We start from the raw sequence: 144179 nt of genomic DNA, 5'->3' as shown, positions 1-144179 counted from the left end.
GACCTGTTCACAGAAAACCCGAATGTAGTGCGATGGAGCAGAGGATGTGAAAGAAGCTGAAAGTGAAAGTGCAGATATTATTTTCATCACGGGGACAGGACACGTTCCCACAGGTGAGGGCCTCTCACCTTAATATTCCTTCCAGCAGAGTGGGACGGGTGATCAAAGTGACCGGGCTCTTGCGGCGCGATCAGTCAGTGGGCGGTCCTTATATGACAGTCCAGGGTCGGGAAATGGCGAGGTTGTTAGTTGACTCTCATCGAGATCAACCAATCCTTTTCTTTGTGAACATTTCGAACGGAGTAGAATGTGCAATTGGTGTGTTACAAAATGCATCTAGTTATTTGTTCAGCCATGTGGTTCCTCCGGCCTACGCTGTTGCAAAAACAGATGAGATGTTTAGTTTTATTAGTTTACAGGAAGGAGGCTGCGGAATTGGAGCCACAAACCATGATTTTGATCCATCTACAAATTATGGGATTTAACTGGAGCTTTAAACCAGCGTGTTAGACCGCTCAGTCACGATACTTGAATTCTTGCGATTTTCAGGTTGTTTCCCTTCTTTGATGAACATTCGTGATCCTGTTGTGGTTTTGCTGCAAAGTTCTAATTCCCACCACCAAAATTGAGCCCTCAACTTCAACGGTAGTCAAATTGGAACCCACAACTTTGGAGCTGGTGATTTGAAGTCCAACGTGCTACCCATTGCGCCACAAATCGGCTGTCGATTATGTGATTTCACATTACCCATTTGCTGCTTATGACTTTTTGCTGCGGTGGAGCAAGTGGTTCGAAAGCTCAGTGGGGATTCACAGCAGCTCCTGAGAAATCTACACAGCGACGGTTTCTCCAATGCCGAGTGATCTGTTTGTCTGTCTGTCTCTCTCTATTCGTCTTGCTCTCTCTCGCTTTCATTCTTGAGCTCTTACTCTCCCCGTTTATTTCAAGAAGGCTGGAATACAAAGGGGTGGAAGCTATGTTACAGCTGCACAGAGCTCTGGTGAGACATCATCTGGAGGACATCATTCAGTTCTGGGCACTCCACCTCAGGAAGGATGTGTTAACCTGGAGGCTCGAGGGGCTGAATGGCCGATTCCTGTTCCTGTGCTCCAATAAATGAAAACATAATTCAAGTATAGAGACCCTAATGTATAAGGGTATCCGTTCACCACGACTCTCTGCCTCCCATTCCTGAGCCAATTAGGTGCCCACGTTACCACAGGTCCTTTAATTCCACGTGCTTCTAGTTTTCGCATAAGTCTGTTACATGTTAATTTCTAAAATGCTCCTGAATATAGCTGTAACCCCGTAATTTTATACTTAAGCAATAAGAATACGGATGTTCCGACCGAGCGATAGATTGGGTTCATTCCCATTACCCGGAGGTGACGGGACTGAGGAGGTGAAATCCCATCTGGGTTTATATTTTCCGAAAACGGAGACGGAAAATAGCAAAGCTCATCCCGTCGAAATCCAACAATTGGACTGAAGATCCGACAGTCTTTTCCATCCCCGGTTTCCAGACCTGGCCGTTCAAGGAAGCCTGATAAGAGAGAGAAGAAACGTAGACAGCGATAGAGAGATGCATGCAAAGAAATAAAATAGTATAAATCTCTAAATTCTGTGATTGAGCAGAATTTAAGGTACAGTTTTTTTGAAATTCTGTCTCAAGTCGTGAAATCTTAAAGGTGAACATTGGGCTGGATTATCCCTTAACCTCTGAGAGAAGTAAACACTGCCTGGTAATTACAGCTCTTATTTATTTGACTGTTTCACAATCGTCGTGTAAGCTGGTTTCGAACCCCCAGTGAATTTCACGACCATGCTTAATCTTTAAGTTAACACAAAGGCATCGCGCGGCTGTGGAGTCGATTGCGCAGGGTAATCACAGGAACTCTGCCAGAGTGCATGTTCTGGACATGTATCCAAAGCTACACGTGCTGCCTGCAGCCGTGTGTCCATTGGTGGTTCAGTGGTGGAACCCTCGCCTGCTGGTGGGAAACCAGAGGTTTGGTTCCAGGCCAATGCAGCATCCTTTACCTTTTTTGTTCTGTACCCATGAGATTGTCTGAATTGGGATAAATTCATGTGCCGGCTTCAATCTACAACTTCTTGAAAGAAGATCTTCATTTCGTCTAATTGTGTTGCATGGACAAACACTTTGCTTTCTTTCCTCTGGTGCTCAAACATGCTCTGCTGGAGATAAGTCAAAACTGCCTTCCACACCGCTGAAAAGATGTAAGAAGCCAATTGGTGATTTTTGACTAAAAATGGGGACATAACAGGGCTCATTCGGAATTTTGAACGATTCGAACTTCCTGAGCGACATTCAGACCCAAAGACCAACAAGCAACAGAGCCGTGCAGCCGCTGTAAAATTTCGCTGCCATGCAGCCGTTCCGCCATCCTTTCAGAAGGCTCTGTCCATACAATCCCGCTTTCTTCTACGATGCACGATGTAGAGCAATATCAGGTTCCACACTGATCATTTCATATCAACAATATTTCTCGCTTATTATCAAATTTGCTTTGAATGTAAGGCTTGCATTATCAAGTAACACTTTGCAGAATGAATTGCTCTGAAACAACATAATCGTCTGTCTCGACATCGTCATAGTTTACATTCTACCATAAGTATAATTTACTCAAATTGCTGCTTTCAATCACTATGAGAGTAACATAAATGTACATATGCAGTGCGTGTACGTATGAGTATTGGTGGCTCTGGGATAGAATTCTGGCCTCTGTCACGGATTCGATTCGCGGACAATGCATAAACGTTTCATGTTTTGCACCATATTAGGAAGATGAGTAGGCCATTTAGCCCCTCGAGCCCGTTCCGCAATTCAGTGAGATCATGGCTGATCTGTGACCTAATTCCATATAACCGACTTCGCTCCGTATCCCTTAATACCACTGGTTAACGAAAAAATCTATGTCTCAGGTTTAAAATTAACAATTAAGCTAACACTGTCGGTTGCAGAAGAGAGTTCCAAACTTCTACCCCCCTTTGCTTGTCGAAGTGTTAACTAATTTCACTCCTGAAATTCCTGACTCCAATTTTTAGGCCAGGTTCCCGAGTCCTAGACATCCGAACGAGCGGGAAGAGTTTCTCTCCATCAACACCAACAGTTCCCCGTAATATCTTGAAAACTTCAATCAAATCAGCCCTTATTCTACTAAATTCCAGGGAATACAACCCTAGTTTGTGTAATCTCCCCTCGTAATTTAACCCTTGGATTCCAGGTATCAATCGAGCAAAATTACACTGCACTACCTCCACGGCCAAAATATCCTTCCTCAGTTGCGGTGCCCAGAATTGAACATAGTACCCCAGGTGTGGTCTAACCAGAGCTTTGTATAGCTGTAGCATAATGTCTATCACCTTGTATTCTGGTCCTTTAGATATAAACGCTAGTTTTCCATTAGCCTTTTTGATTATTTTCTGTACCTGTCCATGACATTTTAATGATCTATGTATATGGACCGCTAAGTCCCTTTGGAACTCCACGGGTTCGAGCATTTCACCAGTTAGAACGTATTCTGATCAATGCTCTATAGGTCCAAGTTGGATGACCTCTCACTTACCTAAATTGAAATCCATTTGCCACAGTTTTGCCCATTCATTTATTATATTAAATACTCTCTGTAATGTTCTGCTTCCATCTACTTTGCTTTCAGTGCTGCCCATTTTGGCGTCATCTGCACTTGTCGCTCTCGATCCCGTCATCTTGTATCAATGAGACCGACTGCACTGGGGTAAATTCACATTCAGCTCCAATCTCCTCATCATATTGAGACATTTTTTTTTTCACCTGTGTTGTGCCTTGGAAATTTCCGCACTCTGTCCTCTGGAGCTCAAACATTCTCTGGATATAATTCAATTCCACCAACAGCAAAACTGAAAAGATATCGGAAGCGAATTGGTGACTTTTCACTAAAAGCACAGAAACATGAGGGGTCATGCGGGATTTGAAGCTGAGATCGCGCGCATATCACATAACACAACCCTCCAAGCGAAAATCATACCCCTGGACCAACAAACCACTGATGCTGAAGTCGTGGAGTCAGTTGAAAGGTGCGCTGCCTCCCACAGCCGATCGGCCATCCTTTCAGACCTCTTCTGTCCATCCAATCTCGTTTTCTGTTCCGGTGCACAGCAATATCAAGTTGTACATTAACTACTTCCAGTCACCAATATTAGTCTCCCTTTAACAAATTGGTTTCGACTGTACGACTTGAATTATGAAGTAAGACGTTTCAGAATTAGTTGCTCTGAAACTACATTTCTTGGGAGGAGACTGAGAGGTGCAGATAAACAGCAAAACCTTGGAGTGCATGTCCACAGATCCCAGAAGGCAGCAGAACAGCTAGATACGGTGGTTAAGAAGCCATAAAGAATATTCTCCTTTATTAGCCGAGGCATAGAATATAAGAGCAGGGGAGGTTCTGGTAGAAATTTATAAAACAATAGTTAGGCCACAGCAAGAATACTGCATACAGTTGTGGTCACCACATTACAGGAAAGATGTGATTGCACGAGAAAGGGTACAAAGGAGATTTAAGACAATGTTGCCAGAACTGGAGAATTTTAGCTATGAGATTAGATTGGATAAGCTGGGGTTGTTTGCTTTGGAACTGAGGAGGCTGTTGGGAGATTTAATTGAGGTGTTTAACATTATGACGGGCCTCGATCGAGTGTATAGTAAGGACCTATTTCCCTTCGTAGGGAGGTCAATAATCAGGATACATCAATCTTAGGTAATCGGTAGAATGATTAGAGGGGAGTGAATTTTTTTTTCCATCCAGAGGGTGGTGGGTGTGGGGGTCGGAAAATCACTGCCAGAAAGGGTGGGAGAGGCGGAAACCCTCATCGCATTGAAAAATAAAAACTTCAATATGCACGTGAAGATCCGTAACCGACAAGATTAGGGACTAAACGCTGGAAAGTGAGATGAGGCTCGGTACCGATTTTTCGGCCGGCACAGGCACGATGTGCAGAATGGCTTCCTTCTTTGGCATAACTTTCTCGGATTCTATGATATAATTGCCGTCTGTCTCGGCATCGCGATAATATACACTCGACCAGAAGTATACTTTAATCAAATTGATGCTTTGTTTCACTGTGAGAGTGAAGAGACATAAGTGTGTAGACATTAGCTGCAGCAGCTGAGTTGCACCTTTACTTTTCCAACCGTCTCAGTGCCTTTTTTTTACCTTTCTCTGCTGGTGTTGCAGGTGAGATCAGCCTTCGCCGTTCAAGGAAGCCTGAGAAGCCCGTCGGGCACAACAGAGAGAGAAGAAACAGAGACAGGGAAAGATAGAGAGATGCATGCAAAGAAAATAAAGAGTATAAATGTCAGGTTTTGCAAACGACCAGAATTTAAGTTACAGATTGGGAGAGATTCCTTCTCGGGTCTTGAAATCTTGCAAGAGAAGATTGGACGCTCAATTAAAAGTATCTCTGATGCTGGGAGAGAGGTAAATGCGGTCAATTAACTCCAATTAATCTATTTGAGCATTGAAGAGATCTTTAAACAGTTGGGGGTTGCGAGCAGAATTCAAACCTCGGCAGGAAAACCCAAATGGGGTTTTGAGACCAACGCTTGAACCACTCGGCCATCGCAGCTGTGAACGGCATGTTCGTTTAGACAGCATTCCATATAGGAGCATGTCACTTCTACAAAAACAAGCATTGGTGGTTCAGGGGTAGAATTCTCGCCTGCCACGCGGGAGACCCGGGTTCGATTCCCGGCCAATGCAAGATCGTTTTGCATTCTGCACCAATGAGGAACTTCGGAACAGGATTGTGGTATTTGGTCCGTCGAGCCTGTTCCGCAACTCAATACGATCATGGCTGAGTTGTGACCGAAATCCCTGCATCCGCCTTACTCCCATATCTCGAAATATCTTTGGTTCACAAAAATCGATAAATCACGGGTTTGAAATTAACAATTGAGCTCGCATCAACTGCTGTTTATGGAAGAGAGTTCCAAACTTCTCCAACACTTTGCTTGCAGAAGTATTTCCTAACTTCACTCCTGAAAGTCTGACTCTAATGTTTAGCCTATGTCCCCAAGTCCCAGACACCCCAACGAGCGGAAATAGTTTCTATCCATCTACCACATCAGTTCCTCTTAATATCTTGAACATTTCGATCACATCAACCCTTAATCTACTAAATTGAAGGGAATACAACTATAGTTTGTGTAATCTCTCCTCGTAATTTATCGCTTGGAGTCCAGTTATCTTTCTAGTAAATCACACTGCACTCCCTCCAAGGCCAATATATCCTTCCTAAGGTGCGGTGCCCAAAACTGAACACAGTACTCCAGGTGTGGTCCAACCAGAGCTTTGTGTAGCTGTAGCATAATGTCTATTCTCATCCTCTAAACATATAGGCCACCATTCCATTAGCCTTTTGGATTATATTCTGTTCTTGTCCATGACATGTTATTGATCTATGGACATGGACACCTAAGTTCCTTTGGAACTGCACAGTTTCGAATTTTTCACCTTTTATAAAGTATTCTGATCTATCCTTTTGAGGTCCAAAGTGGATGACCTCACACTTGCCTAAATTGAAATCCATTTGCCACAGTTTTGCCCATTCATTCATTATATTAATGTCTCTCTGGAATTTACCAGAATGATACACGGACTTCAAGGGTTAAGTTACGAAGAGAGATTACACAAATTGGGGTTGCATTCTCCAGAGTTTCGAAGGTTAAGGGGTGATCTGATCGAAGTTTATAAGATATTAAGGGGAACAGATAGGGTGGATAGAGAGAAACTATTTCCGCTGGTTGGGGATTTTGGAAGTAGGGGGCAATGTCTAAAAATTAGAGCCAGACCTTTCAGGAGCGAGATTAGAAAACATTTCTACACACAAAGGGTTGTAGAAGTTTGGAACTCTCTTCCGCAAATGGCAATTGATACTCGCTCAATTTATAAATTTAAATCTGAGATAGATAGCTTTTTGGCAACCAAAGGTATTAAGGGATATGGGCCAAAAGCAGGTATATGGAGTTAGATCACAGATCAGCCATGATCTTATCAAATGGCGGAGCAGGCACGAGGGGCTGAATGGTCTACTCCTGTTCCTGTGTTCCTCTTCCTATATAATCTGCACTGCTTATAACGCTGCCCATTTTGGTGTCATCGGCAAACTTCCATATGTCGCTCCCTGACCCGTCATCTAATATCAATGAGACCACCTGAATAGGGGGAGATTCACATTCAGCATCAATCTCTGCATCATCTTGAGACATTTTATTTACTTCACATGTGTTGCACTTTGGAAACTTCAGCACTCTGTCCTCTGGAGCTCAAACATGCTCTTTAATCCTACCAACAGGAACACTGAAACGATGTCAGAAGCCAATTGGTGAATTTTACACTCAACGTCGCGGAACAGCAAGAGCTTATTGGGGATTTTACTCCGGGACTCTCAGATATTATTCAATCAAAGCCCCCGAAACAAGAATCATACATCTAGACCAACCAGACGCTGTTACTTACATCATGCAGCCAGTTTAAAGTTTCGCTGTCTCCCATAGCCGATCGGCTACCCTTTCAGACCTCTTCTGTCCATCCAATCTCGTTTTCTATTCCGGTATACAGCAATATCAAGTTGTACACTAACTATTTCCAGTCACCAATACTAGTTTCCCTTTACTAAATTGGTTTCGTCTCTACGACTTATATTATCAAGCAAGACATTTCAGAATTATTTGCTGGGAAACTACATTGCTTTGGAGGATACTGAGAGGTGTCGATAAAAAGAGGGACCTTGGAGTGCATGTCCACAGATCCCTGAAGGTAAGAGGAGAGGTAGTTAAGGTGGTTAAAACGGTATAAAGGATACTTTGCTTTATTAGCCGAGGCATAGAATGTAAGAGCAGGGAGGTTATTCTAGAACTGAATAAAACACTAGTTCGGCGACAGCTGGAGTATTGCGTACAGTTTTGGTCACCACATTACAGGAAAGATGGGACGACACGAGAAATGGTACAGAGATTTACGACGGTGTTGCGAAGAATGGAGAATTTTGGCTATGAGGATAGGTTGGATAGTCTGAGGTTGTTTTCTCTGGAACCGATGAGGCTGAGGGGAGATTTAATTGAGGTGTATAAAGTTATCACGGGCCTCGATAGAGTGGATAGGAAGGACCTGATTCACGTAGCAGAGAGTTCAATAAAAAGGGTCATAGATTTAAGGTAATTGGTAGAAGGATTAGAGTGGAGCAGAGGGGAATTTTTTTCCACCCAGCGGGTGGTGGGGGTCTGGAACTCACTGCCTGAGAGGGTGGGAGAAGCAGAAACCCTCATCGGGTTTCAAAAGCACTTCAATATGCACTTGAAGAGCCGTAACCGACAAGACTACGGACTAAACGCTGGTAAGTCGGGTGATGCTGGATATCTCTTTTCCGACCGGTACAAACATGATGGGCCGAATGGCCTCCGCTAACGTAAATTTTAATGATTCTATGATTCTATGATATAATTGCCGTCTGTCTCGGCATGGTGATAATATACACTCTCCCATAAGTATACTTTAATCAAATTGGTGCTTTGTTTCACTGTGAGAGCGAAGATACATTAGACATCGACTGCAGCAGCTGGGTTGCACCTTTACTTTTCCTACCGTCTCAATCTTTCATTGTTGCAGGTTCGATCAGCCAACGCCGTTCACGGAAGCCTGAGAAGTCCATCAGAGGACAACACAAGAGACAGAGACAGGGAGAGATAGAGAAATGCATGCAAAGAAAATAAAGAGCATAAACAGAATCATAGAATCATAAAATGGTGACAGCAGAGAAGGAGGCCATTCGTCCCATCGAGCTCGTGCCGGCTCGTTGTTAAAGCAGTCAAGATAGTCCCATTCCCCCGCTCCTTCCCGTTAGCCCTGAATTTATTTCCCTTCAAGTATTTATCCAATTCCTTTTTGAAAGCCACCTTTCAATCAGCGCATTCCAGATTACAACTACTCGCTGGGTAAAGACGTGTTTCCTTACGTCGCCTTTGGTTCTTTTGCCAATCACCTTAAATCTGTGTCCTCTGGTTCTCGACCCTTCCGCCAATGGGAACAGTTTCTCTTTATTTATTTATTCCAACCCTTCATGATTTTGAACACTTCGATCAAATCTCCTCTTAACGTTCTCTGATCTAAGAACAACCCCAGCACCGGGTAAATGCGGTCAATTAGCTTCAATTCATTTATTGGAGCATTAAACAGCTCTTTAAACATTACTGTGACATTATGGTAGCGCGGCCTCGCGGTCGTAGGTGTTAAATTTAATTTCTATAGAGGCGTGGGTTTGAATCCCACTGCTGTTAGAATTTCTGCCAAAGTTTATTTTGATCTGTTCACAGAAAACCCGATTGTCGTGCGATGGAGCAGAGGATGTGAAAGAAGCTGAAAGTGAACGTGCAGATATTATTTTCATCAGGGGAGCAGGACACGTTTCCACAGGTAAGGGCCTCTCACCTTAAGATTCTTTGCAGCAGAGTAGGAGAGGTGATCAAAGTGACCGGGCTCCAGCAGCGCAATCAGTCAGTGCGCGGTCCTTATATGACCGGACAAGGTCTGGAAATGGCGAGGTTGTTCGTCGAGTCTCACCTCGATCAACGAATCCTTTTCCTTGTGAACATTTCGAACGGAGCTGAAGGTATAATTACGGTGTTCCAAAAAGCATCAATTATTTGTATCGCCACGTGGTTCCTCTTGTTGTAATATCAGATGAGATATTCAGTGTTATTAGTTTACAGGAGGGAGGCTGCGGTATTGGAGCCGCAAACTATGATTTTGATCCATCTACAAATTATGGGATTTAGCTTGAGCTTTCACCCTGCGCGTTAGACCGCTCAGTCACGATACTTTCCATATTGCGATCTTCAGGAGCTACTTTCACAGGAATAGAATTACTGCAAGCAAGAATTCTACCCCTCAAGCACCAATGCTCGCACGGCAGCAGGATGAATGTGTCCAGTTGGAAACCTGACTGAAGGAACATGCAGTCTGACAGAGCCGGAAGTCCAGCAGATTGACTTTTGTGGTGAGCAGATGATGTGCCTCCTTCTTGAGAGTGTTTCGCCAATCCAGCTCAGAGTGGATTAAGCATTATAAATTCGGGTGGGACTGGAGCCACTTGTATCAGATGAAGTGTAGGGGGTTATTTCCCTTCCTTGACGAGCATTAATGATCCTGTTGCGGTTTTGCTGCAAAATTTCACTTCCCAGCGCCGAAATCACCGAACCCTGAACTAAAATTCAACGATGGTGAGATTCGGACACACAACCTTTGCAGTGATTAGAAGAAGTCCCACGTGCTACCCATGGCACCACAAATCGGCTATCGATTAGGTTATTTCACGTTACCCATATGCTGCTTTGGAACTTTTGCTGCGGTGCAGTAAGTGGTTCAAAAGCTCAGTGGGGATTCACAGCGCTCCTGAGAAATCGACACAGGGACGGTTTGTGCAATGCATAGTCCTCTCTCTCGCTCCCATTTGCTCACTCTCGCTTTCTCTCTTGAGCTCTCACTCTCCCCGTTTATCTCAAGAGGGCTGGAAAACAAGGGGTGGATGTTATGTTACAGCTGCACAGAACTCTGGCAAGACCCCAACTGGAGGATTGCATTCAGTTCCGGGCACCCACCTCAGGAAGGATGTATTAACCTGGACGCTCGAGGGGCTGGATGGTCTACTCATGTTCCTAAGTTCCAATGAATGGAACAATAATTCAAGTATCGAGACCCTAATATATCAGGATGAGTGAGTGAAGAATGTTTTCTGTTTGAAGTACTGATTTCATTAATTGAATACTCCCAGTGTCCTACCTCATTGCAGCCCAGTCCGGACAAACTGCTCGCACAGAGTGGCATTTTCTGTGAGAACACGAAAGACTTGTTCAGGCCATGACAGTACCGAGTGCGGGTAGGCCTGCGCGTGAAATGGAAAAGTGAGGTGAAATACTCCAACAAGCAGCGGATGTCTCTGTTTCCATTTCCAAAATGCACGCACGCACGGGCCCATGATCCCCACTCACACTCTCCTTCCAATCTCACACACCTTTGCTTTGGTTTGAAATCGTGTATGTTTTCACAATGGGATTTAATTTGAAGAAAGCAGTGCTGTAACAACCCGGGGATATTGAAGAGATGCAGTACAAGAAGATACATAAAAGGCAAATGATAACAATGACTGTTCTCACACTGTGAGCTACAGTTAAAGGCTGACAACATTTAAAATCTCATGCAGCAGGTCCGGGTCCAAATCTTTCACGTGGCATCTCCTTCTGTTTCTGTCACTCCTTTTCCTCCACGGAGAGTGGATTTGGAATTCCTGTGCGGCTGCATTGCGCATTTTCCAGATCTGCTTCGAGCGCAATTCGCTTCAGTTCATGAATTGCAGATATTAGTTTGATCAAGGGGAGAGGACACCTTTTCACAGGCAAGGGCTGTTCATCCTATTGTTTTTCTAGCAGAGTAGGGCAAATCATCAAAGTAACCGGATTGGGTGAACTGTCCGTACAGGTGCCTGGTGGGCTCGTGGTTATGATTCGGCGTTCACACCTATATCATTAATTACATGAAACCAAATAAACTCGACGAAAAGAGGAATATTTCTGTAAACACCATTAACCAACCTATAACATTCTGTTGCAGACTGAAAGAGACGCCAACGTGGTTAACGAGTGACAGTCACAAGTTTAATAATGATTTGTTTTGTATGTGAAACGCTTTTCAGACTGCATTTTAGGAGACTGGTTGTACAGCATGCTGGAGTAAAACATGCCACAATGTCGTGATCGCGGGTTTGATTCCTGTATGGGCTGATAAGGGCCTTTGTTTTGGGTTTTCGTAATTTTAAAATCCAAGCTTTACAATCAGATCCACAGACAAATTCACGGGACAATTTTATTGAATAACATCCATTGCAACTTTACCCCTGGGCCGGAGAAACACGTCTTTCTTTTTCTTTTTCTTTCTCCGGTTTGCAGAGAAACATTCAACTCGCGGCCTGTTCCCATTAATGATCATCAGCAACAACAGAAAGACAGAGCGGGTCTGACCGCCCCGAGATGTGGAAAAGGGATCAGTTTAGAACAAATGCATCAAATCAAATGGTCACCCGGCACAGAGAGGAAAAACCAAGAGGAAAAGGCAGAAGGTAGCAGAGAAATAAAAACCAAATGCAGACGATATAAATATTTCCCATCGTTGATGTCTCTCTGTTCCATCCCCAATCCTTCAGTGGCGGGGATAAAATTTCACTGCAAATAAATGCGAGAATCGACCCAAAGAAGAAGAAACTAAATAACCAAAAACTGCCAAACACTGGGTTACACCAAAGACCTTTAAGTTTTCAGTCTAATGCAACCGCGACTGAGCTGTTGGGACACCAAAGCAAATGCAATTTTTCGCCATTGTCTTGCAAGAAAATATCACCCCAGCGACGCCTTGCTGTTTATTACTGCACTTCATATATAAACATCACACTCATATATACACACTCACAGTTCATATATAAACATCGCACTCATACATACACACCCACAGTTCATAGATAAACACCACACTCATATATACATACCCACAGTTCAAGATATAAACACCGCACTCATGCACATAACAACAGTTCATATATAAACATCGAACTTATATATACACACTCACAGTTCATATATAAACATCACACTCATATATGCACACCCACAGTTCATATATAAATATCACACTCATATATACACACCCACAGTTCATAGATAAACATCGCACTCATATATGCACACCCACAGTTCATATGTCAATACTGCACTCATATATACACATCCACTGTTCGGATATAAACATCTCACTCATACACACTCACACACAGTTCATATTTAAACATCGCACACCTATATATACACCGACAGTTCATATATAAACATCGCACCCACATATACAAATCCACAGTCCATATATCAACATCGCACTCATAGAAACATACCCACATTTCATATATAAACATCGCACGCATATATAAACACCCACAGTTCATATATAAACATTGCATTCATACACACTCACCCACAGCTCATATATAAATATCGCATTCATTGATAGTCACCCACAGCTTATATATAAAAATCGCATTTTTTTTATTCGTGCATGCGATGTGGGCGTCGCTGGCGAGGCCAGCATTTATTGCCCATGCCTAATTGGCCTTCCAGAACTGCTGCAGTCCGTGCGGTGAAGCTTCTCCCATAGTGCGGTTAGGAAGGGAGTTCCAGGATTTTGACCCAGCGACGATGAAGGAACGGCGATATATTTCCAAGTCGGGATGGTGTGTGACTTGGCGGGGAACGTGCAGGTGGTGTTGTTCCCATGTGCCTGCTGCCCTTGTCCTTCTCGGTGGTAGAGGTCGCGGGTTTGGGAGGTGCTGTCGAAGAAGCCTTGGCGAGTTGCTGCACTGCATCCTGTGGATGGTAAACACTGCAGCCACGGTGCGCCGGTGGTGAAGGGAGTGAATGTTTACGGTGGTGGATGGGGTGCCAATCAAGCGGGCTGCTTTGTCCTGGATGGTGTCGAGCTTCTTATGTGTTGTTGGAGCTGCACTCATCCAGGCGAGTGGAGAGTATTCCATCACACTCCTGACTTGTAACTTGTGGATGGTAGAAAGGCTTTGGGGGGTCAGGATGTGAGTAACTCGCCGCAGAATATCTGACCTGCTCTTGCAGCCACAGTATTGATATGGCTGGTACAGTTAAGTTTCTGGTCAATGGTGAGACCCAGGATGTTGATGGTGGGGGATTCGGCGATGGTAATGCCTTTGAATGTCCAGGGGAGGTGGTTAGACTGTCTCTTATAGGAGATGGTCATTGCCTGGCCCTTGGCTGGCGCCAATGTTACTTGCCACTTATGAGCCCAAGCCTGGATGTTGTCCAGGTCTTGCTACATGCCGGATCAGACTGCTTCGTTATTTGAGGGGTTGCGAATGGAACTGAACACTTTGCAATCATCAGCGAACATCCCCATTTCTGACCTTATGATGGAGGGAAGGTCATTGATGAAGCAGCTGAAGATGGTTGGGCCTAGGACACTGCCCTGAGGAACTCCTGCAGCAATGTCCTGGGGCTGAGATGTTTGGACTCCAACAACCATTATTATCTTCCTTTTTGCTAAGTATGACTCCAGCCACTGGAGAGTTTTCCCCCTGATTCCCATTGACTTCAATTTTACTGGAGCTCCTTGGTGCCACACTCGCTCAAATGCTGCCTTGTTGTCAGGGGCATTCACTCTCACCTCAACTCTGGAATTCAGCTCTTTTGTCCATGTTTGGACCAAGGCTGTAATGAGGTCTGGAGCCGAGTAGCCCTGGCGGAAACCAAACAGAGCATCGGTGAGCAGGTTATTGGTGAGTAAGTGCCGCTTGATAGCACTGTCGACGACACGTTCCATCACTTTGTTGATGATTGAGAGTAGACTGATGGGGCGGTAATTGGCCGGATTGGATTTGTCCTGCTTTTTGTGGACAGCACATACCTGGGCAATTTTCCTCGTTGTCGGGTAGATGCCAGTGTTGTAGCTGTACTGGAACAGTTTGGCGAGAGGCGCAGCTCGTTCTGGAGCACAAGTCTTCAGCACTACAGCCGGGATGTTGTCGGTGCCCATAGCCTTTGCTGTATCCAGTGCACTCAGCCGTTTCTTGATATCAAGTGGAGTGATTCGAATTGGCTGAAGACTGGCTTCTGTGATGGTGGAGATATCGGGAGGAAGCTGAGATGGATCATCCACTTGGCACTTCTTCCTGAAGATGGTTGCAAACGCTTCAGCCTTGTCTTTTGCACTCACGTGCTGGATTCTGCCCTCATTGAGGATGGGGATGTTTACACAGCCTCCTCCTCCCGTTAGTTGTTAAATTGTCCACCACCATTCACGACTGGATGTGGCAGGACTGCAGAGCTTTGATCTGATCCGTTGGTTGTGGATTCGCTTAGCTCTGTCGATGGCATGTTGCTTCCGCTGTTTAGCTTTCATGTAGTCCTGAATTGTAGCTTCATCAGGTTGGCACCTAATTTTTAGATACGCCTGATGCTGTTCCTGGCATGCTCTTCTGCACTCCACATTGAACCAGGGTTGATCCCCTGGCTTGTTTATTAATGGAAGAGTGAGGAATATGCCGGGCCAAGATATTACAGATTATGCTGGAATACAATTCTGCTGCTGCTGATGGCCCACAGCACCTCATGGATGCCCAGCTTTGAGCTGCTAGACCTGTTCTGAATCTATCCCATTTAGCACGCTGATAGTGCCACACAACACGTTGGATTGTATCCTCAGTGCGAAGACGGGACTTCGTCTCCACGAGGACGGTGCGGTGGTCACTCCTACCAATACTGTCATGGACAGATGCATTTGCGACAGGTAGATTGGTGACGACGAGGTCAAGTAACTTTTTCCCTCGTGTTGGTTCTCTCACCATCTGCCGCAGTTCCAGTCTGGCAGCTGTGTCCTTCGGGCCTCGGCCAGCTCAGTCAGCAGTGATACGACCGAGCCACTCTTGGTGATGGACATTGAAGTCCTCCATCTAGAGTACATCCTGTGCCCTTGCTACCCTCAGTGCTTCCCCCAAGTGTTGTTCAACATGGAGGAGGATTGATACATCAGCTGAGGGAGGGCGGTTGGTGGTAATCTGCAGGAGCTTTTCTTGCACTTGTTTGACCTGATGCCATGAGATTTCCTGGGGTCCAGAGTCAATGTTGAGGACTCCCAGGGCCACTCCCTCCTGACTGTATATCACTGCACCGCCACCTCTGGTCGGTCTGTCCTGCCGGTGGGACAGGACATGCAAAGGGATGGTGATGGAAGAATCTTGGACGTTGGCTGAAAGGTATGATTCTGTAAGTATGGCTATGTCAGGCTGTTGCTTGACTGGTCAGTGGGACAGCTCTCCCAATTTTGGCACAAGTCCCCAGATGTTAGTGAGGAGGACTTTGCAGGGTCGACTGGGCTTGGTTTGCCTTTGTCGTGTCCGGTGCCTCGTGGTCCGATGCCGGGTGGTCCGTCCGGTTTTATTCTTATTATGACTTTTATTAGCGAGATTTTACAACTGAGTGGCTTGCTAGGCCTTTTCAGAGGGCAATTAAGAATCAACCACATTGCTGTGGCTCATTTATACTCACTCACAGTTCACAAAAAAACATCGCACTCATATTTTTACACCCACAGTTCACATATAAACATCGCTCTCATATATAAACTCATTCGGTTTAGAAAGCAACAGCGCGCTCATACACCCACACCCAGTTTATAGTAGCAGATCGGTACCGATCGCCGATAGAGCTCCCAGATTCCGAGAGGCCGAAGCAGCAGCGACCGAACAAATTCTGGATCTCATCCTTAACACAGACCGGTCGATCCACCTGTAAAATTACATCGCACTTGGATATCAGGGAGGGTAATGGTTTCTGAGAATGTATCAGGGAGCCTAATGGCTTCTTAGTGGCGATCCATCGGGGCAAGGGGATCTCAGAGAGGGGAAGGGACTGTCAGAGGGTATCAGAGAGTGTAAGGGGATCTCAGAGCGTGGAAGGGATAGTCAGATGTCATCAGAAAGTGTCAGGGGGCTCAGAGAAGGGAAGGGACTGTCAGAGGGCATCGGAGAGTACATTAAGAACTGAGAGAGGGGAAGGACTGCCGAGTCTGAGAGAGTGTAAGGGGGCTCAGGGCAGATCTGTGTAAGGGGCACTCAGTGGGGATGAGAGAAGGTAAAGAACGCTGACAAGGTTCAAAGATGATCATGGACTCTCTGAGGTCAGAGACAGAGTGTATCAGAGAAGTTAAGGAGCTCAGCGAGAATCAAAGAGGGTAAGGGGGCTCAGGAGGTATCAGAGAGGCGAATGGATCCAGAGATATCATCTTCTAAATATTACAATTTCGAACATTCAACATTTTTGATAACAGCAATAAATGAAGCCGATTGAACCGATAATCTGCCGTGTCCCATCTGGAGGGAATGAGAAGGTAGAATCGGGAGGGACTGGATATTTGGAAACGCTCAAGGTTTCATTTCACACAGCTCAGTGTTGTGTCTGTTTTTTAACTGGATTTCATGAACTCGAGAAAAGAGGTTGCAATTTGAAAATTTTATTACCCATTGTGAAAAATAGAACACAAATCGCCCAACGTGGGGCTCGAACCCACGACCCTGAGATTAAGAGTCTCATGCTCTACCGACTGAGCTAGCCGGGCTGGTTGCTAAAATTTTTCCCATTCTATTATTGTAGAGAGACAGCTGTTGGCTTTGCTGCAGGGGTTCAGTTCGTTCTGCAATCTCAGGGTTTCTCCTTCTGTGCACCTGATTTTCATTCTGGAGTCAGTTTGATGTCTTTTGCACGTCATTCAGCACCACGCTGAGCTGAAAAGGAACATCGGAACAGGAGAGGGCCATTCAGCCCCTCTTCCTGCTGTGCCATTCAATTCGATCATGATGTGATCTGCAACTCAACTCTCCTTCCCCGCCTTGGACACAAATCCCTTGGAACCCAAACCGAGAAATGATCTATCAATATCAGTCTTGAAAATTTGAATTGAGCCACAATCCACATCATTTTGGCCGAGAGAGTTCCAGCTTTCGGCCGTATTTTGTTTGCTAAAGTAATTCCTGATTTCTTGCCTGATTGGTCTGTCTCCAATTTCAAGATTAAAACCCCTCATTATGGATTCCGCCAACATAGAGAGAGATGACACAAAGATAGACAGAATTATAAGCAGTGCAGATGGAAGTATGAGATCACAGAGAGATATTACTAGATAAAGTGAATGGGCAAAACTGCGGCAAATGGATTTCAACGTAAGCAAGTTTGAGGCCGTCCACTTTGGACCTCAAAAAGATAGATCAGAAAACATATTAATGGATGTTACTCCAAAAAATTTACCTCATGACATTTTGTGTGGATTCGCTTGTTTCTCAAGTCTGCCAAACTTTTAAAAGTGACCAAAATATTGCAATAGGAACCTTATGGCCCGTACGGGTATCGAACCCGCGACCTTGGCGTTATTAGCACCACGCTCTAACCAACTGAGCTAACCGGCCATGTATACAGCTTAGCATTATGGGCTTACCCGCGTGCTGGGTAGTTTGTGTTTATTTTTACACCAGCTGACAGGGTTTTACAACGAATATTGAATAAACCACATCCCTTAAACATTGTTACTTGTTTCTGTATATACTGTCGAGGATGTAGATCAAAATTAACAAACAAAGAGCACTTTAATGTAACAAATTAAATTCCGATCAATATTATTTTACGAACAATCAACAGCCCATCCATAAAACACTGCCCCGCTATCAAACCTGTGGGAAGGACCCTGAGCTACTGTGAAAATGATATCACCGCAACGTGATTCGATCACGCTGCGTTTTGACGTTGAGTCAGATGTCTGTCTGTCTATCTGTCTGTCCGTTTATCCGTCTGATTGGGTCTCGGCCTTATTCTCAGGCCAGGCTTTTTGTTTGCTGGCTGCAGGCCTCGCTCCCCGACTGACTGAACAACGACCGAATCAATGACTGTGACTGACTGTCTGCCCATTTATGGCCACATTTCTGAGTTCCTGCCTTCGCTCTGTGTCGCAGGCCTGTCTCTGTCCCTTAGGATCACAACACACCCACAAGCTTCACGACTGAACGCAGGTTTGGTCAGTCTGTCCTCGCAGGACCTTCGGAAGCGAATGATTTTGAACTGAATTATTTCTTCCTGAGTGACTTGTGAAGTTTTGTTCAGTGATATGTTTGCGAAAGAGAACGAAGGAAATAGTTAGTGTGCAATTCGACATTTCTCTACATCGGAATAGAAAACGTGTTTGGATGGATGGAAGAGGTCTGAAAGGATGGCCGATCGGCTGTGGGTGGCAGCGAATTCTGCAGTGGCTGCAGTGGTTCATTACCGGTAATGAAAATGAGGTAATATACTACCACAAGCTGCCGGTGAAAATCATTCAATTTCCCAAACTTGACCCACCGAATCAAATGAAGCTGCTGGGAAAGCTACAAGACAACGCCGGTCTAGCGGGCATCGTTTGAAGCAACTGGCAGTTTAAAGTAGCATCTGCAGCCATGCAAGTACTGCCATGTGCCGCTGCGATCGCCGAGTGGTTGATGCGTTAAATTCAATATCAAATGGAGTTTTCCTTCGCAGGTTTGATTTCTGCTCGCTGAATTATTGTTTAAAGATCCGTTCAATGCTCAAATGAATGAACTGGATCTAATTCACTTCATTTATCTCTCTCAGAGCATGAGAGCTACTCGAGCGTGGCCGGCGCTTTCAATTGGGTGCCCAATGTACTCTTACAAAATTCAAATACACAAGAAAGAATCTTGCTCAATCTGCAACTAAAATTCTGCTACTTTGCAGAACCACCCATTTATAAGCGACTTTATTTACATGAATCTCTCTATCTCTCCTTGTCTCTATGTTGTCCCCCGATGGACTTCTCAGGCTTCCTGGAACGGTAAAGGCTGATCTAACCTGCAACACCAGCAGGGAAAGGTAAAGTAAAAAAAGACTGAGACGGTCGGAAAAGTAAAGGTGCAACCCAGCTGATAAATTCGTAGCTAATGTCTCCACATTTTTGTCTCTTCGCCCTCACAGTGAAAGAAACCAGCAATGTGAGTAAAATATACTTCTGGTAGCTTGTATACTCTGACGATGCCGAGACAGATGCCAATGCAGCTTCAGATTAACTAATTCTGAAAAGTATTATTTGAAAAAACAAGTCGTACATTGTAAACGAATTTAGTAAAGAGAGGCTAATATTGGTGACTGGAAATAGGTAGTCTACAACTTGATATTGATGCAAATAGGAATAGAAAACGAGATTGGGTGGACAGAAGCGGTTGGAAAGGATAGCCGATCGGCTGAAGACTATGGTGAAATTTTAGACCGGATGCAGGGCTTTCTAGCAAGCGGTTCGTTGGTCTCGGGGTATGATTCTCGCTTTGGGCGTTTTTCTAATGAAATATGCGAGAGGTCCCGGGTTCCAATCCCGCACGAGCCCTGTTATCTCATTGCTTTTTAGTGAAAAGTCACCAATTGGATTCTGACATCTTTGCAGTTGTTCGAATTGAATGGCCCTGTTATCTCATTGCTTTTTAGTGAAAAGTCACCAATTGGATTCTGACATCTTTGCAGTTGTTCGAATTGAATGATATTTGAGCTCCAGAGGACAAAGTTAAGAAGTTTCCAAGGCGCAACACACACGGAGCAAATAAAATGTCTCCAGATGATGTGGAGATTGAAGCTGAATGTGAATTTACCCCAATTTAGGCGGTCTCATTGATATTAGATGACGGGATCGGGAACCACATATTCAAGTTTGCCGATGACACAAAGATAGACAGAATTATAAGCAGTGTGGATGGAAGAATGAGATTGCAGAGAGATATTACTAGATTAAGTGAATGGGCAAAACTGCGGCAAATGGATTTCAATGTAAGCAAGTTTGAGGCTGTCCACTTTGGACCTCAAAATGATAGATCAGAAAACATATTAATGGATGTTACTCCAAAAAATTTACCTCATGACATTTTGTGTGGATTCGCTTGTTTGGAAAGTCTGCTGAACTTTTAAAAGTTACCAAAATATTGCAATAGGAACCTTATGGTCCGTACGGGAATCGAACCCGCGACATTGGCGTTATTATCACCAAGCTCTAACCAACTGAGCTAACCAGCCATGTATACATTTTAGCTTTATGGGCTTACCCACGTGTTGGGCAGTTTGTGTTTATTTTTACACCGGCTGACAGGGTTTTTGGACGAATGTTGATGACACCACATCCCTTGAACATTGTTACTTGTTTCTGTACACATTGTCGAGGATGTAGATCAAAATTAACAAACAAAGAGCACTTTAATGTAACAAATTAAATTCCGATCAATATTATTTTACCAACAATGAACAGCCCATCCATAAAACACTGCCCCGCTATAAAACCTGTGGGCAGGACACTGAGCTACTGTGAAAATGATATCACCGCAACGTGATTCGATCACGCTGCGTTTTGACGTTGAGTCAGATGTCTGTCTGTCTATCTGTCTGTCTGTTTATCCGTCTGATTGGGTCTCTGCCTTATTCTCAGGCCAGGCTTTTTGTTTGCTGGCTGCAGGCCTCGCTCCCCGACTGACTGAACAACTACCGGGCCGTGTGTCAGAATCAATGATTGTGACTGACTGTCTGCCCATTTATGGCCACATTTCTGAGTTCCTGCCTTCGCTCTGTGTCGCAGGCCTGTCTCTGTCCCTTAGGATCACAACACACCCACAAGCTTCACGACTGAACGCAGGTTTGGTCAGTCTGTCCTCGCAGGTCCTTCGGAAGCTAATGATTTTGATCTGAATTATTTTTCCTGAGTGACTTGTGAAGATTGGTTCAGTGATTTGTTTGCGAAAGAGAACGGAGGAAATAGTTAGTGTGCAACTCGACATTTCTCTACATCGGAATAGAAAACGTGATTGGATGGATAGAAGAGGTCTGAAAGGATGGCCGATCGGCCGTGGGTGGCACCGAATTCTGCAGTGGCTGCAGTGGTTCATGACCGGGAATGAAAATGATGTAATATACTACCACAAGCTGCCGGTGCAAATCGTTCCATTTCCCAAACTTGACCCACCGAATCAAATGAAGCTCCTGGGAAAGCTACAAGACAACGCCGGTCTATCGGGCATCGTTTGAAGCAACTGGCAGTGTAAAGTAGCATCTACAGCCATGCAAGTACTGCCATGTGCCGCTGCGATCGCCGAGTGGTTGAAGCGTTAAATTCAAGATCAAATGGAGTTTTCCTTCGCAGGTTTGATTTCTGCTCGCTGAATTATTGTTTAAAGATCCGTTCATTGCTCAAATGAATGAACTGGATCTAACTCACTTCATTTATCTCTCTCAGAGCATGAGAGATACTAGAGCGTGGCCGGCGCTTTTAATTCGGTGCCCAATGTACTCTTGCAAAATTCAAATACACAAGAAAGAATCTTGCCCAATCTGCAACTAAAATTCTGCTACTTTGCAGAACCACCCATTTATAAGCGACTTTATTTCGATGAATCTCTCTATCTCTCCTTGTCCTTGTCTCGATGTTGTCCCCTGATGGACTTCTCAGGCTTCCTGGAACGGTAAAGGCTGATCGAACCTGCAACACCAGCAGGGAAAGGTAAAGGAAAAAAAGACTGAGACGGTCGGAAAAGTAAAGGTGCAACCCAGCTGATAAATTCGTAGCTAATGTCTCCACATTTTTGTCTCTTCGCCCTCACAGAGAAAGAAAACAGCAATGTGAGTAAAATATACTGATGGTAGCTTGTATACTCTGACGATGCCGAGACAGATGCCAATGTAGCTTCAGATTAACTAATTCTGAAAAGTATTATTTGAAAAAAACAAGTCGTACATTGTAAACGAATTTAGTAAAGAGAGGCTAATATTGGTGACTGGAAATAGGTAGTGTACAACTTGATATTGCTCTATATAGGAATAGAAAACGAGATTGGGTGGACAGAAGCGGTTGGAAAGGATAGCCGATCGGCTGAAGACGATGGTGAAATTTTAGACAGGCGCGAAGGCTTTCTCTCAAGCGGCTCGTTGATTTCGGGTTGTGATGCTCGCTTTGGGCGTTTTTCTCATGGAATATGCGAGAGGTCCCGGGTTCAAATCCCGGACGAGCCCTGTTATCTCACTGGTTTTTAGTGAAAAGTCACCAATTGGATTCTGACATCTTTGCAGTTGTTCGAATTGAATTATATTTGAGCTCCAGAGGACAAAGTGCAGAAGTTTCCAAGGCGCAACACACACGGAGTAAATAAAATGTCTCAAGATGATGTGGAGATTGAAGCTGAATGTGAATTTACCCCAATTTAGGCGGTCTCATTGATATTAGATGACGGGATCGAGAACCACATATCCAAGTTTGCCGATGACACAAAGATAGACAGAATTCTTAGCAGTTTGGATGGAAGAATGAGATTACAGAGAGATATCACTAGATGAAGTGAATGGGCAAAACTGCGGCAAATGGATTTCAACGTAAGCAAGTTTGAGGCCGTCCACTTTGGACCTCAAAAAGATAGATCAGAAAACATATTAATGAATGTTACTCCAAAAAATTGACCACATGACATTTTGTGTGGATTCGCTTGTTTCTCAAGTCTGCCAAACTTTTAAAAGTTACCAAAATATTGCAATAGGAACCTTATGGCCCGTACGGGGATCGAACCCGCGACCTTGGCGTTATTAGCACCACGCTCTCACCAACTGAGTTAACCGGCCGTGTATACATCTTAGCTTTATGGGCTTACCCGCGTGTTGGGCAGTTTGTGTTTATTTTTACACCATCTGACAGGGTTTTACAACGAATATTGAATAAATCACATCCCTTAAACATTGTTACTTGTTTCTGTATGTACTGTCGAGGATGTAGATCAAAATTAACAAACAAAGAGCACTTTAATGTAACAAATTAAATTCCGATCAATATTATTTTACCAACAATGAACAGCCCATCCATAAAACACTGCCTCGCTATAAAACCTGTGGGCAGGACCCTGAGCTGCTGTGAAAATGATATCACCCCAACGTGATTCGATCATGCTGCGTTTTGACGTTGAGTCAAATGTCTGTCTGTCTATCTGTCTGTCTGTTTATCCGTCTGATTGGGTCTCTGCCTTATTCTCAGGCCAGGCTTCTTGTTTGCTGGCTGCAGGCCTCGCTCCCCGACTGACTGAACAACTACCAGGCTGTGTGTCGGAATCAATGACTGTGACTGACTGTCTGCCCATTTATGGCCCTGAATGGCCACATTTCTGAGTTCCTGCCTTCGCTTTGTGTCGCAGGCCTGTTTCTGTCCCTTAGGATGACAACACACCCACAAGCATCACGACTGAACGCAGGTTTGGTCAGTCTGTCCTCGCAGGTCCTTCGGAAGCTAATGATGTTGAACTGATTTATTTTTCCTGGGTGACTTGTAAAGTTTTGTTCAGTGATATGTTTGCGAAAGAGAACGGAGGTCATAGTTAGTGTGCAACTCGACATTTCTCTTCATCGGATTAGAAAACGTGATTGGATGGATCGAAGAGATCTTAAAGGATAACCGATCGGCTGCGGCTGGTATTTAATTGTGCAGTGGCTGCAGTGGTTTATTACCGGTGGTTTGTTTCCGGTGGCTTGTTCGCTTTAGCGTATGATTATCGCTTTGGACTATTTGACGATTGATTCTGAGCGAGGTCCAGTTTTTCAATGTTGTTTGAAGCTCAAATAAATATGAACCAGATTTAACCAACCGCATTTCTCTCCTTCAAACAGATATTTCAGCAGACGAGTGTCCAATAGTCTCTTACAAGACATTTGAAGGAATCTCTCCCGAGCTCCATGTTAAATTCTTGCTCGTTCGCAGAACTTGATATTTGTTTCTATACTTTAATCTGTCTCTTGACTCTCTGTGTTTTCACCTCATGGACTTCTCAGGCTTTATTAAACGGCCAAGGATGATCGAAGCTGCAGAGAAGTGTAAAGATAGGAAGGCGGAGACGGTAGGAGAAGCAAAGGTGCAACCCAGCTGATGAATTCAGAACTAATGTCCACTAATGTCTCTTCGCCCTCACAGTGAAAAAAATCAGCAATTTGAGTACAGTATACTTTTGGTAGAGCGTATAATCGGCAGATGTTGAGACAGACACCAATCGAACTGTTGTCGTGGCGATGAAAGCGCCCAATGCTAAACACTAGATCACAAGGTAACGCTGAACATTCTTTGCTGTGAACAAGCTGACCAACGCGGCCTTTCCCACTTGTCATTTTCGGGCCAGGCAAGCTGCTCGCACAAAACAGCATTTTCTATTCGAACTACGATCGGGACAAAAGGTGATGTTCAGGCAATGACAGCACCAAGTGCAAGTAGCCATATACACGAAATAGAAAGTGAGGTAATATACTACCACAAGCTGCCGGTGAAAATCATTCAATTTCCCTAAATTGACGCACCGAATCAAATGTAGCTCCTGGGAAAGCTGCAAGACAACGCAGGTCTATCGGGCATCGTTTGAAGCAACTGGCAGTTTAAAGTGGCATCTCCTGCTGCTTCTGTGGGGAGTGTGAGAGAGAGAGACACTGTCTGTATCTGCGTACAGTTTGATTTTGTACAGAACTGCAGAGAGAAACAGCAATTATACCGGGGCTGTGAGATATGGTATCTTATTCATATTTAACTACAAGAATATCCGTAATTAAATGCTGAAAGGAATGGAGAGATCAGAGGCCTGAGAATAAACACAGAGCTGAATGAATCACGAAAGAGTGAAAGAGAAATAAATGGCATCAGTTCCACAGTGTCTGGTGCGGAATGTTGAGAACTCACCGGTGGGCTGGTGGTTCGAATTCGGTGTTTTCACCGCCACGTGGTTCGATTCCCAGTCAGGGAATGAACGTCAGACAAGAATTAAGAACCGATTGAATTAACTGCATGAAGCAAATTAATCGCAGTTCGTCGTTGCATCATTGTTTGAATCAGCATTAATCAACAGGTAGCTTTTTATTTCAGACTGAAGGAGATACTGACATGGTCATCAAGAGACAGTCAAAACTTTAATAAGATTTTTGCTCTTTGCATGTGATGAATTTTTAACATTTTACACATTGTAAGTCATAAAGTAATACAAAAAAATTCAGAAGCCTTTAAACCGAGTAAGAGTCGAACCTATAATGTTTTAAATCTATTAGAAGATGCGTTATTTACTGCACCACTGGCTTAGATTTCAGGAAGTCAGCAGCAGCTCACACTCTCACAGCGCTGCAAGATGTCCAGGTCCCGAGTCAGCCTCGGTCATGAGCACGGGACACCACGAGTCTGAGAGCATCAAAAGGCGCTCACTAAACAATTACCAAAGAGAGGTAAGTTTTTTTTCGGCCTCCGACAGCTTTGCTGGTCGAACAGAACACTTCAAATGAGTCATCTCCCTCCAAAACAGGTATACCGTTTTGGATACTGTTGGCGGAGATGGCTCACCAGGGGAAGGTGGCAGTGGCCAGGTTCATGGCACCGTGGCTGGCTCTGCTGCACAGGAGGGCAGGAAAAAGAGTGGCAGAGCTATAGTGATAGGGGACTCGATTGTAAGGGGAATAGACAGGCGTTTCTGCGGACGCAACCGAGACTCCAGGATGGTATGTTGCCTCCCTGGTGCAAGGGTCAAGGATGTATCGGAGCGGCTGCAGGACATTCTGGAGGGGGAGGGTGAACAGCCAGTTGTCGTGGTGCATATAGGCACCAACGATATAGGTAAAAAACAGGATGAGGTCCTGCAAGCTGAATTTAGGGAGTTAGGAGTTAAACTAAAGAGTAGGACCTCAAAGGTAGTAATCTCAGGATTGCTACCAGTGCCACGGGTTAGTCAGAGTAGGAATGACAGGATAGCTAAGATGAATACGTGGCTTGAGAGATGGTGCAAGAGGGAGGGATTCACATTCCTGGGCCATTGGAACCAGTTCTGGGGGAGGTGGGACCAGTACAAATTGGACGGTCTGCATCTGGGCAGGACTGGAACCAATGTCCTAGGGGGAGTGTTTGCTAGTGCTGTTGGGGAGGGTTTAAACTAATGTGGCAGGGGGATGGGAACCGATGCAGGAAGTCAGTGGGAAATAAAGTGGTGACAGAAACAAAAGGCAGTAAGGGAGAGTGTACAGAACATGACCGGACAGATGGTCTGAGAAAGCAGGGCAAAGACCAAGGGAAGAATAGATTAAACTGCATTTATTTCAATGCAAGAAGTCTGATGGGCAAGGCAGATGAACTCAGGGCATGGATGGGTACATGGGACTGGGATGTTATAGCTATTACTGAAACATGGCTAAGGGAGGGGCAGGACTGGCAGCTCAATGTTCCAGGGTACAGATGCTATAGGAAAGATAGAGCAGGAGGTAAGAGAGGAGGGGGAGTTGCGTTCTTGATTAGGGAGAACATCACGGCAGTAGTGAGAGGGGATATATCCGAGGGTTCGCCCACTGAGTCCATATGGGTAGAACTGAAAAATAAGAAGGGAGAGATCACTTTGATAGGATTGTACTACAGACCCCCAAATAGTCAACGGGAAATTGAGGAGCAAATATGTAAGGAGATTACAGACAGCTGCAAGAAAAATAGGGTGGTAATAGTGGGGGACTTTAACTTTCCCAACATTGACTGGGACAGCCATAGCATTAGGGGCTTGGATGGAGAGAAATTTGTTGAGTGTATTCAGGAGGAATTTCTCATTCAGTATGTGGATGGCCCGACTGGAGAGGGGGCAAAACTTGACCTCCTCTTGGGAAATAAGGAAGGGCAGGTGACAGAAGTGTTAGTGAGGGATCACTTTGGGACCAGTGATCATAATTCCATTAGTTTTAAGATAGCTATGGAGAAGGATAGGTCTGGCCCAAAAGTTAAAATTCTAAATTGGGGAAAGGCCAATTTTGATGGTATTAGACAGGAACTTTCAGAAGTTGATTGGGAGAGTCTGTTGGCAGGCAAAGGGACGTCTGGTAAGTGGGAGGCTTTCAAAAGTGTGTTAACCAGGGTTCAGTGTAAGCACATTCCTTATAAAGTGAAGGGCAAGGCTGGTAGAAGTAGGGAACCTTGGATGACTCGGGAGATTGAGGCACTAGTCAAAAATAAGAAGGAGGCATATGACATGCATAGGCAGCTGGGATCAAGTGGATCCCTTGAAGAGTATAGAGATTGCCGGAGTAGAGTTAAGAGAGAAATCAGGAGGGCAAAAAGGGGATATGAGATTGCTTTGGCAGATCAGGCAAAGGTGAATCCAAAGAGCTTCTACAAATACATAAAGGGCAAAAGGGTAACTAGGGAGAGAGTAGGGCCTCTTAAGGATCAACAAGGTCATCTATGTGCGGAACCACAAGAGATGGGTGAGATCCTGAATGAATATTTCACATCGGTATTTACGGTTGAGAAAGGCATGGATGTTAGGGAACTTGGGGAAACAAATAGTGATGTCTTGAGGAGTGTACATATTACAGAGAGGGAGGTGCTGGAAGTCTTACCGCGCATCAAGGTAGATAAATCTCCGGGACCTGATGAAATGTATCCCAGGACGTTATGGGAGGTTAGGGAGGAAATTGCGGGTCCCCTAGCAGAGATATTTGAATCATCCACCGCTACAGGTGAGGTGCCTGAAGATTGGAGGGTAGCAAATGTTGTGCCTTTGTTTAAGAAGGGCGGCAGGGAAAAGCCTGGGAACTACAGACCAGTGAGCCTGACATCTGTAGTGGGTAAGTTGTTAGAGGGTATTCTGAGGGACAGAATCTACAGGCATTTGGAGAGGCAGGGACTAATTAGGAACAGTCAGCATGGTTTTGTGAGAGGAAAATCATGTCTCACGAATTTGATTGAGTTTTTTGAAGGGGTAACCAAGAAGATAGATGAGGGCTGTGCAGTAGACGTGGTCTACATGGACTTCAGCAAAGCATTTGACAAGGTACCGCATGGTAGGTTGTTACATAAGGTTAAATCTCATGGGATCCAAGGTGAGGTAGCCAATTGGATACAAAATTGGCTTGACGACAGAAGACAGAGGGTGGTTGTCGAGGGTTGTTTTTCAAACTGGATGCCTGTGTCCAGCGGTGTGCCTCAGGGATCGGTGCTGGGTCCGCTGTTATTTGTTATTTATATTCATGATTTGGATGAGAATTTAGGAGGCATGGTTAGTAAGTTTGCAGATGACACCAAGATTGGTGGCATTGTGGACAGTGAAGAAGGTTATCTAGGATTGCAACGGGATCTTGATAAATTGGGCCAGTGGGCCGATGAATGGCAGATGGAGTTTAATTTAGATAAATGTGAGGTGATGCATTTTGGTAGATCGAATCGGGCCAGGACCTACTCCGTTAATGGTAGGGCGTTGGGGAGAGTTATAGAACAAAGAGATCTAGGAGTACAGATTCATAGCTCCTTGAAAGTGGAGTCACAGGTGGATAGGGTGGTGAAGAAGGCATTCAGCATGCTTGGTTTCATTGGTCAGAACATTGAATGCAGGAGTTGGGATGTCTTGTTGAAGTTGTACAGGGCATTGGTGAGGCCACACTTGGAGTACTGTGTACAGTTCTGGTCACCCTATTATAGAAAGGATATTATTAAACTAGAAAGAGTGCAGAAAAGATTTACTAGGATGCTACCGGGACTTGATGGTTTGACTTACAGGGAGAGGTTAGACAGACTGGGACTTTATTCCCTGGAGAGTAGGAGGTTCAGGGGTGATCTTTTCGAAGTCTATAAAATAATGAGGGGCATAGATAAGGTCGATAGTCAAAATCTTTTCCCAAAGGTAGGGGAGTCTATAACGAGGGGGCACAGATTTAAGGTGAGAGGGGAGAGATACAAAAGGATCCAGAGGGGCAATTTTTTCACTCAAAGGGTGGTGAGTGTCTGGAACGAGCTGTCAGAGGCAGTAGTAGAGGCGGGTACAATTTTGTCTTTTAAAAAGCATTTGGACAGTTACATGGGGAAGATGGGTATCGAGGGATATGGGCCAAGTGCAGGCAATTGGGACTAGCTTAGTGTTATAAACTGGGCGACATGGACATGTTGGGCCGAAGGGCCTGTTTCCATGTTGTAACTTCTATGATTCTATGATTCTATGATCGTTGGTTCAATTCCGTCTCACAGGAGCGATCAAGCAGCAATTAGCTTAAGGCCACCCTCGGAAGTTTACAGCTTAAAATTTTGGCGCTGTGGAACAGGACGCCTCTTTTCCTTTCTCAAATCTTAAGGCTTTCTGTGTCTGCTCGAACACGGCTGTTTTGCTGGAGCATTTTCCTCTCCTCACCAGAAGGGAGCGCCTTCGAGCTGCAACACGTCAAACCGCACTCACTTTCATGCAAAAAATCTTTTCCCAGTCAGTCAGACAGACAGACTTTCCCTGCTTCCGAAAGCTCGCGGCGACTGTTTCTTTCCGGTAACCTGGTCTGTCTTCCACAGGCTCGGGCTCTTCTCAGCATCATTCATGATTAGTGTGGTTTTCCGTTCTGCTGTTGTTCACTTGCTGATACTTGATACCGTCGATTGTAGCAAAGTAATTAATGTATTCAGGGAGCTGGCCAACCCAAGGCAAGATTTCTCTGCTGGTCGTGGAGGTGCTTGGAGCCGAGTGCGAAGCAGCTGCTGTGAAGGACAATCCGTTCTTATATTTCTTGCTGGTTTACTTAAAAATAAACCTGCCGTGGTCGGATATCGGGTTGATTTTCTGGAAGGATTAAATCAACAGCTCAGAAAAATCAACCAAAGCCAAAGGAACAAAAAAATCTCGGTAATTGTAAAGGATTAAATGCCGGAATTCAGAATCCAACCCACGCCTCCAGGAGAGGTGGAGACCTAAAAGCAACGCCTGAGACCGGCTCGGCTGTCCAAACTCCGAAACTGTGATTTACTGACCCTGATTTGCCCAATGAGGCGCCAAGAAAGTTTCACGTGGTCCGGTTTTCGGTGGATGCTGTTGGAAGGCAAAAGGATCCCGCATTGGTCAGAAATCAAACCTTTCAGGTGGTGAGCGAGAATTCGCCCCCTGAACCACCAATACTTACATCATCAGTAAATGCATGTGTCCTTTTGGAATCTTATATGAAAGAACATGCAGTCGGACAGAGCTCCTGTGATAACCCAACTCAGTCTGACCGAGAGCCATGCAAGAACTGCCATGTGCCGCTGCGATCGCCGAGTGGTTGAAGCAATAAATTAAAGATCAAATGGAGTTTTCCTTCGCAGGTTCGAATTCTGGTGGCTAAATTATTATTGAAAGATCCGTTCAATGCTCAAATGAATGAACTCGATCTGATTGACCTCATTTATCTCTCTCAGACCATGAGAGATACTCCAGTGTAGCTGGCGTTTTTAATTGGGTGCCCAATGTAAGCTTGCAAAATTCAAATACACAAGAAAGAATCTTGCCCAATCTGCAACTAAAATTCTGCTACTTTGCAGAACCACCCATTTATACTCTACTTTATTTACATGTATCTCTCTATCTCTCCCTGTCTCTTGTCTCTTTGTTTTGTCCGCTGATGGAATTCTCAGGCTTCCTGGAACGGTAAAGGCTGATCGAACCTGCAACACCAGCAGCGAAAGGTAAAGGAAAAAAAGACTGAGACGGTCGGAAAAGTAAAGGTGCAACCCAGCTGATCAATTCGTAGCTAATTTCTCCACATTTTTGTCTCTTCGCCCTCACAGTGAAAGAAAACAGCAATGTGAGTGAAATATACTTATGGTAGCTTGTATACTCTGACGATGCCGAGACAGATGCCAATGTAGCTTCAGATTAACTAATTCTGAAAAGTCTTATTTGATAAAACAAGTCGTACATTGTAAACGAATTTAGTAAAGAGAGGCTAATATTGGTGACTGGAAATAGTTAGTATACTACTTGATATTGCTGTACATAGGAATCGAAAACGAGATTGGATGGACAGGAGCGGTTTGAAAGGATGGCCGATCGGCTGAAGAGGGTGGTGAAATTTTAAACTGGCTGCACGGCCTTGCACCCAGTGGCTCGTTGGTCTTGGGGTATGATTCTCGCTTTGGGCGTTTCATTAATTGAATATGCGATAGGTCCCGGGTTCAAATTCCGGACGATTCCTGTTATATCAATGTTTTTAGTGAAAAGTCACCAATTGGATTCTGACATCTTTGCAGTTGTGAGAATTGAATGATAGTTGATGTCCAGATGATAAAGTGCAGAAGTTTCCAAGGCGCAACACACGCGGAGTAAATAAAATGTCTCAAGATGATGTGGAAATTGAAGCTGATTGTGAATTTACCCCAGTTTGGGCGGTCTCATTGATATTCGATGACGGGATCGAGAACCACATATCCAAGTTTGCTAATGACACAAAGATACACAGAATCGGAAGCAGTGTAGATGGAAGAATGAGATTACAGAGAGAGATTACTGGATTAAGTGAATGGGCAAAACTGTGGCAAATGGATTTCAATGGAAGGACGTGTGAGGCCGTCCACTTTGGACCCAAAAAGTTTAGATCAGAATACTTTCGAAATGGTGAATTACTCGAAACTGTTGAGGTTCAAAGGGACTTAGGGGTCTATGTACATCCATCATTAAAATGTCATGGACAGGTACATAAAATTATCAAAAAGGCTAATGGAATGTTGCCCCTTATATCTAGAGGGCTAGAATACAAGGGGATAAAAGTCATGCTGCAGCTATATGAAGCTTCTGGTTAGACCAAACCTGGAGTACTGTGATCAATTCTGGGCACCGCACCTTTGGAAGGATATATCGGCCTTCGAAAGAGTGAAGCATAGATTTACTAGAATGATACCTGGATTCCAAGCGTTAAATTACGAGGAGAGATTATACAAACTAAGGTTGCATTCCCTGGAATTCAGAAGATTAAGGGATGATTTGATCGAAGTTTCAAGATATTAAGGGGAACTGAAGGGGTAGATAGAGATGAACTATTTCTGCTGGTTGGGAGTCAAGGTTTAGGGAACATCACCTAAAAATTAGAGCCAGGACTTTCAGGAGAAAAGTTAAAAAACACTTCTACACGCAAAGGTTGGTAGAAGTATGGAACACAGTTCTGCAAACGGCAGTTGATGCGAGATCAATTGTAAATTTTAAATCTGAGATTGACAGGTTTTTGCTAACAAAAGGTATTAAGAGATATGGGGCTAAGGTGGGTTTTTGGAGTTAGGTCACAGGTCAGCCATTTTTTTGAATATTCATGGGATGTGGGCGTCTCTGGCAAGGCCAGCATTTATTGTCCATCTCCAATTGCCTTTGAGAAGGTGGTGGTGAGTCGCCATCTTGAGCCGCTGCAGTAAGTGCGGTTAAGGTTCTCACACAATGCTCTTAAATTGGGAATTCCAGGATTTTTACCCAGTGACGATGAAGGAACGGCAATATATTTCCAAGTCGGCATGGTGTGTGACTTGGAGAGGAACGTGCAGGCGGTGTTGTTCCCATGTACATGCTGCCCTTGTCCTTCTAGGTGGTAGAGGTCGTGGGTTTGGGAGGCGCCGTTGAAGAAGCCTTGACGAGTTGCTGCAGTGCATCTGGAGGATGGTATACACTGGAGCAGCGGGGCGACGGTGGTGAAGGTAGTGAATGTTTAGTGTGGTGGATGGGGTGCCAATCAAGCGGGCTGCTTTGTCCTGGATGGTATCGAGCTTCTTGAGTGTTGTTGGAGCTGCATCCATCCAGGCAAGTAGAGAGCATTCCATCACACTTCTGACTTGTGCTTTGTTGATGATGGAAAGGCTTTGGGGAGTGAAGAGGTGATTCACTCGCCGCAGAATACCCAGCCTCTAACCTGCTCTTGTAGCCACAGTACTTATATGGCTGGTCCAGTTAAGTTTCTGATCAATTATGACCCCCAGGATGTTGATGTGAGGGATTGTGCGATGGTAATGCCGTTGAAAGTCAAGGGGAGGTGGTTAGAAAGTCTCTTGCCTGGCACTTGTCTGGCACGAATGTTACTTGCCACTTATCAGCCCAAGCCTGCATTTTATCCAAGTCTTGCTGCATGCGTGCACGGACTGCTTCATTATCTGAGGGGTTGCGAATCAAATTAAACATTAGCAGCAGCGAACACCCCGATTTCTGACCTTATGATGGAGGGAAGGTCATTGAAGAAGCAGCTGAAGATGGTTGGGCCTAGGACACTGTCCTGAGGAACTCCTGCAGCAATGTCCTGGGGCTGAGATGATTGGCCTCCAACAACCACCACCGTCTTCCTTTGTGCTAGGTATGACTCCAGACACTGGAGAGTTTTCTCCTTAATTCGCATTGACTTCAATTTTAATAGGGCTTCTTGATGTCACATGCTGCCATGATGTCAAGGGCAGTCACTCTCACCTCACCTCTGGAATTCAGCTCTTTTGTCCATGTTTGGACCAAGGCTGTCATAAGATCTCGAGCCTGTTTGTCCTGTTGGAACCCAAACTGAGCATCGATTGATAGGTTATTGGTGGGTTCGTGCCGCTTGATAGCACTGTCGACGACACCTTCCATCACTTTGCTGTTGATGGAGAGCAGACTGATGGTGCGGCAATTGGCCAGATTCGATTTGTCCTGCTTTTTGTGGACTGAATGGCGGAACAGGCTCGTTGGGCGAAATGGCCGACTCCTGTTCCCGTGTTCCTCATTGGTGCAGAATGCAAAACGATCCTGCATTGGCCAGGTATCAAACCCGGGTCGCATAATCAGCAGGCGAGAATTCAACACCAATACCACCAATCCTCACTTGGCTATTTGCATCATGTGTCCATTTGGAATCCTGTTTGAAAACACATGCAGTCTGGCAGAGGTCCTGTGACAACCCGACGCAGACTGGCCTGCAGCTGTGCAAGAACTGCTGTGTGCATCTGCGATGGCCCAGTGTTTGAAGAGTTAGACTCATACCCCACTGGAATTTTCTTGCACCGGTTTAAATTCTACTCGGTTAGTTACTGTTCAACGATCTGTTCAATGTCCAAATGAATAAACTGGAACTAATTGACCGCATTTACCTTTTTCAAAGCAGGAGAGGCATTCCACCGTGGCGGCCGCCCATTGTTCTCCAGCAAGATTTCAAGACACGAGAAGGAATATCTCCCAATCAGTATCTTGAATTCTGCTAGTTTGCAGAACGTGGCATTTATACTCTTTGTTTATTTGCATGCATCTCTGTATCTGTCACTGACTCTGTCTCTTGTCTCTCGGTTTCGTTCCCTTATAGAATTCTCAGGCTTCCAGGAATGTGAAAGCTGATCAAACCGGCAACACCAGCAGGCTGAGATGTTAGGAATGGTAAAGTTACAACCCAGCTGATGAATTCATAGCCAATGTCTCCACATTTATGGAGCTTCAGAGCAATTCATTCTGCAATGTGTTTCATTATAATACAAGTCGTACATTCAAAACGAATTTGTTGAAGAGAGGATAATATTGTTGACTTGAAATAATTGGTGTTGAATCTGATCTCGCTGTACATCATATATTGTAGAAGAAAGCGAGAATGGCTGTCCATGGTGTTCTGAAAGGATGGCTGATCGGCTGCGTGGCAGCGAAATTTTACAGTGGCTGCACGGCTCTGTTGCCAGTTGGTCTTTGGATCTGATTCTCGCTCAGGGAGTTTCACTGGTTCAAATCCTGGAGCTCTTATCCACTTTCACTTGATTTCCCACGAAAGCCGAAATAAAGTTTCACTCTCTTCGGTCCTCCATAAATCCTGCTCTCGCAGCCTCTCTCACTCCGGGAGCTGGGGAATAACGGAAAACTGGTGGGTTTGTTGTCCCATCTGGAATGCGGTTTTGAACTGGTGTTTTTCGCCGAGACAGCGCTGCAGGAGCCTTTAATGATCACTCACAAATCAGCTGAACACGGTCGGAATGTGCAAACCATATTGCTTTTCCGAAATAAAGGAGTGACGTTCATTGTGAAAACACGGTAGCAGTCTGGTCTCGCTCATTGCAGAGATATCAATATCTGAATGAACCAGCCCTACGGCAACCATTGAGTCCTCCCTTCGGACCTTGTCTGTGAAGAAGAATTCTGAGTTCCGTACAGCCAATCTCGGATTTTTAAATATTTGTCATGTGCCTGCTATCGGACCGTAGGGTCAATGGTGGAATATCAGCCGTGCTCCGCTGGCAATTTTGACCGTGCATTTTCTTGCAGACTAAACACACATTGGAAACCTGGCGCTGTGAGGCAATGCATCCTGAGGTAAAAGTTATCCTGGGCGGGCTTAAACCAGCAACCTTGCAAATAAAAGCCGAACGCGCTAACCGATTACACCACAGAAACACCATGTGCTTTATACTAAACCATTAATTCACCGCGCGAAAGCTTGAGTTTGCAGCGACCAATACAGCAGCTGTCTACAATCGGTTTACTTTTCTAAAATAAAAGGTGTGCAGCTTGCACGAGTGAAGATCTGTGCTGTATTATTTCTGAGCATCAAACCCACTTTGCCCCATAAATACCTGTATGTTTGAAGGCTCAGCTCTTGGTGGTAGAGAGGATTGGTTTTTTGAGCTGTTATTTGACAAGGCTCCATTTCAGTAATATTCCCGTTACCAGAAAATGAGATGAGATGAAACGAGCAGGTCTAACCTGCCGTTCTGTAACACTACACGGCATCTACAAAGTTGCCTCTTTGCACTTACAGTGAAGCGGACGGCAGTTTTCACCCTTAAACCAGCAAGTTAGGTGACACGGTAAATAGTGTGGATTGGAGCAGAAAGCAGCAAAGGGTCATTGATGATTAAATGAGAGGCTAAAACTGTGACAGATGGAGTCCAATGTGGGGAAGTGTGATATAATCCACTGAGAAACTAAGAAAGATCAGAGTATTTCCTAAATGGAGAGAAGTTAGGAACTGTCGAGGAGCGGAGAAATTCAGGGGTCCAACTCCAGAAATCATTGCGTCACCTGAGTTTTTTACTGATCTTCTGGCTGGCAGCTGGTGTTTACGAGAGAATGGTTTCACTTTTGTGCTGCGGGTTCGATTCTCGGTCAAGGAAATAATTTTAACAAACCAATTATGAACATTACGAATTTAATACACGAAAGCGATGATTCTCTGTGAAAGATGAATAATTGTAATCGTCATTAATGAAACGATAAATTTCTGCTGCAGACCGGTGCAAATACTGACATGGTTAACAAGTGACAGCGAAACTTTGTGCTTTGCATGTTACGAAATTTCATCGGTTCTCATTTCCCAGACAGTAATTTAAGAGTCTGTTTAAAATGTTCAGTGTTTATGACACCAGGACTGTGATAGAGCCGTTGTTAAATTGAACAGGAACAAACAATTGGCGGCGCATTTTCACAGGTGAAGCTCAGCCCTGGAGGGCCATCAGGAGTAACTTCCCAAATAACTTTTCCGCCTGGGATCTAACCGGGGACTTTTCGCATGTCAGGCGAACGTGACGACCGCTAAACTAGGGAAACCTTTGCTCAGTTTATAGCACTGTGTCGCTTCTCCTTGAGACAACATCACTTCTGTCCCACACTAAACGCCGCCAATCCTCTTCCGCTTTCCTTCACAAACATCTCAATGATCAAAACTTCACAAGTTACACAGGAAAAAATCTTCAAAATTTCAAAATCATTAAACTCCAGAAGGAACTAAGATGTTAATTCGTGGGATTTAGGTGTCGCTGGCAAGGCCAGCATTTATTGCCCATCCCTAATTGCCCTTGAGAATGTGGTGATGGGCCGCCTCCTTGAACCGCTGCAGTCGGTGCGGTGAAGGTTCTCCCACAGTGCTGTTAGGAAGGGAGTTCCAGGATTTTGACCCAGCGACGATGAAGGAATGACGTCACCATTCCAAGTCGGGATGGTGTGTGACTTGGAAGTGAACGTGCTCTTCCCATGTGCCTGCAGCCGTTGTCCTTCCAGGTGGTAGAGGTCGCAGGCTTGGGAGGTGCTGTCGAAGAAGCCTTGGCGAGTTGGTGCAGTGCATCTTGTGGATGGTACACACTGCAGCAGATTAAAGTTGCGTTCAGTCAAAGTCGGTGTGTGAATGTTGTGTGTGTATTGTCATCCTGAGAGACAGAGACAGGTTCATAAAAAGGAAGACGGTAAGTCAAAGTCATTCATTCTGACACACGGTCCGGTACTTGGTCATTCAGTCGGGGAGTGAGGCCTGCAGCCAGCAATCAGAAAGTCTGAGAATAAGGCAGAGACGCATTCATACGGATATACAGGTAGACAGCCAGATAGACAGGCAGACAGACAGGCAGAGAAGCAGACCGTGTCCTTTGCCTTTTATCCTGATTTGTCAGTAACAATTTTAAACAGCTTCTGGATCCGTCCCTTCCTTTAATACTGTGCAGCAGCAGTGAAAATAACTTTGTGGATTTGAGGGTTGAGCCGAATCGGAGACCGATCCCCAGTCCCCAGGAGAAATTTCCTAATTCCTGGGCACTTTGTGTTAAGCAGAGGTGAGCAGCAAAAAGTGTTAATAATGGGAATAGTGGGACTGAGATTTGCTTAAACAGCCGGCACCCTGTAAAACAGAGCTCCAAGTATCGGTTTAAATAAAGTCCTGAACTGACAGAGGGGAGGGAAGATGAGGATTGAATTAAATCCCAATTCACTGAATCTAAACAAGGTTTAAATAAGTGAATCTTTCAGGAGTTGGATTCCTGAGCCTGTGTGTGAGCTGAAACTGGATCGGTTCCGTTCAGTAAAAGAGACCGACAGGCGGATCCCAGACAGGGCTCAGGCCGGGACCGGGCAGCGGCTGGATGAGAGAGCGGGGCTCCTGCGCTGTTGCTGCGACTGCTTCCGCCTCTGTGAGTCCCTGCGGCGGCCGGTACTGATTTCCCTCTTATGGATCCGGCTCCAAGCTTTCGTTGTGAACCTCGTGGCGCAACGGTAGCACGTTTGATTATAAATCCAAAAAATGCGTGTTCGAATTACGTTGGGGTTGTCGCATTTTCACCACGCTTCAGTGTCACTCTGTTTTATCGCGGGGCAGTCTTTTTGGGATGGTCCATTCACTGTGTGTAAAATAATATTTATCATAGAATGAACACACCACAGAAGGAGGCCATTCGACCCATCAATTCCTTACCTGCCTTTTGTAAGAGCAATCCCATTGGTCCCATTCCCCGTCCCTTTCCCCGTGGCTCTGCATTTTCCCCTTCAAGTATGTATCAAATTCCTTTTTGAAAGCCACGACTGAATCTGCTTCCATCACCTTTTCAGGCAGCGCATTCCAGATCATAGCTACTCGCTGCGTAAATAAGATTTTCCTCATGTCGCCTTTGGTTCTTTTGCCAATCACCTCAAATCTGTGTCCTCTGATTCTCGACACTTCCGCCAATGGGAACAGCTTCTCTTTATTAACTTTATCTGAACTCTTCATGACTTTGAACACTTCTATCAAATCTCCTCTGAACCTTCTCTGCTCCACGGAGAATAACCGCGGCACAGCGTAAATGCGGTCAATTAGCTCCAATTTATTTATTTGGGCATTAAACAAAACGTGACAGACTGGCAAGGCGTTGTGCGAACGGAACTCACTGTTTGAGTATAATAAATCCAATCGCTGCGTGGGCGCTGGGTTCAAATCCTACCACTGATAGAATTTCTGGCAATGTTCATTTTGACCTGTTCGCAGAAATCCCGATTGCAGTGCGATGGAGCAGAGGATGTGAAAGAAGCTGAAAGTGGAAGTGCAGATATTAATTCCATCACAGTGACTGGACACGTTTCCACAGGCTCGGGCCTCTTACCTTAATATTCTTTCCAGCAGAAGGGGACAGGTGATCAGAGTGACCGGGCTCTCGCGGCGCAATCGGTCAGTGCGCGGTCCTGACATGACAGGACAGGATCAGGAAATACCGAGGTTGTTAATTCGAATCTCACCGAGATCAAACAATCATTTTGCTTGTGAACATTTCGACCGGAGTTAAAGGGACAATTGGTGTGTTCCAAAATGCATCCATTCATTTGTATTGCCACGTGGTTCCTCCGGACTACGCTGTTGTATTAGCAGATGAGATGTTCAGTATTACTTGTTTGTCGGAGGGAGGCTGCGGTTTTGGAGACGCAAACTATGATTTTGATCCATCGACAAATCGTGCGATTGAACTGGAGCTTTAAATCAGCGCCTTCGACCGCTCAGCCAGGATACTTTCCATCCGACACTTCTGGAGCTAGTTTTACAGGAATAGAATTACTACAAGCAAGAATTCTACCCCTCAAGCACCAATGCTGCCACGGCAGCAGGATGCATGTGTCCAGTTAGAAACCTGTCTGAAGGAACATACAGTCTGACAGAGCCGGAAGTCCAGCAGATTGACTTTCGGTCTGAGATGATGTTGAGTCTCCATCTTGAGAGTGTTTCGCCAATCCAGCTCAGAGTGGATTTAGAATCATAAATTCTGGTTTGACTGGAGACACTTGTGTAAGATGAAGTGCAGGGAGCAGTTTCCCGTCCTTGACGGACATCAATGATCCTGTTGCGGTTTTGCTGCAAAATATCACTTCCGAGCTCCCGAAACTAAAACCCAACTCTGGTGGGACTCGAACCCACAACCTTTGAATACCTCCTCCAATCATTCAGTCGAAGTCCAACACGCTATCCTTTGCGCCACAGAGTCAGTTATGCAACATGCGGGAGAGCGGGGGTCTTGTGCTGTGGTTGAGGCGGTCAGGCTGCTCCTGCTTCCGCTTCTCACATTCCCAGAGCCGCGGCGGCAGTCTGCACGGATCACCCTCCAATGGATCCCGCTCCAGCCGCTTGTTGTGGGCCTGGTGCAAGAACAGTCGCGTCTGACTCCAAATCAGAAGGCTGCGTGTTTTGAACCAGGTTGAAATCACAGCATTTTCAGTGTGGCTCAGGGTCCTGCCGACTGATTTTAGATCGGGACCGTGTTTCATGGATGGGATGTTCAGTGTTTGTGCAACAATATCAAAATTAAGTTTGATACATTAATGAGCTTTTTTTCTGTTACTTTCTATTTACACCCTCTCCAGTTTTATGTAGAAAGAGTTAACAATGTTTAAAGGATGTGGTGTGCAGTGTTTGTGGAATCAGTGTAATTAAATTGGATACTTTCATCAGTTCCTTCTCTAACCCAGACTCTTATCATTAGATTTGTAGCTTCACCCTGTTTAAAATAGGTTACTCAGTGATATAAATAAATCAGTTACAACCCCGAAACCTCAGTGGGTATATTTGTTCCAATGCTTTGTGATGGTCTCGATTTCCATTGAAATTTTCAATCAGCAAATCCAAACGGGTGTTTTGGGTTTGACAAACTAACTTTTTACTTGCCTGGTTCCTGGAAATGATCCAGTGGGGATTTGCTTACCCGTACAGATATAGAAATAAATACATTCCATCATTTCACAAATGACAGTTGTGTAAATAAATATACCGCGATATCCAACATGGAAAAGCAGCTCTTCATGTTCTTAAACAAATTTCCTCATTTTATTTTATTAATCCACTTACGTTTCAATGTAAAACATATATTCAGATCATCTCTCTAAACTTAAAGAATGGTAAAACAATTGCAGGTTTTACAAACACATAACATGCGATCGTATAAGTAAGATTAAGGCTGACTTTGTGAAACTTGTATTCTAATTGTCTTTCTGATGGTGCGAAAAATATTTCTAGATGTCCGTCCCCAACATAACAGAGAAACTGAGATGAAAACCAAAAGGATTTTTCAAAAACTATTTGGAGCGATTTGATCGGTTCCCCTTCTCCTTTCTGTAATTGTTACCTTTTGATAATTGTTGATCTTGATCCGTTTGCTTCATTTTTTTCAGTCATTTATGGTGAATTTTCTATCCGTTAACGTTCTTAAATATTTGATTTGTTTGTTCCCTACCTCTTTACTTGTGATTTGTCGACCTTCAGGTAAAAATCTGAAACAGAAATGTGTTTATATGCAGGCGTGACTCTGAAGTGTGAGACCGAGAGGTGATGCCGGATGTGTGACCGAGAGAACAACTGCTGGAGGCAGAACTGTCTCCTAACATACCCCGTGTGGCATTGCTCATGGTAGGTCGGATGACAATATTTTATATTGACTGAACGGCTATGTACATAACGCAGAACGGATTTTACTGCTGCTTTAACTCCACAAACTTTAATCACCATAAATGACCAAAGTCTCAGATCAGTAAGAATTGAATTGCTGTTGGTGAGGGGAGTTTGTACATTGGAAGGAGTTTATACATTTACAGCTCCAGGTAAAACCTGCAAACCTCCTTCGCCTGTAGGTGACGTCACTATGAGATGTCCAGCTTTCTTTGCGCTTCTGGACTTCTGAAGTGTGATTGAACCTTCCCAAAAGTTTCCTATAATTAGTGAGGAAGGAAGGTATCAGTGAAAATGTGATATATAAACGTGGATATTTCACTGGGTACCATGGGAACCTGATACACTGCTCTTTCCAGTTATTTGTCCAGCAGGAAACAGAAATCATTCTCTTCAACTGTACTCGCCCGAAGGAAAAGGAAACAAACAAAACTGCTCAGTTTTTTGTTTTAGCTTCTTCTGTTGGTTTACGTTCACTCACCGAGAAAGTGACAGAGAGACTGAGAGACTGGATTGGCTTTTTCACTTTGTAATCGATTATACTTTGTACTTATTGTAAGAGACGGTTCCATCCCAATTGTCATGTGCCTGATATTCTCATTAATACTAAGATGTGTTCAAAATGAGTTTCTGCTAATTTTACAAAAGCTGAACAGCGAAACTGCTCTGAAACGAGTTTCGCTTCGCAAATTTAATGGAGATGGGTTGCTGGTTGCAACTAAATTAGTTTGTAAAATCAGCCCTCTGGAACAGTTTCCTCGAAACGTGTTTCGGAGACATTGTATGAGAGCTCCATCTGTACAATGAAGGAACACTTCCGCACTGCAGTTCTGGAATCCTTTCCTTGTTGACTCCGAAACTAATACAAATATTATTTTGTTGAAGATCATTTTGTTGTTGAACTCACAAATTGGGTAAATATCACATCGGAGGCTTAAGACAATAAAGGACCCGATGAAACAGGCACTTTGAGCAGCGAAGCCACGGAGCCAAATCAAGCTGCAAAATCACCATCTCCTCTCACTGACACCTGTCAGATACTCGCCACTGTGTGTTGGAGTTTGAGGCCGTTTGGTTCATTTCGATTTCGCTTGCACATTTCGCTGTTTTTATCTGTCAAATTGTCGGTTGATTCTGAATGAAAAGTGAAATAAAATACATCAACTCCCATGACTTGGGCCAGTGGCGCAATGGATAACGCGTCTGACTACGGATCAGAAGATTGTAGGTTCGACTCCTACCTGGCTCGGGTTTGTGCAATTTTATCTCTGACACTGGGGAACGAAGAATCAAATTTCCTGATAAGATATTGTTTATGGTGAAGCAGGAAAGAAAACATTCCATCTTGAAAGATTTAGGTTCAATTACAAAAAGAAACTGTGACCACAACGTTTTCCAACAAGCCGCCTTTTAGTTTGATGTCAGACACACGAACATTGCAGCACGAGGTGGAGGCACCGCGCTGATGATCTTCAGGTGTATCCGGGCCGTTCAGACACTTCGTGTGACACAAGAGATTTCCAATCCCCGCTTGCTCCTGAACGCCGAGACGTTCGTTGAAAGCAGCATTCACCGACAGGACCGCTATTCCGCTCCCTTTGCCGGTCTGCAGGAAATCCGATGCTGAAAATACAAAGTAAGACGGAGAGTATCTGGAAAACAGTTAAACTTTCAGTGTTCAGACTTTGGTGAGAACTCTCAACAGGACTTTGGATACATATAAACTGGGTGTGGAGTAGGAGTGCGCTGTTCTTTTATAAACTATGGGTGTGTATATATGAGTGTGATGTTTATATATGAACTGTGGGGAGTATATATAAGTGCGATGTTTTTTCTGAACTGTAGGTGCGTATATATAAGTGCGATGTTTATATATCAACTATAAGTGTGCATATATGAGTGCGATGTTTATATATGAACTGTAGGTGCGTATATATAAGTGCGATGTTTATAGATCAACTATGAGTGTGTATATATGAGTGCGATGTTTATATATGAACTGTGGGGAGTATATATAAGTGCGATGTTTATATATGAACTGTAGGTGCGTATATATAAGTGCGATGTTTATAGATCAACTATGAGTGTGTATATATGAGTGCGATGTTTATATATGAACTGTGGGGAGTGTATATAAGTGCGATGTTTATATATGAACTATGGGTGTATATATATGAGTGCGACATTTTTATATGAACTATGAGTGTATATATATGAGTGCGATATTTATATATTAACGGTGGGTGAGTATATCTGAGTGCGATGTTTATCTATGAACTCTGGGTGTGTATATATGAGTGCGATGTTTATATATGAACTGTGGGGATGTATATATGAGTGCGATGTTTATATATGAACTGTGGGTGTGGAGATATGAGTGTGATGTTCATACATGAAGTGCGGAATGACCGGGAGGGGCAATTCCCCCTGGGGTTATATGTTCTTCCAACATAAGGACACAAAGATCAATTAACAGTGGGGTGGAAATAGCTCAGTTGGGAGGGGGTTTTACTAAAGATCTAAAGATCTCGGGTTTCGGCAGTTTGAGTTATTTAATTTCTGCTTCTTTGAATCCTAGAATGGTTACAGCGCGGAAGGAGGCCATTCGGCCCATCGAGTCCATGCCGGAACTCTGCAAGAGCAATCCAGCTCGTCACACTCCCCCGCAGTTTACCCGTAGCCCTGCATTTTTTCCCTTCAAGTTCTTATCCAATTCCCTTTTGAAAGCCACGATTGAATCTGCCTCCAGCACTCACTCAGGCAGTGAATTCCAGATCTTAACCACTCGCTGTGTAAAAGCGTTTTTCCTCATGTCGACTTTCATTCTTTTGCAATCACCATAAATCTTTGTCCTCTGGTTCTTGACCCTTCCGCCCATGAGAGCAGTTTCTCTCTATCTACTCTGTCCAGATCCTTCGTGATTTTAAATACATCGATTAAATCTCCTCTCAAAGTTCTCTGCTCTAAGGACAACAACCCCAGCTTCTCCAGTCTATCCACGTAACTGAAGTCCTACATCCCTGGAACAATTCTAATAAATGTTTTATTCACCCTCTCTAAGGCCTTCACACCCGTCCCAAAGTGCGGTGCCGAGAACTGGACACAATACTGCAGTTGTGGCCGAACCAGTGTTTTATAAAAGCTCATCGTAACTTCCTTGTTTTTGTTCTCTTTGCCTCAATTTGTAAAGCACAGGATCCCATAAGCTTTTTTTAACCGTTTTCCCAATCTGCCCTGCCACCTTTAAAGATTTGTTCACAAATACCCCCAGATTTCTCGGTTCCTGCAGCTCCTTTAGAATTAAGCCCTTGAGTTGAAGTCGCCTCTCCTCGTTTTTCCTACTAAAATGTATCGCTTCGCTTTTCTCTGCGTTAAATTTGACCTGCCATGTGTTCGCCCATTCCACCAACCTGTCTTTGTCCTATCACTATCCTCTTCACTGTTCATTACACTTCCAAGCTTTGTGTCATCGGCAAATTTTGAAGTTGTGCACTGTACACCAAAGTCCAATTCATTAATATATATCAAGAAAAGCAGTGGTCCGAGTACCGACCCGTGAGGAACACAACTGTACACCTCCCTCCAGTCTGATGAACAACCGTTCACCACTGATCTCTGTTTCCTGTCACTTAGCCAATTTCGTACTGCCACTGCCCCTTTTATTCCATGGGCTTCAACTTTGATGACAAGCCTATTATGCAACACTTTATCAAACGCCTTTTGGTAGTCCAGATATACCATGTCAACCACATTGCTCTCATCGAATCTCTCTTACCTCAACAAAAAACTCAACCAAGTTAGTTAAATACGATTTGCCTTCAACAAATCCGTGCTGCTTTCCTTAATTAACCCACACTTGTCCATTGGCGATTAACTTTGTCTCGGATTATCGTTACTAAAAGTTTCCCCTTCACCGAGGTTAAACTGACTGGCCTGTAGTTCCTGGATTTATCCATAGACACCTTTTTGAACAAGGGTGTAATATTTGCAATTCTCCAGTCCTCTGGCACCACCCCCGTATTGGGTGATTGGAAGATTATGGTCAGTACCTCCACAATTTCCAATCCTAATTCCCTTAGCAAACTAGGATGCATCCCATCCGGACCAGGTGACTGATCTACTTTAAACACAGATGGCCTTCCTAATAGCTCTTCATTATTAATTTATATCCCATCTCGCATCTCAACAACTTCTTTTCCTGCAACTTGGGAGCATCTTCTTCCTTGGTAAAGACAAATGCAACGTACTCATTTTGTACCACAGCCATGCCCTTTGCCTCCATGCGTAGCTCTCCTTTTTGGTCCGTAATCGGTCCCACCCCTCCTCTTGCTACCCGTTTACCGTTCATGTGACAAAAGAAGACTTTTGGATTCCCTTTTATGTTAGCCACCAGTCTATACTGATAATCTCTCCATGCCGCTTTTTTCCCTTTTCACTTCCCATCTGAACTCTCTACATTCAGCCCGGTTCTCACTTGTATTATGAACCTGACATCTGTCCCACTCCTCTTTTTTTCTGTTTCACCTTACTCTCTATCTCTTTCATCATCCAGGGAGCTCTGGCTTTATTTGCCCTACTTCCCCCCCCCCCCCCCCCCCCACGTAGGAATGTACCTAGACTGTACCTGAACCATCACTTCTTTAAAGGCCGCCCATTGTTCGATTACAGTTTTCCATGCCAATCTTTGATTCCAATTTACCTTGGCCAGATGCGTTCTCAACCCATTGAAATTGGCCCTCCTCAATTAACTAATTTTACTCTAGATTGCTCCTTGTTCTTTTCCATAAGCCTGATGGATTCGAAACCTTATGATACTATGATCTCTGTTCCCTAAACGTTCCCCCACTGACATTTGCTCCACTTGGCCCACCTCATTCCCCAGAACCAGATTTGGATCGATTCTTGCGTTTATTTACAGTGAAATTTTATATCCGCCACTGGAGGATTGGGGATAGAATAGAAAGGAATCAAGTTTAGGAAAAGTTCGATCATATTCCTTTAGCTTTTAATTCTCTATTCCCCTCTGCCTTTTTCTCTTGGTTTTGTCTCCCCCGGTTCCAAGTGACCATTTGATTTGTTGTATTTGTCCGAAACTGTTGCCTTTTCCAGATCTCGGTGCGGTCAGATCCGCCCAGTCTGTCCGTTACTGCTTCTGGCCATTAATGGGAACAGGCCCCGAGTTAAACGTTTATCTGCAAACCAGAGGAAGACACATAAAAAGAAAGATCTGTTTTTTCCGCCCCGGGGGCAAAGATGCAATGGGTGTTAACCAGAAAAATTCCCTTGACTCGGAGTGTGGATTCGCTTGTAAATGTTGGATTTTAAGAGTTGCAAAAAACGGAAACGAATCCAGTGAGCTTCTGATGGCCCGTACGGGGATCAAACCCGCGATTAGGAGTGAGCTAACGAGCCTTTCTAATACTCCGTTATTGATTTGAATTATGTTTTGTACCTGTACGCTCGTTGGCAGTGGTTTATGTACATGAACCCTTAAATTTGTCTACTCCTCCACAATTCCTAGCTTCTCGCCATTTCGAAAATACTCTGATCTATCTTTCTCAGGACCAAAGTGAATGACCTCGCACTTTCCCACATTGAACTCTATTTGCCGCAGTTTGCCCCACTCTCTTAATCTATCAACGTCACTTCTCAACTTCCTGCTTCCATCCACATTACTTATTGTGTCACAGGAAAGCTGAGTGTTCAAATCACGCGGGGCGAACAGGTGCTTTTAGAGCTGATCGGATACTGGATGTTTCAGAACGAATGTTTTATTTGCTCATTCTAAATATACAGAACCTTGCTCTAAAGTCTGTCTCCCGAGTTCCCCAGTTAAAGGGAGGTGTCGCTTTCTACCCTCGACTTTTCCATAGAGTCCACAGCACCGACACAGGCCATTCGGACCAACTTGTCAATGCTGGCGTTTATGCACCACACGAGCCTCCTCTCACCCTTCCACATCTAACCCGATCAGCATATCCTTCTAATCCTTTCTCCTTCGTGTGCTTAACTAGTTTCCCTTTCAATGTATCTGTGCTATTTTCCTCAACTACTCTTTGTGCCAGCATGCTCCACATTCCGACCACACCCTGGGTAAAGAAATTTATCCTGAATTCCCCATTGGATTTATTAGTGACTATCTTATACATATGACCACTAGTTTTGGACACCCCCACAAGGCAAGTGGATAGATTTTATCTACGTCTGCCCCATCAAACCCTTTCATTATCTTCATTACTTCTAACAGGTCACACCTCGGCCTTCTCTTTTCTAGAGAAGAGAGCCTTAGCCTGTTCAGCCTTTCCTGGTAAGTATATCCTCTCAGTTCTGGTATCATCCTTGTGAATCTTATTGCATCTTCCCCAATGTCCCTTTATCCTTCTTATAATATGGAGATCAGAACTGTGCCCAGTACTCGAAATGTTGTCTAAACGAGGATCGCTACTAGTTTAATATAACTGCTCTGCTTTTCAATTCTATCCCTCTAGAAATGAACCCCAGTTCTTAGTTTGCTTTCTCATAGCCTTATTAACCTGTGTCGTGACTTTTAATGATTTGTCTATCTGTACCCATAGATCCCTTTGCTCCTCTCCTCCATTTAGACTCTTATTATCCAGCAGTATGTGGCCTACTTATTCTTCCTACCAAAATGCACCCCCTCACACTTAACTATATTGAAATTAATCTGCCATTTACACGCCCATTCTGTAAGTTTACTGATGTCTTCCTGTATTTTTCGCATTTTGCGTTTGTATTAACTACAGCTCCCAATTAGATGTCGTCCGCAAATTTTGAAATTGTACTTCCGATTTCCGTGTCGAAATCATTCATGTACATTTTGAACAACAGTGGTCCCAGCACCGAAAAAATTTGAACAACAATGGTCCCAGTCCAGGTAAATTGTGAACAAAAACGGCCCCAGCACCGATAAACTGTGAATAAAAACCGTCCCATCACCGATAAACTGTGAACAACAGTGGTCCCAGCAGCTATAAATTGTCAACAGCAGTGGTCCCAGCACCGATAAATTATTAACAACAGTGGTCCCAGGGCTTTTGACCTTGAACTGCAGTTGAAACTTTTGCATAAAATGAAAAGAAGTCCCCAAATCGCCCCACCTGAATCTCAAACGCTTTGGGAAGAAGTTCAGTGCAAACAATCAGGAATTTAAAGGCACCTCAGTGACCTGCACTTGCTTTGAATGAGTTTTGTTCGCCATTACATTTGATCGTGAAACTGCTCTCGGCTTTCATCTCACTGAAGCAGAGAATGGCCGCTTTGTATCTGTCAGCGTGTAAGTGACGAGGTTGGGCTGAGCACGAGTCTTATCCAATTTTTGAAATATCACCAAGCGCCGGGGAAAAGAAACTTAGAGTCGAACTGTCCCTGTTAGTAATGAGTTGAAGGGAATATCGATCCAAGCAGATCTGGACAGCGCGCAGTGCAGCCGCACAGGTGTTCCAAATCCACCGTCCAGCCACTCGGCAATCATAAATTTTAACTGAACTTTGCTCTGGCCCAGAGTCACCCGCTGAAATCCAGTCTTTCTAGGGCACATTTTTTTCTCAACATCATAACCACTGGTTTAAAAGAGAAAACTGCCGTCCGTTTCACTGTAAGTGCAAGAGACAACTTTGCAGATATCGCGTAGTGTTAGACACCGGCTCGTTGGACCTGCTCATTTCAACTCATCTCATTTCCAGCAAATCTACGAGAGCAGGTCAGAGGCTGGGTATTCTGCAGCGAGTGACTCACCCCCTGACTCCCCAAAGCCTTTCCACCATCTACAAGGCACAAGTCAGGAGTGTGATGGAATACTCTCCACTTACTTGGATGAGTGCAGCTCCAACAACACTCAAAAAGCTCGACACCATCCAAGATAAAGCAGCCCGCTTGGTTGGCACCCAATCCACCACCCGAAACATTCACTCCCTTCACCACCGGCGCACTGTGGCTGCAGTGTGTACCATCCACAGGATGCACTGCAGCAACTCGCCAAGGCTTCTTCGAATGCACCTCCCAAATCCGAGACCTCTACCACCTCGAAGGACAAGAGCAGCAGGCACATGGGAACAACACCACCTGCACGTTCCCCTCCAAGTCACACACAATCCCGACTTGGAAATATATCGCCGTTCCTTCATCGTCGCTGGGTCAAAATCCTGGAACTCCCTTCCGAACAGCACTGTGGCAGAACCGTCACCACATGGACTGCAGCGGTTCAAGAAGGCGGCTCACCACCACCTTGTCAAGGTCAATTAGGGATGGGCAATAAACGCCAGCCTCGCCAGCGACGCCCACATCCCATGAACGAAAAAAAAAACCTGAACATTACTAAAATAGAGGGTGGTGAATCACAGTTCGAAAAATCAATGCTGTCTGTCACTGGGTGACTGAGTCTTCCAACATAAAGGCATTTAGGGGAAAGTGGAGCTTGAAGTTCAGAAATAAGACAGCACAGATTTTCACTCGTGCAAACTGCACACCCTTTATTTTTGAAAAGTAAACTGATGGTAAGACAGCTGTTACATTGATCGCTGCAAGCTGAAGCTTTCGCTCGGTGAATTAATGGTTCAGTGCGCAAAACGTCGTGTTTCTGTCGCGCAATTGGTTCCTGTTAATTAATAATGGTCGGTGGTTCAATTCCACTCACAGAGGGTGACTGTTACCTTAACATTCGTTGTCTCGCATTCCCGTGTTTCGAAAGTGCTGCTACCAGCTGAGCACGGCGGATATTCCAACATTAAGCCTGCGGTCGGAGAGCAGGCACACGAACAATAAATATAAAATCCGAGATTGGCTTAAAGGTAATCAGAATTCTTCTTGACAGACCAGGTCCGAAGAGGAGACTCACTGTTTGCCGGAGAGCTGTCTCGCTGTGACGTGGATATTTCTGCAGTGATGCGAGATGCAAACTGTTTCCCATTTTTCCGCAATGACTGTCACTCCCCTTACTTTGGAAAAGTAAAATGGTATTCACATTCCGACAGGTTTCAGTTGATTTGTGAGGGATCATTAAAGGATCCTGCAGCGCTGCCTCCATGAACAACAGCAGTTCTAAGCCGCATCTCAGATGCAGCAACAATCCCATCAGTTTTTTGTTGTTCCCCAGCTACCGGAGTGAGTGAGGCCGTGACAGCAGCACCATTCAGGCCACCTGCCCGGCCTTGATCTCTCAAATCACCCGCTGCCGAGGGAAAGCAGCGAATGCAGTCTCAGACCGAGCATTATTGCCCCTCCCTGGGAAAATGGATACCACGGCCCGACCAAACGTCCCCATACCCCGAGCACAAGCAGACGAAACTCCGGGGAGTTTATATATTGATCACTCGACCTTCCAGCAGGATTTAGCGAGAACCAGAGAGTGTGAAACTGCCATTGGGCCTCACTGAGAAAATCGGGGTCAGTAAACTCGAGATGCTGGAGTCAGGATGAGCCAGCGGCTGACGGCGCTGTATTCAGATCGCAGTTTCGCCTGGTGGTGTGGTTTTGAATCCTCAATCTTCACATTCAGTCCTTTTCTTGTACGAAATTCTATCTTGTGCCTGAGGCTGGAGGTAATGTTTCTGCCCAGTTGATTTGTTGCTTCCAGAAAACCAACCCAACATCCGTCCCCGGCAGATTTATTTTTATTTGTTGTAAGAATGTGCAGTGTTTGAGGTCATCAGAACACGGCCCGTGGAATCAGTCCATTGTGGCATTGACCAGTTGTTCCAATACCTTAGCCACGAGCCTCATCTGGCTAAATGGGAATCCAGATGTGGCAATTTACAATTGCGATTATTAAATAAAAATGAATCATGGACACGTCTTTAGGCCTGTGATCTCAATACTCATATTCGCATGTGGACTTTAAACTTTTTGTGTGTTGTTGATAAAATGGTGAAAAGCAGAGTGTATGAATGTTTTGATCGTTGTGAGTGCTTTACTTCCTCGGTTACTGAATGGTGGGAGATGTTTGTTATGAAATATACACAGGTGAAGTACACCTCACTGTCTATTGTGTGTGTGCAAGATGTTTTCTGCTAAAATTCGTTCATGTGACTTAGACAATGCCACCATAGCCACACCTGCGGCTAGTCAGCAATTTCTCTTGGACAACACTGACATAGAGCATGGCCGAGTGCACTGAGTCCGGACATTGATGCTTCAGGACTGTCAGGGTGGGATTCGATTTTCGTCTCCAACAAACTTTCCACAGCAACGGAAAGATTGGCGGATGCTGTTGCATAAACAACACAGTCAAACAAACACACACTGTTTGTATATACTCACTTGAGGTTATACAAGAGTGGGGGGCACTAGTTAATGTACTTTAACTGAGGCGGCACTAGTTGGGGTTGTATGATAGACTGGAGCAGACGTTGCCCTTCTGTATTACTACGGTGGGGAATTTAACAAAGTCTGCACCAGATACCATGCATCACGAGCACGAAACATTTTTTAACCAAGTCCTAAAATACCGCCTTTAAATGAGAACGGGTGACAATTCAACACAGGAAAAACACAACAAACTCATTAAAGTTTAGACTGTCACTTGGTAACCAAGGTGGAAAGCCAACAAAGTGGAACATTGCTCAGGGATGTCCTGTTCACAAAAGGGTGGACAAATCCAATCCGGCAAATTACCACCCCATCAGTCTACACTCAATCATCAGCAAAGTGATGGAAGGTGTCGTCGACAGTGGTATCATGCGGCACTCACTCACCAATAACCTGCTCACCGATGCTCAGTTTGGGTTTCGCCACGATCACTCGGCTCCAGACCTCATTACAGTCTTGGTCCAAACATGGACAAAAGAGCTAAATTCCGGAGGTGAGGTGAGAGTAACTGCCCTTGACATCAAGGCAGCCTTTGACCGATGTGTCTTCAAGAAGCCCTAGGAAATTGGAAGTCAACAGGAATCAGGGGGGAAACTCTCCAGTAGCTGGAATCTTACCTGGCACCAACGAAGATGGTAGTGGTTGTCGGAGGCAAATCATCTCCGCCCCAGGACATCACTGCAGGAGTTCCTCAGGGCAGTGTCCTAGGCCCAACCATCTTCAGCTGCTTTATCAATAGCCTTCCCTCCATCATAAGGTCAGAAATGGGGATGTTCGCTGATGATTGCACAGTGTTCAGTTCCATTCGCCATCCCTCAAATAATGAAGCAGTCCGTGCCCGCATGCAGCAAAACCTGGACAACAATCAGCCTTGGGCTGATGAGTGGCAAGTAACATTCAAGTGCCAGGCCATGACCAACTCTAACAAGAGAGAGTCTAACCAACTCCCCTTGACATTCAACGGCATTATCATCGCTGAATTCCCCGCCATCAACAGCCTGGGGCTCACCATTGACCAGAAATTGAACTGGACCAGCCAGATCAATACTGTGGCGACAAGAGCAGGTCAGAGGCTGGGTATTGTGTGGCGAGTGACTCATCACCTGACTCCCCAAAGTCTTTCTACTATCTACAATGTACAAGTCAGGAGTGTGATGGAATACCCTTCACTTGCCTGGATGAGTGCAGCTCCAGCTTCAATCAAGAAGCTCGACACCATCCAGGACAAAGCAGCCCGCTTGATTGGCACCCCATCCATCACCATAAACATTCACCCCCTCCACCACCAGCGCACCGTGGGTGCAGTGTGTACCATCTACAGGATGCACTGCAGCAATTTGCAAGACTTCTTCGACAAACCCGCGACCTCTATCACCTAGAAAATAAAGGGCATATGGCACATAGGAACAACACCGCCTGCATGTTCCCCTCCAAGTCACACACCATCCTGTCTTGGAAATATATCTCCGTTCCTTCATCGTCGCTGGGTCAAAATCCTGGAACTCCCTACCTTACAGCACTGTGGGAGAACCTTCATCCACACGGACTGCAGCGGTTGAAGGAGGTGGCTCACCACCACCTTCTCAAGCACAATTAGGGATGGCCAATAAATGCTGGCCTTGCCAGCGACGCTCACATCCCAAAGAAATCGTAGAAAGTTTACAGCACGGAAGGATGCCATTCGGCTCCATGCAATCGTAATCCAGCTATTCCCACTCTCCCGTCCTTTTCCTGTCGCCCTGCAATTTTTTTCCCTTCAAGCACTTATCTAGTTTCCTTTGAATCTGCCTTCACCACCCCCTCGGGCAGTGCAATCCAGATCCTAACCATTCGCTGTTTAAAAAAGTTTTTCCTCATGTCAGCTTTGGTTCCTTTGCTAATCACCTGAAATCTATGTCCTCTGATTCTCGACTCTCCTACCATTGGGAACAGTTTCTCTCTATCTGCTCTGTCTAGACCTATCATGATTTTGAATACCTCTATCAAATCCCCCCGCAACCTTCTTTGTTCCAACGAGAACAACCCCAGCTTCTCCAGTCTGTCTAAGTAACTAAAGTCACTCATCCCTGCAATCATTCTAGTATATCTCTCCTGCACCCTCTGTAAGGCCTTCACATCTTTCCTGAACTGCGGTGCACAGAACCGGACACAATAGTCCAGTTGTTGCCGAAACAGTGTTTTATAATGGTTCATCATGACTTCCATAGCTTGTTACTCGATGCCTCTATTTATGAAGTCCAGGATCCAATTTCCTTTTCAACCGCTTTCTCAACCTGTTCTGAAGTCTTCAACGATTTGTGCACATAAACCACCAGATCTCTCTGGGCCTGTACCCATTTTGGAGTTGTACCCTCTAGTTTATATTGCCTCTCCTGGTTCTTCCTACCGAAATGTATCATTTCGCATTTCTTTGCGTTAAATTTCATCTGCCACGTGTCCGCCAATGCCACCGGCCAATCTATAACCTCTTGAAGTCTGTCACCATCCTTCACACTGTTTACTACCCTTCCAAGTTTTGTTTCATCTGCAAATTTTGAAATTGTGCCCTGTACACCCAAGTCCAAGTCATTAATATAAATCAAGAAAAGCAGTGGTCTCAGCATTGACCCCTGGGGAACACCATTGTACACCTCCCTCCAGTCCAAAAAACAACCAATCACCACTACTCTCTGCTTCCTGTCCCTTCTCCAATTCTGTATCCATGTTTCTACTGCCCCCTTTAATCCATGGACCTCAATCTTACTGATAAGCCTATCCTGCGAAACGTTATCAAACACCTTCTGAAAGTCTGTATGCACCGCATCAACTCCGTTGCTTCATCAACCCTCTCTGTTAACTCATCAAAAAACTCTATCAAGTTAGTTAAAGACGATTTGCCTTCAACAAACCCATGCCGGCTTTCCTAATCAAGCCTCAGTCGTCCAAGTGAATGTTAATTCTGTCCCGGATGATCGTTTCTAAAAGTTTCCCCACCATTGAGGTTAAACTGACTGGCATATAGATGCTGGCTTTATCCTTACATCCTTTTTTGAACAAGGATGTAACATTTGCAATTCTCCAGTCCTCTGGCACCTCCCCCGTATTTATAGATGTTTAGAAGATTATAGCCAGCAGCTCTGCTATTTCCACCCTTACTTCCCTCAGCAGCCGACGATGCATCCCATCCGGCCGGTTGACATATCTACTTTAAGTACAGCTGGCCTTCCAAGTACCTCTTCTTTATCAATGTTTAGCCCATCCAGTATCTCAACCATATTTTCCTTTACTGAGACTCTGGCAGCATCTTCTTCCTTGGTAAAGACGAATGAAAAGTATTCATTTAGTATCTCGGCCATCCCCTCTGCCTCCATGAATCGTTCTCTTTTATGGTCCTTAATCAGAGTAGGGCTCCTACTGCCCGTTTAATGTTTACATGCCTGTAGAAGACTTTTGGATTCCCTTTTATATTGGCCGCCAGTCAATTCTCATACTCTCTCTTTGCCCCTCTTATTTCCTTTTTCACTTCCCCTCTGAACTTTCCATATTCAGCCTGGTGAATGAATGAATGAAAAACATGTTGGATTTCCGTCAGTCGGAAACAGAAAGTTATTGGTTGATTAATGGCGATTTGAACAACTGTTCGTCTTTTTACTTAGTTGAATGATTTTTGCGAAATTAATACAGCAAACTATTTTGTAAAAGTTAATTTCCTGAAGGGGAACCGGCCCCGTCTCCCAGCACTGAGAACATTTGTAGACGGCAACTATCTTCCGAGCATTTCCTATAAGTGTTTGCACAGCAGAGTTTCCGTAGTGTAGTGGTTATCACGTTCGCCTCACACGCGAAAAGTTCACGGTTCAAAACCAGGCGGAAACATTTTCAAAACGTTATCCACTAAAAATCAATAAATATGAAAAAACGCAAGAATTCACTCTGTGGTGAAATATGAATAAAATACAAAACCGGTATATTTTCCTTTCTCTGTTCAGTTCGACACACACTCAAACATTACACAGATACCGAAAATGTCTCTCCTTCACTCCAGTTTCCTGCCCTGACTGTGCAGAATTTCCCTCTCAAAGCTCCTCATTGCGACTGGTTTTAGTTGATTTGTGAGAGACCATTAAAGGACCCTCAAGAGCGGCCTCGGTTAATAACTACAGTTCGAAACAGTATTGCAGCCGTGGCAACAAACACATCAGTTTTTCGAAGTTCGATGTTCCCCAGCTCCCGGATTGAGTGCGGCCACGACAGCAACGACATTCAGGCCGCCTGTCCGGCCCCGCTCCCTCCAATCACAGGTTGCTGGCGGAAAGCTGCAAATGCCGCCTCAGACAGCGCAATACTGCCCATCCCTGGGGGACAATATACCACCGAAGCTTTCACCACACATCGCAGGCATCATCTGTCCCGCAGTGTTCTTGCTTCGCTGCAAACACAGAACTGACCAGCTGTTTCAATGTTTATTGTCTGAACAAGGATTTAAACTCTGCACACTCAAATCACTAGCCGCTTATGGAAGTCTGATAGTCCACCGACTGAGCTACCCAGCCTCAATATTAAAAAAGATCCATTATACAGATTTATGGTAGGACTCTGAATTATCCCTCATAGAATCGAACTGGGGTGAACTGTGACGTTCGTGTCATGACTTGAAAAACTCTCCAATTACCGACAGTATCTTTGAACGAGTTGTGTCAGCAAAACCGTGATTGAAGCCGCTTTGCATTTGTCAAACGTGTAGGTGACGATATTGGTATTGATAAAGGTCGATATCAAATATTTGAAATATCACCATACGCCATGACCCGAAAATCGACTGTAAAATCGAGTTTTTCCTGCAAGTCGTGAATTGAAGGGAAAGGCGCACCAATCAGATCAGAGATAATGTATAAAACTTGATATCAACCACCAGGTTTCCCCTTTTTTCGGCGTTTAAAACAATCTGTTTCACAGTTTGTCAAACCCGAAACAGCCTCTGGGATTTGTTGATTGGAATTTCAATGCAAATTGGGACCGTCACTCAGTATCGGAACAAATATACCCGCTGAGGTATCGGGGTTGTTACTGGTTTATTGATATCAGTGAGTCACCGATTTTAAACTAGCTGAGGGTCTAAACCTGAGATAAGAGCCTGGGATGGACAAGAGATTCTTCAATGTATCAAGTTAAATTACACTGATACTTCCAACACTGTACATCACATCCCTTAAACATTGTTACCTGTTACTATATAACACTGGTGAGGGTGGAAACGGGAAATAATGGAAAAAACCTTCATTGTATCCAACTTATTAATATTATTATTATACAAACAATGTGCAGCCTATCCCATAAAAAAACTCAATGCTAAACCAGTCGTCAGTCCCAGAGCCGCTGTGCCCGTGATGTGATTTACATCCGATTCTGACTGACTTAGTATTAGACGCGCTCCCGTCAACAGAAAACGGTTGTGGCCGGATTCATAAGAGAAAAATGAGGACCGACCTCCGCATAAGCTGTCTTCATAATTTAACCATTTTAGCCCCGGTATCATTCTGGTGAATCTGCGCTGCACCCCCTCCAAGGTCAACATTTCCTTCCTGAGATGTGGTGCCCAGAACTGAATGCAATACTTTAAATTGTTTCTCAGCAGGGATTTATATCTGTCACATACTTCCCCCCTTTGAATATCGGCTTCCCTGAAATAAAGGCCAACATCCCATGAGACATTTAAATTAATTTTTCTCCCATTCCACTGGCTTTGAGCGATTTCTGTACTTGGACCCCTGAATATCTCTGCTCCTCCACAGTTCCTAGCTTCTCACCATTTAGAAAATACTCTGATCTATCTTGCTTCGGTCCAAAGTAAATGAGCTCACACTTGCCCATTTTGAAAGTTTGAACAGACTGGGGCTCTTCTGTATAGAAAAGAGAAGACTCGGGGGTGACCTGATCTAGGACTTTAAGATTATGCAAGGGTTTGATAGGTTAGACGGAGATAAGGTGTTTGCACTTGCGGAGGTGAGGACTCCAAATCATTGGAGCCATGAACATCAGGTATTCACTATTTAATTCAATATGGCATTCAAGAGGAACACATTCACCCAGAGAGTCGTTAGAATGTGCAATTCGCTCCCACAAGGGGTAGTTTAGGCGAATATCATGGATTCGTTTACGGCGAAGCTAGATAAACACATGGAGGAGAAAGGAATATAAGGGTTTGCTCATACGGTTAGATGAAGAGGGGATGGCGGAGGCGTGTCTTCAGCATAAACACCGGCATAATCTATTTGGGCCGAATTGCCTTTTTCCGTGATGTACATTCTTTGTAATTCGATGTAACTCCATCTGCCACAATTTTGCCAACTCACTTAATCTTTCAATTTCCCTTTGCAACTTTATGCTTCCATTTACACGACTCACTGCGACACCTGACTTGGTGTCAGCGACAAACGTGGATATACGGCAGTCTATTCCGTCGTCTACGTCATTTATATACCGGGACTCTGTCTCCCACCTTCGAACCAACTCCCTACCCGTTTCAATAGGTTGCTTTAAATTCTACGCACTCCCATTTATGTTAACAGTCTCTTCTGTAGTTCCTTATCGAATCCCTCTGGAATTCAATATTATATAACACCCATAGACACTCCATTATCTACCATGTTAGATAAATCTTCAAAAAGTTCAACTAGCTTTGTTGGACTTGACTTACCCTTTACAAATCCATGCTGGTTCTGTCTGATTACTTCATATTTGTCCAAGTGCTCAGGCATTCTTTCCCCAATAATGGATACTGGTAACTTCCCCACAACAGACGTCAGACTAATGGGTCTATAATTTCCAACTTCATCTCTGCTACCCATCCTAAATAATGGGGTGACATTGACAATGTTTCAATCAAAGGAACAATTCCTGAATCAAGAGAGTTTGAACGATCATGACTAAAACATGTGCCATTTCCTCGCCTATTCCTCTTAGTCCCCTCGGGTGGTAACGATCAGGTCCTGGAGATTTGTCTATCTTTATTCTAATTATTTTCTCCATTGCCATGATTTTACTTACACTGAATCCCCATGATTTATTTACAGTTGTCCTCGTGTCTCTGGTATGTTAGCTTCATTTTGTTCTGTGAAGTAAATATTTCGCAATTCTGCCATTTCCTGATATTCAATTACAATATCACCTCCATCTGTCTTTAAGGGGCTCACATTACTCTTAGTCACCCTTCTTTCTCTTAAAGTACTGGTAAAAACCTTGATTGTTGTCCTCATTTTCCCTCAAAGGTTTTTCTCTTTTCCCTGATTGTTCCTCTTCCGGTTTTTAGTTTCAGCACCGCAATAAATAATACTTTGCTCTAAAGTTCGGCTCAATAGTTCTTTACTGTCAGAGAGAGAATTGTCTGATCCCCGAATTTAGTTGATATAACAAACACAAGCACACATAATCATCGGTGTATCAACGCACTGATGGATACACAAAGATAAACACAGCTCGAAATGTCGGAAGTATCGGGATGCACAGGTGAACGGACAAGCGAAATGGACAAAATAAAACGGTCTGAACCACGAACAGACAATAACGTGTCGTTGATAGATGTTAGTGAGAGGAGGTGTGGGAAGTCTGCAATCAATTGGCGCTGTGGCTTAGTTGGTTAAAGCATCTGTCTTGTAAACAGGCGATCCTGGGTTCAATTCCCAGCAGTGCCTTATACAACATGTTACTTTTACCTAATTTGTGGAATTAAGCGACAAAATAACACTGTGGTGTTTGTACTTGTTCAGGTTTCAGGCGGAAACAGATATCAAGATGACTGCTCAAAAACGCCCTTTCATTATTCAGACAGAACTCTCATAGAATGTGTCTGTAACATGTTCATTTCAGGACACGTTCTTCTTTCCAGTCTCGTTGGGGTCGGGGGATAATTCACGATTTGAAGTTTAAACCCGGAAGTAGTCCTAATTTGGACCGAGATTTGTGATCTTGACCTGCGGTACAAACGTTTGCAAACTGGAAAATGAAAGCCCGAAATCACTCCACCTGAATCCCCGGACCCGAATGAAATATATCCCAGGATGTTAATAGAAGCAAGGAAGGAAATAGCGGAGGCTCTGACCATCGTTTTCCAATCCTCCCTGGTTGCAGGTGTGATGCCGGAGGATTGGAGGACCGCTAAAGATGTACCGTTGTTTAAAAGGGAGAAAGGGGTAGATCGAGTAATTTGTGGCCAGTCAGCCTAACCTCGGTCAGACTGAAGGTATTCCATTAAATCTGCACTGTACTTCCTCCACAGCCAATACTGGGAGGAGGGGACTGTTGGCTGACAAGCCTCAGCTACACCGGGAGAGGGAGACTGACCCACGCTCTCTCTTATTTCTGGGATGTGCTACTTTTGAAAAAAAAGGTGAGTATCTCTGTACTTTTAAACTCGCTGTCTCACTGCACGTGTATTTAAAGTGTATCGTAGGACGGTGTGTGAGTGTCTCTGTACCTTTAAACCCTCTGGCTCTCTACACAGGTATTGACAGTGTATTGTAGGACGATGTGAGTGTCTCTATACCTTTAAATTCTCTGTTTCACTGCACAGCATTGACAGTGGATTGTAGGATGGTGTGAATGGGATGAGGGTCTGTGGGGCGAAGTGTAGCCGATTGGGAGCAGCGCCCGTTTGCGGGCTGAGTATTGCACGCTTGATTTTCTCGCTCCCTTATTTCTTTCTCTCTTTCTTTCTTTCATCGCCTTATATCCTATCCTTTCTTTCACTCTCTTTTCATTTCTATTATTTCATTCTTTTTATTTCTGCCTCCAGCATCTTTGAATGTGTCCTGTCTTTGTTCTCTCATGTTTCTCTGCTGAAAGATCCATAATTCAGACCCGCCGCTTCTTCCAGATTTTTTTCCTTCCACAATCATGGTCTATTTCATTGACACTTTTCTGCGGCCTTGCCTACTCTAACACTCACTTTCACAGTCTTACACCTTTAAGTTTGCACTACATCGACCGCTGTTTCTCGGGGGCACATGTCCCGTTCGCATCAATGTCCATTTGTGCCTTGAAACCAGTCGATACATTTCCATCTGCTCCAGAGACAAGCTCAAAGAAAGCAGGGCTGGCATTCGGAAGGACAGCGCAAACTTTTCCGTGATATTTCCATGGGGTATCTTGTGACACGGGGGATGTTAACTGAAGAACTGGGTTTTGTTTTCATGGTCGTTGGCGCTTTTCCCCGAGCAGTTGATGTGCGGGAGAGACGGGCGGCGCTGCATCGCTGCGAATGACGGCTGAAAGGTGCACTTTTGGCAATCTGGGCGGTGCAGGAAAGTCGGAAATGTTCTGCTTGATCTTAGTAGGTCTGTGGAAATGTCCAATTGTAAAGGAATGAGGAGAAATGAAAAGAGCGGCAATGGAGAAAAGGTGTCGATTACAGGAGGTTGGCCGTGAGCGAAAGGTCCTTTGAAAGCTCGGCGCGGAGGAAATTTTGTTCGGAAACAGCAGACTTTAAGCGCGTGAGGAAAGTGAAGTGTGAGCTGCATCCTTGGGTTAAATTGGGTGTTTTCAGGAAAACAGCCATTGTGAAATCACAAAAATGAAAATAGAAAATGCTGAAAACGCTGAGCAGCTCAGGCAGCACCTGTGGCGAAAGAACCAGAGGAAAGGTTTCAGCTCCATGACCTTTATCATCAGATCTGAATGGCTCACCATATGCGTGAGTAACTGCGCTGTCTCAGGTGCTGGCTTCCATCTTTGAATTATGTGGGTTCGAATCTCACTGCTGCCAGAATTTGTCGACCCTTCCATTTTCGGCGCCTCACCAAAAACCCTTCTTTGACAGGAAGTGCTTTTCCGCATTGCTGGTTGACATCTTTTTGCACAATTCAGCAAAGTCTGGATTGCCACCCAACTGTTTCTTAGACGGAGGTGTTGGGACTGTCAGGGGTGATCTCCGCGAAGTATCAATCAATGTGCACAATGGCACCCTGGTGAACCGAGTACCTCTTATAGTCAGTATAATATAAAAGATATGTACCATAATTATGAATTTCTTCTTTGCATCACACTCGGATTTATTATCAGGGAATGTACATGAACAGGTCGATTTACGTCACGCTCCGGTCGCTTCGCATCGCCTCCCACAAATAGAATAGAATCATAGAAAGGTCACAGCACGAAAAGAGGCCATTCGGCACATCGAGTCCGTGCCGGTTCTCTGCAAGTGCAATCCAGACAGACCCACTCCCCCGTCCAGTCCCTGTCGCCCTGTATTCTCTTTCGTTTCAAATACTTATCCAGTTCTTTATTGAAGACCATGAGTGAATCTGCCTCCACCACCCCCTCGGGCGGTGTATTCCAGATCCCAAACACTCGCTGTGTAGAAAAGTTTTTCCTCATGTCACCTTTGGTTCTTTTGCCGAACACCTTAAATCGATGTTCTCTGGTCCTTGAACCTTCCGCCAATAGGAACAGTTTCTCTCCATCTGCTCTGTCTGGATCCTTCATGATTTTGAATACCTCTATCAAATCTCCTCGTAACCGTCTCTGTTCCAAGCAGAACAACCCCAGCTTCTCCAATCGATCCATGAAACATATGCCCCTCATCCCTGGAATCTTTACAGTAAATCTCTTCTGTGGGGATTCGTTATTAACATCGCCGAATCCCCCACCATCAACATACTGGTGGTCACCATTAACCAGAAATTTAACTGGACCAGCTACATCAATATTGTGGCGACAAGAGCAGGTCAGAGGCTGGATATTCTGTGCCAAGTGACTCACCTTCTAACTCTCTAAAGCCGTTCAACCATCGACAAGGCGCAAGTTGAGTGAGTTGGAATATTCATGTGATGGCCATCGACCTGAAACGTTAACTCTGTTTCCATGTCTCAAGATTCTGCCTGACCTGCTGAGGATATGCACATTTGCAGTTTCAGGTTGGCAACACAGCCAGTATTTTCATTTTGAATAAAGGTAATTTCGCGTATTTCCGTATGCGACGAGGTGGCCGAGAGGTTAAGGCGATGGACTGCTAATCTGCTGTGCACGCGTGGGTTCGAATCCCATCCTCGTCGCTCTGATGTTTAAGTTTTGTTTCTCTCATTCAGTCCACCCAGAAGGTCTGGTCAAAGTCCCATCCTTCTCGAAACGGCAGACGGTGGGTTTTGCATTGTTTGCTGATATCAGCAACAGTTCCTTCCAGGATGGTGTTGAGATTGTAAGGTCGCGAAGTATCAGATTGTACATTGGTGTCATTGTAAAAAGAGTAAATCTTATGGTCAATGTAAGAGAAACTTATGCACCATAATTATGATTTATGTCCGGATCATTCCGTGTCTGTGTCTGTTTAAAAGGGGTTTGCTGTAAGTCCCAGATCATTCTGTGTGCGTTTTACCCGATTTTCTTGATACCCTTTTTCCTTCTGAACTGAAATGACGATCCTCTCTCGAGAAGAAGGTTCACCGCCTGCTTCGGGCAACTGGTAGGAAAAATAACAAAAACTGATGAGACCAAGTTCATTCTGCTGGGCTTCCATTCCAATCTCCGCACTCTATCCCCCATTCAGTCTCACCCCCGCCTGGACATTATAATCTGCGATATTCATAAGGGAATGGAGAAGCCGAATATCACGGTTATAATTTTCTTGGTTGCTCAACAATGAATAGCTTCAATTGCAATGATTCAGAAGGTAATCATAGAATCATAGAATCTTACAGCACAGAAGGAGGCCTTTCGGCCGTCGTGCCAGTGTCGGCGATTTCGAAGACCTGTCCAAATTAGACCCACACCCCAGATTTTTCCCCATAACACTGCAAATTAGTCCTCTTCAATTATGTCCAATTGCCTTTTAAATGATCCTATGGAATCTGCTTCCACCACCCTTTCAGGAAGTGCGTTCCTGATCTTAACAACCCTCTGTGTGAAAAAAATTCTCCTCAATTCCCCTCTAGTTCTTTTGCCAATTATTTTCAATCTGTGATCTCCGGTTCCCGACCCACTTACCAGAGGAAACAGTTTCTCCCTACTTGCTCTTTCAAAACCCCTCATTATTTTGAATACCTCCATTAGGTCTCCCGTTAACCATCTCTGCTGGAAGGAGAACAATCCCAGCTTCTCCTATCTCTCCACACAACTGAAGTCCCTCATCACTGGTGTCATCCAGGTCAACCTGCTCTGAATCCTCTTCACTGCCTTTTCATCCTAAAGTTTGGTGCCCAGATCTGTACAATATACTTCAGCTGAGGACAAACCAATGATTTGTAAGGATTAGCATGACTTCCCTTTTTAATGTATTCAATGTCCCTATTTACAAAGCCAAGTATTCCATTCGCTTTCTTAAACACCTTATCAACTTGCCCTGTTTTCTGAATATGCTCCCCCAGGTCCCTCTGCTCTTGCAACCCCCCATAAATTGTTCCATTTAGATTATACTGTCTCTCCATGTTCTTCTTCCAAAAGTGCATCACTTCACACTGATCGGCGTTAAATCTGTAACGTGACTGCCCATTTCACCAGTCTGTCTTTGTCCTCCTGAAGTCTGCTGCTATCTTCCTCACTATTTACAACGTTACCAAGTTTTGTATCATCCGCAAACTTCGAAATTGTACTCCCTATTGCCACATCCAAGTCATTTATATTTAACAAGAAAAGCAATAATCCTAATACCGACCCCTGGGGGATCCCACTGCATATATCTCTCCAGTCAGAAAGACATCTGTTTACCACTAATCTCGGCCTCCTTTCCTTCAGCCAATTACTTGCCCACGTTTCCACCGACCCTTTAATCCCACGTGCTTCTAGTTTTCGAATAAGTCTTTAATGTGTTCATTTCTAAAATGTGTCCTCAAAAAAAATATATCCCCATAATTTTATTGTTAAACAATGAGAATACAGATATTAAATCGAGTGCGAGATCGGGTTCATTCCCATTACCCGGAGGTGACGGAACCCGAGGAGGGGAAATCCCATCTGGGTTTATTTTTACCGAAAACGGAGACGGAAAATAGCAAATCTCATCCCGTCGAAATCCAACAATTGGACGAAGAACCGACAGCCTTTTCCCATCCCGGGTTTGCAGACCTGTCTGTTGAAGGAATCCTGATAAGTCCATTAGGGATCAACAGCGAAAGTGAAGAAACGCAGACAGAGATAGATAGATACATGCAAAGAAAAATAGTATAAATCTCCAATTCTGTGATTGAGCAGAATTTAGGTGGCAGCTTAAAGGAAATTCGTCGCATGCCGTGAAATCTTAGACGTGTACATTGGGCTGGATTCTTACATTATTTCTGAAAAAAGTAAACACTGCCTGGTAACTACAGCTCTTATTTATTTGACCATTTTACAGTGGCGGTGTGAAGTGATTTCGAATCTCAGTGAATTTCAAGACCATGCTTGACCCACTCGTTTGGTCACCCACAGGTAGCACGCGGTTGTAGACTGCGCAGGCTCATCACAGGAACTCTGCCAGACTGCATGTTCCAGACTTGTATCCAACGCAACACGTGCAGCCTGCAGCCGTGTGTGGATTGGTGGTTGAGTGTAGAACCCTCGCCTGCCGACGGGAAACCAGGGGTTTGGTTCCAGGCCAAAGCAGCTTCCTTTACCTTTTGTATCTGTACCCATGAAATCGCCTGAATTGGGATAAATTAATGTGCCGGCTTCAATCTGTACAACTTCTTGAAAGATTATCTTCATTTCGTCCACGTGTCTTTCGTGGACATACCGTCTGCATTCTGTCCTCTGGTGTTCAAACATGCTCGGCTGGAGATAAGTCAAACCTGCCTTCTGCACTTGCTTCAAAGATGTGAGAAGCCAATTGGTGGTTTTTGACGAAAAATGGGGACGCAAGGGGGCTCATACCGTGATTTGAACCAGTGAAACTCCCTGAGCGAGAATCAGATCCAAAGTCCAACTGGTAACAGAGCCGTGCAGCCACTGTAAAATTTCGCTGCCACGCAGCCGATCCGCCATCCTTTCAGAACACCATGGCCATCCAAACTCGCTTTCATGTACGATATACGATGTAGAGTAATATGAGGTACTGAACTAATTATTTCAGATCAACAATATTTGTCTCTCTTTATCAAATTTGTTTTGAATGTAAGACTTGTATTATCAAGTAACACTTTACAGAATGAATTACTCTGAAACGACATTGTCGTCTGTCTCGGCATCGTCATAGTTTGCACTCCACCATAAGTACACTTTACTCAAATTGCTGATTTCATTCACTATGAGAGTGAAGAGCCATGAATGTGGAAACATTAGCTACGAATTTATCAGCTGGGTTGCACCTTTCCTTTTCCTACTTCCTCAGTCTTTTTTTTCTTTACCCTTCTCTGCTATTGTTGCAGGTTAGATCAGCCATCGCCGTTCAAGGAAGCCTGAGAAGTCCATTGTGGACAATACAGAGAGACAAGAGACGGAGACATGGAGAGATGGAGAGATGCATGCAAAGAAAATAAAGAGTATAAATGTCAGGTTTTGCAAACTAGCAGAATTTATGTTACAGATTGGGAGAGATTCCTTCTTGGGTCTTGAAATCTTGCAAGAGAAGATTGGACACAAGTTAAAATCATAGGCCTCGCTGGAGAATCTCTCGTTCTGGGAGAGAGATAAATGCGGTCAATTAACACCAATTAATCTATTTCAGCACTGAAGTGATCTTCAAACAGTAGCTCTGCGAGCAGAATTCAAACCTGGGCAGGAAAACCTCAATTGAATTTTGAGTCCAACGCTTTAAACACTCGGCCACCGCAGCTGTAAACGGCATGTTCATTCAGATCGGATTCCAAATGGACACATGCTGCTGTTACAAACGCGCGCATTGATGGTGCTTGGGGTCGAATTCTTACCTGTTACGCTGGAGACCTTGGTTCGATTCCCGATACAATGCAGGATCATTCTGCAACAATGAGGAACTGAAGAGCAAAAGTGTACTCTTTCGCCCCTCGAGACTTATGCGCAATTCAGTGAGATCCTGGTTGATATGCAACCTAACTGCATATTATCGCCTTAGCCCCATGTCCCTTAATGCCTTTGGTTAACAAAAATCTATCAATTTCAGTTTTAAAATTAACAATTGAGCTCGCATCAACTGCCGTTTGTGGAAGAGAATTCCAAACTTCGACCTCCCTTTGCTTGCAGAGGTGTTTCCCAACTTCACTCCTGAAAGTCCTGACCCTAATATTTAGGCTGCGTCCCCGAGTCCTGGACACGCTAACGGGCGGAAATCTTTTTTTTTCGATTCACCTCATCAGTTCCCCTGAATATTTTGAAATGTTCGATCAAATCAGCCCTTAATCTACATATTCGAGGCAAACCCTAGTTTGTGTAATCTCTCCGCGTAATTTCAACTTTGGAGTCCAGGTAACATTCTAGTAAATAGACGCTGCACTCCCTTCATAGCCAATATATCCTTCCTAAGGTGCGTTGCCCAGAACTGAATACAATACTTCAGGTGTGGTCTAACCAGGGCTTTGGATAGCTGTATCATAATGCCTATCCCCTTGTATTCTAGTCGTCGAGATATAAAGACCAACATTCCATTAACCTTTTAAATTATTTTTTGTACCTGTCCATGACATTTTAATGATGTGTGTTGATGGACACCGAAGTCTTTTTGGACCTCCACTGTTTCGAGCTTTTCATCATTTAGAAAGTACTCTGATTTATCCTTTTAGGTCCAAAGTGGATGACCTCACACTTGACTAAATTCATATCGATTTGCCACAATTTTGCCCATTCATTTTTTATATTAATGCCTCTCTGGAATTTTATGCTTTCATCTGCACTGCTAACAATGCTGCCCATCTTGGTGTCATCGGCAAACTTGTATATGTGGCTTTCCATCCCGTCATCTAATATCCGCCTAAATTGGGAAAAATCCAAATTCAGTTTCAATCTCCTCATCATCTTGAGACATTTTATGTCCCTAAGCGAGAATCATACCCCTCGACAAACGAGCCGCTGTTAACTTAGGTGTGCAACCAGTGTAAACGTTCGTTGCGTCCCACAGCCGATTGACCATCCTTTCAGACCACTTCGATCCATCCAATCTCGTTTTCTATTCGGGTGGACAGCAATATCAAGTTTTACACGAACTATTTCCAGTCACCAATATTAGTCTCCCTTTACCAAATTGCTTTCGAGTACACGACTTGAGTAATCAAGTAAGACGTTTCAGAATTAGTTGCTCTTAAACGACATTGCTTGTGAGGATACTGAGAGTCGTGTCGATTTATGGCACGCTCTGTTCCCTTTGCATTGCCTCCGACACATAGAATTGAATCATAGAAAGTTTACAGCACGGAAAGAGGTCATTCGGCCCATCGAGTCCGTGCGAGATCTCGACAAGAGCAATCCAGCTGGAACCACTCCCCCGCCTTTCCCCGAAGCCCTGCATTTTTTTTCCTTTCAAGTACGAATCCAGTTCCCCTTTGAAGGCCATGATTGAATCTGCCGCCATCACACCCTCGGGCAGTGCATTCCAGATCCAAACCTCTCGCTGTGTAAAAAAGATTTTCCTCATGTCACCTTTGGTTATTTTGTCAATCACCTTCAATCTATGTCCTCTGGTTCTTGACCCTTTCGCCAATGGGAACAGTTTCTCTCCGTTTCCTCTGTCCAGACCCTGCATGATTTTGAATACCTCGACCAAATCTTTCCAAAACCGTCTCTGTTTCAAGGAGAACAACCCCAGATTATGTTGTCTATCCACGTAACTAAAGTACCTCATTCCTGGAATTATGCTGGGTTTTTTTTTTCTGCACCCCCTCAAAGGCCTTCACATCTTTCCTGAAGTGTGGTGTCCAGAACCGGAGAAAATAATTCAGTTGTGTTCAAACCAGTGTGTTATAAAGTTTCATCCTGACTGCTATACTTTTGTACTCTACACAACTATTTATAAAGCCCAGGATCCCGTATGCTTTTTAACCGCTTTCTCAACCTGCCCTGCCGCATTCAACGATTTGTACACATGAACCACGCTTTTACATTTGTGCCCTGGAGTTCATATTGCCTCTCCTCGTTCTTCCAACCGAAATGTATCACTTCGCATTTTTCTGCGTTAAATTTCATCTGCCACGTCTCCGCCCATGCCACCAGCCTATCTATATCCTTTGAAGTCCATCACTATCCTCATCACTGTTTACGACCCTTCCAAGGTTTGTTTTAGCTGCAAATTTTGAAATTGTGCTCTGTGCACTCAAGTCCAAGTCATTAATATATATCAAGAAAAGCAGTGGTCCCAGTACTAATCCCTGGGGAACACCACTGTACAACTCTCTCCAGTTCGAAAAACAACCGCTCACCAGTAATCTGTTTCCTGCCCTTAGTCAATTCTGCATTCATGTTGTTACTGCCCCCTTTATGCCATGGGCCGCAATCTTGATGATAAGCCTACCATGCGGCACTTCATCAAACACCTTTTGAAAGTCCATATACACGACATTAACTGAATTGCACTCATCTATCCTCTCTGTTTCCTCATCAAAAAACTCTTACAGGTTTGTTAAGCACGATTTGCCTTTAACAAATCCGTGCTTGCTTTCCCTAATCAATCCACCCTCGTCCAAGTGACTGTTAAATCTGTCCACGATTATCCTTTCTAAAAGTTTCCCCACCACTGAGGTTAAACTGACTGGCCTATAATTGCTGGGTTTTTCCGTACAACTTTTTTTGAAAAAGAGTGTAACATTTGCAATTCTCCAGTCCTCTGGCACCACTCACATATCTGAGGATGTTGGTGGATTATGGCCAGGACCTCTGTAATTTCCACCCTTCGTTCCCACAACAATCTAGCATGCATCCCATCCGGACCAGGTGGTTTATCTGTTTTAAGTACAGCCAGCCGTTGAAGTGCCTCTTCTTTATCAGTTTTTAGACAATCCAGTATCTCAATTATAACTTCCTTTGCTGAGACTCTGGCAGCATCTTCTTCCATGGTAAAGATAGATGCAAAGTACTCATTTGGTACCTAGGCCATCCCCTCTGCCTCCATGAGTAGCTCTCCTTTATCGTGCCTAATCGGCCTCACCCCTCCCCTTACAACCGTTTACTGTTTACATGCCAGTCGAAGACTTATGGATTCCCTTTTATATTGGCCATCAGTCTATAGTCATATTTCACTTTGCCTCTCATTTCCTTTTTCACTTCTCCTCTGAACTCCCTAAATTCGGCCTGGTGAATGAGCGCATAAAAAAGTTAGCATTTCTTTCAGCCGGAAACAGAAAGTTACTGGTTGATCAATGGCGATTTGAACAAGGATTCGTCTTTTTCACAGAGTTTAATGAGTTTTGCGAAATTAATACAGTGAACTATTACAGTAAAGTTGAATTCCTGATCGGGATCCGACTCAGACGGCGCATTACTGCCCATCCCTGGGAAACAAGATACTACCGAAACTTTGACAACACATCGCAGGTCCCGCTACAAAGTAACAGCTTGCCAGCTGTTCCGAAATTTGGAGCCTGGACAGGGAGTTAAACGCTGGACCTTCAGCTCACTACCCACTTTAAATGTCTGATACTGTACAGACTGAGCTACCCAGGCTCGATCCTACATAAGCTCCCATCGTACGTATTCATGGGAGATCTCTGAATTATCCCTGCAGCCGTCGAGCAAGGGTGAGGTCCGTTTGATAAAATTCTCAGTAACGTGTTGAGGAGAATCCTTGTTTCTGTTGAACATGATGTAAGAAACATGGACAGTGAACTTGTGAGTTTACAATTCTTCTTGTTTGTGCCAAATGTCTTGTCATTCGTTAGCAACAATTAAAATAACACTTTACCCAGCGACTCAAAAGCTGAACTTGTCCCACACGGGAGCTGGAAAAGGCCTCTCGATCTTTCAGCGTATTAACATCTGTAAGCTGAATAATTTCTCCCGTTACACAGTGACACCAGGCAGCATATTTCCCTTCCAAATTTTCCCCACACGAAACTTCCAACCGATGAATATCGGCTTAAAGAAAAGAAGAATTATTTGTTTGGTTCCTTAGATTTAAAGATCTCGTACCGGCCCCTTTGCCATATGAGCTGCCGCTAAAAGCCCCCTCTCACTCGATGAACAAGTAAACTGGCACCTGCTATTGAAAGACGGTAGGCCAGAGGATCCCAAGTGCCCACATGGGAAAATTAAGAAGTAGATTGTTACCTCCATACGTTTGTCCCACAAGGGCGTATTGTAAAAAGGACTGGTTGTTGACAAGATGCGTTATGGAACATACCAGTTGTACCTTGAACTCCGGTCAAAATGTTCGGAGTAAAAGGTTTGATTGTTTTAGAAGACGCTCGAACTCACAACCTGGTCATTTCAGGAGCACATAGTGCTATAAATAAGTAACGCACGCTTAACAATTATGCAACACGAGAGCAGCGAACAACCGACAGCATCAGCGCTCCTGCCAAACAGCTTCATTTTCGGTCTCTCAATTATCACTTCGAGATCTTTCTCAAACAAAAGCTTCCAATCAAGATGCGCTTCGTTAAATAACAATTCCTAAATCAAGAGAGTTTTGATCGATCATGACTAAATTTCCTCACCTCTTCCGTTTGATCCCTGGGATGGTAACCATCAGGTCCTGGAGATTTGTCTATCTTCAGCCTAATTATTTTCTCCATTGCCATTATTTTACTGATACGAATCCCCTTGATTAATTAACAATTTTCCTCGTGTCTCTGCTATGTTAGCCTCATCCATTTCTGTGACGACCGATGCAAAGTAAAAATTTAGCAACTCTGCCATTTCCTGATTTTCAATTACAATATCACCTCCATCTGTCTTTAAGGGGCACACATTACTCTAAGCCTCCTTTCTTTCTCTTAATATACCCCTAAAAACCTTGAGAGTTTCCTTATTATTCCTCACAAGTTTTTCTCCTTTTCCCTTTTTGCTCCTCTTACGATTTTTTTAGTTTCAGCTCCACAATAAACAACACTTCACTGTAAAGTTCGGCTCAATCGTTTTCCAATGTCAGAGCGAGAATTGTCTGAAGCCCTAGTTTATTTAATGTAACAAATACAATCACACATAATCATCTGTGTATCAACGCACTGATGGATACACAAAGATAAACACAGCGAGAAATACAGTCAATATCGGAATGCACAGGGAAACGGACAAGCGAAACAGACAAAGATAAAACGGCCTGAACCCCCAATAGTGAAGTGTTGCTGATAGATATTAATGAGGAGGTAGGAGCATTGCATCATCAATTGGCGCTGTGGCTTAGATGGTTAAAGCATCTGGCTAATAAACAGAAAATCCTGGTTTCAACTCCCAGCTGTGTCTTGTGTAGCTTGTTATTTTACCTAATTTGTGGAATGAAGCGACAAAATAACACTGTGGTATTTGGATTTGTTCAGGAGGAAACGGATACCAGAATGACTGTTCAAAAACGCCCTTTCATTGGACAGACAGACCTCTCATCGAATGTGTCTGCAACACGTTAATTTAAAGATACGTTCTTGTTTCTGGGCTCGTTGGGGTCACGATTTGAGGTTCAGATCCGGAAGTCGTCCGAATTTGGACCTGGACTTGTGATCTTGACCTGCGCTGCAAACTTTTGCAAAGAGGGAAAGGAAGTCCCCAAATCACTCCACCTGAATCGCCAGGCCCGGATGAAATATATCCCAGGCTGTTGACAGAAGCAAGGAAGGAAATAGCGGAGTCTCTGACCATAATTTTCCAATCCTCCCTGGCTGCAGGTGTGATGCCGGAGGATTGGAGGACTGCTGAAGTTGTACCGTTGTTTAAAAATGGAGAAAGGGATAGATCGAATTATTGCAGGCCAGTCAAACTAACCTCGATATTGAGCACAATTCTGGATGAAAGTATTAATCTTCATCTAGAAAGGCATGGATTAATGAAGGATAGTCAGCATGGATTTGTTCAGGGAAGGTCGTTTGAATTGAATTTTTTGAGGAGGTATCAAGGAAGGTCGATGAGGGTAGTGCGTTTTTTGTAGTCTACATAGATTTTCGCGAGGCTTTTGACAAAGTCCTACATGGCAGATTGGTCAAAAATGTAAAAGCTAATTGGATCCAAGGGAAATTGGCAAGTTGATCCAAAACCGACCGAGTGGCAGGAAGCAAAGGTTAATGGTCGATGGGTGTTTTTGTGACTGCAAGGCTGTCTCGAGTGGGGTTCCACAGGGCTCCTTACTAGGCCGCTGCTTTTCGTAGTACAGATCATTGATTTGGATTTAAATGTACGGGGTATTATTAACAAGTTTGCAGGAGATACAAAAATTGGTCGTGTTGTTGATGCGGAGGAGGGAAGCTGTGGACTGCAGGAAAATATCAGTGGACTGAACAGGTGGATAGAATAGTGGCAAATGCAATTCAATCTGGAGAATGAGGTAATGCATTTAGGGAGGACAAACAAGGCAAGGGAATACACAATAAATATTGAAACTAATTTGCCATTTATACGCCCATTTTGCAAAGTTTACTGATGTCTTCCTGTATTTTTCGCATTTTTCCTTTGTAATAACTATAGCTCCCAATTATGGGCTGTCTATCAATTTTGAAATTGTATTTCCGATTCCTGTGAAAAAATCATTAATGTAAATTGTGAACAACAGTGGTCCCATCACCGATAAATTGTGAACAACAGTGGTCCCAGCACCGATAAATTGTGAACAACAGTTGTCCCAGCACCGATAAATTGAGAACAACAATGGCCCCAGCACCGATAAATTGTGAACAACAGTGATCCCAGCACCGATAAATTGTGAACAACCGTGGTCCCAGCACCGATAAATTGTGAACAACAGTGGTCCCAGCACCGATAAATTGTGAACAACAGTGATCCCAGCACCGATAAATTGTGAACAACCGTGGTCCCAGCACCGATAAATTGTGAACAACAGTGGCCACAGTACCGATAAATTGTGAACAACAGTGGTCCCAGCACCGATAAATTGTGAACAACAGTGGTCCCAGCACCGATAAATTGTGAACAACAGTGGTCCCAGCACCGAAAAATTGTGAATAACAGTGGCCCCATCACCGATTAATTGCGAACAACAACGGTCCCAGCACCGACAAATTGTGAATAACAGTGGTCCCAGCACAGATAAATTGTGAACAACAGTGGCCCCAGCACCGATAAATTGTGAACAACAGTGGCCCCAGCACCGATAAATTGCGAACAACAGTGGTCCCAGGACTTTTGACCTTGAACTGTATTTGAAATTTTGTCATAAAAGGAAATGAAGTCCCCAAATCGCCCCACGTGGCTCTCAAACGCATTGGGGAAGAAGTTCAATGCAAACAATCAGGAATTTAAAAGCAACTCAACAACCTGCACTTTCTTTGAATAAGTTTTGTTAGCCATTATATTCGACCGTGAAATCGCTCTCGGCTTTCATCGAGCTGAAGCAGAGTGTGGCCGCTTTATATCTGCGAGCATGTCGGTGACGTGGTTAGCTTTGATATTGATCGCTTCCAATTTGTAACATTTCACCAAGCGTCAGCCAAAAGAAACCGAGAATCGAATTGTCCCTGTAAGTGATGAATTGAAGGGATTGGTGCTCCAAGCAGATCTGGAAAATGCACAGTGCGGTCGATCAGGAGTTCGAAATCCACCCTCCAGCCACTCACCAATCATATTAACTGAGCTTTACTCTGGTCGAGTGTCACCGCACTGAAATCGAGTATTTCTCCGGCATGTTTTTCTTCACAGTTGCTACTTTAAGAGTGAAGACCGGCTGTTTGGATTTTCACTCCTACAAGCTTCAATCATTCATTTTTCACTGACTGTAGAGAGTTGTTATGTTGGTCGCTGCAAACTCAAAGTTTAGCCCAATTAATTATTGGTTTAGCAGGTGACCTCTTCGCCTGTCCAGTTGGTGCTATCGGTTAGCGCAAAAGTTTGATGGTTCGAGCTCTTACTTGATTTTTCCTCAGGATTCATCGCCTCAAAGTTCCAGGGTTTCAATGTATGTTTTGGAAGCAAGAAAATCACAATTCTCCTTGGCAGACAAGCCCCCGAAAGGCCCGAAGGGAGGCCGCACTAGCTGCAGGAGAGCTGGTTCGCTGTGACATGAAGATTTCTGCAGTGAGCGAGACCAGACTGTTTCTCTGTTCAGAGAATAAATGTCACACCCTTTATTTTGGAATAGCAAAACGGTGGGGATTTTTGTATCAGATGTTGCTCGTTGCGTTCCTTTCATCTTGATTGTAGAACCGGTTCGGGCGTTCCTGTGATAAACGGCGACAATTGCCTATTCATTTTAAATTTAACAACAGCTGCACTGAGCTTTTAATCATACCCTTAAGATAAGTCTATAAAATGATGAAATTTGATCACCTGCAAAGCATAAAAATCTTATTAAAGTTTTGACTGTCTCTCGGTAACCACGTCAACATCTCCTTCAGTATGAAATAGAAAGTTATCGTTTGATTAATGGTGAATAAAACAGTCATTCATCTACCAATAGGGTTTAATTAGTTTCATGTAATTAATTTAATAATTTCCTAACTCTTGCTAAATTTAATTCCCTGACTTGGAATCGAACTCATGCGGCAGTGGGAACACTGAAACACCATCAGTCCATCGGGGAGCGCCCAAGATTGCGCATGGAACACAGCGGAATTGGTAAGATTTACTTTTGTTTCACTCTTCCGTGATTCATTCGGCTCTGTGTTTATTCTCAGGCCTCTTATCTCTCCCTTACTTTTAGCTTCTGACTACGGATATTCTTGTGGTTAAATATGAATAATATAGAATATCTCACAGCCCCGGTATATTTGCTCCTTCTCTGTACAGTTCTGTACAAAATCAAACTGTACGTTTACACAGACGGTGTCTCTCCTTCACCCCCGACAGAAGCAGGAGGAGATGCCACTTTAAACTGCCAGTTGCTTCAAATGATTCATGATGAACCGACGTGGCCTTGCAGTTTTCCCAGGAGCTGCATTCGGTGCGTGAATTTTGGAAATGGAAACATGTCCATCAGCAGCTTGTGGTAGTATTTTACCTCACTTTCCATTTCATGTACATGCCAAGTTGCACTTGGTGCTTTTATTGCCTGAACATCACCTTCTGTCGCAATGGTAGTTTGAACAGAAAATGCCATTTTGTGCGAGCAGCTTGTCCAGCACGGAAATGACCTGAATTACAAAGAGGCAAGTAGGAAAGGCCGCGTTGGGCTGCTTGTTCGCATCAAAGAATTTTCAGCGTTTCCTTGTAGTCTAGTGTTTAGATTCGGTCATCACCATGGCAACGGTTCGATTGGTGTCTGTCTCGACATCCGCATTTAAACACTCTACTATAAGTGCACTGTACTCAAATTGTTGATTTTTCACTGTGAATTCGAAGAGACATAAATGTCTGGACAATACCTACGATTTCATCAGCTGGATTGCACCTTTGCTTCTTCCCCCGTCTCAGTCTTTCCATCTTTACCCTTCTCTGCTGGAGTTGCAGGTTCGATCATCCTTGGCCGTTCAAGAAAGCCTGAGAAGTCCATCAGGGGAAAATTCAGAGAGTCAAGAGACAGAGGCAGGGAGAGATTAAAGTATAGAAACAAATAGTATAAATAGTATAAATATCAAGCTCTGCGAACGAGCAGAGTTTAAGATGGAGCTTGGGAGAGATTATTTCACGTGGCGTGCAACTTTGCAAGAGACCATTGGCTCCGAATTAAAAGCCTTTGCCGCGCTGAGCATTGAACAAATCTTTAAGAAATAGCGCTACGAGCAGGATTCGAACCTGCGCAGGAAAACCCCATTGGATTTCAAGTCCAACGCCTTAACCACTCGGCCATCGCAGCTGCGAGAAAGCTGAACAGCTACTGCTACCAAAAGGGTACGACCAGTGCAGAATTCGGTGCCACACATTGCCGATCGTCCATCCCACCATCCATCCAATCACGTTTGCTATTCCAATGCACAGCAATGTGAAGTTGTACACTAACTATTTCATATCAACAATATTAGCCTCTCTTTACCACATTCGTTTGGAATGTGCGACTTGTATTATCAAGTGAGACTTTTCAGAATTAATTGCTCTAAAGTTACATTGTTGTCTCGCTCGGCATCCGCAGATTATCCACTCTCCCACAAGTATAACAGTGACTGCACTTCAAAAATACTTCATTGGTTGTAAAGCGCTTTGGGACGTCTTGAGGTCGTGAAAAGCGCTTTATAAATACAAGACTTTCTTTCTTTTTATAGTGGAATAAAATTACTGATGTTTTCACTGTGAGTCCGAAGTGACATTAATGTGCAGACATTATCTGCCAATTCATCATCTCGGTTGGATTTTTACTTTTCCTACCCTCTCAGTCTTTCTATCTTCACCCTTCTCTGTTGGTGTCGCAGGTTCGATCAGCTATGGCCGTTCAAGGCTGCCTGAGAAGTCCATCAGGGGGGAAACACAGAGAGACAGAGACAGAGATAGAGAGATAAAAGTACAGACAAAACCTAACATCAAGTTAGCAGCATTTAAGATGGAGATTGGGAGATACAGGATCATAGAATCATCACTGCACAGAAGGAGGCCATTCGGCCCATCGAGCCTGTGCCGGCTCTCTTTAAGAGCAATCCAGATCGTCCCATTCCCCCGTTCTTTCCCCGTGTACCTGCAAATATTGTCCCTTCAAATACTTATCCAATTCCTTTTAGAAAGTTACGATTAAATCTGCTTCCACCACACTTTCAGGCGATGCATTCCTGATTATACCCACTCGCTGGTTTAAAAAGTTTTTTCCCCAAATCGCCTTTGGTTCTTTTGTCAACCACCGTAAATCTGCGTCCTCTGGTTCTCGACCCTTTCGCCAACGGGAGCAGTTTCTCTTTATTTACTTTATCTAAATCCCTCATGATTTTGAACACTTCTATCAAATATCCACTCAACCTTCTCTGCTCTAAGAACAATCCCAACTTCTCCAGTCTGTCCACATAATTGAAGTCCCTCATCCCTGGAACCATTCTAGTAAATCTTTTCTGCATGCTCTCTAAGGCCTTCACATCCTTCCGAAAATGCGGTGCCCAGAATTGGAACAATACTCTGGTTGTGGCCGAACCAGTGTTTTATAAGGTTCAACATAACTTTCTAAATTTTGTACTCTATGCCTCTATTTATAAAGCCCAGGACCACGCTCACAGCCTATCCTGCCACCTTCAAAGATGTGTGCACATATGCCCCTAGGACTCTCTATTCCCGCACCTCATTTAGAATTGTATCATTTAGTTTATATTGCCTCTCCTCAATCTTCCTGCCAAAATATATCACTTCGCACTTCTCTGCATTAAATTTTACCCATGATGTGGAGATGCCGGTGATGGACTGGGGTTGACAATTGTAAACAATTTTACAACACCAAGTTATAGTCCAGCAATTTTATTTGAAATTCACAAGCTTTCGGAGGATTCCTCCTTCCTCAGGTGAATGCTGTGGTCCACGAGGAAGGAGGAAGCCTCCGAAAGCTTGTGAATTTCAAATAAAATTGCTGGAATATAACTTGGTGTTGTAAAATTGTTGACATTTACATTTTATCTGCCATGTGTCCGCCCATTCCACCAGCCCGTCTGTGTACTCTTGAAGACTATTATTATCCTCTTCACTATTTACTACAATTCCTATTTTTGTGTTATCTGAGAATTTTGAAATTGTTCCTGTATGGACAAGTCCAAATCATTAATATATATCAAAAAGCAGTGGTCCATTCCAGACCCATGGAACAGAACACTGTCTACCTTCCTCCAGTCCGAAAAAAATCCGTTCACCACGACTGTCTGTTTCCTGTCATTTATCCAATTTAGTATCCATGCTTTTATTCCACGGGCTTCAATTTTGCTGACAAGCCTATTATGTGGCACTTTACTTCATCGAAAAACTCAATCAAGTTAGTTAAACACGATTTGCCTTCAACAAATTCGTGCTGGCTTTCCTTTATTAATCTACACTTGTCGAACTGGCTGTTATATGTATCCCATATTTATCGTTTCCAAAATCTTCCCTACCACCGAGTTTTAACTGATTGGCCTGTAGTTGCTGGGTTTAACCTTGCACACGTTTTTAAAAAGGGAGTAACATTTGAGATATTCCAGTCGACTGGCACCACCCCCATATCTACGGACAATTGGAGATTATGGCCAGCAACTCTGAAATTTTCACCCTTACTTCCCTCAGAAACCAAGGATGCATCCCATCCGGACCGTGTGACTTGCCCACTTTAAGTACAGCCAGCCTTTCTAGTACCTTTTCTTTATCAATTTTTATCCCATCCAGTATCTCCACGACCTCCTCTTTTACTGACTTTGGTAGCTTCTTCTTCCTTGGTGAAGACAGGTGCAAAGTACTCATTTAATACTTCAGCCTTGCCCTCTGCCTCCGTGCATGCATCTGCATTTTTGGCCCCGAATCTTAATTTGGATTCCGATGTGGTGCAATGTCAAGTTGCACACTAACTATTTCAAGTCAACAATATTATCTACTCTTCATCAAATTCATTTATGGTGCATTTTCTTACAGTGAAAACACACATTGAAATCGGAGATATTGTATCGTCCCTTGGGGGTCATCGAACCACCAAATTTTGTTTTAAGAGCCCAACGCGCTCAATGATGGTGCCAGAGAAAAACATCCCATTGCATGGTTAACAAAATTAATATTTCACCGAGCTAAAGCTTGCGGTTGCAGTGACCAATGAACGTTGTTAAATTAATTAATGGAACTAATAAAAGACTATGAAAGTTGAATAATTGTTGAAACCGATAACTTTATGCTGCAGACTCACGGAAATACTAACATGGATAGTGAAACTTTAGATAAGTTTTTGTGCTTTGTATGCGATGAACTTTCACCGATTCTCACTTTCCAGACTGCATTTTAAGAGTTGGGTTTAAAATGTTGATAGTTTATGACACTTGGAATTTGGTACAGCCGTTGTTAAAGTTAACAGCAAGGAACAAGAATTGTCCCTTCTCGAAGCACAAGTTGACGCTTGGAGGTTTATCCGAAGCAAGTTCTTCAAAACTATGTTTTTATGCGGGAAATGAAATAGAGCTTTTTCACGTAAAAGGCGAACATGATAAGCACTACACTACGGAAACCTCAGCACACGATTTTCGCAGTACCTCAGGGTCCTGCACACTGGTTCAACAGCGGTGCAATGTTTTAGGGGTGGGGTCTTCATTGTTCAGAACATAATTATTACCAGAATTAAATTTGTCGCATTAATGTGCTCCTTATCTGTTAATTTCGATTTACACCCTTGCCAGTTTTATGCAGAAACAAGTAACAATGTTTCAGGGATGTGGTGTGTTCAATGTTGGTGCAATAACCGTATTGCGCAGTGTGAGAAGTAAAACACAGACCGCCCAACGCCTGCCCAAGCCGATGATGGTGAAAATAGCGAATAGTCGTTTAGCTCAGTTGGTTAGAGCGTGGTGTTCATACCGCTGAAGGTCGCGGGCTCGATCCTCGTATGAGCCATCAGTTGTTTATAACATTATTTTGGTAACTTTGAAAATCCAGATTTTACAAACAAGCAAATTCACGCAAAAAGTCAGAAGGAATAGTTTTTGGCGTAGCATTCATTACAATGTTTGATATATCTTTGCCTGTGGGGCGGAGAAACACATCTTTCTTTTCATTCTTCATTTATCCTTCTTTTCTCACTCACCTTTCCGTGTCTCCATCTCTTTCTATCTGTCTCTTTTCTCTCTTTTTCCATCTCTCTATTTCTTTCCATTTCCGGCACCCTTATTCCGGGTATGTTTACTGACAAACATTACAATCTGTGTCACTCAGTATCCGGGTATGTTTACTGACACACATTACAATCTGTGTCACTCAGTATCTGGGTATGTTTACTTACACACATGACAACCTGTGTCACTCAGTATCCGGGTATGTTTACTGAAACACATTACAACCTGTGTCACTCAGTATCCGGGTATGTTTACTTGCATACATTACAATCTGTGTCACTCAGTATCTAACAATGTGAGGCAAAGAGTTTTATTCCCGCTGTGTTATCTCTCTGTCGGTTTGCTGATATACCTTTAACTCGGGGCTTGTTCCCTTTAATGGTCACAAGGAGTAACAAACAGAAAAAGCGTGTCTGGCCGCCCGAGATGTGGAAAAGGCATCAGTTTAGGAATCAAATGTTTCAAATAAAATGTTCACCCGGCACTGAGAGAGGCAAAAAACAGAGAAAAATGCCGAAAGAAATAAAGCTAAATAAAGATTGTATCAATATTTCTCAATCTTGATGCCTCTCTCATCCTTCCCGAAGCCTCCAGCGCCGGTTAAAATTTCATTGTAAGTTAATGCGAGATTCGATCCAAAGAACGAGAGCCAAACAACCAAATTTTGCTGAAATTCGGAATTAAAGCAGGGACTTTCAAATTTTCGCATTCTCAACTAAGCTATTTCGGCTCCATCCCAAGTTGGACTGTGTGGCGTTGCTTTGGAAAAAAAAACATAAATCTGGTGCAATTGCCTCTCCCGCTCATTCCTTACTTCGGGGGAATGGGACCCGACCAGATCCTGGAGCTCAGGTTATGTTAATGTTCTGCTGATGATATCTTAATGTTATCTTGTGTTTGGGCCACTTTGAACCAGGTTCATGGACACATTCTTCCATCATCCCGTCTCCCACATCGCGCCTCTCTCTCATTCATTCTTTCCTCCATTCAATCCATCAGGGAGCGGGAATCAGAGCTCACCCTCAAACCCCCTACACACAAACCGCCGGTCAAAAATTTACACTCTTTATAAACACAAAATGCTAATACACCAGTGGAGACTTCACAGTTATGGACACGGAACGAAATACACCGAAGTGTTTATAAGCACAGAAACTGGACACACCAGGGGAGACCTCACAGTGTTGGACACGGAGTGAAAAACACTTTCGTTTTCATGAAAAGTTACAGAACATGTCATGTTTGTAAAATTCTCCATTCTTTTCCCGGCACTGATGGGCTCTGAAGGGAGAGGTGGGCCCGAAGGCACTCTGATCCGCACTGATCCCGAGCTGCAGGTGAATTGAAATAAAGTTCAATCTGTAGCAGTGAGCGGTTGGAGAGAGATCAAGGTCCAGAATCAAAGAGGACATTTCTGATACTGCCCTTGAATCTAATTTATATCACATACTCCTTGAACTCTCTGCCGGGGGAATTTGGAACTGAGGATCGCTTGTGAAATCAGCCTAAAAATTATCACACAAACCACCCGAAGTTGTGCTCGAAACCACGAGCCTGACAATAGAAAACTCAGCACAGGCCTGGGACTGAGCCTGGCGTTTCCTGCTCTGTGGGGCTCAGTACCACGTCGGGTGAGATCAGGAAACGCACCCCAGACCGGAAACTGTGCTTTTCCTGTTTTGTGTGGAGCAGGTGAACGGCCTCTGCCCAGTGTGACTGCGTCGATGAGTTTCCAGCTCTGATGGGTAATTGAATCCCTTCCCACAGTCCCAACATTTCCACGGTATCTCCGTGGTGCGGGTGTCCTTGTGTCTCTCCAGGTTGGATGATCAGTTGAAGCCTCGTCCACACACAGGACACGTGTATGGTTTCTCCCCGCTGTAAATGGTGCGGTGTTTTTTAAGGCTGTGTAACTGGTAAAAGCTCTTTCCACACTCAGTGCACTGGAACACTCTCACTCGGGTATGTGTGTCTCGGTGTTTTTCCAGTCACACTGATGTTTGAAATCTTCTCCCACAGACAGAAAAGACAAACATTTCTCCTTCCACATTCAAAGGTCGATGATATTCAGGTCCTGATGAATCGAGTGACTCTGTCAGATCTTGACGTGATCTTTGGTTTGAATTTCCCGTCTGCAAATCCTCCCCTTCTAATACCCTGTAAAAGTTTACAAAAGTCATCACTCTAAATAAAGGATCGAAATTTGGAACAGACAATTCTAGTTTCTATGAAACTTTCTATCCTCTCTTTTCTGCCAAAGCCGTCAATCCCCGTCCCACACACTCTCCCTCCTCCCTGTGCTGAAATCCAAACCCATCCCACCATCTCCAATATTTCTTCCCTCCACTCCCAGTTTTGTCCCTCCATCTCCTCTGATTGGGTTCAGTTCTACACCCATTGTGGGCAGAGTGAGAATAAAATAAATGAGGCAATGATTTTCTCTCCTGGTCATTGGGACCCTGAAGCCCCGCCCACGCATTGTTACCGGTCACTGAGATCCCGAAGCCCCGCCCACTCTTTGTTCCTGGTCATTGGGACCCTGTAGCCCCGCCCACTCTTTGTTCCTGAGCCAAGATGGCCGCGCATGCGCCAAGATTCTACCATGACTTCCGCTCGCAAGATGGTGGCCAGTCACACTGCTTTTCGGACGGCTGCTGGTCGGGCCTGTCACCGAGGTGCAAACACTGGGCCTGTGAACTCGTATTTGTGGCCTCAAGATGCCATCAGGTGCTTGTGAACCTTCTCCGCCTACCCACAGGTCCAATTCCTCTCCCGTCTTCTCCCGGCCTCCGACTCGCCTGTTCCTCCTCAGTCCTTCGCCAAAACTCGCACTGCGCATGCTCAAAGCACGGCACGGTCCTGGCACCGCGCACTGTTCTCCTGTCGTCATTGATAGGGAACATTCTGAGGCGCGGGGGATTGTGGGGAAATGCCCCGCCATTGAACGCTGGAATTGGTGAACAGAAAATTAATTATTGTCATCCCATCGAGGTTGGTGCCAGGGAGGCAACAAACATAATAAATAAATAAATTATACAGAAACCCGAGTGCTCAGACCTTCCCCATGGTGCGAAGTAAACTGGCCGCTACTTTTCTGTTTGTAAGTCGTAACTCAGGCCCGACCCGCCCAGTCTGGTTTAATTGCTAAATGTTCTCTAACTCGAATTCAGACCTGTCATTCTCAGGGAAACTGACGAGTTCTCATTTTTTCTGTGCCCGACCTGAGAGCCAGTTAATGGCTTTAATAAGCTGGCAACAATTTTTTCAAAAATGGAAAGAGGAGAAAAATTCCACGAGCGATGCCTCAATTCACAAGGGACAACGAACACTGTGACACCAAATCGAGGGCTACTTACACTGGACACCAAATCCGGGAACAACTTACGCTGAGACACCAAATCCAGGGACTACTTACACTTGGACACCAAATCCAGGAAACACTGATACTGAGACACCAAATCCAAGGACACGGACACAGGGATACCAAATATAGAGACCACTTACACAGAGACACCAAATCCAGGGAACACTTGCACTGAGACGCCAAGTCCAGGGACCACTTACATTCGGACACCAAAAAGAGTGATCAGTTACATAGAGACTCCAAATCCAGCGACCACTTATATGGTGACATCCTTTTTGCACCTTCTCCAGTATCTCTATATCCTTCATATAATATGGAGACCAGAACTGTTCACAGTATTCCAAGTGTAGTCTAATCAATGTTCCATACAAGTTTAACATAGCTTTCCAATTCTATCCCTCTAGAAATGAACCCCAGTGCTTGGTTTGCTTTTTTATGGCATTTTTAACCTGCATCACTAATTTTAGTGATTTGTGTATCTGTGTCCCTAGATCCCTCTACTCCTCTACCCCATATAGACTATTATTGTCCAAGCATTATGAGGCCTCCTTGTTCTTGCTACCAAAATGCTCCACTTCATCCTCATCTTTATTCAAATTAATTTGCCAATTACACCCCCATTCTGCAAGTTTATTAATGCCTTCTTCTATATTCTTGTAGTCTTCATCAGTATCAGCTTTACCCCGCCCCAAACTGGTGTCATCCGTAAATTTTGAAATTGTGCATCCGATTCCCGAGTCCAAATCGTTTATATAAATTGTGAACAGGGGTCCCAGCACCGATCCTTGTGGAACTCCACTTTCCACCTTTTACCAGTCTGAGTCGCGAACCTTAACCCCGACTTTCTGCTTTCGTGCAGTGATCAAGAGAAACCTCTTTACACAGGGAGTTGTGAAACTGTGGAAATCACTTCCAAAGTTCTGTAATGACAAGTGGCCTCATGTTTTTATCCAAGACATCACACAGCCCAGTCATTTACTCCAAATGTTGATGCAATGGTTCAAGCTAAGAGGTGCCAGGTATCGGGAGCAGCAGTAGCAGTAAATAAAATCTAAACGTAAGTAAGTAACAATATGGTTCATCTTCATCTATTTCTAGTTTAATAACTTTTGCTGAATGTGGCCCAGGCCAAGTGCCATGATATCGGATCAGGCTCATCATCCAAAATGAGTTTGACAAGCCTGAGAAAGACAACGTGAAGCGGATTACTCTCATCCACTAACCCAGCAACTTCTTCAAAAAACTGAAGCAAGTTTTTAAGACACGACCTTGTTTTCCGGAAGCCGCGTTGAGTATCTCTAATGGCCCCTTTTCTTTCCCCGTGGTCATAAACAGCATCTCTTAGGATCCCATCAAGCATATTCCCTCTGATCGATGTCACACCGATGGGCCTGTCATTCCCTGGCTCTGATTTGTCCCCTTTAATGAAAATGGGAACGACGTAAGCTATTTTCCAAACTCAGGAGACAATCGCTGACTCTACTGAACTGTTAAAGATACAGAAAAGGGGCTCACAGAGCACCCGTCTAATCTCTTTAAACACCCGTGGGTGAATATCATCTGGACCTGGAGCACAATCTATTTTGAGATTTCGTAATTTATCCAAGATGACATCCCTTTCTATTTTCATATTTATGATGTTATTGTCGACAGCACATCCCACAGCTGGAATCTGAGCATCATCCACAGGAGTGTAGGCTGATGAGAAATAATCATTTAACAGCTCTGCCATAGCCTGGGAATCTGTCCTGAACTGCTTTTCAGTGGACCTAAACTATCTTTAATGGTCTTCTGACTCCTGACGCAGCTGAAAAGGCGTTTGCTTTTATTCCCACAATTCTGCACCATCTTCTTTTCCAATGGTCTCGTAGCTTCTCCAATGGCTGCTTTTGTCTCCATCGATTGTGGGTGATATTTGACACTATCCTCCTGTAAACTGAATTCATCCTGATCTGACCTGAGTTAAATGTGAGACAGTTCGGGGAGTCAGGAATCATTCACCCTGAGACCTAAACTAACAGATAAAACCCCAGACGGTTCCTTCGTAAGGTTTCCTCTGGTTCCTCGGCATATATTTGTCAGGATGCCGAAACCCAGCTTTCTTACAGTCCACTCCTGGAGGTCCCACTCCCTGAGCCTACAACCTTCAGCAGTGTCAGTGGTGGAGTTCACAAATGAACTGAAACCCTTCGGAATGCGAAAACAATTTTGCGTTTCCAAAATAAAAGGACTGACATTTATTGTGGAAACAGTCTGGTGTCGCTCACTGCAGAAACATCCATGTCAGAGTGAAGCGGCTCTCCTGAAATCTTTCGACCTTGTCTGTCAAGAAGAATTCTGATTTCCGTGAAGGCGAAATGGTGGAAGATTGGCCGTGCTCAGCTGGCCATTGAAACCGTGCATTTTTTTGCAGACGAAACATATATTTGAAAACAGGAAATGCGAGACCATGAAACTTAAGGTAAAATTTTCCCTCCCGTCCCTGGGTGGGCTCGAACCACCAACCTTTCAGTTAACAGCCGAACGCCCTTACCGATTGCGCCACAGAGACACGACACGTTTGTTTTTGAGCCATTGATTCAACCAGCTAAAAATTCAGGTTGCCGCGATCAATACAACATCTCTCCACTATCAGTTTACTTTTCCAAAATAAAGGGTGTGAAGCTTGCATGAGTGAAAATCTGTGCTCTATTATTTCTGAACATTAAACTCACCTTGCCATTAAACATTTGTATGTTGGAAGTCTTAGTCGCATCGTGGCAGAGAGGATTGATTTTTCGAGCTGTGATTCTCCATTCTCTGCTCCAGTAATATTCAGGTGTGGTGAAAATGAGAGGAGATGAAACGAGCAGGTCCAACGAGCAGGTTTGTGGCACTACACGGTGTCTACAAAGTTGTCTCTTGTACTTACAGTGCAGCGGACGGCAGTTTTCACCATTAAACCAGTAACTATGATGTTAAGAAAAAATGTGGCTGACAAACATTCGATTTCAGCGCGGTGACACTGGGTCAGAGTAAATTTCAGATAATGCGATTGCCGAGTGGCGAGAGGGTGGATTTGGAACTCCTGTGCGGCTGCACTGCGCATTGTCCAGATCTGCTTGGAGCGATATTCATTCAATTCATCACTGACAGGGACAGTTTGATTCAATGTCTCTTTTTTCTTGTAATTGGTGAGATTTCAAAAGTTGAAACCGACCCCTGCTGACCCCAACCTCGCCACTTACACGCTGACAGATACAATGCGGTCACAGTCTGGTTCATTGAGATGAAATCCGAAAGCGATTTCACAGTCGAATGCAAAGCGAACTAAACTCATTTAAAGAAAGTGCAGGTCACAGAGGTGCCTTTAAAGTCCCGATTGTTCGAAGCAGAACTGGAAAATGCGCAATGCAGCAGCACAGGAATTCCAAATGAACTCTCCGTGGAGGTAAATGAGTGACAGGAGCAGAAGGAGATGCCACGTGAAAGATTTGGACCCAGACCTGCTGCATGAGACTTTAAATGTTGTTCACCTTTAACTGTCGCTCATAGTGTCAGAACTGTCACTGTTATCATTAGCCTTCTTGCACTCCTCAATAGCCACATGTTATCACAGCATCGCTTTCTTCAAATTGAATCGCAGTGTGAAAACTTACACGATTTCAAACCTAAGCAAAGGTGTGCGAGATTGGAAGGAGAGTGCGAGTGGAGATCATGGGCCGGGGGGCAGTGATATCATCACCTGAGCATAAAGATATCCCACATACCAAAGAAGCAGGGAGATGAGATCTTTGTGTCTATTTTCCCGGCATGTGCAAAATCCATCCCTTCTCAATGGCCAGCACTGTTCTTTCCCTCTCTCCCTGCTGTCCAGGTCAGGATGGGATTCATGAATTCCCCTGTGTTTTCATCAAGCATCTAATTCACCTGGCAGCTGGAGGAGTAGAGGAAGCGGGAGGGGAAAAATAGTCAGAAACAGGAGATGCCACGTGAAACGGGCGGAATCTTTTGCGTTCCAGTTGCTTCAAATGATCCACTGCAGCCCTGCCTCGCCTCGTAGCTTTCCCAGGAGCTGCATCGATTTGTGCATTTTGGAAATGGAAACAGAGACATCCGCTGCTTGTGGGAGTATTTCACCTCAATTTTCCATTTCACGCGCAGGCCTACCCGCACTCGGTACTGTCATGGCCTGAACACGTCTTTCGTGTTCACAAAGAAAATGCCACTTTGTGCGAGCAGGTGTTTGGACTGGACTGCACTGAGCTGGGACACTGGGAGCATTCAATGAATGAAATCAGTACTTCAAACAGAAAACATTCTTCACTCACTCATCCTGATACATTAGCGTCTCGATTCTTGAATTATTGTTTCATTCATTGCAAAATAGGAACAGGAATAGGCCATTCAGCCCCTCGAGCCTCCGGGTTAATACATACTTCTTGAGGTGGGGTGCCCAGAACTGAATGCAGTCCGCCAGATGGCGTCTCACCAGAGCTCTGTGCAGCTGAAACATAACTTCCACCTCTTTGCATTCGACCCCTCTTTCGATAAACGGGGAGAGTGAGAGCTCAAGAGAGAAAGCGAGAGAGAGCAAAAGGAAGAGAAAGAGGGAGAGAGAGCACGATGCATTGACAAACTTTTTCAGGAGTTCATTTGAAACCCCATTGAGCTTTCGAACCACTTGCTCGACCGCATCAAAAGTTCATAAGCAGCATATGGGTAATGTGAAATCATATAATTCATAACCGGTTTAGTCGCGCAATGGGTAGCACATCGGACTTTTCGCTCAGAAATTGTGTGTTCGCATCGCACCACCGTTAAATTTTAGTTCGTTGATTTCGCAGCTGGGAAGTGAAATTTAGCAGCGAAACCGGAACAGGATCATTAATATCTGTCAAGGAAGGGAAACAGCCCCCATCCACTTGCTCTTATACAAGTGGCTCCAGTCCCACCCGAATTTATAATGCTTAATCCACTCTGAGCTGGATTGGCGAAACACTCTTAAGAAGGAGGCTCGTCATCTGCTCACCGCGAAAGTCATTCTGCTGGACTTCCAGCTCTTTCAGACGGGATGTTCCTTCAGACAGGTTTCTAACTGGACACATTCATCCTGCTGCGGTGCGAGCATTGGTGCTTGAGGGGTAGAATTCTTGCTTGCAGTAATTCTATTCCTGTAAAAGTAGCACGTGAAGAACGCAAGATGGAAAGTATCGTGGCTGAGTGGTCTAACGCGCTGGTTTAAAGCTCAAGCTAAATCCCATAATTTGTAGATGGATCAAAATCATAGTTTGTAGCTCCAATTCCGAAGCCTCCCTCTGTAAACGAAGAAGACTGAACATCTCATCTGCGATTGCGACAGAGTCGGCTGGAGAAACCACATGGCTGAACAAATAACTAGATGCATTGCGAAACACACCAATTGTAAATAGAAACTTAGAAAATTGGAGCAGGAGTCGGAAATTCGGCCGTTCGAGCCTGCCCCGCCATTCAATACGTACATGGCTGATCCTGGACCTCAATACCATATTCCCGCTCTCTCCCCATACCCCTTGATGCCTTTTGTGACGAGAAATCTATCCAGCTCCTTCTTACATATATTGATTGACTTGGCCTCCACAGTCTTCAGTGGTAGAGAATTCCATAGGTTCACCACCCTCTGAGTGAAGAAATTTCTCCTCATCTCAGTCCGAAATGTTCTCATCTGCTATTGCAACAGCATACGCCGGAGGAACCACACGGCGATGCAAAGAAGGAGATGCATTTTGGAACGCACCAATTGTACCTTCAACTCCGGCCGAAATTTTCACAAGGAAAAGGATTGGTTGGTTTCGGTGGGCCTCGACTAACAACCTCGCCATTTCCCGGCCCTGGACTGTCATATAAGGACCGCGCACTGACTGGTTGCGCCGCTGGAGCCCAGTCACTTTGATCACCTGTCCCACTCTGCTGGAAAGAATCTTAAGGTGAGAGGCCCTTACCTGTGGAAAAGTGTCCAGTCATTGCGATGAAAATAATATCTGAACTTTCACTTTCAGTTTCTTTCACATCCTCTGCTCCATCGCACGACAATCGGGTTTTCTGCGAACAGGCCAAAATGAACATTGGCAGAAATTCTAACAGCAGTGGGATTCAAACCCACGCCTCCGTAGAAATTTGATGGAACACCTGAGACCGCGAGGGCACGCTACCATAATGTCACAGTAATGTTCAAAGAGCTGTTTAATGCTCAAATAAATGAATTGAAGCGAATTGACCGCATTTACCCCGTGCTGGGGTTGTTCTCCTTGGAGCAGAGAACATTGAGAGGAGATTTGATAGAAGTGTTCAAAATAATGTAAAGTTGAGATAAAGTAAATAAATAGAAACTGTTCCCATTGGCGGAAGGGTCGAGAAGCAGAGGACACAGATTTAAGGTGATTGTCAAAAGACCCAAAGGCGACATGGGGAAACACTTCTTTACCAACGAGTAGTTGTAATCTGGAACGCGCAGCCTGAAAGGATGGTGGAAGCAGATCCAATCGTGGCTTTCAAAAAGAAATTTGATAAGTACTTGAAGGGAAAAAATGCAGGGCTGCCGGGAAGGAGCGGGGGAATGGGACTCACTAGATTGCTCTTACAATGAGCCTGCACGGGCTCGATTGGCTGAATAACTTCCTTCTATACTGTAACCATACCTCAAGGGCAATGAGGGATGGGCAATAAATGCTGGCCTCGCCAGCGACGCCCACATCCCATGAACGAACTCAAAAAATAATGACTGTATAATTCTATGTATACAGTTTATTTTCATTGCATGCATTTCCCTATCTCTACCTGTCTCTGTCTCTTGTATTATCCCCTGATGGACTTCTCAGGCTTCCTTGAACGGTGATGGCTGATCTAACCTGCAACACCAGCAGAGGAGGTTAAAGAAAGATTGGGACAGGAGGAAAAGTAAAGGGGCAACCCAGCTGCTGCAGTCAATGCCTACACATTAATGCCTCTTCGCTCTCACAGTGAAACAGAGGCACCAATTTGATTAAAGTATACTTATAGTAGATTGTATATTAACACCATTCCGAGACAGACGGCAATCATATCATGGAATCATAGAAAGTTACCCGACAGAAGGAGGCTATTCGGCCCTTCGTGTCTGAGCTGTCCGAAAAAGAGGTATCGAGCCTCAACCCACTTTCCAGAGTTTGGTCCACAGTCTTATGGGCCAACCCCTCTGCCTCCATGAGTCGATCTCCTTGATGCTCCCAAATCAGAGTCGGGTTCTTACTACCCGTTTAATGTTTACATGCCTGTGGAAGACTTTTGGTTTGCCTTTTATGTTGGCCGCCAGTCTATTCTCATACCCTCTCCTTGACCCTCTTATTTCCCCTTTCAGTTCCCCTCTGAACTTTCCATATTCTGCCTGGTGATTGAATAAAAAAAAAGTTAGGATTTCCGTCAGCCTGAAACAGAAAGTCATTAGTTGATTAATGGCTATTTGAACAACTATTCGTCTTTTTTCAGAGTTTAATGAGTATTGCGAAATTAATACAGTAAACTATTTTGTCGAAGTTAATTCGCTGAACGGGAAAGGGACCCGTCTCCCACACTGAGAGCATTTGCAGACGGCAGCTGTGTTCTGAGGGTTTCCGATAACACCGTGCGCAGTAGAGTTTTTGTAGTGTAGTGGTTATCACGTTCGCCGAACACGCGAAAAGTCCCCGGTTTCAAACCGGGCAGCAACATTTTTGGGCCACCCCCTCTGCCTCCATGAGTCGATCTCCGATATGATCCCGAATCAGCGTCGGGTTCTTCCGACCCGTTTAATGTTTACATGCCTGTGGAAGACTTTGGGATTACCTTTTATGTTGGCCGCCAGTCTATTCTCATACCCTCTCTTTGCCCCTCTTATTTCCCCTTTCAGTTCCCCTCTGAACTTTCTGTATTCTGCCTGGTGATTGAATAAAAAAAAGTTAGGATTTCCGTCAGCCTGAAACAGAAAGTTATTAGTTGATTAATGGCGATTTGAACAACGATTCGTCTTTTTTCAGAGTTTAATGAGTATTGCGAAATTAATACAGTGAACTATTTTGTTGAAGTTAATCCCTTGAACGGGAAAGGGACCCGTTTCCACACTGAGAGCATTTGCAGTCGGCAGCTATCTTCTGAAGTTTTCCGATAGCGAAATGTATAACAGAGTTTCTGTAGTGTAGTGGTTATCACGTTCGCCTAACACGCGAAAGGTCCCCGGTTCGAAACCGGGCAGAAGCATTTTGAAAAAGTTCCCCACTAAAAATCAATACGTCTGAAAAAAAGCAAGAATTCGGTCTGTGGTTAAATGTGAATAAAATACCACACCTCACAGAACCGATATATTTTCCATTCTCTGTATAGTTCAATACACATTCAAACACTACACATATACAGACAGTGTCTCGCCCTCATTCACGTTTCATGCCCCGACTGTGCAGGAAGCCCCTCTCAAAGCTGCACATTGCGATTGTTTTCAGTTGATTTGTGAGAGGTCATTAAAGGATCCTGCAGCGCTGCCACGGTTTATAAATACAGTTATAAACAGCATTGCAGCCGCGGCAACAAACAGATCAGTTTTTCGATGTTCGATGTTCCCCAGTTCCCGCATTGAGTGAGGCCACGACAGCAACAATATTCAGGCCGCCTGTCCGGCCCCGCTCTCTCCAATCACACGTTGCTGCCGGGAAGCTACAATTGCCGCTTCAGGCAGCGCATTACTGCCCATCCCTGGGAAACAAGATAACACCAAAGCTTTGACAACACATCGCAGGCATTGTCTGTCCCGTAGTTGCTGCTCCGCTGCGAAGACAGAACTTGCCAGCTGTTTCAAAATTTACAACCAGAACACTGGATCCTCAGATCACTACCCGTTTTAAAAGTCTGTTACTCTATCTACTGAGCTATGCAGGCTCGCTATTTGTTAACTTCCTATCGTACATATTCATTGCAGGACTCTGAATTATCCATCGTAGATGTCGAAATTGGGTGAGGGTCCCTGTTATAAAATTGTCAGCAACGTGTTGAGGACAATCCTTGTTTCTGTTGAACATGATGTAAGAAACAGGGACAGTGAACTCGTGAGTTTACAGTTCTTCGTGTTTGTGCCAGATAAGAACATAAGAACATAAGACATAGGAGCAGGAGTCGGCCAATCGGCCCCTCGAGCCTGCTCCGCCATTCAAAAAGATCATGGCTGATCTGATCCTAACCTCAAATCTAAATTCATGTCCAATTTCCTGCCCGCTCCCCGTAACCCCGAATTCCCTTTAATTCTAGGAAACTATCTATTTCTGTTTTAAATTTATTTCATGATGCAGCTATTATTTAACAATATCTTGTCATTCGTTAGCAGGAATTAAAATAACACTTCACCCAGTGGCCCAATAGCTGAACTTGTCCCACACGGCAGCTGGAAAAGGCCTCTCGACCTTTCAGCATATTAACATCTGCAAGCTGAATAATTTCACCCGTTACACAGTGACACCAGGGAGAATATTTCCCATCCAGATTTTCCCCACACGAAACTTCCAACTGATGAATATCCGCTAAACGAAAAGAAGAATTGTATGTTTAGTTCTTTGGATTGAAAGTTCTCGTACCCGCCCCTTTGCCATATCAGCTGCCGCTAAAAGCCCCCTCTCCCCCTATAAACAAGTAAACTCACACCTGCTATTGCAAGACGGTAGGCCAGAGGAACCCAAGTGCTCACATGGGAACACTAAGAAGTAGATGCGTTATGGAACATACCAGTTGTACCTTGAACTCAAAATGTTCGATTGTTCCAGATGAGGCTCAAATTCACAACCTGGGCATTTCTGGAGTTCATAAAAGTACCGCACGCTGAGCGCTTTCGCCACAAGAGCAGCGCGCAATCGGTTCTATCAGTGCTCCCGTCAAACAGCTTCATTTTCCGTCTCTGAATTATCGCTTTGTGATCTTTTTCCGATTTCTCCAAGAAGCCTCCAATCAAGATGCGCTTCGATAAGTATCCGCAGTGAACTTTAAAAGCCCTGGAATCTGAAACAAAACCCCAGAAGATAAGAACTTTTATTGATCTTATTATTAACTAAAGGACAACTTTTGATGGTGCTTTAAGGAGGATTTGGATAAAGTGTGTAATGAAACTGAGAAACTCTTTCTCAGCTGTCGTTGACTGAAGAGATGGGTGTTATTTCATTTGAAAATCTAGGCTCGGAACTTTCTGATGGAGAAGTGAGACAGAAGGTTGTGGTTAGTGACAGTTACCGGGGAGATCAAGAGCAGAGGGAGAAAAGTGAAAGTCACAGCTGTGACAGCTCAAGTGCTCCGCTCATCTGTAATATTTTAAAAAGTAATGTACAGTACATGGCAAACCGATTTGGTATCGGTTATAAAAAATACTAAAGGATACAGGTTCAAAGGCGGATTTGTGAAGAGGGAACGGATTTAACCGCCAGACCTAAATCATTCCACATGAATCTGAAGCGTCTTGAGAAAAACGGCAGCGCGAACTGTGATGTTCGTGTCATCACTTCAAAGACCCTCCAATTACCGACAGTATCTTTGAACGAGTTGTGCAGCAAAACCGTGAGTGAAGCCGCTTTGCATTCGTCAAACGGGTAGGTGACGATATTGGCGTTAATAAGGATCGATTTCAATTATTTGAAATCTCACCACACCTCTTGACCCGAAAATCGACGATAAAATCGGGTTTTTCCTGTAGGTCGTGAATTGTAGGCAAAGCCGCATCAAACAAATCAGAGAAATGAAGAGCAGAAAATGTGGATGAAATTTGCACGAGTGAAAATCCCTGTTTTTCGGAAGACTCTGTCCCCAATGGTGGAGAGGATTGATATTTCGAGCTGTTATTCACCAGCCTTAACTTCAGTAATTTCCTGTTTGCTGACAATGAGATTAGACGAAATGAACAGGTCCAACGAGCCGGTCTGTAACACAGGACAATGATTCAGTGCAGCTCGTTACCCAGTCACTGGGCTCCGTTATAGCCGCTCCTGTCAGTCACACACAAAGATAAATAGTAAATCGGAAACAGAAAGAGTTAATATATAACACTTTATATCAATCACCATTTTTTCCCTCTTCCCGGCTTTTAAATCAATCTGTTTCACAGTTTGTCAAACCCAAAACAGCCTCTGGTATTTGCTGATCGAGAATTTCAGTGGAAATTGGGACCGTCACTTATTATCGGAACAATTATACCCGCTGAGGTTTCGGGGTTGCTACTGGTTTATTTATATCAGTGAGTGACTGGTTTTAAACTAGGTGAGGATCCAAGCCTGAGGTAAGAGCCTGGGATGGACAAGAGATTCTACAAAATATCAAGTTAAATTACATTGATTCCACCAACACTGTACATCACATCCCTTAAATATTGTTACATTTTGCTATGTAAAACTGGTGTGGGTGGAAATGGGAAATAACTGAAAAAACCTTCATTGTATCAAACTTATTATTATTATACAAACAATGTACAGCCTATCCCATAAAAAAGACTCAATGTAAAACCAGTCGCCAGTTCCAGAGCTGCTGTGCCGGTTATGTGATTTGCATCCGATTTTGACTGACTTCGTATCAGTCGCGCTCCCGTCAACAGTAAACGGATGGGGCCGGATCCATAAGAGAAAAATGAGGACCGACCTCCGCATAACCTGTCCTCATAATTTAACCATTTTAGCCCCGGTATCATTCTGGTGAATCTGCGCTGCAGCCCCTCCAAGGCCAATATTTCCTTCCTGATGTGTGGTGCCCAGAGCTGAATGCAGTACTTTAAATGGGGTCTCAGCAGATATTTCTATCTGTAACATTCTCCCCCTTTGAATACCAGCTTCCTTGAGATAAAGGCCAACATCCCATGAGACATTTAAATAAATTTTTCGACCATTCCACTGGCTTTTAGCGATTTCTGTACTTGGACCCCTAAATCTCTCTGCTCCTCCACAGTTCCTAGCTTCTCACCTTTCAGAAAATACTCTGATCTATCTTGCTTCAGTCCAAAGTAGATGAACTCACACTTCTCCATATTGAAAGTTTGAACAGACTGGAACTCTTCTGTATAGAAAAGAGAAGGTTGAGGGATGACCTGATATAGGACTTTAAGATTATGCCAGGGTTTGATAGGTTGAACGGAGATAAGGTGTTTGCATTTGTGGAGGTGGGGACTCCAAATCATTGAGGCCATGAATATAAGGTATTCACTATTTAATTCAATATGGCATTCAAGAGGAACACATTCACCCAGAGAGTGGTTAGAATGTTCAATTCGCTCCCACAAGGAGTAGTTTAGGCGAATAGCATGGATTCGTTTACAGCGAAGCGAGAAAAACAAATGGAGGAGAAAGGAATCTAAGGGTTTGCTCATAGGGTTAGATTAAATGGGGTTGGTGGAGGCTTGTTTGCAGCATAAACACCGGCATTGTCTAGTTGGGCCGAATTGCCTGTTTCCGTGATGTACTTTCCATGTAATTCTATGTTGCTCCATCTGCCACAGTTTTGCCAACTCTCTTAATTTATCAATTTCCCTTTGTAACTTTATGCTTCCATCTACACGACTCACTACGACACCTATCTTGGTGTCAGCGACACACGTGGATACACGGCTCTCTATTCCTTCGTCTATGTCATTTATATACCGGGACTCTGTCTCCCACCTTCTAACCAACTCCCTACCAATTTCATTAGGTTGCCTTAAATTCTACGCACTGTCATTGTCGTTAACAGTCTCTTATATGGTACCTTATCGAATACCTCTGGAAGTCAATATCATTTAACAACCATGGACACTCCATTAACTACCACGTTAGTTACATCTTCATAAAGTTCAACTAGTTTTGTTAGACTTGACTTACCCTTTACAAATCCATGCTTGCTCTCTCTGATCAATTCATGTTTATCCAAGTGCTCAATCTTTCTTTCCCTAATAACGGATACTGGCAACTTCCCCACACCGGATGTCAGACGAATGGGTCTATAATTTCCAACATCATCTCTGCTACCCATCCCAAATAATGGAGTGACATTGAAATTGTTTCCATCAAAGGAACAATTCCTGAATCAAGAGAGTTTGAACGATCATGACTAACGCATGTACAATTTCCTCACCTATTCCTCTCAGTCCCCTGGGATGGTAACCATCAGGTCCTGGAGATTTGTCTATCTTTCATCTAATTATTTTCTCCATTGCCATTATTTTACTTATACTGAATCCCCTTGATTTATTTACAGTTTTCCACATATCTCTGATATGTCAGCCTCATTTATTTCTGTGAAGAACGTAGCAAAGTAAATATTTAGCAATTCTACATTTCATGATTTTCAATTACAATATCACCTCCATCTGTCTTTAAGCGGCCCACATTACTCTCAGCCTCCCTTCTTTCACTTAATATACTGGTAAAAATCTTGACTGTTGTCCTCATTTTCCCTAACAGGTTTATCTCCTTTTCCCTGTTTGGACCTCTTACGGTTTTTTATTTTCAGCACCAAAATAAACAATACTTTGCTGTAAAGTGCGTCTCAATAGTTCTTCACTTTCAGAGCGAGAATTGTCGAAACCGGTAATTTATTTAATGTAACAAACATAAGTACACATACTCATCCGTATATCAACGCATTGATGGAGACACAAAGATAAACAAAACGAGATATGTCGGCAGCATCGGGATGCACAGGTGAACGGACAAACCAAACAGACAAAGATGAAACGGTCTGAACCCCAAACAGACAGTGACGTATCGCTGATAGATATTAGTGAGAGGAGGTGGGGCTGAGCGATCATGAATGGGCGCTGTGGCTTAGTTGGTTAAAGCATCTGTCTTGTAAACAGAAGATCCTGGGTTCAACTCCCAGCAGTGCTTTGTGCAACTACTTATTTTTACCTAATTTGTGGAATTAAGCGACAAAATGGCACTTTGGAATTGGTATTTGTTCAGGTTTGAGGAGGAAACTGATATCAGATTGACTCTTCTAAAACGCCCTTTCATTGTACAGTCAGACCTCTCATAGAATGTGTCAGCAACGGGTTAACTTGAAGACACGTTCTCGTTTTTGGACTCGTTGAGGTCAGGGTATAATTCACGATTTGAGGTTCAAACCCGGAAGTCGTCCTAATTTGGACCGAGACTTGTGATCTTGACCTGCGGTGAAAATCTTTTCAAAGAGGAAAATGAATTCCCAGATCACTCCACCTGAATCTCCCGACCCCGATGAAATATATCCCAGGCTGTTAACAGAAGCAAGGAAGGAAATAACGGAGGCTCTGGTCATCATTTTCCAATCCTCCCTGGTCACAGGTGATATGCCGAAGGATTGGAGGACTGCTAAAGTTGTACTGTTGTATAAACAGGGAGAAAAGGATAGATCAAGTAATTACAGGCCAGTCAGCCTAACCTCGGTCAGGCTGAAGGTATTCTATTAAATCTACTCTGCACTTCCTCCACGGCCAATACACGGAGGAGGGGACTCTTGACTGACAAGCCTCAGCTCTATCAGGAGAGGGAGACTGACCCACGCTCTCTCTTGCTTCTGGGATGTACCACTTTTGAAAAAAGAAGGTGAATTTCTCTATATCTTTAAACGCTCTGTCTCACTGCACATGGTTTAAAGTGTATTGTGGGACGCGGTGAGTGTCTCTATACCTGTAAACTCTCTGACTCACTGCACGGATGTTTAATGTGTACTGTAGGATAGTATGTAAGTATCTCTGTATCTTTAAACTCTCTGTCTCTCTGCACAGGTATTGAAAGTATATTTTAGGATGGTGTGTGTGTCTTTATACCTTTAAACTCTCTGTTTCACTGCACAACATTGGCAGTGTATTGTAGGATGGTGTGTGTGTCTTTATGCCTTTAAACTCTCTGTTTCACTGCACAACATTGACAGTGTATTGAAGGACGGTATGAATGGGATGAGGGTCTGTGGGGCGAAGTGTAGCCGATTGGGAGCAGCGCCCGTTTGCGGGGTGAATATTGCACGCTTGATTTTCTTTCTCCCTTCTATCTTTCTTTCTCTCTTTCTTTCTTTCACCTCCCTCTCTCCCATTCTTTCTTTCACTCTCTTTTCATTCCTCTTATTTCGTGCTTTTTCTTTCTGCCCCAGCACCTTTGTCTTTATCCTGTTTTTGTTCTCCATGTGTCTCTGCTGGATGATCCACAATTCAGACCTGCCGCTTCTTCCAGCTTTTCCTTCCTTCTACGATCATGGTCTATTTCATTGAGACTTTCCTGCGGCCTTGCCGAATCTAACATTCACTTTCACATTCTTCCGGCTTTAAGTTTGCTCTCCATCGACCGCTGTTTCTCGGGGGCACATGTCCCGTTCGCATCAATGTTCATTTGTGCCTTGAAACCAGTCGATACATTTCGATCTGCTCCAGAGACAAGCTCTAAGAAAGCAGGGCTGGCATTCGGTAGGACAGCGCATACTTTTCCGTGAAATTTCCATGGGGTATCTTGTGACACGGGGGATGTTAACTGAAGAACTGGGTTTTGTTTTCATGGTCGTTGGCGCTTTTCCCCGAGCAGTTGATGTGCGGGAGAGACGGGCGGCGCTACATAGCTGCGAAAGACGGCTGAAATGTGCATTTTTGGCAATCTGGGCGGTGCAGGAAAGTCGGAAATGTTCCGCTTGATCTTAATAGGTCTGTGGAAATGTCCGATTGAAAAGGAATGAGGAGAAATGAAAAGAGCGGCAATGGTGAAAAAGTGTCGATTACAGAAGGTTGGCCGTGAGCGAAAGGTCCTTTGAAAGCTCGGCGTGGAGGAGATTTAGTTCGGAAACGGCAGACTTTAAGCGCGTGAGGAAAGTAAAGTGCGAGCTTTGTCCTTGGGTCAAATTGGGTGTTTTCAGGAAAACAGCCATTGTTAAATCACAGGAATGAAAACAGAAAATGCTGAAAACGCTGAGCAGGTCAGGCAGCACCTGTGGAGAAAGAACCAGAGGAAACGTTTCAGTTGTATGAGCTTTGGCATCCGATCTGAATGGCTCACCATGTGCGTGAATAACTGCGCTGTTTCAGATGCTGGTTTCCACCTCTGAATTATGAGGGTTCGAATCTTACTGCTGCCAGAATTTGTCGACCCTTCCATTTTCGCCGCCTCACCAAAAACCCTTCTTTGATCGGAAGTGCTTTTCCGCATTGCTGATTGACACCTGTTGGCACAATTCAGCGAAGTCTGGATTGCCACCCAACTGTTTCTTGGACGGAGGTGTTGGGACTGTAAGGTGTCATCTCGGCGAAGTATCAATCAATGTGCACAATGGCGCCCTGGTGAACCGAGTACCTCTTATTGTCAGTATAATACAAAAGATATGTACCATAATTATGAATTTCTTCTTTGCATCACACAAGGATTTATTATCAGGGAATGTACATGAGCAGGTCGATTTACGCCACGCTCCGGTCGTTTCGCATCGCCTCCCACAAATAGAATAGAATCATAGAAAGGTCACAGCACGAAAAGAGGCCATTCGGCACATCGAGTCCGTGCCGGCTCTCTGCAAGTGCAATCCAGACAGACCCACTCCCCCATCCTTTCCCTGTAGCCCTGTATTCTCTTTCGTTTCAAATACTTATCCAGTTCTTTATTGAAGACCATGATTGAATCTGCCTCCACCACCCCCTCGGGCGGTGTATTCCAGATCCTAAACACTCGCTGTGTCGAAAAGTTTTTCCTCATATCACCTTTGGTTCTTTTGCCAAACACCTTAAATCTATGTTCTCTGGTCCTTGAACCTTCCGCCAATTGGAACAGTTTCTCTCTATCTCCTCTGTCTAGATCCTTCATAATTTTGAATACCTCTATCAAATCTCCTCGTAACCGTCTCTGTTCCAAGCAGAACAACCCCAGCTTCTCCAATCTATTCATGAAACTTATACCCCTCATCCCTGGAATCATTACAGTAAATCTCTTCTGTGGGGATTCGTTAGTAACATCGCCGAATCCCCCACCATCAACATACTAGTGGTCATCATTAACCAGAAATTTAACTGGACCAGCAACATAAATATTGTGGCGACAAGAGCAGGTCAGAGGCTGGATATTCTGCGCCAAGTGACTCACCTTCTAACTCCCTAAAGCCGTTCAACCATTTACAAGGCGCAAGTTGAGTGAGTTGGAATACTCATGTGATGGTCGTGGACCTGAAACGTTAACTCTGTTTCTATGTCGAAAGATTCTGCCTGACCTGCTGAGGATATACACATTTACAGTTTTTATTTCAGATTGGCAACATAGCCAGAATTTTAATTTTGAATAAAGGGGGTTTCGCATATTTCTGCATGCGACGAGGTGGCCGAGTGGTTAAGGCGATGGACTGCTAATCCATTGTGCTCTGCGCGCGTGGGTTCGAATCCCATCTTCGTCGTTATTGCGTTTAAGTTTTGTTTCTCCCATTCAGTCCACCCAGAAGGTCTGGTGAAAGTCCCATCCTTCTCGAAACGGCAGACGGAGGGTTTTGCATTGTTTGCTGAAATCAGCAACAGTTCCTTCCAGGAAGGTGTTGAGATTGTGAGATTGTGAGATCGCGAAATATCAGAGTGTACATTGGTGTCATTGTAAAATGAGTAAATCTTATGGTCAACGTAAGAGAAACTTACGTCCCATAATTATGATTTATGTCCGGATCATTTCGTGTCTGTGTCTGTTTAAAAGGGATGTGCTGTAAGTCCCGGATCATTCTGTGTGCGTTTTACGCGATTTTCTTGATACCTTTTTCCTTCTGAACTGAAATGACGATCCTCTCTCGAGAAAAAGGTTCACCGCCTGCTTCGGGCAACTGATCGGAAAAATAACAAAAACTGATGAGACCAAGTTCATTCTGATGGGCTTCCATTCCAATCTCCGCACTCTATCCCCCATTCAGACCCACCCCCGCCTGGACATTATAATCTGCGATATTCATAAGGGAATGGAGAAGCCGAATATCACGGTTATAATTTTCTTGGTTGCTCAACAATGAATAGCTTCAATTGCAATGATTCAGAAGGTAATCATAGAATCATAGAATCTTACATCACAGAAGGAGGCCATTCGGCCGTCGTGCCAGTGTCGGCTTTTTCGAAGACCTGTCCAAATTAGACCCATACCCCAGGTTTTTCCCAATAATCATGCAAATTAGTCCTCTTCAATTATGTCCAATTGCCTTTTGAATGATCCCATGGAATCGGCTTCCACCACCCTTTCAGGAAGTGCGTTCCTGATCTTAACAACCCTCTGTGTGAAAAAAATTCTCCTCAATTCCCCTCTAGTTATTTTCCCAATTATTTTAAATCTATGATCTCTGGTTACCAACCCACATGCCAGAGGAAACAGTTTCTCCCTACTTGCTCTTTCATAACCCCTCATTATTTTGAATACCTCAATTAGGTCTCCCGTTAACCATCTCTGCTGTAAGGAGAACAATCCCAGCTTCTCCAATCTCTCCAAATAACTGAAGTCCCTCATCCCTGGTATCATCCAGGTCAACCTGCTCTGAATCCTCTTCAATCCCTTTTCATCCTAAAGTGTGGTGCCCAGATCTGTACAATATACTCCAGATGAGACCTAAACACTGATTTGTAAGGATTAGTAAGATTTCCATTTTTTGTATTCAATGCCCCTATTTGCAAAGCGAAGCATCCCATATGCTTTCTTAACCGCCTTATCAACTTGCCCTGTTTTCTGAATATGAACCCCCAGGTTCCTCTGCTCTTGCAACCCCCCATAAATTGTTCCATTTAGATTATACTGCCTCTCCATGTTCTTCTTCTGAAAGTGCATCACTTCACACTGATCGGCGTTAAATCTGTCACGTGACCGCCCATTTCACCAGTCTGTCCATGTCCTCCTGAAGTCTGCTATGATCATGCTCACTATTTACGACGTTGCCAAGTTCTGTATCATCCGCAAACTTCGAAATTGTATTCCTTATTCCCACATCCAAGACATTTATATATAACAAGAAAAGCAATAGTCCTAATACCGACCCCTGGGGGATTCCACTGCATATTTCTCCCCAGTCAGAAAAACATCCGTTCACCACTCCTCTCTGCCTCCTATCCCCCAGCCTATTACTTGCCCACGTTACCACCGGCCCTTTAATCCCACGTGCTTCTAGTTTTCGAATAAGTCTGAATTTCTAAAATGTGTCCTGAAAATAACTGTAACCCCGTAATTTTATTGTTAAACAATGAGAATACAGATATTAGGACCGGATGATAGATGGGGTTCATTCCCATTATCCGCAGGTGACGGGACCCGAGCAGGGGAAATCCCATCTCGGTTTATATTTTCCGAAAACGGAGACGGAAAATAGCAAAACTCAACCCGTCGAAATCCAACAATTGGACGAAGAACCGACAGCCTTTTCCCATCCCGGGTTTGCAGACCTGGCTGTTGAAGGAAGCCTGATAAGTCCATTAGGAATCAACAGCGAAAGTGAAGAAACGCAGACAGAGATAGATAGATACATGCAAAGAAAAATAGTATAAATCTCCAATTCTGTGGTTGAGCAGAAATTAGGTGGCAGCTTAAAGGAAATTCGTCGCATGCCGTGAAATCTTAGACGTGCACATCGGGCTGGATTCTTACATCATTTCTGAAAAAAGTAAACTCTGCCTGGTAACTACAGCTCTTATTTATTTGACCATTTTAGAGTGGCGGTGTGAAGTGATTTCGAATCTCAGTGAATTTCAAGACCTTGCTTGACCCACTCGTTTCGTCACCCACAGGAAGCACGCGGTTGTGGACTGCGCAGGCTTATCACAGGAACTCTGCCAGACTGCATGTTCCAGACTTGTATCCAACGCTTCACGTGCAGCCTGCAGCCATGCGTGCATTGGTGGTTGAGTGTAGAACCCTCGCCTGCCGACGGGAAACCAGGGGTTTGGTTCCAGGCCAATGCAGCTTCCTTTACCTTTTGTATCTGTACCCATGAGATCGCCTGAATTGGGATAAATTCATGTGCCGGCTTCAATCTGCACAACTTCTTGAAAGATTATCTTCATTTCGTCTACGTGTCTTTCGTGGACATACCCTCTGCATTCTCTCCTCTGGTGTTCAAACATGCTCGGCTGGAGATAAGTCAAACCTGCCTTCTGCACTTGCTTGAAAGATGTGAGAAGCCAATTGGTGGTTTTTGACGAAAAATGGGGACGCAAGGGGGCTCATACCGGGATTTGAACCAATGAAACTCCCTGAGCGAGAATCAGATTCAAAGTCCAACTGGCAACAGAGCCGTGCAGCCACTGTAAAATTTCGCTGCCACGCAGCCGATCCGCCATCCTTTCAGAACACCATGGCCATCCAAACTCGCTTTTTTGTACGATATACGATGTAGAGCAATATCAGGTTCTAAACAAATTACTTCAAATCAACAATATTCGTCTCTCTTTATCAAATTAGTTTTGAATGTACGACTTGTATTATCAAGTAACACTTTACAGAATGAATTGCTCTGAAACGACATTGTCGTCTGTCTCCCCATCGTCATAGTTTACACTCCACCATAAGTACACTTTACTCAAATTGCTGCTTTCATTCACCATTAGAACGAAGAGCGACGAATGTGGAAACATTAGCTACGAATTTATCAGCTGGGTTGCACCTTTCCTTTTCCTACTTCCTCAGTCTTTTTTTTTCTTTACCCTTCTCTGCTATTGTTGCAGGTTAGATCAGCCATCGCCGTTCAAGGAAGCCTGAGAAGTCCATTGTGGACAACACAGAGAGACAAGAGACGGAGACATGGAGAGATGGAGAGATGCATGCAAAGAAAATAAAGAGTATAAATGTCAGGTTTTGCAAACTAGCAGAATTTATGTTACAGATTGGGAGAGATTCCTTCTTGGGTCTTGAAATCTTGCAAGAGAAGATTGGACACAAGTTAAAATCATAGGCCTCGCTGGAGAATCTCTCATTCTGGGAGAGAGATAAATGCGGTCAATTAACTCCAATTAATCTATTTCAGCACTGAAGGGATCTTTAAACAGTAGCTTTGCGAGCAGAATTCAAACCTGGGCAGGAAAACCTCAATTGAATTTTGAGTCCAACGCTTTAAACACTCGGCCACCGCAGCTGTAAACGGCATGTTCATTCAGATCGGATTCCAAATGGACACATGCTGCTGTTACAAACGCGCGCATTGATGGTGCTTGGGGTCAAATTCTTACTTGTTACGCTGGAGACCTTGGTTCGATTCCCGATACAATACAGGATCATTCTGTAACAATGAGGAACTGAAGAACAAAAGTATACTATTTCGCCCCTCGAGCCTAATGCGCAATTCAGTGAGATCCTGGTTGATATGTAACCTAACTGCATATTATCGCCTGAGCCCCATGTCCCTTAACGCCTTTGGTTAACAAAAATCTATCAATTTCAGTTTTAAAATTAACAATTGAGCTCGCATCAACTGCCGTTTGTGGAAGAGAGTTCCAAACTTCTCCCTCCCTTTGCTTGCAGAGGTGTTTCACAACTTCACTCCTGAAAGTCCTGACACTAATATTTAGGCTATGTTCCCGAGTCCTAGACACGCTAACGGGCGGAAATAGTTTTTGTTCTATTTACCCCATCAGTTCCCTTTAATATTTTGAAATGTTCGATCAAATCAGCACTTAATCCACTGAATTCGAGGCAAACCCGAGTTTATGTAATCTCTCCGCGTAATTTAAACTGTGGAGTCCAGGCAACATTCTAGTAAATCGACGCTGCACTCCCTTCATAGCCAATATATCCTTCCGAAGGTGCGTTGCCCAGAACCGAAGGCAATACTCCAGGTGTGGTCCAACCAGAGCTTTGTATAGCTGTATCATAATGCCTATCCCCTTGTATTCTAGTCCTCTCGATATAAAGACCAACATTCCATTAACCTTTTTGATTATTTTTTGTACCTGTCCTTGACATTTTAATGATGTATCTTCATGGACACCGAAGTCTTTTTGGACCTCCACTGTTTCGAGCTTTTCACCATTTCGAAAGTACTCTGATTTATCCTTTCAGTTCCAAAGTGGATGACCTCACACTTGACGAAATTCATATCGATTTGCCACAATTTTGCACATTCATTTATTATATTAATGCCTCTCTGTAATTTTATGCTTTCATCTGCACTGCTTACAATGCTGCCCATCTTGGTGTCATCGGCAAACTTGGATATGTGGCTTTCGATCCCGTCATCTAATATCCAAATTCAGTTTCAATCTTCTCACCATCTTGAGACATTTTATTTGCTTCATGTGTATTGCGTCGACGAAACTTCGGCATTCAGTCCACTGGAGCTCAAACATTCTCTGGATAAAATTCAGTTCCACCAACAGCAAAACTGAAAAGATGTGAGAAGACAATTGGTGACTTTTCACTAAAACGGAAACACATGAGGGCTCGTCAGAGATTTAAACCCGGGACCTCTCGCATATTACTCAATGAAACTCTCATAAGCGAGAATCAAACCCCTAGACCAACGAGCCGCTGCTACTTCAGTTGTGCAGCCAGTGTAAAAGTTGGTTGCGTCTCACAGCCGATCGCCCATCCTTTCAGACCACTTCGATCCATTCAATCTCGTTTTCTATTCGGGTGGACAGCAATATCAAGTTGTGCACCAACTATTTCCATTCACCAATATTAGTCTCCCTTTACCAAATTGCTTTCGAGTGCACGACTTGAGTTATCAAGTAAGACGTTTCAGAATTAGCTGCTCTTAAACGACATTGCTTGTGAGGATGCTCAGAGTCGTATCGATTTATGGCACGCTCTGTTCCCTTTGCATTGCAACGGACACATAGAATTGAATCATAGAAAGCTTACAGCACGGAAAGAGGCCATTCGGCCCATCGAGTCCGTGCTAGCTCTCTGCAAGAGCAATCCAGCTGGAACCACTCCCCCGCCTTTCCCCGAAGCCCTGCATTTTTTTTCCTTTCAAGTACTTATCCAGTTCCCCTTTGAAGGCCATGATTGAATCTGCCTCCATCACACAGTCGGGCAGTGCATTCGAGATCCGAACCTCTCGCTGTGTAAAAAAGTTTTTCCTCATGTCACCTTTGGTTATTTTGCCAATCACATTAAATCTATGTCCTCTGGTTCTTGACCCTTCCGCCAATGGGAACAGTTTCTCTCCATCTTCTATGTCGAGATCCTTCATGATTTTGAATACCTCTATCAAATCTCGACAAAACCGTCTCTGTTCCAAGGAGAACAACCTCAGATTCTCCGGTCTATCCACGTAAGTAAAGTCCCTTATCCCTGGAATTATGATAGTATTTTTTTCTGCACCCCCTCGAAGGCCTTCACATCTTTCCTGAAGTGCGGTGTCCCGAACCCCACACAAAATTTCAGTTGTGTTCGAACCAGTGTGTTATAAAGTTTCATCCTGACTTCTATACTTTTGTACTTTTGTACTCTATACATCTATTTATAAAGCCCAGGATCCCGTATGCTTTTTAACCGCTTTCTCAACCTGCCCTGCCACATTCAACGATTTGTACACATAAACACCTCTTTGTTCCTCTACCATTTGTGCCCTGGAGTTTATTTTGCCACTCCGGGTTTTTCCGACCGAAATGTGTCACGTCGCATTTTTTTTGCTTTTAATTTCATCTGCCCCGTCTCCGCCCATGCCACCAGCCTGTCCATATCCTTTGAAGTCTATCACTATCCATATCATTGTTTACTACTCTTCCAAGTTTTGTTTCATCTGCAAATTTTGAAATAGTGCTCTGTGCACTCAAGTCCAAGTCATTAATATATATCAAGAAAAGCAGTGGTCCCAGCACTGAACCCTGGGGAACGCCACTGGACACCTCTCCGACACTGTTTCCTGCTGTTCGTCAATTCTGCATTTATGTTGTTACTGCCCCCTTTATTCCATGGGCCGCAATCTTGATGAGAAGCCTACCATGCGGCACTTTAGCAAACACCTTTTGAAAGTCCATATACACCACATCAACTAAATTGCCCTCATCTATTCTCTCTGTTACCTCATCAAAAAACTCTAACAGGTCAGTTAACCACGATTTGCCTTTAACAAATCCGTGCTGCCTTTCCCTAATCAACCCACCCTCGTCCAAGTGGCTGTTAATTCTGTCCCGGGTTATCGTTTCTAAACGTTTCCCCACCACTGAGGTTAAACTGACTGGCCGATAGTTGCTGGGTTTATCCGTACACCCTTTTTTGGACAAGGGTGTAACCTTTGCAATTTTCCAGTCCTCTGGCACCACCCACATATCTAAGGATGTTGGTAGATTATGGTCAGTACCTCTGCCACCCTTACTTCCCTCAGCAACCGAGCATGCATCCCATCCGGACGTGGTGGCTTATCTCCTTTAAGTACAGCCAGCCGTTCAAGTGCCTCTTCTTGTTCAATTTTTAGACCATCCAGTATCTCAACGATAACTTCCTTTGCTGTAAAGACAGATACAAAGTACTCATTTGGTACCTAGGCCATCCCCTCTGCCTCCATGAGTAGACCTCCTTTATCGTGCCGAATCGGCCTCACCCCTCCTCTGACTCCCCGTTTACTGTTTGCATGCCTGTAGAAGTCTTTTGGGTTCCCTTTTATGTTGGCCGTCAGTCTATACTCCTATTTCTCTTTGCCTCTCATTTCCTTTTTCACTTCCCCTCTGAACTCCCTAAATTCGGCCTGGTGAATTGACGCATAAAAAAGCTAGCATTTCTTTCAGCCGGAAACAGAAAGTTACTGGTTGATCAATGGCGATTTGAACAAGTATTCGTCTTTTTTACAGAGTTGAATGAGTTTTGCGAAATTAATACAGTGAACTAATACAGTAAAGTTGAATTCCTGATCGGGAACCGCCTCAGACGGCGCATTACTGTCCATCCCTGGGAAACAAGATACTATCGAAACTTTGAAAACACATCTCAGGTCCCGCTACAAAGTCACAGCTTGCCAGCTGTTCCGAAATTTGGAGCCTGGAAAGGGAGTTAAACGCTGGACCTTCAGCTCACTGCCCACTTTAAAAGTCTGATACTCTACCGACTGAGCTACCCAGGCTCGATACTACATAAGCTCCCATCGTACATATTCATGGGAGATCTCTGAATTATCCCTGCAGCCGTCGAACGAGGGTGAGGTCCGTTTGATAAAATTCTCAGCAACGTGTTGAGGAGAATCCTTGTTTCTGTTGAACAAGATGTAAGAAACATGGACAGTGAACTCGTGAGTTTACAATTCTTCTTGTTTGTGCCAAATGTCTTGTCATTCGTCAGCAGCAATTAAAATAGCACTTTACCCAGCGGCTCAAAAGCTGAACTTGTCCCACACGGGAGTTGGAAAAGGCATCTCGACCTTTCAGCGTATTAACATCTGTAAGCTGAATAATTTCACCCGTTACACGGTGACACCAGGCAGCATATTTCTCGTCCAAATTTTCCCAACACGAAACTTCCAACCGATGAATATCGGCTTAAAGAAAAGAAGAATTGTTTGTTTGGTTCTTTAGATTTAATGATCTCGTCCCGGCCCCTTTACCATATGAGCTGCCGCTAAAAGCCCCCTCTCCCGCTATGAACAACTAAAGTGGCACCTGCTGTTGCAAGACGGTAGGCCAGAGGAACCCAAATGCCCACATGGGAAAACAAAGAAGTCGATTGTTGACCTCCATACTTTTGTCCCACAAGAGCGTATTGTAAAAAGGACTGGTTGTTAACAAGATGCGTTATGGAAGATACCATTTGTACCTTGAACTCCGATCAAAATGTTCGGAGTAAAAGGTTTGATTGTTTTAGAAGACGCTCGAACTCACAACCTGATCATTTCTGGAGCCCATACTGCTATAAATAAGTAACGCACGCTTAACAATTGTGCAACAGGAGAACAGCGAACAACCGACAGCATCAGCGCTCCTGCCAAACAGCTTTATTTTCGGTCTCTCAATTATCACTTCGAGATCTTTCTCAAAAAGAAGCTTCCAATCAAGATGCGCTTCGTTAAATATCAATTCCGAAATCAAGAGAGTTTAGATCAATCATGACTAAAGTATGTACAATTTCTTCACCTGTTCCTTTTTATCCCCTGGGATGGAAACCATCAGGTCCTGGAGATTTGTCTATCTTTCGCCTCCTCTTTTTCTCCATTGCCATCATTTTACTTGTACTGAATCCCCTTGATTTATTAACAGTTTTCATCGTGTCTCTGGTATGTTAGCCTCATCCATTTCTGTGACGACCGATGCAAAGTAAAAATTTGGCAACTCTGCCATTTCCTGATTTTCAATTACAATATCACCTCCATCTGTCTTTAAGCAGCCCACATTACTCTCAGCCGCCGTTCTTTAAGAACATAAGAACATAAGAACATAAGAAATTGGAGCAGGAGTAGGCCAATCGGCCCCTCGAGCCTGCTCCGCCATTCAATAAGATCATGGCTGATCTGATCCCAACCACAAATCTAACGAACACAAGCAGTAGGAGCAGGACCCGGCCACACAGCCCCTGGGCCCTCTCCGCCACCCACAGGGCATTGACCGATCCGAACTCAGCTTCATGTCCAATTTCCTGCCCGCTCCACATAACCCCTACTTCCCTTTACTTCTGGAAAACTGTCTCTTTCTGTTTTAAATTTATCTAATGATGTAGCTTCCACAGCTTACTGGGGCAGTAAATTCCACAGACCTACCACCCTCTGAGTGAAGAAGTTTCTCCTCATCTCAGTTTTGAAAGAGCAGCCCCTTATTCTAAGATTATGTCCCCTAGTTCTAGTTTCACCCATCCTTGGGAACATCCTTACTGCATCCACCCGATCAAGACCCTTCACAATCTTATATGTTTCAATAAGATCGCCTCTCATTCTTCTGAACTCCAATGAGTAGAGTTCCAATCGACTCAACCTCTCCTCATATGTCCGCCCCCTCATCCCCGGGATTAACCCAGTGAACCTTCTTTGTACTGCCTCGAGAGCAAGTATGTCTTTTCTTAAGTATGGAGACCAAAACTGTATGCAGTATTCCAGGTGTGGTCTCACCAATACCCTATATAACTGCAGCAATACCTCCCTGCTTTTACATTCTATCCCCCTAGCAATAAAAGCCAACATTCCGTTGGCTTTCTTGATCACCTGCTGCACCTGCATACCAACTTTTTGATTTTCTTGCACTTGGATCCCCAGATCCCTTTGTACTGCAGTACTTTCCAGTCTCTCACCATTAAGAAAATAACTTGCTCTCTGATTTTTCCTGCCAAAGTGCATAACCTCACATTTTCCAATATTATATTGCATCTGCCAAATCTCCGCCCACTCACCCAGCCTGTCTATATCCCCCTGCATGTTTTTTATGTGCTCCTCACTCTCTACTTTCCCTCCCATCTTTGTATCATCTGCAAATTTTGATATGTTGCACTCGGTCCCCTCCTCCAAATCGTTAATATAGATTGTAAAGAGTTGGGGACCCAGCACCGACCCCTGTGGAACACCACTGGTTACCGGTTGCCAGTCCGAAAATTAACCATTTATCCCAACTCTCTGCTTCCTGTTCGATAACCAATCCTCCACCCATGCCAGAATGTTACCCCAATCCCGTGATTTTTTATCTTAAGTAATAATCTTTTATGTGGCACCTTGTCGAATGCCTTCTGGAAGTCTAAATACACTATGTCCACTGGTTCCCCTTTATCCACCCTGTACGTTATATCCTCAAAGAACTCAAGCAAATTTGTCAGACATGACTTCCCCTTCATAAAGCCATGCTGACTTTGTCCTATTAAATTATGCTTATCTAAATGTTCCGTTACTGTCTCCTTAATAATAGACTCCAAAATTTTACCCACCACAGATGTTAAGCTAACTGGCCTATAATTTCCAGCCTTCTGCCTACTACCCTTTTTAAATAACGGTGTTACATTAGCAGTTTTCCAATCTGCCGGGACCTCTCCTGAGTCCAGGGAAATTTGGAAAACTATCACCAAAGCATCCACAATCCCTACTGCCACTTCCCTCAAGACCCTAGGATGGAAGCCATCAGGTCCAGGGGATTTATCTGCTTTGAGTTCCATTATTTTACTGAGTACCATCTCCTGAGTGATTTTAATCGTATTTAGCTCCCCCCCCCCCCCCCCCCCGTAGAGTCCCCTGTTTGTCCAGTGTTGGGATATTCTTGGTGTCCTCTACTGTAAAGACTGAAACAAAATATTTGTTCACCATTTTTGCCATCTCCATGTTTCCCACCATTAATTTCCCGGTCTCATCCTCTAAGGGACCTACGTTTGCCTTAGCCACCCTTTTTCTTTTTATATAACTATAGAAACTCTTGCTATCTGTTTTTATATTTTTTGCTAATTTCTTTTCATAATCTAACTTCCCTTTCTTAATCAATCCTTTAGTTACTTTTTGCTGTCTTTTGAAGAATTCCCAATCTTCTATCCTCCCACTAAGTTTGGCTACCTTATATGTCCTTGTTTTTAATATACTCGTAAAAACCTTGAGAGTTGTCCTCATTTTCCCTCATAAGTTTTTCTCCTTTTCCCTTTTTGCTCCTCTCACGATTTTTTAGTTTCAGCACCACAATAAACAACACTCCGCTGTAAAGTTCGGCACAATAGTTCTCCAATGTCAGAGCGAGAATTGTCTGAAGCCCTGATTTATTTAATGTCACAAATACAGTCACACATAATCATCCATGTATCAACTCACTGAAGGATACACAAAGATAAACTCAGCGAGAAATGCAGTCAGTGCCGGGATGCACAGGTGAACGGACAAGCGAAATAGACAGAGACAAAACGGCCTGAACCCCCAACAGTGAAGTGTCGCTGGTAGATATTAGTGAGGAGGTGGGGGAAACATGTCATCAATTGGTGCTGTGGCTTACTTGGTTAAAGCATCTGTCTAGTAAACAGGAGATTCTGGGTTCAACTCCCAGCAGCGCCTTGTGCAGCTCATTATTTTACCTAATTTATGGAATAAAGCGACAAAATAACAATGTGGTGTTCGTATTTATTCAGGTTTCAGGAGGAAACGGATAACAGAGTGACTGTTCAAAAACGTCCTTTCATTCCACAGACAGACCTCTCAGAGAATGTGTCTGTAACACGTTAATTTGAGGACACGTTCTTGTTTCTGGGCTCGTTGGCATCGGGGTATAATTCACGATTTGAGGTTCAAAGCCGGAAGTAGTCCGAATTTGGACCAAGACTTGTGATCTTCACCTGCGGGACAAACGTTTGCAAAGAGGAAAAAGAAGTCCTCAAATCGCTCGACCTGAATCTCCAGGCCCAGATGAAATATATCCCAGGTTGTTAACTGAAGCAAGGAAGGAAATAGCGGAGGCTCAAACCATCATTTTCCAATCCACCCTGGCAAAAGGTGTCGTGCAGGAGGATTTGAGGATTGCTCACGTTGTACCATTGTTGAAAAAGGGAGAAAGGGATCGATCGAGTTAATACAGGCCAGTCGGCCTCAACTCGAGCTGAAGTATGAATCGTCATTTAGAAAGGCACGGATTAATCAAGGACAGTCAGCGTGGATTTGTTAAGGGATGGTCGTTTGAATTGAATTATTTGAGGAGGTATCAAGGAGGATCGATGAGGGTATCGCGATTGATGTAGTCAACATGGATTTTAACGAGGCTTTTGAAAAAGTCCTACAGGGCAGATTTGTCAAAAATGTAAAAGCCCATTGGATCCAAAGGACATTGGCAAGTTGAATCCAAAATTGGCTGAGCAGCAGGAAGCAAGCGGTTGTGGTCGACGGGTGCTTTTGTGACTGGAAGGCTGTTTCGAGTGGGCTTCCATGCGGCTTCGTACTAGGTCCCTGCTTTTCATGGAATAGTTCATTGATCCAGACTTAAATGTAGGGGGCATGATGAAGAAATTTGCAGATGATACAAAAATTGTTCCTGTGGTTGAGAGTGAGGAGGAAAGCTGTCGACTGCAGGAAAATATCCATCGAGCAGAAAGGTGGAAAGAAAAGTGGCAAATGCAATTCAATCTGAAGAAGTGTGAGGTAATGCATTTAGTGGGGGGGGGGGCAAAAAGGCAAGGGAGTGTATAATAAATATTGCAATTAATTTGCCATTTACACGCCCATTCTGCAAATTTACTGATGTCTTCCTTTATGATTCGCATTTTTCTTTGTATTAACGACAGCTCGCAATTAGGTGTCCTCCCTAAATTTTGAAATTGTACTTCCGATTCCCGTGTCCAAATCTTGAATATAAATTTTGAACAAAAGTGATCCCAGCACCGATAAATTGTGAACAACAGTGGTCCCACCACTGATAAAGTGTTAATAACAGTGGCCCCATCACTGATATATTGTGAACAACAGATGTGCCAGCATCGATAAATTGTGAACAACCGTGGTCCCAGCACCGATAAATTGTGAACAACTGTCGTCCCAGGAATTTTGATCTTAAACTGCAGTTGAAACTTTTGCACAAAAGAAAATAACGTCCCCAAATCGTCCCACTTGAATCTCAAATGCTTTGGGAAGAAGTTCAATAGAAACAATCAGGACTTTAAAGGCACCTCAACGAACTGAACTTTCATTGAATGAATTGTGTTCGCCATTGCATTCGACCGTGAAATCGCTCTTGACTTTCATCTCATTGAAGCAGAGTATGGCCGCTTTGCATCTGTGAGCATGTCGGTGGCGTGTTTACATTTGATATTGATCGCTTCTAATTTGTAAAATTTCATCAATCGTCAGGAAAAAGAAACCGAGAATCGAATTGTCCCTCTAAGTGATGAACTGAAGGGATTGGTGATCCAAGCAGATCTGGAAAATGCGTGGTGCAATCGGTCAGGAGTTCCAAATCCACCCTCCAGCCACTCGGCAATTATATTGAATGAACTTTACTCTGGCCCAGTGTCGCCGCACTGAAATCGAGTATTTCTCCGGCATGTTTTTCTTCATAGTTGCTGGTTTAAGAGTGAAGACTGGCTGGTTGGATTTTCACTCCTACAAGCTTTAATCATTCATTTTTCACTGACTGTAGACAGTTTTTATATTGGTCGCTGCAATCTCAAAGTTTAGCCCAGTGAATTATTGGTTTAGCAGGTGATCTCTTCACCTGTTCTCGGTGGTGTTATCCGTTAGCGTGAAAGTTTGATGGTTCGAGCCCTTATTTTATTTTTCCTCAGGATTCATCGCCTCAAAGTTCCAGGGTTTCAACGCATGTTTTGGAATCAAGAAAATGTACCGGAATCATTGCCAGCTGAGCAGGGCTGATATTCCACCACTTACCCTGCGGTCGGAAATCAGGCACATGAATCATATAAAGGAATGGAACATTGGCTTCACGGTAATTACAATTCTCCTTGACAGACAAGCCCCCGAAAGGCCCGAAGGGAGGCCGCATTCGCAGTTGGAGAGCTGGTTCGCTGTGACATGGAGATTTCTGTAGTGAGTGAGACCAGACTGTTCCTATGTTCAGAGAATACATTTCACACCCTTTATTTTGGAAAAGCAAAACGGTGGGGATTTTTGTCATAGCCCGATGCCTTTCGTGTTGTATCAGATGTTCCTCGTTGCGTTACTTTCATCTTGATCGGAGAACCAGTTCGGGCGCTCCTGTGATAAACAGCGACAATTGCCAGTTAATGTTAAATTTAACAACGACTCCACTGCGTTTTTAATCCCACTCTTAAGATGCTGTCTATAAAATGAAAAAAAATCATCACATTCAAAGCATAAAAATCTTATTAAAGTTTTGACTGTCTCTCGGTAACCACGTCAACATCGCCATCAGTCTGAAATAGAAAGTTATCGATTGATTCATGGTGATTAAAACAGGGATTCAACTACGAACAGGATTTAATTAACTTCATGTAATTAATTTAATAAGTTCATAACTCTTTTTAAAATTAATTCCCCAACTGGGAATCGAACCTCGCGGCGGTGAGAGTACAGAATTCTCACCACCAGGCCATTGGGGAGCTCCCAAGATTGCGCACGAGAGAAAGTGGAACTGATGACATTTGTTTTTCTTTCGCTCTGTCATAATTCATTCAGCTCTGTATTTATTCTCAGGTCTCTTATCTCTCCTTCTTTTCAGCTTCTGACTGCGGATATTCCTGTGGCTAAATATGAATAATATAGAACATCTCACAGCCCCGGTATATTTGCTGTTTCTCTGTGCAGTTCTGTGCAAAATCAAACTGCACGCAAATACCGACAGTGCCTCTCTCTCACTCCCCACAGAAGCAGCAGGAGATGCCACTTTAAACTGTCAGTTGCTTCAAATGATTCACGATGGACCTGCGTGACCTTGCAGCTTTCCCAGGAGCTGTATTCAGTGCGTGAATTTTGGAAACGGAATCATGTCCATCAGCAGCTTGTGGTCGTATTTTACCTCACTTTCCATTTCATGTACATGCCTACTTGCACTTGATGATGTCATTGCCTGAACATCACTTCTGTCCCGATATTATTTCGAACAGAAAATGCCATTTTGTGCGAGCAGTTTGTCTGGCAGGAAAATGACCTGAATTACAAAGGGCCAAGTCGGAAAGGCCGCGTTGCTCTGCTTGTTCGCAGCAAAGAATTTTCAGCCTTTCCTTGGGGTTTATTGTTTAGGATTCGGCGCTTTCATCACCACGGCAAAGGTTCGATTGTCGGTCTCAACATCCGCATATTATACACTCTACCATAAGTGTACTGTACTCAAATTGCTGATTTTTTCATTGTGAGGGGAAGAAACATAAATGTGTGGACATTCATTACGAATTCATCAGCTGGGTTGCACCTTTTCTTTTCCTACCGTCTCAGTCTTTCCATCTTTACCCTTCTCGGCTGGTGTTGCAGGTTCCATCATTCTTCGCTGTTCACGATGCCTGAGAAGTCCATCAAGAGAAAACAGGCAAAGTCAAGAGACAGAGACAGGGAGAGATGAAAACATAGAATTAAATTGTATAAATGTCAAGTTCTGCGAACGAGCAGAACTTAGAATCGAGCTTGGGAGAGATTCCTTCACGTGTCTTGCAATTTTGCAAGAGATCATTGGGCTCCGAGTTCAAAGCGTCGTTGGCGATGGAGCACCTCTCTGAGGGAGCGAACAAGGTCCGTTCGTTCAAGTTCATATTAATTTGAACACTGAACAAACTTTAAAAAGTAGCGCTGCGAACAGGATTCGAACCTGTGCAGGGAAACCCCATTGGATTTCAAGTCCAACGCCTTAACCACTCGGCCATCGCAGCGGCAAACATCGATCATGCACAGCTATAAATCAGAATGCGTAGGGTTATCACACGAGATCTGTGACACTTTGTTCTCTCAGACAGGTTTCCAACTGGAAACTTATAGCTTGTTAATGTGCTGACTTTGCTGTTTCGGTGATAGAATTCTCATTTATCACGTGAGAAACCGGGGTTCGATTTCCGGTTCGTTTCGGATTATTTTCATTCTCCATTCATAAGATCGCGTGAATTGTGCGACATTCGCCCTCAGCTTCAATCTGCGCACCATTTGAGACATTTTCCATTCTCCACGTGTGTTGCGTCGAAGCTGGTTTGGAAAATCACATTGCAAGTCCAACGCCTTAATCATTGGGTCATCGCAGCTGCAAGCGACAAATCCGACACGGCTGCAGAAGAGAATGCAGAAGGTTATGACAGGAGAACTCTGAGACTGTATGTTCTTTCAGACAGGTTTCGAACTGAGCACAGACCGCCGGCTGCTGTGCGGTCTTTGTTATTTCAGGAATAAAATTCTTGCTTTCTGCGCGGGAGGCCCAGGTTCGATCACCGCCCAATGGAGGAGCATTTTTCATTCTCCATTCATGAGGTCACGTGAATTGGGATACATTTACATTCAGCTTCAATTTGAACACCATCTTGTGATATTTTCCTTTCTCCATGTGTGTTGTCGTCGACAGAACCTCTGCATTCTGTCCTCCATGCACTGGAATTAAGACAATCCTGCCGACTGCACAGCTGACAAGACGTGAGAAGCCAATTAGTGATTTTGAACTAAAAATGGTAACACCGCAGGGCTCGTCCGGGACCTCTCACATAACATACAGCAAATCCCCAAAGCGAGAATCATACCCCAAGACCAACGAGCCACTGATAACAGAGGGGTGCAACCAATGCAGAATTCTGTGCCACCCACAGCCGATCGGCCACCATTCTCTACATCCTATCACTTTTTCTATTCCGATGTACGGCAATGTGAAGACGTACATTAACTATTTCATATCAACAATATTAGCATCTCTTTACCACATTCGTTTCGAATGTGCGAGTTGTAATATCAAGTGAGACTTTGCAGAATTAATTGCTCTAAAGCTACATTGTTGTCTGTCTTGGCATCCGCAGATTATCCACTCTCCCACAAGTATAACAGTGACTACAATTCAAAAATACTTCATTGTCTGTGAAGCGCTTTGGGACGTCTTGAGGTCGTGAAAAGCGCTTTGTAAATACAAGACTTTGTTTTTATACTGGGCTAAAAGTACTGATGATTTCACTATGAGGACGAAGCGACATCAATATGTGGACATTGGCTAAGAATTCATCATCTGGGTTGGTCCTTTACTTTTCCTCCCGTCTCAGTCTTTCGATCTTTACCGTTCTCTGCTGGTGTCGCAGGTTCGATGAGCTTTGGCCGTTCAAGGAAACTTGAGAAGTCCATCAGGGGAAAACAGAGAGTGACAGAGACAGGGAGAGATAGAGAGATAAAAGTAAAGAAAAAAAGCCTGAATATCAAGTTAGCAGAATTTGAAATGAAGCTTGAGAGAGATGGAATCATACACTCATAGAATCGTTGCTGCACAGAAGTAGGCCATTCGGCCCATTGAGCCTTCCCCGGCTCTCTTTAAGAGCAATCCAGTTAGTCCCATTCCCCCGTTCTTTCCCTGTAGACCCGCAAATATTTTTCCTTCAAATACTTATCCAATTCCTTTTAGAGAGTCACGATTAAATCTGCTTCCACCACCCTTTCAGGCGATGCATTCCAGATTATAACTACTCGCTGATTTAAAAGTTTTTCCTTATATCGCCTTTGGTTCTTTTGTCAACCACCGTAAATCTGTGCCCTCTCGTTCTCGACCATTCCGCCAACGGGAGCAGTTTCTCTTTATTTACTTTATCTAAACCCGTCATGATTTTGAACACTTCTATCAAATCTCCTCTCAACCTTCCTGCCCTAAGGAGAATAAGCCCAGCTTCTCCAGTCTACCCACGGAACTGAAGTCCTTCATCCCTGAAACCGTTCCAGTAAATCTTTTCTGCGCCACCCCTAAGGCCTTCACATCCTTCCTAAAGTGCGGTGCCCAGAATTGGACACAATACTCCAGTTGTGGATTATTGTGAAGTTTCCTTCAAGCACCTTGAAGTTTTGCAAGAGACCATTGGGCTCCCAATTAAAAGGCTCTGCCGCGGTGGAGGATCTGTCTGAGAGAAGGAAATGCGGTCCGTTATCTCCAGTTCATATTTATTTGAGCATTGAACAAAACTGTAAAAAATGGCGCCGTGAGCAGGATTCCAATGTTTCACCGAAAGACCCTGTCGAGTTTTAGATGTAACGGCTGAACCACTCGGCCATCACAAGCAGCGAGTGCTAGTAATGCAGGGCTGTAAATCAGAATGTGCAAGGTACTCAGAGGAGATTTGTGAAATTATATGTCGTTTCAAACAGGTTTCCAACTGGACACAGAGAGCCCGATTCCATGCAAACGTTGCTGTTTCACTGGTAGAATTTGCACTTACCACGCGAGGGAACAGGGTTCGTATTCCCGACCAATTAAGGAGCATTTTTATTCTGCACTTCTGAGATCGCCTGAATTGGGATAAATTCACCTTCAGTTTCAATCTGCAAACCGCCGTGAGACATTTCACTTTCTCCATGTGTGTTGCGTCGATAAACCGGCTGCATTCCGACCCCTTGTCCTCAAACATGCTCGAGGATTAAATCAATCCTGCTTTCTGCAACGCTGAAAAGATGTGAGAAAGAAATGAGTGAATCCTCACTGGAAATAGTGAAACAGGAGGGTTCTGGGATTTGAACTGGGGACCTCTCGCATATCAAACAGTGAAACGGCCAAAATGAAAACCATAATCCGAGAACAAGGAGCCGTCAGTAACACAACCGGACAAACAGTCGAAAATTTCCCTGTTACCCACAACCGATCGCCCATTCATTCAGACCGCTTCTGTCCATCGAATCATAGAATGGTTACAGCACAGAAGGAGGCAATTCGGCTCATCGAGCCTGTGGCGGCTTTTTATAAGAGCCATCCAATTAGTCCCATTCCCCGGCCTTTTCCCGGTGCTCTGTATTTTTCCCCTTGAAATTCCTTTTTTAAGTCACGATTCAATTTGATTCCACCACCCTTTCAAGCAGCGCATTCCAGATCAGAACTACTCGCTGCGAAATTAAGTTTTTCCTCATATCGCCTTTTGTTCTTTTGCAATCACCTCAAATCTGTGTCCTCTGGTTCCCGACCATTCCGCCAATTAAAACAGCTTCTCTTTGTTTACTTTATCTAAACTGTTCATGACTTTGAACACTTCTATCAAATCTCCTCTGAACCTTCTCTGCTCTAAGGCGAACAACCCCAGCACGAGGCAAATGCGGTCAATTAGCTTCAATTAATTTATTTGATCATTAAACAGACCTTTAAAGACAGGCCTTGTTTTGTGGAAGTCTGAGCTCGTGGTTTAAATCGCTGGTTTCAATGTTTGGTGCGTTTCTCGATTTTAATTTTACCACTGACAGAATTTCTGCAATTATCCATTTTGACCTGTTCACAGAAATCCCGATTGCAGTGCGATGGAGCAGAGGATGTGAAAGAAGCTGAAAGTGAAAGTGCAGATATTATTTTCATCACAGTGACTGGACACGTTTCCACAGGTAAGGACCTCTCACCTTCAGATTCTTTCCAGCAGAGTGGGACAGGTGATCAGAGTGACCGGGCTCTCGCGGCGCAATCACTCCTTATATTAGTTACAGGCTCAGGAAATGCCGGGGTTTTTAATTCGAATCTCAGCAAGATCAAACAATCCTTTTCCTTGTGAACATTTCGACCGGAGTTGAAGGTACAATTGCTGTGTTCCAAAATTCATTTAATTATCTGAATTGCCATATGGTTCCTCCGGACTACGCGGTTGCAAGAGCAGATGAGATGTTTAGTATTACTTGTTTACAGGAGGGAGGCTGCGGTTTTGTAGAAACAAACTATGATTTTGTTCCATCTTCAAATCGTGGGATTTAACTGGAGCTTTAAACCAGCACCAGAGGCCGCTCAGCCAGGATACTTTCCATCCTACACTTCAGGAGCTCGTTTTACAGGAACAGAATTACTGCAAGCAAGAATTCTACCCCTGAAGCACCAATGCTGCCACAGCAGCAGGATGAATGTGTCCAGTTAGAAACCTGTCTGAAGGAACATGCAGTCTGAGAGAGCCGGAAGTCCAGCAGATTGACTTTCGGTCTGAGCAGGCGATGAGTCTCCTTCTTGAGAGAGTTTCACCAATCCAGCTCAGAGTGGTTTAAGAATCATGAATTCGGATGTGACTGGAGCCACTTGTGTAAGATGAAGTGTCGGGGACAGTTTCACATCCTTGACGGACATTAATGATCCTGTTGCGGTTTTGCTGCAAAATTTCACTTCCCAGCTCCCGAACTAAAATCCAACGCCGTTGCAACTCGAATCCACAACCTTTGAATGGCTTATCAAACAAAACAAGTAGAAGTCCAACACACTCGCCATTGCGCCACAGGGTCAGTTGCCAAAAAAAAACGAATAAAAAGAAAGACTTGTTTCTCCGGTCCAGAGGCAATGTGACAATAGATGTTATTCAAAAAACTGTCCCCTCGAATCTGTCTTTACATATTTTTTTGTAAAGCTTCGATTTTAAAAGTTATAAAAAGCCGAAATAAATAAAGTAAATTATAAGAATTGAATCCGTGATTAAGGCGTTACAACACAGTCTAAGCAACTGAGTTAACCGGCCGTACTGACGGTCCATTAGACATTTTAATTAATTTCTGTACCTGTACGCTAGTTGGTAGCGCTTTCTGTACTTGGACCCCGAAATCTCTCTGCTCCTCCACAGTTCACAATTTCTCACCATTTCGAAAACATTCTGATTTATCTTTATTAGATTTAAAGTGGATGACCTCGCTCTCCCCCACATTGAACTATATTTGCCGCAGTTTTGCCCATTCGCTGAATCTATCAATTCCCACTTTTTAACTTTCTGCTTCCATCTTCATGACTTATTGCGTCACCAGAAGGCTGCGTGTTCAAATCACGGGGTAACCGTTACTTTTCGAGCTGATCGGATTCTGGATCGTTCCGGGATGAATATTTTATTTGCTTTTTCTCAATAAACAGAACCTTGCTCTGAAGTCCGCTTCCCTGGTTCTCAAATTTCAGGAAGGCGTCTCATTCCGCCCTCGACTTTGATCTTGACCTGCGGTTGAAACATTTGCAAAGAGGGAAAAGAAGTCCCCAAATCGCTCCACGTGAATCTCAAACGCTTTGGGAAGAAGCTCAGTGCAAACAATCGGGAATTTAAAGGCACCTCAATGACCTGCACTTTCTTGGAATGAGTTTTGTTCGCCATTGCATTCGACCGTGAAATCGGTCCCGGCTTTCATCTCACTGAAGTGAAGAGTGTGACCGCGTTACATCTGTCAGAGTGGAAGTGACGAGTTTGGGGTCGGTGTGGGTCGTTTACATCTTTTGAAATCTCACCAAACAGCAGAGAAAAAGTAACTTAGAATCAAATTGTCCCTGTCAATGATGAATTGAAGTGAATATCGCTCCAAGCAGATCTGGGCAACTCGCAGTGCAGCCGCACAGGAGTTCCAAATCCACCTTCTCGCCACTCGGCAATCGCTTTCCTCTGGCCCAGTGTCACCGCGCTGAAATCGAATCTTTCTCGGTCACACTTTTTCTTAACATCATAATTACTGGTTTAAGAGTGAAAACTGCCGTCCGCTTCACTGTAATTGCAAGAGACAACTTTGTAAACACCGAGTCGTGTCACAGACCTGCTCGTCTGACCTGCTCATTTCATCTCATCACATTTTTAGCAAACCTGAATATTACTGGAATAGAGAATGGCGAATCACAGCTCGATCAATCAATCCTCTCGACCACGAGGGGACTGAATCCTCCAACATACAGGTGTTTCATGGCAAGGTGAGTTTAATGTTCAGGAATAATAGAGCACAGATTTTCACTCGTGCGAACTTCACACACATCATTTTGGAAAAGTAAACTGACAGTGGAGAGAGGTTTATTGATCGCTGCAACCTGAATTTTTAGCTCGTTGAATCAGTGGTTCAGTAACAAACGTGTGCTGTCTCTGTGGCGCAATCCGTTAGCGCGTTCGGCTGTTAATCGAAAAGTTGGTGTTTCGAGCCCACCCAGGGACGGTGGGGTAACTTTTATCTTCATAGTCTCGCATTTCCTGATTTCTGATGCTTGTTTTGGCTGCAAACCAAAATGCCCGGTTTCGATCGCCAGCTGAGCACGGCCGATCTTCCACCATTTGACCTGTGATTGGCTTCACGGAAATCAGAATTCTTCTTGACAGACAAGGTCCGAAGGTTGCAGGAGAGCCGCTTCACTCTGACATGGATATTTCTGCAGTGAGCGACACCAGACTGTTTCCACAATGAATGTCACTCCCTTTTATTTTGGAAACGCAAAATTGTATTCACATTCCGATGGGTTTCAGTTGATTTGTGAGAGATCATGAAAGGATCCTGCAGCGCTGCCTTGGATAATAACAACAGTTCAAAGCCGCATTACAGTCGCGGCAACAAATCCTTACATCCGAGTATTTGCACCCTTACATCCGAGTATTTGCACCCTCACACCGGAATATCTGCACCCTTACACCGGAGTATCTGCACCTTTAAATCCGAGCATCTGCACCCTCACACCGGAGTATCTGCACGCTCACACCGGAGTATCTGCACCCTCACACCGGTGTATCTGCACCCTCACACCGGAATATCTTCACCCTCACACCGGAGTATCTGTGCCCTTACAACCATTAACTCATCAGCTGTGCCCAATCATCTTTATCAGCGTCAGGAGCCCGAAACAAAACTCAACAGTGAAGAAATTGGCTTTATGATTCTTCACTAATGTACGGACACATTTTTATTTCCGGTACTTCAAGGGAGATTTGGGGAAAGTGGCCACTGATACTCATAAACTAATGCTTATTGCTTTTTTTTCCAAGCGGGATCGTTGATCTGGGGGTGTGATTCTCGCTTCGGGTTTGTTGTTTGAAATATGTGAGAAATCCCGGACGAGCTCTTATTTTTCCCTCCAACTTTTGATCTTGAACTGCTGTTCAAACTGGCAGGGTGTTTGGAGGTATCTCAATAATCTCACGTCCTCTGACTGAATTCGACTTCCAATTGCAATTGACCTTGAAACCGCTCTCGGATTTCATCTCACTGAAGCAGAATGTGGCCGCTTTTTATCTGTCAGCGTGGAGGTGACGAGGTTGTGGTTGATAACCGCGGGCACACCTGTCCGGACATTGGTATTCAGAATGTACAAAATGCTGTCTCAAATACTCTGTTGTCATCCTGGGAGCTCTGGTTTTGCATGCCCAACCTTTCCCCGAGTAATAATGTGTCCAGTCTGCACCCGAACTATCTCCTCACTCAAAGCCTCCCATTGCTCATTTACTGTTTTACCTGCCAATTTTTGATTCCAATCCACCTGGACCCGATCCCTTTCAACTCGCTGAAATTCGCTCTTCTCAGTAGAGTATTTTCATACTTGATTTTCCTTGCATTGTCCATAACTGCACTAAACCTGCTGCACATGCTCCCCCAGAGAATCATGCTACACTTGCCCCACTTCTTTCCGCGAAATAAATCCAACACTGCTTCCTTCCTCGTTGGGCTGAAAACATACGGATTAAGAAATTTCTCTTGTACACATTTCAGGAATTGCTCGCCCTCTTTGACTTTTACACTGCTATATCACCATCTATATTCGGATAAATGAAGTCCCCTTTTATCACTACTCTAAAATTATTGCATCTTTCTGCAATTTGCTGCCAATTTGCTCCTCCATCTCCTTCCCACTATTTGGTCCCCCGATAGAATGCATCCAGCAGCGTAATAGCTCCTCAATTGTTCCTTAATTCTAAACAAATAGATTCTGCCTTTGAACCCGTAAGCATGGCGACCCTTTCTACCGCTGTAACAGTATTTTTGATCAATAGTGCCTGCTCCCCACTAACCCCTCCCCACACTTTTTTGCCTTGCCTTTCCTGAATACGTTGTAGCCAGGAATATTTAAGTGGCCATTCCTCCGCTTGTTTGAGCCAGGCCTCCATTACTGACACTAAAACATAATCCCATGTTACCACTTGTGTCTGCAGCTCACCAACCTTATTTCCCAAGTGTGTTAAACACAACATCAGGGCATAAGGGTAGGACTAGTTATATTGCCCAATTAAATGTTCTATACATTAATGCACGTAGCATAAGAAATAAAACAAGTGAATTAGAAGCGTAAATTCAGCTTATAGTGCATGACGTAGTGCTCATCACTGAGACCTGACTACAAACTGGGCATGACTGGCAGGTAAATATTTCAGGTTATAAGCCGTTTCGAAAGGATAGGGACATTGGAAAAGGCGGTGGAGTAGCGATATTGAGGAGGGATACTATTACTGCATAAGAAAGAAGACATATCAGTAAAGGTGAGCACGCAGTAGAAAGGCTTTGCGTAGAAATTAGTAACAGAATAGAATACAAGACTTTGGTGGGAGTTGTTCATAGACTTCCGGACAGCAGTGGAAAAGTAACAGGATGCACAGAAGCGGACAGGGTGTTAGGGGTCTGGAACTCACTGTTTGAAAGGGTGGTCGAGGCAGAAAAGCTCAACTCATTTAAAAAGTACTTGGATGTGCATTTGAAGTGCCGTAAACTGCAGGGCTATGGACCAAGTGTTGGAAAGTGGGATTAAGTTGGATAACTCTTTTTCGGCCGACATAGACACGATAGGCCGAACGGCTTCCTTCTGTTCTGTAACTGTCTATGCTTCTATGTGTGTGAAGGGATTTGCTCAGTCATCACACGTGCTGAGATACCAGCGAGTTCACAAGTGACTGCAGGGGTCGGCATCTGCTGTCAATCATATCCAGGACTGAACCATGTTCATTCTGACATTTGGGGTTTATTTCTGCTGATGTTAATAACCGCTATAACTGGGCTGGAGTTTAATATTCAGGATATCTGTCAAATAAATCAGCTTTGTTTTCAACACCTTGTTGTAGATTTTGGTTTTTCCCACGTGAGTGTTTAGCAGCACCTGACTGGAGCTCAGAAAGGATAATCTGGGGGGAGGATCGTCCGATGGGAACAGAACTTTAGCCTGGACACAGTCCTTCACGGCCACAGTGAGAGGAGCAAACGGCACTTTGGTCTTTCCCGTCTCTCTTCACTGACAGCAAAGTCACCGTGCGGCGTCCAGTCTAAAAGTGACTGTGGTAATTATTCTATGAAGATTTAACCTGTTTGTGTGACATTCCGGAGTCTACCATTTAAGGCAGGCGTTTACTGATTTAAAATAAACCCGCTTAAAATAAATGGGTTTTGAATTGTGATTTCCGTGAAGCCAATGTTCCATTCCTTTATATGTTTCATGTGCCTGCTTTCCGACCACAGGGTAAGTGGTGGAATATCAGCCCTGCTCAGCCGGCTATGATCACGATACATTTTCTTGCAGACCAAACACACATTGAAACCCTGGAACTTTGAGGCGATGAATCCTTCGGGAAAATGAAATAAGGGTTCGAACCATCAAACTTTCTCGCTAAGTGATAGCACCACCGAAACAGATGAAGAGATCACCTGCTAAACCAATAATTCACTGAGCTAAACTTTAAGATTGCAGCCACCAATAAAACAGCTGTCTATTGTCAGTTTACTTCTCCAAAATGAATGTGTGAAGCTTGCAGGAGTGAAAATCCAACGAGCTGGTCTTCACTCTTAAACCAGCAACTGTGAAGTTAAGAGAAACGTGCCGGAGAAATACTCGATTTCAGCGCGGTAACACAAGGCCAGTGTAAAGGTCAGTTAATATGACCGCTGAGTGGCGAGAGGCTGGATTTGAAATTCCTGAGCGACCGCACTGTGCATTTCCCAGATCTGCTTGTTGCACCAATCCCTTCAATTCTTGAAGGGACAATTCGATTCTTATTTTCTTTTCCCTGAGGCTTGGTGAAATTTTTTAAATTGAAAGAGACCAATATCAAAGCAAACCTCGTCAGTGACATTCTCACAGATACAAAGCGGCCAGACTCTGCTTCAGTGAGATGAAAGGCCAGACCGGTTTCAAGGTCGAATGCAATTGCAAGCAAAGCTCGTTCAGTGAAAGTGGAGGTCATTGACGTGCCTTGAAAGGTAGTGATTGTTTGAACTGAACTTCTTCCGAAAGCGTTTGAGATTCAGGTGGAGTGATATGGGGACTTCTTTTCCCTCTTTGCAAAGTCTGAACCGCAACTAAAGATAAAAATTCTCAGGCTAAATTATGGATTTTTCGGAATATGAACCTCGAATCGAGAATTATACCCCGACCTCAACGAGCCCAGAAACAAGAACGTGTCCTTACATTAAGATGTTACGCTCACATTCTATGAGAGGTCAGTCTGTAAAATAAAAGGGCATTTTGAAGAGATATTCTGAGAAGTTCCATATTGGACCCTGAACAAAGTACAAACACCGCACGATGTTTTTACTGGTCAAATTCACTAAACATAAATTCCACAAAAGCACCACGGGGAGTTGAATCTTGGACCGGAGTTCTTGAACCAACTGAGCCACGGAGCCAATCCACGGGAACGCTTCTCACTTCCTCTCATTAATATCTATGCTACACGTCATATTCTGTTGGGGGTTCAGACTGTTTCATCTTTATCATTTCATCGAAACATAGAAAATAAGAGCAAGATTCGATCATTCGGCCCTTCGGGCCTGCTCCGCCATTCAAAATGATCATGGCTGATGCCTAACTCAATACCCTGTTCCCGCTTTTTCCCCCATATCCCTTGAGCATTAAGAAATATATCTATCTCCTTCTTGAATACATCTAATGACTTGGCCTCCACTGTCTTCTGTGGTAGAGAATTCCACAGGTTCACCAACCTCAGTGAAGAAATTTCTCCTCATCTCGGTTCTAAATGACATAGCCCCTATCTTGTGACTGTGAGCCCTGGTTCTGGACTCCCCAGCCAACGGGAACATCCTCCCTGCATCTAGTCTGTCTCATCCTGTTGGAATTTTATATGTTTCGATGAGATCACCCCTCATTCTTCTAAACTCTAGTGAATATAGGCCTAGTCATACATCATCCTGCCATCCCAGGAATCAGTCTGGTAAACCTTCGTTGCACTCCCTCCATGGCAAGCACATCCTTCCTCAGATATTGAGACCAAAACTGCACACAATACTCCAGATGTGGTCTCACCAAGGCCCTGCACAACTGCAGTAAGACATTGCTGCTCCTGTACTCAAATCCTCTTGCAATGAACGCCATAATACCATTCGCCTTCCTAACTGCTTGCTGCATCTGAATGCTCGCTTTCAGCGACTGGTGTACAATGACACCCTGGTCTCTTTGCACCGCTCCATTTTCCCAATCTATCACCATTCAGATAATAATCTGCATTTCTGTTTTTACAACCAAAGTGGATAACCTCATTTATCCACGTTATACTGCATCTGCCATGTTCTTGCCCACTCACCCAACTTGTCGAAATCACAATGGACCCTCTCTGCATCCTCCTCACAGCTCACATTCCACCCCAGCTTTGTGTCATCTGCAAACTTGGAAATGTTACATTACGTTCCCTCATCCAAATCCTTGATATATATTGTGAATAGCTGGGACCCCAAGCACTGATCCCTGCGGTACCTCACTAGTCACTGCCTGCCACCCGGGAAAAGACCTATTTATTCCTACTCTTTCCTGTCTGTCAACCAATTCTCAATCTATGCCAGTATATTCCCCCAATCCCATGTGCTTTAATTTTGCACACTAACCTCTTGTGTGGGACCTGATCAGAAGCTTTCTGAAAATCCAAGTACACCACATCCACTGGTTAACCCCTATCTATTCTACAAGTTACCTCCTCAAAAAACTCCTGTAGATTTGTTAAGCATAATTTCCCTTTCATAAACCTATGCTGACTTTGTCCAATCCCGTTAATGCCTTCCAAGCGTTCTGTTATCGCACCTTTTAAAATAGACTCGAGCATTTTCCCCACGACTGATGTTAGGCGAACTGGTCTTTAATTCCCTGTTTTTTCTTCCTCGTTTTTTAAATAGTGGGGTTACATTTGCCACCCTCCAATCTGTAGGAACTGTTCGAGTCAGTAGAATTTTGGAAGATGATCACCAATGCATGCACGAGTTCCAGGGCCATTTCGTTTAGTTCTCTAGGATGTAGATTATCAGGCCCTGGGGATTTGTCAGCCTTTAACCCCATTAATTTCCCGAGCACTTTTTCTTTCAAACTAATCCTGGTTTCCTTCAGTTTCTCCCTCAGTAGACCCTTACTTCCCTAACATTTCTGGAAGGTTGTTTGTGTCCTCCTTTGAAGACAGAACCAAAGTATGTGTTTAATTGTTCTCCCATTTCTTTGTTCCGCATTTGACTGTAAGGGACCTACATTTGTCTTCACCAATCTTTTTCTCTTGACATTAATAGAAACTTTTACAGTCAGTTTTTGTGAAGCCGGCTAGTTTACTCTAGTCTACTTTTCCCCCTTAGTCCACCTTTGCTGAATTCTAAACTGCTGCCAATCCTCAGGCCTGCAGCTTTCTCTGGCAATTTTTTATGTCTCCTCTTTGGAACTAATACTAATGGCTAATTTCTTTTGTAAGCCACGGTTGAGCCACCTTTCCTGTTTTATTTTTGTGCCAGACAGGAATTAATAATTGTTATCATTTCTCCACATGTTCATTATATATTAGCTATTGCCTATCCACCGTCATCCCTTTGTCAAGTTCTCCAATCTATCCTAGCCAACTCACTTTCTTAATTTCCTTCATTTAGATTCAGCACCCTAGTTTCGGATTTAACTACTTCACCCTCCATCTTAATGAGGAATTCTATCATGTAATGGTCGCTCTTCCCTAAGGGAGCCCGCACAAGATTGTTAATCAATCCTTTCTCATCGCACAATACCCAATCTAGGATCGCCTTTTCGCTAGTTGGTTCCTCAATGTATGAGTGTACATGATTTATTTCTAGACTCCAGGAATTCCTCCCCCACTTTATTATTGCTAGTTTGGTTCGACCAAGCTGTATGTAAATTTAAGTCTGATTATGGTTTAACCTTTCTTGCCTGTGTCTCTAATTTCCTGTTTAATGCCCTCCCCTACATCTCCACTACTGTTTGGGGCCAATAGACAACCCCAACCAACGTTTTCTGCCCCTTGGTGTTAACTCCATCCATACAGATTCCACATCGTGATTTTCCGAGCCAATATCCTTACTCACTATTGCATTGATTTCCTCCTTTACTAACAACGCTACCCCACCTCCTTTCAATTTTGGCCTGTCCTTTCTAAATATTGAATACCCCTGGCAGTCTCTATAATCGCAACTATATCAGACCCGTTAATATCTATCTGAGCTGTAAATTCATCGACCTTATTGCAAATGATCCGCACATTAACACCTTTAGACTGTTCAAGATTGCTAGTCAGCTTAGTATTATTTTGCACTATGGACCTATTTGTTTATCACCATGTTTTCTCTGCCTGCCACTGTTGCTTCTTCCCGTTCTGTCTTGTTTCTATTATTGCTTCCCCCTCCTCCGTCTTCCTGCTCTGGTTCCCATCCCCCTGCCATTCTAGTTTTAACCTTCCCAACAGCACTCGCAAACAGCCCCCATGAGGACATCGGTCCTGGTCCGGTGTTACCCATCCCATCTTCCGCAGAACCGGTCCCAAAGGCTCAGGAATTTAAATTCCTCCCTCCCTCCTACACCATCCCTGTAGCCACGCAATCATCTCGTCTGTGCTCCTGTTCCTGTAGCCTGAGCGACCAGCAGCCAGTGGTCGTGCAAGGAGAGAGCCCAACATTCTCCCTGCTGGGCAAACTGGTCAATCGATGCCCTCAGGGAAGAGGCAATTCCAGAGATATGGGCCCAGGCCCAACCCACAGGATCAGAGTTAGAGGCAAGGGAACTAGTCATTCCTTCCCGACACCATTTTACGACAAACCCACCACAGCTTTGACCCGGATCTCATTCCGAATTGGGGATGTTGCAATTGTTGGCTGCAGCAAAACAATTCTCAAACCAGACATCAAGTTAACTCACTGCAAAGAGTACAACCCAGCGAGCATTTGGAAGGTAACACGAGACCAGAATCATCAATAACAGGATTTTATTATCCAACAGACATCTACAGTTCCATGGAGCTGCACTCGGAGCCCATACTGCGGCCCTTCTCCATTTTCCATATAGCAACAGTCCCGACCAACAGGGCCACGGAGAGCAGCGCTACCCCAACCGCTAATCCAGGAACACGGAAGGGGGAATCAACAGCAGTATCTGTGGGGAGAAGCCAGGGTTAGATGGGCACCAGTTACTCCATCACGAGACACGGTTGGAGCTCCCTGCTTTACCTTTCTCGTCCTGGTGGATCAGAGCAGCCAATCTCGCCTCATCTTCCAGGAAAAGGATGGGTCCATCAGCGGTCACCAATACCCCAGACTGGTCATCGGCACTTCTTCGCCTCTCTGGGGCGAAGGAGAGGAAGAGACAAGAGTTCATGGTTAATGATTAAATCTTCATCTGTCTGGAAATCCTGAATCAGATGGCCTTATGCAATACACATCAGGGCCCTGGGTACCGGACAGAGTTTGGAGATCGCAGTTCCGGCTATAATTCCATCCGGATTCTCAGAAGGACGTGCCAACTGAGCAGAGTGCGCAATCGCTGCTGCCACAATGGCCAGTCTGGTCTCCTGGTGAAGGAGACACTGTTTGATGCACTACTTTGACCCGAAGTTTTATGAGACACTCAATTGGCCAGGTGTTCGGCCCCGGGACATCCGTTCGGTTCCACCCTGAATTCCAAGTGTCAGAATGATGATAGTAAGCTGCTGGTTTAATGTTCTCCAAGGCCAAGGGTGGACTATTCCGAACCGGATGTGGAACACACTCGTGCCAACAATTGGAGGATTCTGCTCCTCAGGGGTCGGCAAGTCGGGCAGCTCAGCATCCGGGCAAGTAGCAAGGAACCAAAAATACCTCATTCATCCCAGCTCAAGGATCAGAGCATCCCTCACAATTACTGACCTGGTGCAAGATGTGCTCAGACCCGCTGACCTAGATTGCTATTCGAATGGAAACCTGCAAGAATGGAAATGGACAAGTTCCCAGACCCGCCAGATTCGGGACATTAACCCTGTGCCCAGTGTTCGGCCTCTTGCTGAGGGAGCCCCATGTCCAGATGTCCCACACCCAACCCTCCCCATCAGCGTTTAGTTTCTATTCAGATCACAGGTACATACTGGGGCTGCAGGGAGCCGTGCAGTTCTCTCGAGTGGAAGGGTAGCAAACCTCAGCACTGCAGTGGAAATAAACCTGCAAAGAGACAGTGCGGTATGGTCAATCCCACAGCTCCCAGTCAGGAGATCAATGCTTCTACAGCTAACCGACCAACAGGGGCCTGCTCACTTATTAAGCCCAGGGAACAGTGATACCAAGTGACCGGGAAAGAAGCAATGAAGGAAACTCACCTCCCCGGTCAGAGCCCGGCCCGAAACTCGGTCCCAGAAAGCGAAAGTGCTGACTACAAAACGATTATGGTGAGTTGGGAACAGCAAATGGGAAGCAGCGTTTACCGGGATTAGCGGGTTTTGTAGTTATCATCAGCAAAGGGGCACCTGGAACAGAGACAGAGGGGGAGTCACACGGTTATAGGTTGACATGAAACCAATTATACCAGCGTCTGGAACAAAATAGCAACTTCGAAGGAATATTTCCCCAATCACTAACCCGGACTGAAGTAACGATTTCTGTATTAATCCCCGCCCATATCGCCCCCTCCCCAATCCCCACACTGCCTCAAGCCCCCTCACTCGCTCCCTGACCTCTCCACCAGGAGGTCCCATCGGAGCCCCGAATACGGCTCGGGGGTGGGGGTCGCCCAGCAGTCATTGAGCAGCAGCACAAGGGACGGATCGTTCCGGTTCAGAACACGAACCTCCACAAACACGGGGTCCCGGAGCACACTCAGGATCGGGTAGTCACTGGCCACATACCAGCTCCGGTAATCACCATCTGAAAAGAGAAAAATGAAGGGTGGGCACTATTTGGAGAGCCTGAAGTTGGACACTACTGTCAGCGAGCACTCGTTACCTCTCGCTATTCTCAGCTCCAGAAGCAGGATCCCGGCCTCAGTGGCAGGCAGTGGTGGAGAAAGGGTGTAAACTCTGGGCTTCACCTGCAGATCAGACTCCTGGCTTCCCTTGTAACTGCACTGGACATGGAGCCTGCAAGAGAACGGACACGGCTGGAGAATTCAGCTCCTCACTGTCTCTACCCCCTGAATGTGCTCCTATTCTCACCCGAAAGGGGTGTCCCGGGTCACCGATCCCAAAGCGCCATCCAAGATCTCAAACTCACCCAACACATCCGTTTCATACAGGATGTTCACGCCGTCCAGCTACAAGAGACAGAAGACCATCAGTCCCGAACTGAGCCATTGACGGGACTCCCAGCTCGCAATACCTACCCGCTGAGTAGCACCACATTCAGTGACTGCGAACTGAAAGAGCAGTGTCTGCAGAGGCCACGGTCGGACTGCATTCAGCTCCGTCTCCATCCTTCAAATGGACGGTTGTCAGGTTGACAGGAGGCAGCGTCAAATCCTTGGAGATAGCGATGAGGACCTGCCCATCCTTGGTGCAGACTGCAAGAGTCAATGAAAGGCGGTTAGTTGACCCACGGGGAGGGTCAAGGGAACCGTTACAGGGAAGGGGACAAGCCCCATCCATGTTTCAGTTTCTAACCCGTCCCCTTATCTGTCTAATGGAAACCAGTTGACCAATTACAGCTCGTCACGACGCTGCTTGGATTTAAATTGCTCGCATCGCCGATAGAAATTAAATATCAAATTCAAATGGTCAGTGGCAGCAGGGGCCGGGGCTCATTCACTCTGCCCCTCCCTGCCCCAACTACCTGGACAATTACACGTGGCAGAATTCAACCAGTGTGAGTCCCAAGTCACCGAGCAACGGTGGAATGATTTTAACTGCAGCTATTGTGTCAAAGGCCGATTAACTATTTCCCTTTCTGTTTGATTACCAGCCCCCAATCCCACAATCAATTATAGTCTGCGGGATTAGAGACTCTCAATCACACCACCATTTCCACTCTCCGGACTGGAAAGGTTTGAAATTCCAACTGACGTTGTATGACAGGAAGGAGAAAGAGGAAACTGTCCAGGGAAACCCCCTAGTACAGCTAGATTGCGGGTGAACCTGGAAAGTCCTGGCCCAGAACATAAACGGACTGAGAATACACCCACCTGGAAGATTGTCCAGTGAATAGAAACACGGCGGTGCATCCCGGTTCCCCGCATCAAAGCAGCAGCCTCTCTGCACACACTCACTGGCTTCAATTCCCGGAAATCCGCAGTCTTTGCGGTTTTGGGGAGACAGCCAACATTTATCGGCGGGGAAAAGGAGAGAGGGCAGCTGAGCTGAACAGATTACAACAAGTAACAAACCAAGAATCCCCGAACCCTCCATTATAACAAACAAAACCTCCCAGGTAAGTGAGAGTAGAAAGCCGACTCCCTCTTTTTATCGCAGTGCTGTTAACTGGCAGTAATTGTCTGTTCCAATCAGCCTGAGGCACAGTCCGAGGCCCACGGGCTCCAGAACATAAACCAGCATTCGCACGGCTCACACGGAGATGGGCCTGTTTTTAATGGAAGAAAAAAGGTGAGACTGGGTCAAACGACAAAAAAAGAAGAAAAAAAAGGTGAGACTGGGTCCAACGACAGCTCCACAATTCGCCCCCGGACTTTTTGTTTGGTTGCATTGAAATTGTTGCTTTTTTCCCCCTTGACACCTTTATTTCTTCATCACAAAATTAAAAGAAACTGGAACCACATCACATTATTAGTTTCTATTTTGCTTTTTTAGTCACTTTTATTTCTTGGACCCAACGTCACCTTTAATAGTTGATAAAAAATAGGCCCCATCTCAGTGTGACCCGTGGGAATGCGGTTTTTTTAAAATACTAATTAATAAACAGAGTCAAATCAATATGTTATTTTCCAGATACAGTACGGTAGCATTAGTGGTTATGTTACTGAACTTGTAATCCAGCAGGCCTGGACGAATAATCGACGTGTCATAAGTTCAAATTCTGCCACGGCAGCTGGGGAATTTAAATTCAATTAATTAATTAAAATCTGGAATTAAAATACTACTATCAGTAATGCTGGCGATGAAACGACCGGATTGTCATAAATAAAACCCATCTGGTTCACTAATGTCCTTCAGAGAAGGAAACCTGCCGTACTTACCCGGTTGGCCTATGATGTGACTTCAGGCCCACAGCAATGTGGTTGATTCGTAATTGCCCTCTGAAATGGCCTTGCAAGCCATTCAGTTGTAAAAACTCGTTTAGAAAAAGTCATACTCAGAATAAAACTGGACATGAAAAAGGCACCCAAGCCCAGTTGACCCTGCAAAGTCCTCCTCACTAAAATCTGGGGACCAGTGCCAAAATTGGGAGAGCAGTCAAGCAACAGCCTGACATAGCCATACTCACTGAATCATGCCTTTCAGCAGAGGTCCGTGACTCTTCCATCACAATCCCTGAGTATGTGCTGTCCCACTGGCAGGACAGACAAACCAGAGGTGGCGGTGCAGTGATATACAGTCAGGAGGGAATGGCCCTGGCAGTCCTCAACATTGACTCTGGACCAAATGCCAATCTCATGGCATCAGGTCAAACATGAGCAAGGAAACCTCCTGCTGATTACCACCAACCGCCCTCCCTCAGCTGATGAATCAGTCCTCCTCCATGTTGAGCACCACTCGGAGAAAGCGCTGAGGGTAGCAAGGGCCACAGAAGGTACTCTGAGTGGGGGACTTCAATGTCCATCACCAAGAGTGGCTTGGTAGCACGACTACTGGCCGAGTCCTGAAGGACAAAGCTGCCAGACTGGGCCTGCAGCAGATGGTGAGCGAACCAACACGAGGGGAAAAATTTACTTGACCTCGTCCTCACAAATCTACCTGTCGGAAATGCATCTGTACATGACAGTATTGGTGGGAGTGACCACCGCACAGTTCTCGTGGAGACGAACTCCCGTTTTCGCACTGAGGACACCATCCAACCTGTTGTGTGAACAGACCGTGGAAGCTCAAAACTGGGCCTCAGATACCTGTTATCTGGGGCAGATTAAATGGTGGAATATCAGCCGCGCTCAGCTGGCAATGTTTACGGTACATTTTCATGCAAACAGAACACACATTCGAAACCTGGAAATGCGAAACAACGAATGTTAAAGTAAAAACTCCCTGTCATCCCCGGGTGGGCTCAAACCAACATTTTCAGTTAAGAGCCGAACGCGCTTACCAATTGGACCACAGAGACACGACGTTTGGTTTCCTGAACCACTAATTCACCGAGCTAACGTTTCAGCTTGAAACGATCGATGTAACAGCTGTCTTCCCATCAGTTTACTTTTCCAAAATAAAGGGTGTGCAGCTTGCACGATTGAAAATCGGTGCTGTCTTATTTCTGAACATCAAACTCCCCTTGCCCCGAAATGCCTGTATGTTGGAAGACTCAGTCACCCAGTAGTAGAGAGGATTGATTTTTCGCGCTGTGATTCACCATTCTCTATTCCAGTAATGTTTCGGTTTGCAGAAAATGAGATGAGATGAAATGAGCAGGTCCAACGAGCACGTCTGTGATACTACACGGTATCTACAAAGTTGTCTCTTGCACTTACAGTGAAGCGGACGGCAGTTTTCACTCTTAAACCAGTCACTATGATGTTCAGAAAATATGTGGCCGAGAAAGACTTGATTTCAGCGCGGTGACACTGGGCCAGAGTAAAATTGTGATTGTCGAGTGGTGAGAGGGTGGATTTGGAACTCCCGTGAGGCTGCACTGCGCATTGTCCAGATCTGCTTCGAGCGATATTCATTCAATTCATCACTTACAGGGACAGTTTGATTTCAAGTTTCTTTTTTCTGGTGCTTGGTGAGATTTCAAAATTGAAAGCGACCCATACCGACCCCAAACTCGTCACTGACACACTGACAGATACAAGGCGGCCACACTCTTCACTTCAGTGAGATGAAAGCGGAGAGCGATTTCACGGTTGAATGTAATGGCGAAGAAAACTCATTCAATGAAAGTGCAGGTCATTGAGGTGCCTTTAAATTCCTGATTGTTTGCACTGAACTTCTTCCCAAAGCGTTGGAGATTCAGGTCGAGCGATTTGGGGACTTCTCCCTCTTCGCGAAAGTTTCAACCGCAGTTCGAGATCAAAAGTCGAGGGCAGAATGAGACACCTCCCTGAAACCGGGGAACAAAGAAAGCAAACTTTAGAGTAAGGTTCTGTTTGTTGAGAAAAAGAAAATAAAAAAATTATTTTGGAAAGATCCAGAATGCTATCAGCTCAAAAAGCAACTGTTACCCCGGCGGGATTTGAACTTGCAGCCTTCTGGGGGAGCAATAAGTAATGCAGATAGAAGCAGGAAGTTGAAAAGTGTGAATTGATAGATTAAGTGAGTGGCCAAAACTGCGGCAAATGGAGGTCAATGTGTGGGAGAGCGAAGTCATCCATTTAAATCGAAAAAAGATAAATGGTGAGAAGCTGGGAACTGTGGAGGAGCAGAGAGATTTCGGGGTCCGTGCACAGAAACCGCTACCAACCACGAAAGGTACAAAAACGATTGAAAATCGTTAATGGGATGTTAGCAACGGTTCGTTCGTTTGCTTAGAAGTGTCATAATATCCCGATCGCGGTTTGATTCCTGTATGGGCTGAGAAAGGGCTTTGGTTCGTGTTTATATGACTTCTAAAATCCAAGCTTTACAAACAGATCCACAGACTAAGTCACGGGGACAATTTTTGGAATAACACCCATCGTAGCTTTTACCCCTGGGCCGGAGAAACACGTCTTTCTATTTATTTATCTTTCTCCGGTTTGCAGAGAAACGTTTAACTCGCGGCCTGTTCCCGTTAATGATCATCAGCAGCAACAGACAAACAGAGCGGGTCTGACCGCCCCGAGATGTGGAAAAGGCATCGGCTTTGGAGAAGTGAATCAAATCAAATAATCACCCGGCACCGAGAGAGAGAAAACCAAGAGAAAAAGATAGAAGGGAATCGAGAAATTAAAACTAAATCAAGTCGATAGAAATATTTCCCATCCTTGATGTCTCTCTATTCAATCCCCGATCCTTCAGTGGCGGGAATCAAATTTCACTTTAAATAAATGCGAGAATCGACCCAAAGAAGAAGAAACCAAATAATCAAAAACTGCCGAAACCCGGGATTGAATGAACAACCTTTAGATCTTCAGTTTAACGCAATTCCAACTCAGAGATTTTGACCCAACAGCAAATTCAACTTTGCCTCATTGTCCTGCAAGAAAATATCACCGCCGCGACGCCTTGCTCTTCCTGTTCATTACCGCACTTCATATATAAACATCGCACTCACATACACCCAACCACAGTTCATATATAAACACCGCACTCATATATAAAACCCCACAGTTCGTTTATAAACACCGCACTCATACACGCACCCACAGTTCATATATATTGACATAGCAATCAGATATACACACCTGCAGTTCATATATAAATATCGCACTCATATATAAACACCCAGACTTCACATATAAACATCGTTCTCATATATAAACTCCCACAGTTTATAAATCAGCAGCGCACTCATACATCCACACCCAGTTTATAGGAGGAAGTTCGGTACCGACCGCCGATACAGCTCTCAGAGTGGGAAAGGCGGAAGTAGCAGCGAGCGAACAAACTCTGGATCTCATCCTTAAGACAGACCGGTAGATCCACCTGTGAAATTACATCGCATTTTTGTATCAGTGAAGGTAATGGGTTCTTAGTGGCGATCGATCGGGCCAAGGGGATGTCAGAGAGGGGAAGGGACAGTCAGATGGCATCAGAGAGTGTAAGGGGGCTCAGAGAGAGGAAGGGACAGTCAGATGGCATCAGAGCGTGTATTAAGATCTGAGAGAGGGGAAGGACTGCCGAGTATGGGAGAGTGTAAGGGGGCTCAGGACGTATCTGTGTCAGGGGCACTCAGTGGGCATCAGAGCAGGTAAATGGCGCTGACAAGTTTCAAAGAGGATCATGGACTCACTGACGGTATCGGAGAAGGTAAGAGACAGAGCGTATCAGAGAAGATAAGGAGCTCAGGGTGAACCAAAGAGGGTAAGGTGGGCTCAGGAGGTATCAGAGAGGCGAATGGATCCAGAGTTGGCATCTTCTTAATATTACATTTTCTAACCTTCAACATTTTTAATAACGGCAAAAAATTAAGCGGACTGAACCGATAACCTGTCCATGTCCCATGTGGAGGGAACGAGAAGGTAGAATCAGGAGGGAGTGGATAATTGGCAAGGCTCACGGTTTCCTTTCATACAGCTCAGGGTTGTGTCTGGTGATATCACTGGAGAAAAGGGGTTGCACTTTGAAACTTTTATCACTCAGTGTGAAAAATAGAACACAAATCGCCCAAAGTGGGGCTCGAACCCACGACCTTAAGATTAAGAGTCTCATGCGCTACAGACTGAGCGAGCCGGGCCGACGACCAAAATTCTTCCCATCCTATTCAGCAGAGAGACAACTGTTGGCTTTGCTGCAGGAGTTCAGTTCGTTCCACAATCTCAGGGTATCTCCTTCTGAACACCCGTTTTTTTTTCTGGAGTTAGTCTGATGCCGTCACACTCTTCACTTCAGTGAGATGAAAGCGGAGAGCGATTTCAGGGTCGAATGCAATGACGAACAAAACTCATTCAATGAAAGTGCAGGTCATTGAGGGGCCTTTAAAGTCCTGATTGTTTGAACTGAACTTCATCCCAAAGCGTTTAAGATTCACATGGAGCGATTTGGGGACATCTTTTCCCTCTTTGCAAAAGTTTCAACTGCAGGTCAAGATCAAAAGTCGAGGGCAGAATGAGACGCCTTCCTGAAATTTGAGAACTCGGGAAGCAGACTTCAGAGCAAGGTTCTGTTAATTGTGAAAAAGCAGATAAAACATTAATTCCGGAACGATCCAGAATCCTATCAGCTCTAAAATTAACGGTTACCCATGATTTATACACGCAGCCTTCCGGTGGCACAATAAGTAATGTAGCTTAAAAACCGGAAGTTGAAAAGTGGGAATTGATAGATGAAGTGAGTGGGCAAAACTGCGGCAAATAGAGTTCAATGTGGGGGAGAGCGAGGTCATGCACTGTAAATCTGAGAAAGATAAATCAGATTATTTTCTAAAGTGGTGAGAATCTCGGAACTGTGGACGAGTAGAGAGATTTAGAGGGCCATGTCCAGAAACCGCTACCAGCCAGCGTACAGGTAAAAAAATAATTAAATAACCGAATGTGCCGTTAGTAGGGCCGGTTAGCTCATTTGCATCGAGTATACCGTAATGTCATGATCACGGATTCGATTCTTGTAATTTACTTCATTTATTTCGGGTTTTTGTAACTTTTAAAATCGAAGCTTTACAAAAAAAACCACAGACAAATTCACGGGGACAGTTTTTTTTGAATTACATCCATTGCAACTTTGCGCTCGGGTCGGAGAAACAAGTCTTTTTTTGTCTTTCTCCGGTTTGCAGATAAACGTTTAACTCGCGGCCTGTTCCCATTAATGATCATCAGCAGCAACAGACAGACAGAGCGGGTCTGACCGCCCCGAGATGTGGAAAAGGGATCAGTTTAGAACAAATGCATCAAATCAAATATCACCCGGCACGAGAGAGACAAAACCAAGAGAAAAAGGCAGAAGGTAACAGAAATAAAAACTACATAGAGACGATAGAAATATTTCCCATCCTTGATGCCTTTCTATTCCATCCCCAATCCTTCAGTGTCGGGTATCAAATTTTACTAAAAATAAATGCGAGAATCGAAGCAAGGAAGGAGATACTAAACAACCATAAACTGCCGAAACACGGGATTGAACTAAGGACCTTAACACTCTCCCAACTGAGCTATTTCGGATCCACATCCATCGTTTATTTCGTGTTATTGTCGTGGAAGTAAATATAGCCCCAGGAGGAATTGCCCCTCCTGTTCATTCCACAGTTCATATATAAACATTGCACTCATATATACACACCCACAGAGCATACATAAGCATCGCTGTCATACATAAACTCCCAAAGTTTATCAATCAGCAGCGCACTCATAGATCCACACCCAGTTTATAGGAGGAAGATCAGTACCGACTGCCAATAGAGCTCTCAGAGTGGGAGAGGCGGAAGCAACAGCGACCGAACAAATCTGGATCTCATTCTTAACACAGACCGGTAGATCCACCTGTGAAGTTACACTGCACTTTGAAAGCAGGGACGGTAATGTGTTCTGACAAGGCATCGGGGGGTCTAATCGCTTCTTAGTGGCGATCCATTGGGGCAAGGGCATCTCAGAGAGGGGAGCGGGCATTCAGAGGGTATCAGAGAGTATATTCAGATCTCGCAGAGGGGAAGGACTGCCAGAGGGTATCAGAGAGTGTAAGGACGCTCAGGGCGTGTCAGTGGGTGAGGGGCACTCAGCGGGGACCAGAGAGTGTAAAGGGCGCTGATATGGTTCAAAGAGGATCATGGGCTCTCTGAGGATATCACAGAAGATGAGCAGCTCATGGAGAATCAAAGAGGGTAAGGTGGGCTCAGGAGGTATCAGAGAGGCGAATGGATCCAGAATTGGCATCTTCTAAATATTACACTTCCTAACCATCAACATTTTTAATAACAGCAAAAATGAAAACTATTGAAACGGTATCTGTCGTGTCCCATGTGGAGGGAATGAGAAGATAGTACCGGGAGGGGCTGGATATTTGGCAACGCTCACGGTTTCCTTTCACACAGCTCAGTGTTTTGTCTGTTTATATAACTGGATTTCGTGAACTGGAGATAAGAGGTTGCACTTTGAACCTTTCATCACCCACTGTGAAAAATAGAAAACAAAACGCCCAAGCTGTGGTTTAAACCCACGACCCTGAGATGAGGAATTTCGTGCTTTACCGACTGATCGAGCCGGGCCAGCGACAGGGCTCCTTCTCATCCTATTATTGCAGAGAGGCAGGTGGTGACGTTGGTGTTGGGGTTCAGTTTGTCCGACAATCCCAAGGTGGCTGAATCTGAACACCCACTTCTCATTCTCGAGTCAATCTGATGCCTTTTACCAGTCGTCCAGCCCCGCGCTGAGCAGGAGAGGAACATCGGGACAGGAGAAGACCATTCAGCCCCTCGAACCTGCTGTCTCATTCAATTTGATCATGAGATGATCAGTAATTCATGTCTGTTTCCCCGCCTTGGACTCATATCCCTTGGTAATCGAAACGGAAAAAGATCTATCAATATCAGATTTGAAAATTTGATTTGAGCCACAATCCACATCCTTTGGGATGAGAGATTTCCAGCTTTCGGCTGTATTTTGTTTGCTAAAGTGATTCCTGATTTCTTGCATGAAGAGTCCAGCTCCAATTTCATTTTGGATTCGGCAAACAGAGAGAGAGAAAAAGGCCGCCTTAACCGGAGATTGATCCTTTAACGATCTCTCACAAAGCAACTGAAAACTGTCGGAATGTGAATACCATTTCACTTCTCCAAAATAAAGGGAGTGACATTCATTGTGGAAACAGTCTGATGTCGCTCACTGTAGAAATATCCATGTCAGTGTGATTCAGTCTGAAGGAGCTCGCCTGCAACCTTCGAAGCTTCTCTGTCAAGAAGTATTCCGACTTCGTTCAAGCCAATCTCGTTTTTTTGGATATTTTTCAGATGCCTGTTATCCAACCGCAGAATAAATGGTGGAAAATCAGACGCACTAAGCTGGCAATGTTTACGGTACATTTTCTGGCAGATAAGACACACATTCGAACCCAAGAAATGCGAGACAATGAATGTTAAGGTAAAAGGTTGCTCTAGCGTCCCCGGCTGAGTTCGAAGCACCAACTTTTTAGTTGACTGCCAGAACGCGCTAACCAATTGCGCCACAGAGACAGAGTTTGCTATTGCGCAAGGACGAATTCACAGAGCTGAAGCTTCAGGTTGCCGCGCTCAATGTAACAGCTTTCTTCCAATCAGTTTACTTTTTGAAAATAAAGGGTGTGCAGCTTGCACGAGTGAAAATCTGTGCTGTATTATTTCTGAAAATTAAACTTACCTTGCCATTAAACACCTGAATGTTGAAAGACTCAGTCCCCTCGTAGTAGAGAGGATTGATTTCTGAGCTGTGATTCGCCATTCTCTGTTCCAGTAATATTCAGGTTTGCTGAAAATGAGATGAGATTAATTGAGCAGGACAAACCAGCAGGTTTGTGACACTACACGGTGTCTAAAATGTTGTCTCTTGCACTGACAGTGAAGCGGAAGAAAATTTTCACTCTTAAACCAGTAATTATTATGTTACGAAAAAATGTGGCCGAGAAATACTCGATTTCAGCGCGGTGACACGGGCCAGAGTCAAGTTCAGTTAATTCGATTGCCGAATGGCGAGAGGGTCGATTTGGAACTCCTGTGCGGCTGCGCTGCACATTGTCCAGATCTGTTTGGAGCGATATTCACTTCAATTCATCACTTACAGGGACAGTTTGATTCTAAGTTTCTTTTCCCCGGTGCTTGGTGTGATTCCAGAAATAAACGCGACCCGTGCTTAACCCAAACTCGTCACTAACACATTGACCGATACAAGGCGGCCACACTCTCCACTTCCGTGAGATGAAAGCCGACAGCGATTTCTCGTCGATTCCAATGGCGAATAAAAAGTCATTCAATGAAAGTGCAGGTCATTGAGGTGCCTTTAAATTCCTGATTGTTTACACAGAACTTCTTCCCAAAGCGTTTGAGATACACGTGGGGCGATTTGGGGACTTCTTCTCCCTCTTTGCAAAAGTTTCATCCGCAGCACAAGACACAAAGTCGAGGGCAAAATGAAACGATTTGCTCAAATTTGAGAACCAGAGAACCAGAATTTAGAGCAAGGTTCTGTTTATTGAGAAAAAGCCGATGAAACATTCATTCCGGAACGATACAGAATCCTATCAGCTCTAAAGGCAACGGTTACCCCGTGTTTTGAACACGCAGCCTTCTGGTGACGCAGGAAGTAATGCAGATGGTAGCA

The 144179-nt window shown here is 44.3% G+C and overlaps 17 non-coding genes and 1 pseudogene across 17 annotated transcripts; 9 read left to right on the top strand and 9 right to left on the bottom strand.

The window, feature by feature from the left end:
* The first annotated feature begins 5691 nt into the window (after positions 1 to 5691).
* On the top strand, positions 5692 to 5762 carry trnag-gcc (transfer RNA glycine (anticodon GCC)). Its single transcript has one exon. It is a non-coding gene; the product is annotated as a tRNA-Gly (tRNA).
* Positions 5763 to 17164: 11402 nt separating this feature from the next.
* On the bottom strand, positions 17165 to 17237 carry trnak-cuu (transfer RNA lysine (anticodon CUU)). Its single transcript has one exon. It is a non-coding gene; the product is annotated as a tRNA-Lys (tRNA).
* Positions 17238 to 18007: 770 nt separating this feature from the next.
* Positions 18008 to 18081, bottom strand: trnai-aau (transfer RNA isoleucine (anticodon AAU)). Its single transcript has one exon. It is a non-coding gene; the product is annotated as a tRNA-Ile (tRNA).
* A 2564-nt stretch (positions 18082 to 20645) lies between these two features.
* Positions 20646 to 20719, bottom strand: trnai-aau (transfer RNA isoleucine (anticodon AAU)). The gene has a single exon. It is a non-coding gene; the product is annotated as a tRNA-Ile (tRNA).
* Positions 20720 to 23225: 2506 nt separating this feature from the next.
* On the bottom strand, positions 23226 to 23299 carry trnai-aau (transfer RNA isoleucine (anticodon AAU)). Its single transcript has one exon. It is a non-coding gene; the product is annotated as a tRNA-Ile (tRNA).
* A 16739-nt stretch (positions 23300 to 40038) lies between these two features.
* trnar-ucg (transfer RNA arginine (anticodon UCG)) lies at positions 40039 to 40130 on the bottom strand. Its single transcript is given in 2 exon segments — positions 40039 to 40074; positions 40094 to 40130. It is a non-coding gene; the product is annotated as a tRNA-Arg (tRNA).
* A 2630-nt stretch (positions 40131 to 42760) lies between these two features.
* trnar-acg (transfer RNA arginine (anticodon ACG)) lies at positions 42761 to 42833 on the top strand. The gene has a single exon. It is a non-coding gene; the product is annotated as a tRNA-Arg (tRNA).
* A 12856-nt stretch (positions 42834 to 55689) lies between these two features.
* On the top strand, positions 55690 to 55762 carry trnav-cac (transfer RNA valine (anticodon CAC)). The gene has a single exon. It is a non-coding gene; the product is annotated as a tRNA-Val (tRNA).
* Positions 55763 to 59503: 3741 nt separating this feature from the next.
* On the top strand, positions 59504 to 59577 carry trnat-ugu (transfer RNA threonine (anticodon UGU)). Its single transcript has one exon. It is a non-coding gene; the product is annotated as a tRNA-Thr (tRNA).
* A 3280-nt stretch (positions 59578 to 62857) lies between these two features.
* On the top strand, positions 62858 to 62934 carry trnas-gcu (transfer RNA serine (anticodon GCU)). Its single transcript has one exon. It is a non-coding gene; the product is annotated as a tRNA-Ser (tRNA).
* A 13627-nt stretch (positions 62935 to 76561) lies between these two features.
* trnas-uga (transfer RNA serine (anticodon UGA)) lies at positions 76562 to 76643 on the bottom strand. Its single transcript has one exon. It is a non-coding gene; the product is annotated as a tRNA-Ser (tRNA).
* A 9727-nt stretch (positions 76644 to 86370) lies between these two features.
* Positions 86371 to 86444, bottom strand: trnan-guu (transfer RNA asparagine (anticodon GUU)). The gene has a single exon. It is a non-coding gene; the product is annotated as a tRNA-Asn (tRNA).
* A 5605-nt stretch (positions 86445 to 92049) lies between these two features.
* Positions 92050 to 92122, top strand: trnav-aac (transfer RNA valine (anticodon AAC)). The gene has a single exon. It is a non-coding gene; the product is annotated as a tRNA-Val (tRNA).
* Positions 92123 to 97663: 5541 nt separating this feature from the next.
* trnat-ugu (transfer RNA threonine (anticodon UGU)) lies at positions 97664 to 97737 on the top strand. Its single transcript has one exon. It is a non-coding gene; the product is annotated as a tRNA-Thr (tRNA).
* Positions 97738 to 101163: 3426 nt separating this feature from the next.
* trnas-gcu (transfer RNA serine (anticodon GCU)) lies at positions 101164 to 101245 on the top strand. The gene has a single exon. It is a non-coding gene; the product is annotated as a tRNA-Ser (tRNA).
* Positions 101246 to 112658: 11413 nt separating this feature from the next.
* On the top strand, positions 112659 to 112732 carry trnat-agu (transfer RNA threonine (anticodon AGU)). The gene has a single exon. It is a non-coding gene; the product is annotated as a tRNA-Thr (tRNA).
* A 4186-nt stretch (positions 112733 to 116918) lies between these two features.
* trnas-uga (transfer RNA serine (anticodon UGA)) lies at positions 116919 to 117000 on the bottom strand. Its single transcript has one exon. It is a non-coding gene; the product is annotated as a tRNA-Ser (tRNA).
* A 14204-nt stretch (positions 117001 to 131204) lies between these two features.
* On the bottom strand, positions 131205 to 141244 carry LOC137318785 (zona pellucida sperm-binding protein 4-like; annotated as a pseudogene).
* Between the last annotated feature and the right edge of the window lie 2935 nt (positions 141245 to 144179).

This window comes from Heptranchias perlo, unplaced genomic scaffold (genome assembly GCF_035084215.1).
Source record: "Heptranchias perlo isolate sHepPer1 unplaced genomic scaffold, sHepPer1.hap1 HAP1_SCAFFOLD_73, whole genome shotgun sequence".
Taxonomy (NCBI): domain Eukaryota; kingdom Metazoa; phylum Chordata; class Chondrichthyes; order Hexanchiformes; family Hexanchidae; genus Heptranchias; species Heptranchias perlo.
The sequence above is the reverse complement of the archived record's forward strand: the minus strand, read 5'-3'. Positions and strand labels throughout refer to the sequence as shown.